Source organism: Rhipicephalus sanguineus, chromosome 10, assembly GCF_013339695.2.
Source record: "Rhipicephalus sanguineus isolate Rsan-2018 chromosome 10, BIME_Rsan_1.4, whole genome shotgun sequence".
Classification (NCBI taxonomy): domain Eukaryota; kingdom Metazoa; phylum Arthropoda; class Arachnida; order Ixodida; family Ixodidae; genus Rhipicephalus; species Rhipicephalus sanguineus.
The window spans coordinates 146,582,877-146,714,027 of NC_051185.1; the positions used below are offsets into that span (position 1 = coordinate 146,582,877).

A 131,151-nucleotide genomic window follows, 5' to 3' on the forward strand; every position below is an offset into this window, starting at 1 on the left:
CCTAATACTTACCTAGTGATGTTGCGCCTCAGATATGCGTAATGTTTGCTTTTTGATCAACTATGTAGACAAGTATGAACCTAGTGAGCCGTTCACGATCGCTGGCCCTTGTGCAAGTGGTTCAACTTTGGCCGAGTGGCTGAAGCGAGGGACGTGCCGACAAACAGAAAGACAGACAAAGACATACCAAAATTTCTGTGTTTAAGGTCCCCAAGAAAGACTATCGTCTTTAAAAATACACGGGCGGGCGCTGCAGTGAAAATGGGTATATATAAGCGCGTTCCACACATAATCTTTCTGCCGTGGACCGTGAACGCGCGCTCGCCCGCGAAAGGCAACGTCGACGCGTACAGCGAGCTACCACCAGGGGGATGTGCATAGAGCTTGTCATTGCCAACTGCAGGCTAGATCCGATTGAAGAACCATCGACTCTGCATTTCACGGACCACAAAGCAGTAATGAAGGGCAAATGGAATCCACAACTCAACACGACATAATATTTATGACCAATAAACATTTTATATGTTGTCACGCGTTGTCAGTCATTTACATGCGCGAGTGGGCAATGTTACGGGAGATTCAGGGTTACCGAACGATCCCCAGGGCTTCACCGATACTTAAGCGCGCACAGACAAGGATAAAGGGAGGTGACGACAACACAAGCGCTGTCCTTGTCTGTGCGCGCTTAAGTATCGGTGATGGAAAACCAACTAGCCCAAAAATCAGTGCTCCCCAGTGCTTCGCCCACTCATCATCATTCACTTCGTGGATATGCGTGGCTTTTGTTTCGTTTTTTTTTTTCAGTGAAACACGCGGACAAATTCACTGATTGCCTACAGGTGTGGTGTATAGACTATTTTACGGATGGGCTCGGTTCCGGCATATTGGGCTGTTAGTCTTGCCCTGTGGTATCTTGAACAAATAAAGGAACTGTGCTGCGGCTGACGTACGCACATGATAACGGTTGGGTTGGTACGTTCGACGTTTATTGCCGCACCGTTCCACGTTTCTTGCTGATGACCATATTTCCGACGACCTACGAATGTGATCGCCACTATATCGGTCTACAGCGCACATTGCTAGTACTTCGACTTCTCATTACCTGGGCACAAATTCGCCCAATGAAGAATTTTCATATGTACCACCTTGTGTTTTGCGTACTTCACCATCACGACTAGGTGACAATATTTCGGCAGTTCTTTATAATGAGGATCATAAGATTGAACATATCTGTCGGGTGGAACATTTCTTTAGTGTGGTTTATCAATCCTTTAGATGGGCTCCGACTGTATGAACTTGTTGTACCAGAGATGCTTTCAGGTGCCTCCAGCTAACAAATCATTAAGGATGGTTTGATTACTTTGCCAAAGCATGTTAGCGCGTATGCTGCCGTGAGCGCGTGACCAAATTTTCTACCTGCAGTAATGGGCATAATGCAAGCGCACAGATAGGAAAGGACAAGAAGTGCTCATGCTACTCGCCCCTATCGATAGCCAGGCCCCACCGACATGTTTTTCACGAAGCAGCTCTCATCATTGAAGGTCGCCGCACGTTGTCATAGAAGACACGTGATAATAATAACAGTAAAAGGCACCTAAATGATCTTTGGCGTAATAGATTTTACATTATTATGAGATGATACGTATTGGTGCACATTTATAAAAGACTCAGTGAAGCAACAAATACAAAACCTATTTTACGGGTGCTTTAACGCGGTGCAAACATAGGTGACAAGCTATCCCCACAACCGTCAGCCTCAGCGGCGAAGGAACGCAAAGGCGCCGCTACAAACCATGCATTCAGACTGAACAAAGCTGTCGCAAAACAAAACATGCATTGGCCTTCGGCGACGAACCTGCCCAGAAACTCGGTTTAGCGAGAGCAGATGTATCTAGCGAAAAACGTTCGGACAGGAAAAGGGAAGAGAAATCCAGGAAAGAAACTCCGGTTAATTCTCTGCCACGTTGGTATTGTGATTACGGTGCTCCGTTGCTGACCCGAATATTACGGTTTTGATTTCGGCCGTGGCGGTCGCATTTTGCTGGATGAGAAATCATAGAGGCCCGTGCAGGCTCGTAACCAGAAATATTTTTAGGGGGGAGGGTGGGCCCACTTGCTGAAGGCCTTGAAAAACACCCATTTTTCTCTCACAACCATTGGAATTCCAGGAAGGGGGGGCAGCCCCCCTCCTTTCCCACTGGCTACTTTTCTGGGCCGTTGTGTTGAGCTGTGGGAGGGCACGTCAAAGAACACCAGAGGGTCGAAATTTGCGTCGCCCTCCTCTACGGCGTGCATGTAATCGTATCCTGGTTTTAGCACGAGAAACCCCAGGTAATAGCATTTTAGTTTATTAAAGAAATCACAAAATTTAGGTAGTGTTTCTTGTTTCCTTGCGCACTTCGTTGGACGGAGCCGGTGAGCAGCAGATCCGTACACTCTAAGAAAACAGAGTGTGTGCGACTCCCGTCGGGGACTCCTGACTTGCCACGTATGTGACTCTCTTTAAAGTGGCACGGTGACTCTCTTGTGGGTCACGCGACTCTGCAAAGAGTGTATGCTGATCTCCATAGAGAGCTGACGTGACCCTTTAAAAAAGGGCCATATACGTGGCAAGCCAAAATGGTCAAAAGACACATTTTTGTTTTCTTAGAGTGTAGCGGTAGTACACGCGCGTGATTATTTGTGATATGAGCCGATTTGTACGTGCCGCGAGCCAACACCTTATAAATTCATTACTTTCCACTTGAAGTCATATATTGCAACAGCGTGTTAGGTGACGGAAGCGAATCTCGGAGGCGGCGTGAGAATTTCGATGGACGCAAAATGCTAGAAGCCCGTGAGCTTAGATGTAATGCAAGATAAAGAACATCACGATGTCGAACCATCGGCGACCCTCCACTACAGCGTCACTCACAATCACATCGTGTTCTTGGGGCGTAAAACCACAACAATTATTGTAAGAAGTATCACCACCTTCTCTGTAGCCAGAGAAACCTAACTGGAAGTAAACAGCTTAAAAACACGGGGAAGGCAAGTGACCACACGCTGCAAACTAAGAAACTTAGGGCTCCATATTGCGAAATGCTGTCATTAGACTGTTAAATGTACGCCAACCCCTCGATATCTGCCATCGGCTGAGCTTTTCGATCCAGCAACATAGTTGCGCCGCTTGCGCTGAGTCGCGCAGAACTGGGGCAGAGCAGAGCTCGTGGGCCCTCGGCTGGACCTGGCTTGACTAGCCACACATAAAATCACAAGCCCATACACAAAAGTGTTCACGTGATCACATTGTAATTCACGAGTATTGGCTACGTGTAACTCGGGTTCCATTGGGATTCGCTTGAAGATCACAGCACCAATTGTCACGCCCACAGACAAATGTTCACGTGATCACACTGTAATTCATGAGTATTGACTACGTATTGGGCGGGTTCCATTGGGGATCGCTTGGCAATCACAGCACCAAGTACCCTATTGACCTCAATGAGCATAACTGACCTCACTTGAATATTCCAGGATTGGTCAGTTGCATCCCAAGTCAATCTAGCCTTAAATATAGTTGATTACTTTTATTAGATATATTTACTTGCATATTCGAGGCTTGGTCCCGATTAGCTTGCATCCCAAGTCAACCTAAGCCTAATTAGCTAATTAGCTTATTTTCCGATAATTACACTCACTCTTAATTAGTGTTAATTAGACTAAGCTCGGCACGTATTACCGCACTCGGCATGACTCTGCACAGGAAAATCCCAGCTCGGCTGAACTAGGATTTATTAAGCTGTGATTTCATTTGCTTAGTTACGTGAAACTAATTAGGTTTCACCATGCTCAACATAGCTTAATAAGGCTTGTCAACGGTTACATTGCCTTAACTAAGTACAGCTATTCTTAATTTTGCTTGACGTGGCCGCGCCGACGCGACCCCGACACGGTGTCTACGCCGCAAACCGGACAAACGGCGGCCATTGCACACCTGCTGTTAAAAAAAAAAGGGAATAAATGAACCCGTTTGGCTGCACTTTCGATACCTCCGGTGTTGTCGAGCGCTGTTTTCTTATTCTGCAGCGTTAAACGAGTCGTTGCCATAGAAACGGGATATGACTAGCCATTTTAACGCCACAACTCGCCGGTCTTATCTTCGTCGCCGACACAACGGAGAACGGCGGCAGGCCAAGCCAAGAGGGAATGCTGTGTGTTCTGAACTCTTTTTCTTTTGTTTCTTTCCTTTATTTCTAGCCACGACGCAACTCTTGACTTCGCGCGAGATTCAAAAAGATAAAAGCCATGCGGCACGTGGTGGAAGACACGCGAACTAAACGCCGATGTCCGAGAAAGCTGGATCTGCCAACCCGGGCCGTTCGCGTGGCAAGCAGGTGTCCTACCACAAAGCCACGCGGTTACTTGCAACTGAATCGAAAAAAAAAACCCCTACAAAACTGCCATGTAATAGAAGGAGTCTCCTTAACGCACTTAATGTTGCATGGCAGATGCGCACAATCGCGCAAGGTGACGCTTAACTGCATCAACTGTTTCAGCGCGATTTTCGTGTGTGAAAAACTTTGAAGTACGCAGGCATGCGAAGACCAACTTCACATTTTTCGCACTAACATCGGCTCTCGGACTTCTTGCCGTGTGCCTTGCAAACCAAGCACAGCTTTGAGGGACTCTTCTTTATTTTGTTCGGCAGGTGTCACGACGAAAATGAGCCTATTCGGCGATTTGTAGGCGCATTGGCGAGACCATCAAACTACGTTTTGCACCCATCTCCGCTAAAAACCATGCTAAAGACACACACACACACACAATTACAAACAGCTCCAAAATGGCCAACTATGTCCATCTAGCGAAAAACATATCAAACAAACAGCAAACATTTTGGCCTCCGAGATGGCAAGCGCGCCGCGCGCTCGCCATCTTGGAGGTCTTAATGCTTGCTGTTTGTTTGATATGTTTTCCGCTAGATAGGCATAGTTGTCCATTTTGGTTGTCCACACATTAATAAGTATGCACTTAGTGGTTCACGTGCGCCCTCGGGACCGGATTTCGCTATCGCGTTCAACTCTTAAAGGCGAAGCATAAGGGTCCCCCTATTTTTTAATGTAAGCTAATTATTCTCTATCCCACTGGATGAGGATACTGCGGATAACGAACAGGAATCCATGCTATGTAGTAAGCTTTAAATAATGGATGGGAAATAGGAGGCGTTGTGTAACATGTCCCAAGTATATTATTACGGACAGCAAAGTGGTTGTAAAATTCTCATGTCGAAAAATGTGCCGGATATCATGGCCAGGTTAAAACACCGGAAGTACTACTTACGCACTTTATCCTAAATACACATATCAATTAACGCAGGTACCTTTATGACCTTGATGCTTATTAGACTTCGTTTGACATCACCTTCTAGTCAAGCTGATTAAATGTCTCACCTCGTTTACGACGCTAGACTTTATGAACGTCTACACAAAACTGTGATTTTTGTTATTTTTCCAAGTGTTTGTTTTTCTTCTCTATCTCATCGATTAGTTCCCCTCCCCGCCTATAGGGTAGAAAGCCGAGAACGTGCCTCGTTATTCTCCCTGCCTTGGCCCTTCTACACAGACGCTCTCTCTCAATATTCATTGATGAGAGGCGTCACTTAGGGAACGGGCTGTTCTCACTTGATCTCCCTCCGCAAACTTTTTCACGGGGAGTTCTTGATACAGATATTTCGTGTGAGTCGCGTCTTTTATGAAAATGCCCTTACTTCATAGCCACCGCTGGTAAGCCGTATTTGAGGGTATGAGGTCAAAATGCGGCACGTAGAACACCGACTATGTGATATCGGCAATAAATAGCATTGACACTACGGTCAAAAAAGCTAAATTTGCGCTAACGCACTCATGAGGCGACTCACTCAGGCTCAGATCTAGCCGTGAGTCTGAGTGGGTCCGGCTGAGTAATATAATGGTGAGCTCGAGTCCGGTGAGTCCGGTTGACAGAAAGTTTAGTGAGCTTGAGTTCGAGTGAGTGTTGTTCAGTAAATTTTTGACGAGCCTGAACTCTACAGAGCCCTAAGAGCAGAATATATCTGCGAGTTTGAGTGAGCTCAATTTTTTTGCCGGCCTATACTGACCGTAGCCTAAGAGCGCTCGTTCACTGCACCACATTTAGCCAATGGTACGTCGTGACAAGCCGGAGTCAGGCTGAAAAGCAGGTCCACTTTAATGAGTTTCGTCTATAAAAGGAGTAGGCAAAGAGGTAGCCAATCGTTGTCACTGTGTGATGCTGTCACTGAGCTGTCAGTGTGCACATGTGATCTAGCTGAGCCTATTGTGGTACGAACGGCACTTTCATAAAATCATAACGATATTAATATTACAGCGGCTCACGGATTACCTGGAGGATGTGAAGACCCCTGACCGTCCGATCTACACGTTCATGTCATCAACGTGGTCTCAGCATTACGACGATGTTGCGGCGAAAAGCGTGGCTGAGATCTCCAGGCACGTGACCTTATCTTCCTTTATTTACCCGCCGTGGTAGTTTTGGGAACGAGGTATTCTGTTGCTATGCACGAGGGCCAGTGCTGGCACCGCTGTATTGAGGATAGTTCAGGCTTTTCTTTTAATTTGTTTGTTACTTATGTTACAATATATATCCATTTTAGTTCGTGTCATTTTTCATAGTAGACCAAGACAGAAAGGGTTATTGAAAAATATTTCGCAGTAATTGCTCTAAGGAATATTTTTTTGTGAAATTTTATGTACGACGCAGTATCAAGTTCGAAGCGCCCTCTCGGTGGGGCAAATTTTGAACGGCGAAGCTGGTTAAGGCAGCTGTAATTTGTACGGCTTATACTGTGCGGACTACCCTGTGCGACCTATCAGGTATGCGCCACAGGAATTCGGTCAATCCCACTACTCACCCGTGGTCCACTAAAATGAAGGACACAACAGCTAGCCCAGAAAACGGATATATGTCGCAGGAATTGGGAAATCTTACTGCTCACCACTGGTCCACTAAAAAGAAAGAAGGCAACAGTTAGCACAACACGAGGGAACTGGAAAGGCAACGGCGGCTGCGAGAAGACCCCGAAGCGATGGAAAGCCTACGCCAACGAAAACACACCGGTAGATACGTGAGAGCTGCGAACCCTTGGCTTCAAGGCGAGTTTCTGTCTCTGCAGTTTGGACATCCGTGTCGCGTCTCTGACTGTCTGTGGTTTAAAGCGAACCTATAGGTGCTGAGAATCGACGTACACGCAACCTAACATAACTTAGCCAAAGCCTAGCAACGACCGAGAAGCAACCTAGAAAAACCGTCATCGCATAGCCGAGGCCTAGAAACAACCTAGAAGCAACCATATTGAGTTTTCACAATCGTCCAGTTTCGCTGGGTCAAGCCTTGCGCGGCTTAGTGGAACCTTCGCAAATTTTTTTCCATAAAAAGTTCCCTTCAATTGCTACTTGCCAACTACTGCAAATAAGTGCTGCGCAATCCCCCATAGTGTCGGAAGGGTTGAGAAAAGAAAATTGACAACCACCCGTTTCTATAGCACGAATCCACTACCAGAACTTTGTTTAAAAACGGGTAGTTGGCAATCTGTTTTTCATAACTACTTGCCGCACTGCGCACTTTTGTGTTTGCTACAGGACTGCTTGGCTGACAGGATCGTAGCTTTTTTGTGTGCGCGCTACAGCGATGTGCTGCCCAAGACTGCGGTATTGGCCCCTACAATCTCAAAATAAGTGGCCCTTTCCTTTTCCAGCCTCAACACTCCACGCATTCAGATGTGTTCACTTCAAGTAAATGTTGTCGGTGTTAGGGAGGCCGCATAGCCGCGCGACGCCATGTCTTGCTCAAGAGTTTTACGTCCCTCTCATCCCGGCAACGGGGTGGCGGAATGGTGGATGGTCGCAAAACACTTGTCACTTGACGGTTGCACCGCCCTCGACGGTACAACAGCGGTGCCGTGCTTTCAAAGACATTGGGAAGGAGGCAGAGAGGGCGGGAAACGACGGGACCTCAGCAGATGAGTACGAGTTTCTGCATCTTCTGGCCGGTGGCTGTCCTTTGTTAGTCGGCCTGCGGTTACTCCACCTCCTTTGGGATCCCGGCCTCGGCGGTCACGCGCCCTTCCACAGTCAGTCGAGTCACCGGGAAAAAATTGATACCGAGACCGGATGCGATATTACAACGAAGCGACAGTAAGAAAGCAGCTGCCCTATGCTTCTTCGAACCTGAGTTCTTGACAGAGAAAGCTGTTATGGGCATCACAACAAGAGCCGATTTTGGCGCCATAGTTGTGCGCCGCCACCGCCGCCGGTGCCCGTAACCGCTATCGCGCGAAATAAGGAAAAATGAAGTGAAAAGATATCCAGGATCGGATGGGATTCCATCCCCGGCCCCCTTCGTGGCAGTCGAGTATTCTACCACAGAGCCACTCCGGTGCTTGTCGCAAAGAGACCATATACACGCGTCATGTAGGGCAAGGAATCACGCTCACGTATGTAATTTAGCATGGTCGAAGAGTAAAATAACAACCAGGCGATACAAAGTGCGAACGAGTGAGGCGTTCAATGCGTCCATCGCATTACAAAGGGCTGAGCCATGATTGTTCATCGTCACCATGCCTGCAGCACAAAGTGCGCATAATGCCGTAAAGATGTGTAGCGGGTGCTGCTCCACTTCACAAAAATTATTATATATGGCATAGTGGGTGCTTCTTTACTTCACAAAAATTTTTTTGTGGCGTGATGGGTACCTTCCAAGCGTACTGGTATAATTTGCCCCAAGAGAGTTTACAAGCAGCTATAGAAAGGCCGCTCTTCCAGCTTTCACTGTAACTGTGCTGCGTGTTCGACGCAGGCCTGGCGATTTTTAAATGTTGACGAGCGATTCCCAGAAGTGCGCCGATGTGTCATGACATCTCGCAAACCTTTCCCCGGAATTTCGTGCTCGAATCGCGCCCAGCAAGTTGTTTATTTACTTCATCCAATGTTGCTTTCTGCGTTATTTGTAAGGGAAATATCTACTTCGTATATTGGTGTCTACATCACCACGTATTTTCTTTATTTTTTTTTAGTTTATCAGTACCCTTGTGTTCTTGTTGTACGCGTCCAAGCAGGTTAATTTATAGCCCTTGTCGAAATGTCCAGCGTTTCTGTGTCTTACTTTGTTCTTCTGTCGCGCTGTCGTGTGTCGGTTAAGCACCCGTTTTTTATTTGCAATTTACTCGCTCGATCTGTTTAAGTGTTCCTTCTTTGTGTTGTCCTTTTCTAGTTTAGCGCAAATTTTCCTGCATAGTATGAACCAACTAGCCCCTCAAGACGTCCTGATCAATTTACTACTTGTTTCGCACAAGTCACCGTTTCATAAATAAATAGGCCACGTTGTTTCTTCTAGTTCAAGGTACATATGAATTTCAGCTGTATCGCGTGCATGTTCAAGTGCTGACATTCATTTATTTCATTTTGTGTCGCAAACTGCGCTTCGCTCACTTCCTTTGAACTGTCGGTAAACGGAGAAATCAAGAAAGCGCTAAGAGGGAGACGTTTTGGCTCTGTGTGTTTGTGAGTGGTGTCTTTTCCACGATTTCGAATATAAGAGCGTAATTCAAAACAATCTTGAAAGAGTGTATGCCTGGGGCATGTTGGTCATTCATGTTTCACTTTTTAGCGCACAAAAGAGCAAGGACGAAAAGTGTCGCGGACACATCGCTGTGTCCGCGTCGCTTTTCGTCCTTGTTCTTTTGTGCGCTAAAAGTGAGACATCAAAAGAATCTCTGTCTGTTCTATGCGGTTATCTGCAAGCAAATGGTCAACAGAACAAAGCGAGAAATTCTTTCCAAGACTTGCAGTATCTTATCCTTATCTATATATTCGGAATATACTGTTGCTGACTTAGCTTTTCTGCGTCGATTATACTTGCTGCTTGCCTAAAGGCAGAAGCGTGGGCACCATGTATTTAATTACGTGCAGAAAAATCTAGATCATGCTAAAATTACACAGTCAATGGAAAACGTCGGGAAGATATTGACACAGCAAACGAAAAGTCTGGCAAGATCTGGCGTTAAACGCTGAAAATTAAAGAACGATGGCGCAGCCAAAGAAAAACGCTGGAAAAATATTCAAGCTGCATATATTTATATAATATTAGCGATACGTAATATAATATTAGGAATACGAAGTGCGCAGCCGCGCGGGTGCGCGAGTTGCCTTACGGGCGCCTAGTGGGTATTTCGACAATTCGCGAAAGGAAGAGTTCTGCCGTAGTGGCTACTTCGCAACTATACTCGCAGTAGGCATCCAAAGATGGCTTGAAACGGCCATCTTACGTACACAAACCTTCCTTTCCTTGCGGTACGGTGTCCACCGACAAGCGAAGCTAGGTTAGTGATACAGAAGGCGATGCGAACGGGGCCCGATTACAATATCGCGTTCTCGCTCTTCAAGGCGAAGTTCAAGGGTCTTTCAAGTTCTTGAATGTGGCAATGTCGTGATCATCCCCTTCCTTGAAGTTTAGTTTCGCAGCCCTCACAACCCAAGTGGACGCTCAATTCTTTCAGTTATCTTAAAAACACAGCGCTTATTTAAACACGTACAGAAGAAACATCAAACGAGGACGGGCGCTGACTGCCAACAAAGCTTTTATTGTGCGTGCACAAATGTATAGCTTATGAAAGAAAGGAAGGGAAGGGGGGGGGAGAGGGAGGGAGATGGATGCTGATGCACGAGGTACTAGCATCCATCTCCCTCCCTCTTCCCCCCCCCTCCCCTTCCTTTCTTTCATAAGCTATATATTTGTGCACGCACAATAAAAGCTTTGTTGGCAGTCAGCGCCCGTCCTCGTTTGATGTTTATTCTGTCCGTGTTTAAATGAGCGCTGTGTTTTTAAGATGAATCCCTACCAACGAGCTCGCATCCCAACTCTTCTAGATCTTTCAGTTAAATCGAGTGAAATACGCCGATTTATCACTACGGAAAATCCTTTGAAATATTACGACAAAGCTTTTAATAAGGCTACTTTCATTGATCCCTTACGAGTATTACGCGCTTCAATGGTACTTACCAAAGATACCGTGTCTCCACTCTAGAAACATTGACGTTGTTTTGATTTCTTTTGTTTCACTTAGGACCGTCCTTATGCCGGACATGTACATTTCGAAAGCGCATCTCTACGAAGACGATTCTAAGTACAAGGAGTGCAAGATTTTACCGCCGAATCTTCTGAAAATGCCGCATATGAAGGAACGTCACGTTTATTTCTATGACTTGGTGAGAAATCATTGTTTTTCTCGCGGAATAGCAATAGTAAATCTTCCGGTGATTTAATATAATGAATAATCTTACAGCATCGAAAATTGGATACTTGGCTTATGGAATGGGGACAGAAACCGAAACGACCGATAACACGTGTATTCTTGTGACCCTCATAAAGACGCAGTGCATGTCCAGAAATGGGCAACGTGCTCTTAGCCTCGGCAATCGCTTCCAGTGCATGCATCACTAAACATCGTAGCTTCAGAGATGTATTTTGATGGATCAAAGACATCAGTGTTTGAAGAGTATGGAAGAGTAGATATTTTCAACCATCCATATTTCCATGGCTGTTATGGGCCACCCCTCTTCATATCGAATAACTGGGCCATATCTATGTGTGTGGCTCTTATTCCTGTGGAATATTAGTAGGAAGGGGGCTACCACTTCAGGAAGTATAATGACAGCTAGCGCGCCACTCAACAAGGGGATTAGCGTTTCTTGTCATGCATACAAGAAATGAATGCGGCAGAGATAACCGGTGTGCCTGACTTTATCCAGTGGAATAATCGTGCAGCATGAATGGCCAGACTAGCTATCAATTCAAAAATTCACGTGCTAAATATCAAAGAACTCTTGCTGATATAAGAGAAATTAGTTTTGCGAAATCCCGCAATCTGGTGGAAGCTGAATTTAGAGGGAGGCATTGTCATCGTTTCGTTTGTACAGCAGAATAAACCCGTTGCAACTTCTGACAAATGCAGCTTCCTATTTTGCTGAGCATTGTTCCTCATGTGCAATTTACACGTGCAACCAACGCTTCTCCAGGAGGGTGCTCTGCTGTGTGACTTTAGCAGATGGTGCTGCTAGCACCCTGTTAAAAGTCAGACAGAAATGTTAGTCAGAAATGCATGTCTAAGAAATTTCTGTGGATTTTTATTGCAATGCTATGTCTGCCGTGGTGCTGTAGCGGTTACGGTACTCGGCTGCTGAGCTGAAGGTCGCGGGTACGATACCGGCCGCGGCTGTCGCATTTCGATGCGACAGCTGCGGACGGACGGGCCTCTGGCGAAGTGCCAGAGGCCTGTGTACTCTGCGATGTCAGTGCACATTAAAGAACACCAGATGGTCAAAATTTCTGGAGACCTCCACTAAGCGTGATTCATAAACATGTCGCGGATTTGGCGCGCAATACCCCAGATATTATTATTATTATTATTATTATTATTATTATTATTATTATTATTATTATTATTATTATTATTATTATTATTATTATTATTATTATTATTATTATTATTATTATTGTTGTTGTTGTTGTTGTTATTGTTATTGCTATGCTACAAAAAAGTTACAGGCAATGTTCCACATAAGTTTGCTTGATATAGACGTCCAGTTCGTGCTTCCATTGGGTTTGTATGATCTAACGTCACGTTATAAATTTGTAGGGCCGCTGAATATCTTGTACAACCTCGGAAACAATGACATCTCAGCTGCTCCTAGGGCTGTACACTTCAATTGCACTCGCAGTGAGTTGTGCCCGTACGGTAGTTGGAAATGTAGGTCTTTGAAGCGCACAGAATATAAGAATAGTGTAATGTACGAATTTACGCTTTCGATACCACTCTTTTGATAAGAATGACCATCATCGACTTGGTTAATCTGGTTATTGCAACTAACAAATCTCTGGGATTCATTAAACGGTCACTATCATCATCACCACCTGTGATCCGCAAACTAGCATATGGTACATTTATCCGCACTAAACTGGAATTTGCATCGGCAATATGGAACCCACATCAAGCGTACCTTGTTGACCTACTAGAAGCTGTCCAAAACCGCGCAGCCCGCTTTATTACATCGCAGTACGACCATCGGCTAAGTGTCACAAACATCAAATCATCCTTGGACATCAAATCATTAGCACTTCGCAGAAAAATCTCTCGGTTATGCCCATTTCATAACCTCTATTACAACTTCCCACACTTATGTGACCGGCTTCTTTTTCCGCCAAACCGCACTTCACGCCGCCTGTCAAACCCCACCAGTCTTCAAAGAATTCACGGCTCTACTGATTCCTTCAACAACTCCTTCCTTCCATTAGCCATTGCAGAATGGAATAGCTTACCTGACCTTGCTGTCACTGTACGTGATCCCACCAAATTTCGAAACGTACTAACTGGTTTATTAAGTGCTGCAGCGTAACGTATTCTGAGGTTGTTTTTTTAGCGCATCATTCTTCCTGTGTATTTTGACTGTCTTGAAATTTCACCTCGTTCCTTTGTATATGTTCCTTTTATCGTATTTGCTTAATTAATGACTGTTTGAAAGTTCATTTTCTCTTATGTATGCTCCCCCTTCATGTAATACCCCAACGGGGCCTTTAAGGGTTAATAAATGATGATGATGATGACTTTTGCCTCGGAGATCTTACAGTGTGCAGCGGAATGGACTGACGGGCGTTTATATAGCATTTGTTCTAAAGAGCAAAGTGCGGAAGAAAGACGACAGAATATCCCAGAGAGCGCTCTTGTTCCGTGTTCCATTTGCCTGTCGTCTTTACTGCGCAATATGTTCTTTACAGTACTAGAGTGTACTCTTACAGTATATATCTTATACTACATTGTTTGACCCACACATCAACTGCGCGCACTTGGACACATGCAGTACTCTGCACTGAAGCACGCCAGTGACGTGGACAAACTGCGGGATCACGGGATCAACACGGCTGCGCTTTCCGTTTCCGTTGGTCTATACGGCCGGTGGTACAAGATCAAAGGTTACGCTCACGGGGCCAAGTTCTCACCGGGTGACCGCTGTTATCAGGCTCGCATCAAACATAAGCTGGATAGCATCGCGACGGTACGTGTTCCACTAAGCTTGAAGAAAGATGCACGACGTTCACACTAAGAAAATACCAGCAGAATTCATCGCCTTCTCTCACTCCCATCATGTTTGCTTACGCTGCACCTTATGGCGTTCTGCAAATCAAGATGGCCCAATCTTCCGCCATTCTAAGATCAGTGCTGACACCAACATTTACATGAAACCCGGCATTGCACGTTCTGCAGGGGTTAATGGGGGAGCATTGATACGTATATGAAAAAAGCACGCTGACGAGTTTGTCCGCTATCCTTTTTATAACCGATTATTCAATCATTCTTTAACTGCGGTCACGTCCAAGTGAGTCGATGACAAAGTTTTTATGAAATGCTGACGCAGCTTAAATTGTACTTTCACTCGCGACAATAATTATTTCACGCTTTAGCAGCAACTGATTCTTCAATTCTGCGCACTCTTCGCTATCACCTATTCATTACAATATGCCGAAATTCTTTAACTAGGTGTTAGCGTATTGATGCTTTCACTATCGATAATAAAGAATCATATTCTTACGTGCTAACTGGTTGTAAACAATGTCATACAACTGATACAAGAACGGTGTCATTCGAATCCAGGGCACGAAGCTACGTTGTTATAGGTGTAATAAATGAGTATAACGCATATGGAAGAACAAATGTGTGGACACCTTACATTGAGATATAACATATTGTATCCAATACCATCGAGCTCTAAGGAAACAAGTAATAATGGAAATCATTCCTATCCATATATTTCTCAGTTTCACGCCATGAATATGACGCTAAGAGAGAATATGAGCTCTTTGAAGCGTTGTCTGTTTTGCAACAGGCCGTCTTGAGCGCCTATGTGCATTTGTAGCACTGACAATTGGCCGAGTTGGTACAGATGCATGGCTTCAGAACGGCGCAACAAGGAAGACGAAAAGACGAAAGATCACACGAACACACGCGCCGACTCACAACTAAAGTTTATTCCATATCACAGAGCAGATATATACACACACGTGGCTACACACAACGCCAAAATACAAAAAGAACATTTTTTATAAAGAACATAAAGAACATTTCTTTATCCTGTAGCACAATCGAGGGACAGCTGATACAAGACTGTTTTTTATTTTGAATGTTCCATGCCTCGATTACTTCCCGAGTCGTCTTATCATGATGCCTTGAAATAATGCTAGTGAGGCTAAACTGAGGCGCTTGTGTTCGTGTGATCTTTCGTCTTTTCGTCTTCCTTGTTGCGCCGTTCTGAAGCCATGCATGTGCATTTTTGCAACAGTCCTAATCGAATACGGCCCAGTGGTTCACGAGAAATCAGTTTCCCCTGGTACACAGATCTCATTAGTCGAGGTTAACGCTATCATAATGTTATACTTCCGATAAGCACCCTACTGATGGCCACGCCATAATTGTGGGTCCACGAAATTCGCCGCAGGTGTGCGGCGCCACGAAGTATGACGTTACAAAAAGCGAAGACTACAGCTGCAACTACGTCGTGGACCACGACACCGTCAAGACCTTCGTCTATGACACGCCCACGACACTGAACTACAAGGTGCGCAGACTAAATACCGCTGAATGATTCGAGCGTTTCTACATTGTGTAATTCAAAGACATTAGTGGTGCGGACAAGCTTCCAGTGATTTGTAAGGAGGAGATCGCAGTATAGAAGAGATACGAAGAGTAGAATAGCGCGAAGTGATAGTACAACGTGCTCAATGTCAACTGATGTTTTTGATAACGCACGCTAGTGTTCTAAACAGACGTCGAGCCTATTCTCGCACATGCTCGCTGTGCTGACATGCCCTAATACGATTATCAAAAACGCGATGCCAGCGAGGCAATATACCTCCAATCCCAAGAAAAATATATTTAAGAGGACAGGTATATTGCGATGTACGGCCATGACTAGTAAAACGCGTGCTCGCGTACCTCCTTTCACTTTATACAGTACCTCCATTATTTTCTAGCTCCTGTAACTTTTGTAACGGAACATCGCGTCCGTTGATTGTAACTGCGTTCGGTATGTGTAGCTCTTTCAATAAGCCAAATCATGTAACTAGTTGTCCAAATTTGTGTTTCTACATAGTCCCTGCACGTATTCTTTGGCATGTTCCCGTCTGTACAATATATAGGCAGAGCGCGTGCTCGTGACATTTAGTATCCACTCTGCTGTTTGCTTGCGATTTTTCCCGCCGTAGTACTAATCTTCAGAATGGGCGTTAGGCTCGTAATTTTCAACCGTATTCAATACAAAGCACTAATTTTCGCATGATCAACGATAAGACATGATCGCCGACTCCTTTACCTTACTCTAAATGCGATGTTTTTAGAAACCCCTTGGGGGGGGGGGGGGGGGTGACCACTTCCCAGTAATCCTGAGTATTCCGAACACAGATAACTTACATTGCTGGCCCCCCGGTAAAAGTTTGACTCAGCCAACTGAGTCGATCTAATAGAAATCTATCTGTATCGCGCATTCCTTGTTCGAGTGAGCAATGTTTTGTCATGAACATTTGTACAGCAAACCCCACTGCCAAAGGCAGGAGTGCTCCGCTGTACGCTTTTTATTATAAAAAGGAATTCCCTTCGCCTGTACATCCCGCGTACCATGTTTTATGCAAGATAAATATTGAAGATGTGGAGATAGGATTTTAATAATGTTTTCTCGTAATATGTTAGCGACAGGTTCAGTTTAGTCTCAGCAAGGTCTCCAAATGGGCTGATAAGAACGCGTTCAGACTAAACGCGCGAAAAAGCACCTGCGTCTTTTTCTTTAGAGGACGAGGCCTGCAGCCTTGTCCCGAAATTTTCACGCAGGATGAGCACCTGCCTGTAAGCGCAGAACATAAATTTCTTGGCATAATTTTAGACGCGCAGTTACCACGCGTAAAATTTCTTGGATGCATAATACGCCTTATACGCCACGACTTATACGCACATGCCTTATACGCGCACGTCTAGACTGGCGCCATAGCTTACCAGTCGGCCACTCCAACTGCTCCGAAGATGTTCAACCTGTCCATCATTTAAGCATTCGCCTGTCCACGGGCGCCTTTAGAACAAGCCCAGTAGAAAGCCTTTATATTGAATAGGATGAGTGGTCACTTCACCTGCAGAGAACATATTCACACTCCATGTATTTTCTGAGGGAACTCAAACAGTGAGCAGCCTGCGAATTCCACCATAAATTAGTGGTCTCAACTTTTACAGTAGTGCGATAGCAAATATACGGACATTGTCGGCTGGTTTTTGCCGTGGCCGTCGCCGGCATGTCCCGTATCTGTATGTATGTATGCATAGAAGCCACAAAGAAAAATAAATCTGAAATATGTTTTTCGAAGCACGGACTCGAACCTGCGGCCCCTCACTTCGCAGCGCGCGGTGTTGGACGACTCGGCCACGGAGAGTATGTCCTTCCGCATACTAACGGCGAGCTATTTATATACACCATTTACTGCTGGTGGTACGCAGAGCAAGGAAGCGCTTCAGCGTGATCTCTTGATCACTAGCGAGATGGCGCGAAGGGCCTGCTCTAAAAGTCGTCGCCCCGCTCGTTGCGATGCGCACGCTTACAGGCGTGCGCACCAGGGGGACGGGGGGCGCCCCCTAGTCAACGAAGAGGGGGGGGGGGAGGCGCAAAGTCTGCCCAACACATTGACTTAGCAGGGAGGTGAGGCACTGGGATAAACCTTCGCCCCTCCCCCATCCCCTGATTCCGAACCCTGCGCACGCCTATGCGCGCGCTCCTCCGGCTTCGACCACCTGTACTTTGCCCTACAGTGTGTGGTCGCCTATGCGCGCGCGCTTATTTCGCGATCGGGGCGGTTCGTAATTCCAGTTCGTTCACCGCAATGTTTGCGTTGGAGTTAGAGAGCTCACGACGGCCACTTCGCTTGTTGCAGTGGCCGCGTTTGCGAAAGGAGTCCGCTGCTCAGACACAAAGAATTAAAAACTGTGACAGTTGTTAGTACGCGCACGTCCTTTGTATGCATGTGCGTTCGTTTCGTGCGTTCTTCTTTGTGTTTGAGCAGCACGCGCTCTAAGTTTCGAGCTGCGACAGTTGTTTGTTAGCGCACGTCATGTGTGCTTTTTGTGCGTCCTTTGTGCTGCAGCAGCGCACTGCAAGTTTCGAGCTGCTTGCTGGTTTTCGTGTGGCATTCCAATTTGTTGCTATCGCATTCATTGCTTCGCCCTTGCGGAGAAACTGTAACTTGTTTTCTCAACCGGCTCACAGTGGCACACCCTTTCTCATTGCGTTAGGGAGCTAGCTGAACAAACAAGGGTGTCACTGCTTGAATATCACCTTATGCCCCCTGCTATGCAGCCCCCACGTTGACAGTGGCAGCCTATAGACTGCGACACATCTTTCGTGCCTATCACGAACACGCAACGCTCATACACATTCGGATGTGCTTCCTCGAGCTGCAGCATAAATATGACTACTCATATTATTATAGTGATGCCTCGAAGTGCCATGTTGGCGCGTCCTACGCAGCGGTTGGCCCATCCTTCTCGGATGCTGGCGTTCTGCCTATCAAGACAAGCATTTCCACTGCCAAGGCTTAGGCGTTATTTGAGGCCGTGAAACACAATAGAAGAATTAAATATACCAATGGCAATTGTATATACCTAATGCGTAGGCGTGGTAAAAGCTGTGAAAACTATGAAAAAAAAACATATAAATGATGTATTTATACCGCTATATTTAATACTATGCACGACGTACGCGTCTAAGCAACATGTCGTGGTGTGGTGGTTCTCAGGGAAGGGCGAGAGGGAAGGAAGTTTGTCGGCTGACCAGATGGCTACATCCATCTATGTAAACGTATTTCCTCAATCGTTGTCTTTGTAATTAACTTAAAGCCGCTCATACGAAAAAAGCTCAGGGTTTAAAGGCAAGGGTAATGCGATCTACGAATGCACCATAAGTTGCTCTTCATTAAACCATAGCTCGGCAACTGGCCATCGACATTAAAAAAAAATAAAACCCGCACAGATGTCACACACTGACGGCTTAGAACTGGACACACTCAGCAAACACACATACCTCTGGTCCAGTAGTTGCCCACCCAGCCCATTCTGCCGTGGGAAGCCAATTACCGCATCTCACGTACTCCTTCAATTCATTCTGCTAGAGGTTTACAGGAAAAAGCAGTTTTCATTAACGTAGCAGCAAATTATTCCTCTTTATACAGTGATCTCTATTGGTAAACAACCAAAGAACCTCTTCTTAAATATCATAAGCTGAGAACATTTTTAAAGGATGTACGTAGTTTCCATGCCATTTACACATCTGAACAATAGCGCAGCCTCTACGGTATCAGGCGAAATGTCGGGAAAAAAATTCTCATATTTCTTTTTTCGAATTTGAAAGTTTTTCTCTACGTTTTTTTTCTTCTTATCTCGCACGATACCGGTTACGAACACCGGCGGCATTCAACTACTGCACTTTGTTTTCATCTCATAGCAGCTTTTGCTGTAATATGACGGGCATGGCTAGCATCGTCTCCGCTTATTTCATGTTGGCAGCCTACCACCGTAACTAACCACTGGGTCGCCACGGTGGTTGTATCTAAGTGCGTGGCTATATGTGGGTCATTGCATCTCACAAGTGCCTGGGGGTTTTTCTACCATCTTCGTTTCCGCTAAAACAATCATGCTAATATAACTGTAGCTAAGTAGCTAAGAAATTAGTTGAGAAGGGAATAATGGTAACTACCCGTTTGCAGCACGAAGCCACAAGGAAATCAATACGGATTTTCTTGTGGCTTTGCGCTACAGACAGGTGAGTGTCAATTTCCTTTTTACAGCGAAAGCTGTTATGAGATCACAACAACAGCCGTTCTTGGCGCCGTAGTTGTACGCCGCCGCCACCAGTCTCCGTAACCGCTATCGCGCGAAATAAGAAAAACCAATCCAGGATGGAAACGGGTTCGAAACTGGGCCCCCTGCATGGGAACCCAGTATTCTGCCACAGAGCTATGCCGGTGCTTCAAACTGCGTTGTAAAAAGACCCTATACAGGCTTCATGTCGGCAAGCAACCACATTAGCATATGTACTATAGCGTGGTAGAAGAGCAAAATAACAACCAGGCGTCACACAATGCTTATTGCGCAACGAGTGGGTCGTTCAATGCTTCCAACCCATTGCAAAGGACTCGGCCATAATTATTCATCGTAATCAGGCACAGCCCCAGAAAAAGTTCACATAATGCCTTACAGATGTGTAGCAGGTACCACGGTTCTCCCCAGAATGGTGAAAAATGGCATAGTTGCTGCTTCCGTACTTCACCAAAAAATTGTGATTTATAGCGTAGTGCGCACCTCGCTAGTGTATTTGTATTAGTTGCGAAGGTAGCCCATAAGGCCCCCTATGATGCACTTCCTCGGGGCCTCAATTAAGTTCTTTCCCTTCCTCTCTCTGTTTCTCACGTTAACATGTGTTATATAGCGTGGTAGGAGAGTGAAATAACGACCGGGCGTCACACAATGCGAATTACGTAACTTGTGGGGGGTCGTTTAAAGATTCCACCCATTACAATAAAGCTCTCAGCCATAAATCTGTGTCGTGATCAGCCGCCGTATCAAGAAAGTTCACATAATGCCTTACAGAAATAAGGCATTATATACAGACGCTACCGCTTGTCATCGCGTGTTCTCTCATGATTCCTCGTCGTCAAGCCCACCATCCCGTCGGGCACTGTCGCCGTTCGCTTCTTATACTGACACCCGGAGAGCTCAGAACGTATTTGTTTCACGCTCTCTATGTGGTATTAAAGCGTAACCTAAGAGGACGAAAATTCTCTGGCCGCTTTAAACAATTCAGTGCAGGGAGGAGTCATAAAAAGGCGCCGGAAATTCTACACAACGATCGTTTATAAATATCTGCTTCAGTATACGTTAATTTTCTCATTATGAGACCCATGGCCAATGTTTGCCAGAAAAAGAAACAGGTTCTTTCATGATAAAAGGTTGCACATGAGTTCTGCGGATGATGAAAATTATCACATTGCGATATTTAAGAATCTGCACTAAGTGATAAAGATACTGCGGGAATAATTAAAGAAGAAACGCAATCATGAAATTTGCTGATACTAGAAAATAATTGCATTTTAACACATAATGTGGCTTCACATTCCCGGAGTAGCGGTTGAAGTAAACGTCTGGCTTATCTATCCCTCTTTACTCCTTTGATGGCCCAAATTTTGTTCCAATCTACAGCTGCATGGAAGCTTTGGCCTGTATCATGAACGGATCAGATATGGAACACTGGGCAGCTGTGCTACTGGCATTGGCACGTCTAAGAAGCTTCAACTACGCCCTTAGTGGTGCGGGCTTTTCTACATATTTGCTTGGCGTGCTTAAAGGACGGAAAAATAGAGCAGTTCATGCTGTGACAAAAAGAAAAAGACATGCTCACTCACAGCTGAACAAAGAGGCATCCTTCCAGGAAACATGCGGCCTGTGGAACTTGCGTTGGCACATCTCAAAATACTCTAGAAAGCAGCACAAGTCGCAGGTTTCCTTATGTATTTGCGTAGGATGACTAGAAGGGGAAAGCCCATTTCCTTCTCGGTTGATTGTATCGATGCCCGCCCGAGAGCTTTCCGCAATCAACGTTTTGTAGTGCCTCCGCGATAAACCCACGTTTGCATGGGCAAGGCATTTATTTATTTATTTTATTTATTTACAAATACTGCTGTCTCGATAGACGAGACTTAGCAGGAGTGGGCGCATGAGTTCGTAAATGAAACAACCATCATATAATGCACATTATAAGTATCACAATATGTAGTTCGGCAATTCTTCCACAAACTGTTCATGCGGTTGTTCCTTCAAGGAAGCGCCTAGGCTATTGCAAATGTCGACAACGCTTGAAAAAATCACAGCATATCCACGGGGTGAATGATGATGAGTGGGGCGAAGCTACGGAGGGAATCATCTGTAAACCGTGAAACTCTTCCGTGAAATGCGCCCAGTACATAATATAAAGAGTGTGAAACATCGTGTATATATTAAACATCAAACTTTTATTGTACTGTTGGTTTACGTGGTCCCTTCATTATCACTTGTGATCGGTGAAATGCAAGGAAGAAGTCCGCTCCCGAGCGAAAGAGCGCCAAGAGCGACCGCATTCCCCGCTCGCCCTGTGCGAATTAAAGGCAAGGCTAGAGGGAAGACAGGACGCGCGTTCCACGACGCGAGGTCGGTAGCATGCCCAACGAAAGCCAACGGAACGCGATCGTGCAAGTGCTCCGGCTTCGCATCGCCTCATGGTTCCATTTAGCGTCCCAAAACCAAACATATTGCTCAAGGTGTGCCTTGCGTTTTTCGTAGAAATAATTTCTTTATCATGTACATTAAGACGAAAAGTTGAAAGCTCACTAGAGTGTATCGCCCGCAAAGTATGTCTTTTAGTGTGATTTAACTCTCGTACGGCAGGGTCCTCGCGCCGTTGCCGGTCCACCTCGCCCGTTGACGATCGGGCGAGGTGGCTACATACAACTACTACTACACTTTAAGAAAAACATCTGGCGTTCTTTCGTTCTGCTTTTACAAAACATCTGGCGTCTTTCGTTGGTTTATTTCATCAATCAACGGCGTTTTGAACAAAATTTTTATTGTTTAATCACGCACAGGAGAAATCTCACCAGGCACTACCTTGGAGGTAAACAATGGCTGCTAATGGCAATGAGAGACAGAAGAAGTCGGCTTTTAGCTAACACTTACACTTCTACTTCTACTAACGTTTCCTACTGGAACATGCCAATGGCTGCTAATGGGGAATGAGAGACAGAAGAATTCGGCTTTTAGTTAACGCGCACGCTGCGAATTTTTTATTGTTCAACAACGCACAGGAGAAATCTCCCACCGGCACCACCTTGGAGGTCAAAGCGTAAGACTTGTTACTCACTACTACGACCACGACGACTACGAGGGACGAACGGGTGCCGCCTTAAGGAGCTTCGCCCCTAAAAAATAAACACTTAAAACAATTCACAAATGGCTGAAAAGGAACAATATTCAGTGGGTGTGATCGGCCCGTGCCACACCTATTGAAATGAGTGAAATAAATCGGAGCTTCAATGTAACTGTGGCCGCGTACAATGTTATGCAGCAAAGTGATACGCTCAAGCGTGCGTCGATGAGCCAAGGTTCTAACGATAAAGTTCATGCGTGAGATAAAGCAAAAAATTGCGGGCATATCGGCTGAAATTGAATCGCATTGCTTTCTTTTGTTTGACCTCAAGCTTATTTATGTCAAGTGCAGTGTAGGGTGACCATACCACGAAGGCGTACTCCAGTAACGGCCAGACGAGGGATTTATACGCAGTTAGTTTACAGTCCCTGCTAGAATGCTTGAGGGTTCGTTTTAAGTATACCAGTTTCCTAAGTGCCTTAGCGCAAATGGTTTGAGTGTGAAGGTGCGGGCTTTCAATGTGAAGATGCGGGACTTCAATGTGAAGGTGCCACAAGATTTTGAGTAAAGGTAATTACAAGATATTTGAAGGTATTCACAGAATTCAGGTGGTGCCCATTGTAAATATAACTATAACCTAGCGGCTGCTTTTTAATAGTAAATGTCATTTGTACAGTCTTTTCGTAATTGACACTCATTTGGCACGCAGTGCTCCGACCACAAAAGGACGAAAATACATTGTTAAGACCCTGTTGATCTCGTCTGTTGTTTACACTGGTGTAAAGCACACAGTCGTCAGCGTACAATCGCTTTTTCACTGATCTGTCCCTAATGACCTGTGTGACATAATTAATGTAAATAATGAACAATAGGGGCCCAAGGACCGAGCCCTGCGGTACACCGGAAGTAACTGTGGCCGATGACGACTGCATGTGATTGAAAATAACAAATTGGGACCTTAAACGTAACCAATCAGCGTATTTTATTGTCACTAATAATTTTGCTGAGCCTAATAAGCTCTCTGTGGCATACTACATAAAATGTTTTGCTATAATATATGAATATGGCATCAACCTGACCTCAATTATTCAGTGCCGATGCAATGTCCACGTGATGACATATGATGTCATGATTTGGCGTCACGTGATGTCATCTCACATTGACGTGCTGACAGCGCCGACGTCGGTCATTTTCCGCGACTTATTTCCTCGCTTAAAAGGAAACCCCCTTTTTTCAAGCTTACTGTGCGAAGCAGAAAGAAATATATAATGTGTTCACTTCGATCGCTACACTGCGAAATAGAAGCCTCAGTATAGGCTAAAGTGATCTTTTTGCCAAATGTTAGACAATGTTGCGACAACCTTCCTCCTTTAATTGTTCCCACAGTACTTTAATCACGTTCTATAGGCACTTGTAAAGCCCGCAGTGTGAGCTTATTCGTCATGAACTAATTTGCGTTTTTAAAAGAAAATCACTTATGTGCGATCGTCTGACGGCCACAGGCTTTGATAAGAGATCTGCTGTGAAAATCACTGGCGCGGCCATTACACGGAGAACAAGAAAACTTTTTTTTTTTTTTCGCACATACCTTTAGCGCTACTTGCTTTTTTGAACTGCATTTCTCGCTTGTAATGGGAGGAGCGAAAAACAACCAGTCACTATCACGTGGTTGCAAGACATTTATTCCTTGGTCTCGTCCTGCTTTTTACTCGTCGCATCCTCAAGCTCACTTCAGTCCCAAGGGAGGTCGTCCTCCGTTCCATCGAATTTTTTCTACATTCCCGTGATCATGAAGCTTTTCTCCACCGACTTGAAATAAACTCAATCCAAAGCTTCGAAAAGCCGGTGACACTCTTCCGCAAAGGGCGAAAGTGGTCGCATTCTTGGCGATGCAGAAATCGCATGCCTCCCAGGGTTTTGTTACGACGCGGGCAAAGAAATGCATAGAGCGTTCAAACCGTCCCCTGACGAGCAGTGATAGTAGCAGCGCGGCTTCGCTCGGGCCGGCGATAAGGCGAGCATCAGAATATCGGGATGGGTCAATGGGTCAGCCGGATGTGCCGACGCACTCTCGCTATCTGCCGCGCTTCTTCTCATTGAGCGCACTGGAATCTGAAGCCACAATACATATGCAAGGTGGAACTATCTCGGTCGCGAAACTGGGAACGAAAAGTGGTCGAAAACTTATTGTCACAAACATCAGCGCACGCCATACGATTGAAGCGCGACTAGGGGAGGAGGGGACACATAACGAAAAACAAAATCGCAATGGATTTTTTTTCGAATACTCTTAATATTATATATGCCAAAGTAAACTATAAGTTTACTTTATGGTTTATCTGCACTTTGCTAAATATTTGACAGCCTCATTTTTTTTTTTGGTCGAGCGCCATAAATGGGGAGCGTAAGCAGGCAGTCTATATAATGCCTGGGCTTGTGTTTAGTTCGGCGCATTCGCGGGTCGACGGGGCATCGCTCACTTTTGCGCGGATGTTTCGTGTCTATCTTCCGTAATGTTATTTGCTTATGTGTTGCTTACTGGCGTGACACTTCAGAGCAGCTGAACTAGTTCACAGAATGGGTAGATGACAGCTCCTGTGACTGCAGACTACTTTCGGTGGCGCAGGGACGGCGTGTCCTCGGCTTTCATGACGGTGAATGCGGCGCGCTAATCGAAGAAACGCTGTACTGTAAGGTTGTCTAAGTGATACTTTCGAGGCTTCTATCTAGCTCTAGTGGTTTTCCTTGATTGGGCAACGTGCGTTTGTGAACTATTGTGCTATTGTGCTCGTCAGCCGTTGCATCGCAGTTTCTCCATCTGCAAAGTATTTTGGTGTACACTTCAAATACACTATTTGGCTAATAAAACAAGCTTGATTCCCTTATTTTTCTTGTTGATCATTTTTTTGCTCTCGCACATGCAATGGCGAGTCATAAAGACGCAATAAAATCACGTAGTTGTCGAAAGCATGTGAAAGGTCAGCAATTAAAAAAAAAGATTTCAATTTCGTGCCACGTAGTGCAACTGCGTGGCATCGTTACCGCTTACGGTTGTGACGTCATATGTTATTCTTTATTTTTTACGTGCTGTTAGTTGTGCCCGCGATACGTAGAAGGCGACGGCGGCAACGAGCCGCCAACTACTGGACACATGGGCTTCTATGGAAGTTTTGCTACCAGTTTACATATACCTTGACATATGTGTCACCGGCACAAGCCTTGCCAATCAGACGTCATACTGCTAAGTCAGAGAGCGAGCAGAATATCGATAAACATAAACGCGTGCGCAACATTTTTTTCATGATCTCACAATCACAATGAAATAGGAAACTAATGTATCTGCGTGCAAGTATAGCAGTAACTATAGCGGCGAAAGTCGAGAGCATTTAGGAAAGTAAATGGGTAGAAAGGAAAGTTTGCCAGCACTTTCATTGATACCACAAGTGACGGCTTTAAATTTATTGATCAAATACGATTCTCGAAGCTCTCTTTCATGGTGGGAACGAAGACCACAAAGAAGGACTGTAGCTGTGATTGCACCAAATGAGTGGCCGGGAATGCGCACGTGTTTTGATGGCGGAAGATTCGGAATAGTGGCTGCACAGCACTTATTGCTGTTAAAGCAGTATCCGAAATGTATTTCAGTTTGTCCAATGTACTGAAATTTGCTTACGGAACATTCGAGCAAGCAGCTGCAGTTGTTGGTGTAATTTTATAGGAATCAGAAGCAGTGATTTTAGCAACGTGTAATGTCGCCATATGCGCGCAAACCTTGCAGTGTGGTTTCTTGAAAGGTCGACAAGCCATATTATTGGGAACCCTCGTCTTAGAGTAAGTTGGGATGCCATGCAGGCTACGAGACCGTCTGAAGACTACCCAAAGTGGCAATACATGTATCTTATAATAATAATAATAATAATAATAATAATAATAATAATAATAATAATAATAATATTAATAATAATAATAATAATAATAATAATAACAATAATAATAATAATAATAATAATAATAATAATAATAATAATAATAATAATAATTGTTGGGGTTTAACGTCCCATAACCACGATATGATTATCAGAGGCGCCGTATTGGAGGGCTCCGGTAATTTCGGCCACGTGGGGTTCTTTAACGTGCGCTTAAATCTAAGTACGCGGGTCTCGATAACTGTCCCCGCCAACGAAAACGCGGCTGCCGCGACCGGGATGTATATATATATGTATGTATGTATATATATATATATATATATATATATATATATATATATATATATATATATATATATAAACAATAAAGTGCTAACAATATATATATATATATATATATATATATATATATATATATACATATATATATATATATTGAAAGACGCAGGACGACCAGACCAGAGAACGCCAGCAGAACCGTTTATTCCAGTGTCTGCCTCGGCACAGAACCACGAAGAAGAAGAAGAACAGGGATGATGATGGCTATGTACAAATGAGAACGATGAAGTGCATTAAATGTGCTTACACTAATTTCCCCCCTCTTGGAAGCGGCCAGCCTGGCCGCAACTCAAAGATCGGCTGAACGAGTAAGGAATGGCTTCATGCGGGAGACGTGAACAACCTCTGTGCTACGACGACGGTGGTCAGTGACGGACTGAAGCGGGGTGATGAGATAGTTCACTGGGGAAGTTTGCCGCAGAATGGTGTAGGGGCCAATGTACCGGTGAAGAAGTTTGTCGCAAAGTCCAGGAGTTCGAACCGGGGTCCATAGTAAGACCTTATCGCCTGGATAAAAGGCCACGTCACGTCGTTTACTGTCACAGCGACGTTTTCGTTCCTCTTGTGCAGCTTCCGTGTTTAGACGAGCAATTTCACGGCAATGCGCGACTCGAGCTGCAAACTCTTCTGGTAGGGAAGTACTGGACGGAGCAGGAGCAAAAAAAAAATGCCGTGTCGAAGACGCAGGAGGCGGTCCGTCCATACACTAGGAAGAAAGGACTGTAGCCAGTAGATCGTTGTGTCGCAGTATTGTAAGCGAATGTGACGAATGGCAAAATGTTGTCCCAGTTTTTGTGGTCAGGCTGTAAGTACATGGAAATCATGTCGGAGAGCGTTCGGTGGAAGCGCTCAGTAAGGCCATTCGTCTGCGGGTGATATGTAGACGTGGTTTTATGCACCGTATTACTCGCCCGCAGGACATCGTCGAGGACCTGCGAAATGAAGGCTTTGCCATGGTCACTCAACATAACGCGAGGAGCTCCATGGCGCAAGACGATAGAGTTCAAGAAAAAGTTGGCGATTTCTGTAGCGGTGCCAGAATGAAGAGGCGCAGTCTCGGCGTATCTTGTTAAATGGTCGACTGCAGTGACTATCCAACGGTGACCGGAAGGCGTCAACGGCAAGGGACCATACAAGTCAATTCCGACAAGTTCAAAAGGTGACGTCGGACAGGGTATAGGCTGAAGGAAACCGGTGGGAGGGGATGTGGATCGCTTACGGTGCTGACACGACGAGCACGAGCCCACGTATTTGGCAACCGTTGTGGATAAGCCAGGCCAGAAGCAGCGGGTCTTGATGCGGTCGCAGGTCTTGTGGAAGCCTAGGTGGCCGGCAGCAATGTCGTCGTGAAATGCTTCTAAAACACGAAGACGAAGGCACCGGGGAAGGACTGGCACCCACTTGTTGCCCGTGGGATGATAGATGTAGCGATGAAGCACCCCATCTTGTAGGCGAAATTGTCGAAGCTGGCGTCGCAAGCGGCTGTTAGGTGGTTTAGTGATGCCGCGAAGGCGATCAATGAAAGTTCGACAGTAGGAGTCTGCCAGCTGAAGTGAGCGGAAATCGGAGCGCGAATCAAGTTGTATTTGATCCACTGAGGCAATCGAGAGCTGGTGTGAGGCAGGCGGGACGTCAGAGCCACTTGAAGGAGATGCGGAGGGCGTATTGTCAAGAGGAAGCGAAAGTGGGCATCGGGACAGCGCGTCGGCATCTTGATGACATTTGCCAGATTTGCACGTGATGGTAAAGTCGTATTCTTGCAAGCGCAGTATCCAGCGCCCTAGACGTCCCGACATATTCTTCATTGATGACAGCCAACAAAGTGCGTGATGGTCGGTGACGATGATGAAGTGCCGACCGTAGAGATATGGGCGAAATTTCTGTATCGACCAGAAAATAGCCAAGCACTCCTGCTCCGTAATCGTGTAGTTGCGCTCCGCTGCCGACAGGGTCCGGCTAGCATATGCCACAACTTGCTCTTTAGAGGCGGCGTCACGCTGTAGAAGCACTGCTCCGATACCCTGTGCGCTTGCGTCAGTGTGAAGTATAGTGGGCGCTCTCTCGTCAAAGTGGCGAAGCACTGGTCCGGACGTCAGGCGTTCTTTAAGGGTTTTAAATGCGAACTCGCAGTCGTTGGACCATGCGAAAGAAGCACCAGCGACTAATAGCTTATTCGGAGGAGCCGCTATGCTAGCAAAGTTGCGTATAAAGCGACGAAAGTAGGACGCCAGACCAAGAAAGCTGCGCAACGTCTTCTGGTTGGAGGGTCGAGGGAACTGTAGTACAGCTGCGATTTTGTCAGGGTCTGGCTGGATGCCGTCTTTCGAAACGACGTGTCCGAGGACTTTGATACTTTTGCTGGCGAATGTGCACTTTTTTGTATTTATCTGAAGGCCAGCGTTGGAAAGACACGCGAGTACCTCGTCTAATCGTTGAAGATGTTCGGTAAAGGTAGATGAAAAAACAACGATATCATCTAAGTAACAAAGGCAGGTCCTCCATTTTAGGCCACGAAGAACGGTATCAATCATGCGCTCAAATGTGGCTGGAGCGTTGCACAGGCCAAATGGCATTACATTAAATTCATAAAGCCCGTCCGGCGTAGCAAAGGCGGTTTTTTCTTTGTCAGCCTCGTTCATGGGGATTTGCCAATAGCCCGATCGCAGGTCAAGGCTGGAAAAATATTTCGCCCCTTGGAGTGTGTCTAAAGCGTCATCAATTCGAGGCATAGGATACACGTCCTTGCGCGTGATCTTATTTATCGCTCGGTAATCAACGCAGAAACGAACGGAGCCATCTTTTTTCTTGACTAAAACGACCGGAGAAGCCCAGGAACTGGAAGAGGGTCGTATTATATTTCGTGATAGCATGTCGTCAACTTGTTCTTCGATTACTTTCCTTTCCGACTGCGAAACACGATATGGCCGACGGCGTATAATTCCCGAACCGTCGGTTTCAATGCGGTGTACAGCCACGGAAGTACGGCTAAGTGTTGTGGTACAGCTGTCGAAGCAGGCTTTGTGCTTATCTAAAAGCGCCAGTAGCGCTTCGGACTGTGCAGATGTCAGGTCGGAACCGATCACTGCTCGCAAAGAGGAAGAACTCGAACCTGAAGCTGGTACTGGTGATGAAGACGGGCAAAGTGCTGCGACGGAGGTCAATGGAGAGGCGTCTATCGTCGCTACGGTCATCCCCTTGGGCAACAGCATGGATCCTGCAGTTGTGTTGCAGACAGGCAAAAGGGCGCGGCCACAGGACAACCGGAGAAGACACGAGGCGACGAGAATTCCACGCGAAGTGCAGCGAGCAGAAGGGGCAACTAGTGCGTCACCATCGGCTACTTTGCTAGATGTGACAGCTACCACGACTTCGTGACCAGGGCGCAGGACGCAGTCTTCAGCGACAGCCAAGTTGAAAATCGAGGGCGACGGGGCCGATATAGATGCATCCGTTGTATCCGTGATGTGAACGACGCTCTCTTTACACGATATAACGGCGGAGGCAGAATGTAGGAAGTCCCAGCCGAGGATAAGTTCATGAATGCACGTGGGCAACACAATCATCTCGATGTGGTGACGTATGCCGTCAATGAAGACACGAGCCGTACACTGTCCATCGGGTTGAATCTGTACGTTATTTGCGCCGCGCAACACAGGTCCTACGTAAGGTGTTCTTACTTTACGGAGCCGCGAGCACAAGTCACGACGCAAAACCGAAGTGGCGGCACCGGTATCAACAAGAGCTTGCACAGGAACACCTTCAATAGTCACTGACAACATATTGGCCGGGCGGACAGGAGGTAATTTTGGTAGTCGACAAGATGCAATTTTCCCTCCAAAAACTGCGATCCTTAGTTTTCCGAATGCTGGTCAACAAGGCGGGAGATGGGGCGAAGCGGTGATGCAGAGCGGCGGTAGGGCGAAGGAGAGCGTTGTCTAGAGGAACGGGAGTCCTGACGTTGACGCGCGGACGCTGGAGGAGACGGAGACCGGTGCGACGTGTACGGATAGGAATCTGGGCAATAAGGATCGGGTCTGCGGATCCGGTCTCGCTCGAAGTCAGCATAACCTCGCCGTTCATCCTGCTGGCGGCGACGGCAGTAACGGGAGATGTGGCCACGTATACCGCAGTAAAAACAGACGGGACGGGATGAACGCCACTCAGGATATGAAGGTGCAGGTGGTGCTCTGCCGCCCACAGAAGCCAAATGGCCACAGGCAAGGTCAGTAGGTCCAGATGTAACGGCAGCAGGCGGTATTGCAGCAACATCGGCGTATGTGGGCATCATACGTGCTGTTGGAGCAACCGATGCTGTCGGTGCCGTCATGGCTGCCATATCAGCGTACAGGGGCATCGGGCGTGCTGGTGGAGCGACAGGTGCTGTCGGTGACGTCATGGCTGCCAACTCTTGCTTCACAAGGTTGCGCAGGTCGAAAGGTGCCGATGGAGTGGAGGCAGCAGTGAATTGCCTCTGTTCCTGTTCTTGAAGTTCTTCGCGGATGATGGTGCGGATCAGGGCTCGTAAATCAGAGTGAGGCGGAACGTGCGGATCACTGCCCTGCTGAAGACGCAGAGACTGCAGCTCGTCTAGGCGCTGGCATGTCGAAGTAATGTCTTCTACTGTTGTAGGGTTCTGAACAGCCAAGGCGTTGAACGCGATCGTGCCTATTCCTTTGAGGATGTGGCGCACGCGCTCGGCTTCCGTCATTTCACTGTTCGCACGACGGCAGAGGGCCAAGACATCCTCGATGTACGAGATGTATGACTCGTGTGCGAGTTGAACACGCGCAGCCAGCTTTTGTTTCGCGATATCGGAACGGCCCGATGAGCATGCGAAGATTTGCCGCAGCTTGACGGTAAAAGCGGACCAATCGGCGAAGTCAGTTTCATGATTAAAATACCACGTTTTCGCCACACCGGTGAGATAGAATGGGACATAAGTCAATTTCTCTGCTTCGGTCCACCGATTGACTGCACTCACGCGGTGGTAAATGTCGAGCCAGTCGTCGACGTCGTCACCGCGGAGACCCGCAAACACGGATGATGATGGCTATGTACAAATGAGAACGATGAAGTGCATTAAATGTGCTTACAATATATATATATATATATATATATACACACATGTAGTTGTATGCTATTTTGGTCATGCTACCGCCAATAATGCTGTGTTCGACAACGCTTCGTAAGTATTGCACCGATTGAACGAGCTGTCACTCTTTTTTTGTTTGCTTCCTATGCAGCTCTGCATGAGCAAGAAGAACGTAAGCACCCTGCAGTACGGAATAACCGCGGCGCGGCTGGAGTATTCGGATGCCGGAAACCTCTGCGGAATGGGCAAGTTTCCGATGCTGACAGCGGCTAAGAAGACGCTCATGTTCTTCAAGGACAAGTACAAGTCGCCCGGCGACTACGAGGAGTGCCTCAAATTCCAGTCAGACGGGCGCACTGCAGAAGAAGGGCCGATAAGAGAATATGAATGAGTCGGTATTGCATTTGGTTTTAAAGAAAAAACGTAATATGCTTGGCATCAATGTCGCTGTTATTCATTTTGTTTGGTAAATATAGCGTTATAAAAGGAACACATGTGTTTGTTTTTGTACGTGCGCCTGCACTTCTCATCTTAATCACCCGCTCCAAGGAAACTGAACGTGTCTGTACATATATACATAGATAGATAAATTCGCGTTTTCTGCATGACGTCCCACCATGACAGTCAGTGCTATTAGACTACCTTAATTTTATTCTCTTTCACTTAACGTAAGCTGAAGTACGACTAACAGGTATCCCACGCATCATTTATTCCATGACAGCATCTGTCTTAGTGGTAATACCTGATTGAAGAAATCGTTAATACAGTTGCCAAGATGCTCACACCACTCATACAACAACAGATCAGCGAGGAGCTACAACAAATACGGGACCAACATTCGTCCTCAACACAAGAAATCCAGGAACGATGCTTGACCTCAATCAAGGAAGCTGTGCAACCCAAGCTACTCGAACTAGACGCCCTCACCTGCAAATACAAACGCAGCGCCTCACAGCTGGAACAGGGCCGCGAAAGAACATCCGTTAAGCTACTCACGGGGCGCCGCGATATATCCGCGATAGCGTGTAAAACCGGGGACTCGGAAGAGACATCCTCTTAGAACCCATGATGGCGCAATTCCTTCAAAGTCTAAACATATTACAGTGGAACTGCAGAAGCTTTCGCTGTAAGGCGGCATCGCCGCAACAATACATAGGTACGCTCGATCACAAACCCGACATCATAGCTCTGCAGGATACCATAGTCCCCGATATCAGATTTTCGTCGTACACAACACATGCCAACAAACACTACACTAGGGTACGGATTTGGGCTGGTTGGTGCATGACTTCAAGTAGATAACAGCGCTACGAGACGGGACAAAGAAAGTCTCCTTTCTAGCTTTAAGAACAGGGTCTCAACAGCTGTGCAATCACCGACACACCCACAGCAACCAGTTGCAGTCATTCCGTATGTGCACTAGGTGGCACATAATCTTAAAAAGGTGGTCAGTAGGGCTGGGGTAAGGTTGTTATTCTCTGCCAAAAATAAACTTGGTAGCCTTTGTCAGCAGGCAAACAGAGAAACCAAGACGGAAAGATGTAGTAAGAAGCACCGGCAAAAGTTTGTTGAATGTTGCGATTCTGTTGTGTACAAGATTCCTCTTTCCTGCGGGCGGTACTATGTTGGTCAAACTGGCCGGTGTGCTAATGACCGCTTGCGCGAGCACGCGAACAAGGTCTCTAAACAAGCAAAAGACATTCAACTGTCCATTCATTGCAATGAATGCGGCTGCCAGCCATCTTTTAAAGATTCGAGTTTCCTATCAAAGTGCTATGACGAAAGTGCGCGTCTCGTTTCTGAAGCGTATCACGTTTGTAAAGGCGGCGAGGCATGTGTTAGCCTCCCATCGATTTCACTGCTTCCGAAGGAGATAGCATTTCTGTCGAGTTAAAAATTTTTCTTGCCTTTGCGCAGATTGACCGGGTTTTTCTGCTTTTTTTTATGCTTTCTTCAGTCATGGTGGAGTATAAATATGCGGACTGGTCGAATAAAGCACATTTGGTTGATAGTCAGCGCCGTGTTTGTGCCCTTTCTTTGTCCCGTCTCGTAGCGCTGTTTTCTACTTGAAACACTACACATCGGTCTGAACTTTAGTACACAACAGCTGAACTGCGGTCACGGGAGATCTCGCCCCCCGTGATAAAAAGCTTGAGTACGTCTTCGTACGACATCTGCCTATCACGCACTCCCAGGCGCCAGTGTGCGTGCTTAACATATACAGTAGACCCAAGTCGCATAAGCAAACCTTCATCTAAATCGTCCGCAGAGCCAGGCAACAAGCTCTAAATGCTCCCCTGGTTATAGTAGGGGGCTTTAACGCCCGACACTCCTCCTGGGGTTATCCGCAGGAGGATATCAAAGGGCGAAAACTGTATGATCTCATGGCTCTTGAGGGTATCACACTCCTCACCGAGCCAGCCTACCCCACTCGCACGGGTAACAGTGTTTCGAGGGATACGTGCCCCGACCTAACGGTGGGTATCAACCTTCCTCACTCACGCTGGTTGAACTCGCAGGAGAACCTCGGGGCTGACCATTTCATCATTCACACGTCCTTATCGTATGGCAGAAACAAGAAACATAAAAAAAACAGTCAAGCTAATAGATTGGGCTGCTTTCCGCAAGACGGAAAACTTTCCCTTTCATCAAGCTCCCACATCATATTCTGAATGGGCCGGCACCTTACTACGAGGTTACCAAACGAGGTTGCCAAAATGAGGTTTCCAAAGAACGAAGTTACCAAAATAATCGCTACTACACCCGAAGCACCAGCAATCGATAGCCATCTCTTGCATTTAGGGGATGCCAGGCGCCAACTCACAAGACGCTGGAAACGTCAAAGACTCAATCGCCAACACAAGACGCGTATTGCCGCCCTCACCGCTAAGGCAGAACAATACGCAATCACACTCGCTAAAAAAATTGGTTCTGGAAATGCTACTCCCTTACGGGATCTCTTCATACCAAAGCTGCGCCACCTCATTGACCCAGATTCTACCAGAGGCGCGACCAGAAGAAGCCTTCAGAGGGTTATACACGGCTTCCCTGGCGACAATGCGAACTTACTCCGTGCCCTACAGTCGAAGTACGTCAACACCGCCCGGGATCACTCAACTATACACCTGTATGACGGCCCTGATAATCCAGAACTTTCAAAAGCGTTTACGGTGGTCCAAGTTAAAGCGGCGATACAAAGCATGAGGAAAGGCACCGCCCCGGGGACCCGATGAGTTATCGATAGGGTTCCTCTCTAACGTAAGCGGTGACATGATACAATTGCTAGTAGATAAAATGAACCAGTACTGGGATGACGGAACGCTTCCCATAGAGTGGAAATCGGCCGAGCTCACTTTCATCCCGAAAGCCGGCAAAGCGCTATATATTGATAGCCTCCGTCCCATATCCCTCAAATCTTGCGCTCGTAAGGTGATGGAGAAGGCAATAGAAATCAGGCTAATCGAATATCTAGAACAGAACCTTCTGCCTGACACCATGTACGGCTTTCGTCCCTATCTGTCAGCGCAGGACATCCTCCTACAACTAAAACATGAGATCGTCAACCGACCTAGCGGAACCACTCAAGCGGAAAGGGCTATTCTTGCAATTGATTCCAAGGGTGTCTTTGACAATGTTCTGCACTTCACCATTTTGGAAAACTTACGTGAACTCAAGGGCGGTCCAAAATTATATGCATATGTGCGGGACTTTCTTACAGACGGACGGGTCACTATCCGCACAGGGGACCTTTAATCGCAACCCGTCACCATGGGTGATTTCGGTACGCCCCAAGGGGCTGGCCTTTCCCCGATCCTCTTCAATGTCGCCCTCATGCGCCTCCCGGAGGCCCTAAATCAAATTCCGGAAGTACGCCACGCCATCTATGCTAATGACGTCACGATTCAGAGCCGCTCTGGCAACCTGGACCAGATAGAAGAAGCTTTCCAACAGGCCGCCTTCGTCGTAGAACAGATAGGGCGCAAGTGTGGTCTGGAGTGCTCCCCCACCAAATCCGAAATCCTCGTATATAGAAATAAGGCATCCGACAATACACCCCTCAATGGGGTGATTCCACGAGAGATCGAACATGCCTGTCCGGTCGCATTTTTTGTTTTGCCTGGGTTTTTTATATGTTGTGTGGGCACATTCAAAGTGCACGGAACTGAAAATTTTATTTCCAAGAAACGCTCCCAGCGCACCCAAAAAATATTTGAAGGTGGCGGCGCATGCCTCCTGTTTTTGCTCACTGCATTGTTTTCGGATTTCACGGCCGAATTTAGCGCGAACTATAAATGATGTGTCGAAAATTTATTTTGCTGGTTTTAATACGCATTACTGTGAATTACATCCATGCTTTTTTTATGCCGTCCTCAAAAAGAAGAAAATGTGAAAAAATGGCAAACACGGCCGAAATCAAAAAAGGGTCCTAAGCTTGAGGCGCCTTGGCGCCTTTACTATTTCAAACAGAAACTTGAAAACAGTGTCAAATATAGAAAAGAGCCTTTGCAACATTTATACGGAAGATCATTTTCCTACGGTCAGCGCAAAAAAAAAGAAAAAAATTGTTAAAGAAGCGAGTTTTTTCAAAAAGTACATTTTCAAAAAATAAAATAAAAAAAACTCCGGTCTTAATTTTGACGGCAATTTTTTATCGAAGAGCGCTTATGTCAATGAACACACGGTTTTAATATCATATGTCCTCATTTGCTTTGTTTACGAGATATAACTGGCCAAAGTGACCCTTGCTGTGAGTGCTCACTTCAGTGCGACTGATGGTTGTTAATAGCTTGCATTGTGCGTAAATCGCAGTTTTATTTATTCTGCTGCAGCAAAACCTTGCTCTGGTGGCTTTTCGTCAAGAAAAATGTGTTCTCAGATTTTATTTGTGTCTAGCGTGTGCAAAAGTGGGCTGCTGCCGCCCTCTAAATGGTTCGCGTGTAAACAGTTTGCAGCCTACAACCTCGCCTACAATCATCAGAGGAAAGATGGGCGCGCCTGTTCAAGATATCAACCGCTTCTTCTTCCTGAAGGAATGCCTGGTCTACCTCATCGCGGTTAGATGTAGACAGGTTTTCCTTGAGGAGCCTAAAGCAATGCAAGCAGACCTCGCAGGTGTCGCGAAGATCCTCAGCCTATGACAGTAGCTTCTGGAGGTAGGCAACAACAAAAAGAGCAAAGAAAAAAAAATTGCGCAACGAAAACGTTTTCCTCAGCAATCTTCTTTTTGTGAACGCGTAAATAATCGGCACAGAACAATCGGACGTAGTCATGGGCCGCGCGCATCGCGTGTAGTGAACAGCTAGACCTAGAGCAAGTTGAAACGTTTATACTGAACGGCGCCGCACAAATTATCTCACATCTGCGCAGCTGTCATGAATGCCTTTCCAGAACTGCTTACGGTTTAACATTTTATGACTAAGGGTGTCTAAGCGCTTTGGGCTGTAATATTTAATTTGTAGGCCGCACTCATTGTCAAAACTAAGGGTAATGTCCGTCTGGTGCCACCAATGACCTTTGCTGTCCTCGACGTGGGAAAGTACTTAAGTAAAGTAGCAACAAAACATCCATCAATTGGGAAGCTTTGGCCACTCATGGCTTAATCATGCCGCACCGCACGTTTTCTGGCTGCTGAAACGCTGAGGTAAAGGTCGAGATGATACAGGAAGACGTTATCTGCGACGCCGAAAACATGTGATTGCGGGAAGTGAAATAAACGGCTCGGAATTGATTGAGCTAACTTTTTTACAAATGTTGTTTAGGCACAGTGTGCGTCGAATGGGGAAGATGGTTAGAGCGTACAATGCACGTAATGAAAGGGAAGCAAGCAGGCAGTGAGAAAACAACTGCATAACAGCGCGCCTGCTGATTGTGGCATTTAGTTACAGATTAAGTTGGCCTTCGCTGCAGACAGATGCTTTATTCTGTGTGCAAGGAGAGTTTTGACAAAGTGACCTAAACCATGTGTTCGCGGTGTCTCGCGTGCTTCTGATTAACGAATACTGGCGGGTAAGTTGAGGTTGTAAGCTGCAAACTGCGTACGCGTTCGGCCTTTAGAGAGCGGCAGAAGCCCATCCCCACACACGCTAGACATAATTAAAGTTTGAGAATGCATTTTTCTTGACGACAAGACACCAGGGCAAGGTTTTACTGCAGGAAAATAATTAAAACTAGATTTAAGTGCAATGCAAGCTGATGACAAGTGTCGATCGCACTGAAGTGAGCACACACAGCAAGGGTAATTATGGCCCGTTAAATCTCGTGAACAAAACGAATGAGGACATACATATTAGCATGGTCTTTTCACTGACATAAGCGCTCTTCGACAAAAAAATGTCAAAATTGAGGCCTGAGTTGTTTTATTTTTCGAAAATGTACTTTTTTGAAAAAAACTCGCTTCTTTAACTATTTTCTTCTTATTTCGCGCTGCCTGTAGGAAAACGATCTTCCGCATAAATGTTGCAAAGGCTCCTTGAAATACTTGGAAAAAAAGCATGGATGTAATTCACAGTAATGCGTATTAAAACCAACAAGAAAATTTTCGACACATCGTTTATAGCTCGCGTTAAATTCGGCCGTGAAATCCCAAAACATTGCAGTGAACAAAAACAGGAGGTCTGCGCCGCCACCTTCAAATACTTCTTTGGCACGCTGGGAGCATTTCTTGGAAATAAAATTTTGGGTTCCGTGCACTTTGGTATGTGCCCACATAACATATAAAAAACCCAGGCAAAACAAAAATATCGACCGGACAGGCATGTTCGATCTCTCGTGCAATCACCCTTTAGAGGGCGGCAGCAGCCCACTTTCGCACACGGTAGAACCAAATAAAATCTGAGAACACATTTTTCTTGACGAAAAGCCACCAGAGCAAGGTTTTGCTGCAGCAGAATAATTAAAACTGCGATTTACGCACAATGCAAGCTATTAACAACCATCAGTCGCCCTGAAGTGAGCACTCACAGCAAGGGTCACTTTGGCCAGTTATATCTCGTAAACAAAGCAAATGAGGACATATGATATTAAAACCGTATGTTCATTGACATAAGCGCTCTTCGATAAAAAATTGCCGTCAAAATTGAGACCGGAGTTTTTTTATTTTATTTTTTGAAAATGTACTTTTTTGAAAAAACTCGCTTCTTTAACTATTTTTTTTCTCTTTTTGCGTTGCCCGTAGGAAAATTATCTTCTGTATAAATGTTGCAAAGGCTCTTTTCTATAGTTGACACTGTTTTCAAGTTTCTGTTTGAAATAGTAAAGGCGCCAAGGCGCCTCAAGCTTAGGACCCTTTTTTGATTTCGGCCGTGTTTGCCATTTTTTCACATTTTCTTCTTAATGAGGACGGCATAAAAAAAGCATGGATGTAATTCACATTAGTGCGTATTAAAACCAGCAAAATAAATTTTCGACACATCAATTATAGTTCGTGCTAAATTCGGCCGTGAAATCCGAAAACAATGCAGTGAGCAAAAACAGGAGGCATGCGCCGCCACCTTCAAATATTTTTTGGCTGCGCTGGGAGCGTTTCTTGGAAATAAAATTTTCAGTTCCGTGCACTTTGAATGTGCCCACATAACATATAAAAAACCCGGGCAAAACAAAAATTGCGACCGGACAGGCATGTTCGATCTCTCGTGGAATCACCCAATGTACAACTCAATGAAACCCCAATTCAAGAGGTTGAAACCATTCGAATTCTCGGGGCCCACTTCAATAATCGGGGCAACAACTCATTTGCAATACAGAAACTAAAAACGTCCTGTCTTCAAATTTCTCGCATGATTAGTCGGGTGACCAACCGACGACGAGGGATGAAAGAACATGGCAATGTTAGAGGCAATGTTAGAGTTAGAGGCAATGAGCTCGCCCACGCCTCGGCCCAAGAATTACTCTTCCGTACCTCCGACCCCGGCATATCGCACCCACCCTCAGCTATGCGTATTAACCTGCTTCTCACATACACAGAAATTTTACAACACCAAAGACTCGAAAGAAGGAAACTTCCGCCTCCGGGGCCAAACCTCAGTAAGGAATCGCAAGTAGCGTGGCGTCGCCTGCAGACACTGCCCTACCCTAATCCATATGTACTATCTAACATAGATCCCGACACACAAACACAGGGCAGATTCTGCGACCATAAAACAGCCACCCTGTACCACATGGTATGGGAATGTCCGCACAATCCACCCATGCAACCCAGGACACAACTAAACATAACAGGGTGGAAGGCAGCTCTGTCCAGCTCGGATCCGATGACCCAAGAGGCCCTCGTGAAACGTGCGAGGACAGCGGCCCGCGCCAATGGGATTCCGGACTAAGGATCCCACTCACCAATCTTCTCAAGAACATCAAATAAACGTTTTATTCTCTCTCTCTCTCTGCTAGGACAAAGTATTGGGACAACGCGAGCACAAGAGTCCGAGAGTGGCTTGCGTTCTGTGTATGCGCCCTGGCGGCTCCCAAATTTCTTGTGTCCCCTAGCTTCCTGGGTTCCCAATTCTAAATCTTTCTAGCGTTTCGCCGCATTTGGGATGTGCGCCACCGTATTGTAGGGGGCGTAGTCGCCCCACGCCTATTTCTTGGAGGGCAATGTTTGTACGCCTTGTGATTTCACAGCTAAGTTTGCGTTCAGTATATAGACTGCACGAAGGTCACTTTGCTCGCTGCAGCGGACGCGTTTGCGAAAGAAATGAGCTGCTAGCTAGAAGAGCCAATGTAGATGCTAGTTGAAGTAACAACTATGACAGTTAGTTCGCGCTCGTCCTGTGTATACCTGTGCGTTCTTTTCCTGCGTCCCTCTTTGCGTTTCAGCAGCGTGCTGCAAGAGTCGAGCTTTGAAAATTGTTAGTTCGCACTCTGTGCGTTCTTCTCCTGGTTCTTTTGTGCTTGAACAGCGCCAGCGCAAAGTAAGTTTCGAGCTGCTTGCCTTTCTTCGCGTGACATTCCAATTTTTTGCTATCGCATTCATTGCTTCGCCCTTGAGGCGAAACTGTGGCTTTTTTTCTGAAACCAGCATTTTGCAGAGTTCATCCTCCTCATCATCGTCATCAGCCTGACTACGCCCACTGCAGGACAAAGGCCTCTACCATGTTCCGCTAATCAACCCTGTCCTGTCCATAGTGTGGCCACGTCATCTCTGCGAACTACCTAATCTAACCTGCACACCCAACGTCTGTGTTCCCCTCACGCGTTTGCCTTCTCTTGGAATCCAGTTACGCCCGATCGGATACAAACGAGTTAGCTGCTAGCCTTACTGCGTATAAAACTCCTGTTTGTTGCTATCGCATTCATTGCTTCGCCCTTGAAGCTAAACAGTCATGTTTTCTTAAGTGCAAAGCATTTCTACACGAATCGAAGACACTTTGAGCGTTTCGATCTATCTATCTATCTATCTATCTATCTATCTATCTATCTATCTATCTATCTATCTATCTATCTATCTATCTATCTATCTATCTATCTATCTATCTATCTATCTATCTATCTATCTATCTATCTATCTATCTATCTATCTATCTATCTATCTATCTATCTATCTATCTATCTATCTATCTATCTATCTATCTATCTATCTATCTATCTATCTATCTATCTATCTATCTATCTATCTATCTATCTATCTATCTATCTATCTATCTATCTATCTATCCGCCTACGTCTGGGTGCTTTTGTGATCACCTCATCAACAAGGTGTAGTGAGTGAGTGAGTGAATAAACTTTATTAAAAGTCCGGGCGAGGCGGGGGGAAGAGGGGATTAACCCCAGTCCCGTCCCACTCCTTGTCGATGATGATAGCGTCAGGTGACTGCTTGAAGCCTTTGGACCCGGCCGGGCGGCATCCTCGGCTTGCCGGACGGCCCAAAGTTGGCCGGTCAGCTTTTCACTGGTGAGAGCGGCAGCGACGCCGACGCAGCCAATCCGCAGCAGTGACCACAGCAGCGGCGGCGGTCGGCCCCTGCCCTCGCGCGGTAACTTGGTGTAGACCAAAATTGGCATGTGAGGGTAAGAGCATTTGAGAAATGTGACTTTCTCGTCATGACCTGAATAACGTGAAAATCCTGTCGCGCACGTCGTCAAACACTTCCCTCCAGGCACGTGTGGCACTTACCCGTTTACCACTGGCCGCGTTGCACGGGTATGCGCCACAAGTAATTGACAGTTTATACCTACCCAGGCACTGGTATAAGAGACATTGGTAATTTAAATGCGAGAACGCAAAGAAAAACCGACATCGGCAGCGTTGACCTGAAAAATACAAAGAATAAAAATTAGGATCCCCAGTGCGTATTGACCTCAACCATTCTGCGCGGCAGTCAGGTATTCCACGACCGAGCCACGCAACGTCTATAAACTGCTTTGGAAAAACACCCTATGCGGGCTTAATGTCGGTGCAACGTCAATTGTGGTTGTGGTGCTGGCTATATCATTTTATAACAAAGCAATAAACATTGCATATGTGCTCGTACGATACGAGCGTCATGTCAGGTTAACATCTGTGGTTTCAGTGTTGGCTCTGCTTTTAAAGCAGTCTAATAAACACTAAATTTTTATTCCTATGTTTCAGCAATCTATATTCAAGAGGTGCTCGACCCCGGAATAATACGCTAACGAAAGTTACGTATGATATTGATCATCACACCGTAAAGTGCACTTCGTTTCGATAGTACTGACGTATGAGCTCTAACGTGAGTGCTGACGTTACGTCCGACCATACGTTACCCTTTAAACGCCAGTGTTATTGACGCGCCTGGTAAGACCACGATGCGCATACAACTACTACGCTTACAAATGCAGCATAGAACTATACTCGCTGACTTATTCGCATAAAAGCGATTCCCACAAGGCGTTCGATCTGTCGGATTTTCCCACATTGTCTGGTCGCCACTGACCGCCAAATAGAGTGAATGGGAAGCAAGATGCGACAATTTGCTACGAGTTGTTCAAAATATTGTCTTGCAAGGTTTGCCGAGATTCGTTAATGATTTTTTTCAGCCATGTTGGGTTCGCTATTCTAAGTACACTGTCGATGATTGTTGTGTGGTCTAACCGTGCTGTCATTCCTGAATGCCTTAACACTGAAGTCTTCGCGCTATTATATGAGCAACACACCCGAATAACAAAAATGAAGGTGGTAGCACGGTCGATGGTCTGGAGGTCACGTATCGATAATGCCCTTGAACAGGCGATGCGCAAGTGCTCTCCTTCAGTGCTGTCAGGCAGCCCTTCCCGTAACTGAACCACCTTACTTGTTTCCATAGAAGGCTTTCGAAACACATGGGAAAGGCTCCGCTTGGATTTTGCAAAAAAGAAATCACAAGTGTTTTTTACTGCTGTAGACTCGTTTTCAAAGATACTTAGAAACTCAAAATTTTCAATCTACAACAGCAATATAAACGGCCGAGATGCTACGTTCCTTGTTCGCGTGTGCCGGCCACACATTCTCAGAAAGAACTGGCTAGTAACCCGCCACGGGGGTCTCGTGGTTATGGCGCTCGACTGCTGACCCGAACGTCACGGGATCGAATCCCGGCCGCGGCGGCGGCCGTATTTTTGATGGAGGCGAAAATGCTTGAGGCCCGTGTACTTAGACTTAGACGCACGTTAAAGAACCCCAGGTGGTCCAAATTTCCGGAGCCCTCCACTGCGGGGTCCATCATAATCATATCGTAGTTTTGGGACGTTGAACCACAACAATTATTATTACCTGGCCAGAACTTTTGCAGTGAAGCTGCATATGGCGAAAAGAAACCGAAATTTGTCAGTCCTATGCGTCGTCCGCAAGAACTCCTAGCGCTGATGTGCCAGCGAAATTGGGCAATTCCTACTACTCACCACTGGTGCACCAAAAATGTAGAGGCTACCACACGGGTGGCAAACATTATTTAAATTTTATTGAGAGAAGAAACCAATCTTTGAGAAATAAATTAATGAACCGTCGGGATTAACCCAGTCATACTTGGCCGCACGTTTAAACTTCGCTGGTTAAGCATCTGTACGCAGTGCTTGGGATGGGCGGAAATACTTTATTGATGTCCATTAGGCTGGCGATTTTATTTTGTTTTACTTTTTACACCTTGTTTGTTGAGGTGCCTAAAAGGGCCCCGTAAATCATACGAGATTCTGCTTAACGTATATGTAGGCTGTTACGACCAGGGTTTAGCGGCATCCAACCTCCTTTATCAGACTAGTGCGACTCGGTTCCGGCGGGTCACATTTACATTAACCACCGGCTCCTTGCCAAATGCCCCGGCAAATGACCCGGCACGCTGAGGCTCCGCCGGGTCGGTTGGATGCTTGTCCTGGTGTTGACGGTTTCCTGGGTTGCGGTCAAGGTCAAGTAGCGGGCGATTATGTTTATCTGATTTCCCTCTCCTTTCACATTTTTCTTGAGTGCACGCCCAATTTAAGTGTAACTTCCCGTTTTCTTTAATGTCTGTCTCTTCTCCGGGCCAGAGGTTTTCCCTCTGGTCTGCCTCTATTTCCCCTCAGGATCTACCCTTGCAATTGTTTCTCCGCGATGGAAACCGCAGCGTTCCTGTTGCTTTGGTGCCGACCAATGGTGGATTTATCCGTATGAAGAACCCCAAGGCCACTCAGACAGAACTTCGTGCGATCACTCCTCATTCCCTACCGATAACCGAAGTTCGTCAGTTTGGGCGCGGGGGGATCCTATGCTGTTCACCAGACCAGGCTTGTATCCAAGACCTACTGATGTGTACTACTTTTGCGTCACATCCGGTGAGCTGGTTGATCCCACCTCATCTAGCATGTTGCAAAGGTTTAGTCCGCGGAGTAGACACACGCCTAAGTCCAGCAGAAGTCTTGGACATTTTTTCCCCTGCAAGAGTAATTTCCGTGTACCGCTGTACCAGACAAGTAGACAATACGAAAGTCCCTACTGAAACAGTGATTGCAACATTTGCTGGGACAAATCGCCCTTCGGAGATCAAGGCATGGCCGCTTATATACAGGGTCGAAGCTCTAGCTCCTCGGCCTTTACGGTGCACCAAATGCTGGCGTTATGGATACATTGTCAACGGTTGTGGTTCTGATACTCGATGCCGCATCTGTGGGGCCGAACATAGTACTGATGAGTGCCAATCAGGCAATGAGTCATGTTGCTTATGTAAGGCAAATCACTCTGCTGACGATCCTAACTGCCCTGCGAGATCGAAAGAACTTCAGGTCCTAGAAATTATTGAAAGGAGACGATGCTCTCGTCGAGAAGCTCTAGCAGAAGTTCAAAGCAGGACACAGGGATATGCCGGTGTAACAGCCCGTCAGCCTCTCGGCATGGACAAAACATTTTTCCAATCCATTTCAGCTGTGGTAGAGAAGGCGGTAGAAAAGGTTCTCGAAAAACTTCTACCATATCTGTCCGACTCATTGGCTCAGGTTATATCTTCCCAGTTGGCTGGTGTTTCTGAGGCGATCACAAAGCGCTTCCAAACTCCTATCGCTCCAATCAATAAGCCTGCTGAACATCAGACTGTTGCCCCCCCCCCCCCCCCCAATTATGGAGCAGGGCCGTCTTCCTCTCAGAAGACTGATCAAGATTACATCTCTGATTCAGATTCAATGGGCAATTGGGACGTCGATATGGATGCCCGTATTCTCAAACGTACCAGATCTCCTACTAACAAGCTCCATGATTCTTCGAATCCAAAAACAAAGAAGTGTGTGAAGCAAACTGTGACTAGGACTGACCTGTTGAAAGAAAGTACTTTAGAGCAGGCAGTTTCCGCTGCTCGTCTATCATCATCATAGGGTGTCTTAGAGTGCTTCAGTGGAACTGCCGTTCAATTCTCTCTGCAGCTACAGATTTATTGTACATTATTTCTCAGCAATCTCCCGACGTTGTACTTTTACAAGAAATTTAGTTGTCAGCTGATCAGAACTTTTATTTAAAAAACTATCAATGCTTTCGATTGGACAGAAACTCACGTGGTGGAGGATTAACTGTTTTCATTTCTTCAAAATTTTGCCATAGAGCGAAGATAGCTTATAAAGCAATATCGTCTGACTATGAAGTTTTGGTAGTGGAATTAAACCTTCCTGGCTGCGCTCCACTATCCATAGTTAATAACTATTTTCCGGCTGGGATACAAGGTGAAAGCGCTCTTGATGTCACTCTGAGCTTCTGCAAAAAGAACATTCTGTTTGCGGGAGACTTCAACTCTCATCATGTGTCGTGGGGTTTCCGCACAGACACATCGGGAAAACGGTTATGGGACTGGACCCAACACAAACAACTTTATATGTCTAAATTCCAAAGTTGCCACTTTTGTTCCATGTACCTCGAGATTAGTCTTAGATTTAACATTCGCTAGCTTAAACATTTTAATCTTGTCTTGGACTGTGCTTGATACTGCTACAAGTAGTGATCACCGTCCACTTGTATTTGAAGTCAAGATCCCAGTATTATCGGTAGACCACCAGGTGCAAAATTTTGTAAACTACTCCAAATTTAAAAAGAATCTACAGTCAACTTTGTCATCCTTGTCTAGTATGGAGAGAAATGTTAAAGCTATGAGTATTTGCTCAGTTTTAAAACGTACGATAACAAAATCACAGTTCACTATACCGTCAGGAAAAGGAAATTCAGTGTGCGCATGGTGGAATTCGGATTGTACAAGATATTATAGACGCCGAAAAGCTGCCCGGAAGAAACTTCTTATAAACCAAAGTCCTACTAATTGGCGAAATTATTTGTATGCTAAAGCTATATTTAAAGGAACAGTATCATTAGCGAAAAATGAATATGACGAAAAACGATATAATTCTTTATCCAAGAGTGGTAATAAAAAAGCTCTGTTTAGATTTCTTCGTAGTCGTAAGGCTATTGCAGCGCCCGTAAACATTGACTCAGTTATTCTTTCACCTAAGGAATTAGCAGATTTATCAACTGAAATTGCATTGGGCCTTGAAAAGCGATTTGCATCCCAGTTACAACTAAAGTTTCTTAAGCATCCATGTGTGGAAGATTTTATCGAAGTAAATATGGAAGAGCTTGCGCATGTCATTCGCCTTCTCTCTAATTCAGCTCCAGGTCCAGATGGAATTACGTCAGAAGTGTTAAAGATATTATTTGATATCTCTCCAGACGATCTTCTTAACGTCGTCAACCACTCCCTTAGAAATGGCTGGATTCCTCCTGACTGGAGACCTGCAAAAATTGTTCCCCTTCTTAAAAAACAGGGAGCGGGAATGCAGATAGACAACATTAGACAAATTGCTCTAACGTTCCATGTGGTTAGATTAATAGAAAGAATTCTATACATAAGAATTATGGAGTATATCACAGATAATGCAATACAGAGCGCGTGCCAGATTGGATTTAGACCCGTTTGCTCGATATGGTGTGCACATGTCGATTTAGAGGCTCGTATAAAGCTTGCCCGGCACAGACGACAATATTCGGAATTATAAACCCTAGATTTAGCCAAGGCATATGATAGCGTTGAACATATCTTCTCCTCAATGCCCTAAACGCATTAAATTTTCCGCAATATATTAGAAATTGGATGCACGAATTTTTAAAAGATAGAAAGTTTTATTTCTCCCAACGAGGTGCTTCTACGTCTAAGTATAGCCAAACAAGAGGTGTTCCCCAGGGCTCTGTTCTTTCGCCTGTTTTATTCAATATCTTCAATATCAAGTTCGACTCCACGGGGTGATAAGGTACAAGTGTGTGTATACGTAGATGACATTGCGTTTTTCGCATCTGATTATGATATACATTTACTCCATTCAACGTCACAGTCATATTTAGCAACATTACACTCCTGGTGTGAAGATATTTGAATGAAACTAAACGTTACCAAAAGTGCCATAATTGTTTTTCCTTTAAATACGCCTGTTAATATTTCTCTTCACTACCGACAAGAAAGAATTCCCCAAGTGGACTGTATTAAATATCTTGGAGTAATATATGATGAAAAACTGAGTTGGCGTAGTCAGATTGAACATGTTAAAGCTAAGGCTACACGCGCTGTTGGAATTTATTTATTATTTATTTATTTATTTATACAGTACTGCTAGCCTCTAACTGAGGCTGTAAGCAGGAGTGGGAGTAACAAGCACTAAACGAAGGGAACAAATCAAGATACAACAGTCGTGTCACAAGAACAAGAAAAGAAAGAGCGCTCCAGAGGATTAAGATACAAAACCGTATACGCAACTTTTCAAGCACTGGTAGGCGAAAACTGATTGCAAATAGATATGACAGCATTTCTTTTCACGTAAGGACGAAAAAAAAGAAAAAAATGAAAAAATAAAGAAGCGGAGACGCGACAGCCATATCACGTCAACTAAAAGAGGTCAACTAAATGATAACTAAACTTGCTCGGCTCCATTCCGGGCTACCCGGAGATACTCTGATCATGATTTACCGCATGGACGTTCGCTCGATTCTTGAATTTGGTTGCGTGCTTTTTTCTGGTGGGCCAGCATACAAGATTAAGCCTTTAATCCTCTTAGAGCGAGAAGCTCTTAGGAGTTGTCTTGGTGTTCCTAAATTTACAGCTAATAGCGTTTTGTATCAAGAAGCTCGAGTACCGACTCTTGCTTGCAGATTCTGTATTTTGACAGTTAAAACATATTTAGAATTATATGAGTCTACTCTAAGACGGTTGCAATTCGTATTTTTTGCTGAATTCAGTGCTTTTTTTCAATCAGCACTGGTCCCATCTCCATAAACCTCAGGTTTTGTTTGTTCAAACATTACTGGATCCATTAAATGTTAATATATCCGAAATAATTCCATTAGATCAACCCATATCCAATGTAAAAATAGAATTCGACAACATATTCCCAGCAAATGACAAACTCTTGCCCTCTAGGTGTTTAATTGGCGTATTAGAAGATCACCTCTTACAATTAGGAATTAATAATGTAATTGCAACAGATGCATCCATGAATGATAAGAGAGCAGGTGTGGGTATCTGCTCTCAATCATTATCCTGGTAATATTCTTTACGCCTTCCAGATTGTACTCCTATATTTGAAGCGGAGTTTACGGCAGTTATTTTAGCCCTTGAAAAACTTCCAGCAAATCATTCGACAGCTGTTATAGTGACTGATTCGTTATCTGTGTGTTCATCCCTCACTTCGACGTCGGAGTCAGTTATCCAAACACATTCAGATCATTATTCCCCATAAACATTCGCCTAGTGAGATTGATATGGGTTCCAGGTCATCGTGGTATATTTGTAAACGAGATGGTTGACTCGCTCGCGAGAGTATCTCTTGAAGGCCCAGTTTTGTCAGTTATGCCTCTTACAGCTTATGTTACAGCGGCGAGGTTCAGAAAATTTTTCCATTTTGAAGATTCAGAAAAGATTAAAATACCAAATTCAGAATATTCGCACTTGCGTTCTGCGTGGGATAATAAATGGTGTCCCACACGTAAATTGGAAGTATCCATCACTAAATTAAGATGCCGTATTCCTCCGCTTAGTTTCTACTTAAACAGGTCTGGTCTGGTGCCATCTCTTTTGTGTCCCATCTGTAACTAACCCGAAAATATCGACCATTATTTACTAAGATACCACCGTTTCAAAAATCAAAGAAAAAAATGCTTTGAAATTTTATTGAAAAAATTAGGAATACCTTTAGGTAGTCTAAATATCCCCTCATTTGGGGCTGCTTCATTGGAATTCAGTAACAGGAACGTCTGCGGGGCACTGTGCTAATTCCTGGTTGACACAATGAGATTGCCTTGGTAATCTATTGTTTATTAATTGATTGTTTCTCATCCCCGCTTCCCCAAAACAAAATCTTATTTATTTCTTTATTTCCTTTTCTCGTATCACGAGAATCGCCTTATTCTATTTAAAACAAAAAACCACTTTTCCCTTTTCCTGATATTTTTTTTACCCAATGTTTCAATTTACTGTAACCGCCGGCTTCTTGGCCAATCCCCCGTTGTGGGTATGAGCCAAATGCAAGGAACAAGCAAGCAAGCAATCAAGCTAGGTGCCAGTAATAAGGAGCAAGCAAGCAAGGCTATGTTCTAACTTCACCGTTGGAGACAAGTTTTCAACAGAATGAGTGAGCACATTGTCTGCTTTTTTTTATTCTAAGTACTTCGAATAATCAGTCTGTAGTTACTGATATTCTATGGATGGATGGATGAATAAACTTTATTTCGGTCCCTCGGAACGCGCCCTAGCACGTTGCGGGCCGCTCCCACGTCGGAACAGAAAGACCAAGTCTCTCTGCTGCGTCGCGGGCCCGTTGGACTGCCCATAGTTGTGCTTCGAGTCCGGAGCTTGTAATAGCTTCTTCCCATTTTGACGGCGTGATGACTTCGCCGCCGTGTAACGCGGGGCACCGCCAGAGCATATGTTCGAGATTAGCGATATCTGCGCATAATGAACATGCATTAGTTGGCTGTATTTCAGGATAGACCTTGTGCAATAGCGCGGGGTTAGGGTACGCCCCGACTTGAAGTAGCCTGAGTGTCAGAGCCTGTGGTCTGCTTAATTTTCTGTGTGGTGGAGGGTACTGTCTCCGCCCCAGGTAAAAATGTTTGGTAATTTCGTTATACGAGGTGGGCGGGTCCCGATTCTCCAAAACCTCAGCGCGCCCTCCGGTAGCTACGCGGTCTACTAGTCCTCGCGCAGCTATGTGGGCCGACTCATTGAGATTGGGCGGGGCTCCCTTGATCTGTCCCATGTGAGCTGGGAACCAGACGAGTGTGTGTGGCTCGATGTTCTTGTCCCGGAGGATCCGCAAGGCCGGTTCCGAGATGGTGCCCTTGGCAAATGCTCTAATCGCTGATCTCGAGTCGCTGTAAATCGTGGACCTCTTGTTGTCCAGCAAGGCTAACGCAATCGCAGCTTGCTCCGCTATTTCGGCTGCTGTCGTCCGGACCGTTGTCGAGTTCGTGATTATCCCTTCGTGGTTGATGCTCACTGCCACATACGCCTTCCCCTCGGGATACCGGGCCGCGTCGACGAAGCAACAGTCCCCGGCCTGATCGTGAGCCCTTTCTAAAAGAGCCTTTGCCCTGGCCCGTCTCCTACCATCGTTATGCTCAGGGTGGACGTTTCGCGGGATGGGGACAACGGTGATTCGTCCTCGCTGTTCACGAGGAATGCTGCAGAAGCGAGACTCAATTTCCGTCGCTGGAGTCCCCAACTCTCGCAGAATGTCCCTACCGGAACGCGTGGTGGACAGCCTGGCGAATTGCGCCCTCTCCTGAGCCTCCGCAATTTCTTCCAGCGTGTTGTGCATTCCGAGACGAAACAGTCTCTCCGAGCTTGTGTACATAGGGAGCCCGAGAGCTCTCTTGATGGCCTTCCTGATTAACGTGTTGAGCTTGTCACGCTCCGCTCTCTGCCAGTTGGCTAGAATTAATCTATATTCCCATATTTGTCGACATAATTTGCAAGGCTCGCTCATGTAAAATTGGTGGACGCTTGAGCTTCGTCTTCAACAGTAGAACATGGTAGCGCAATCGGGCCTTGTTCGCGTCGCCTTCCCCGTCGCTAGCCAGCCTTGGCTTTTTGGTGGACACCTCAATCGTGTCGAGAGGAAAGTCAGATAATGCGACACTGGTGCGATTTTGCGCTTCCACCACGCAATGTTAACGCGATAGCGTTAACAACGTCGATTTGCAGAAATTCCTGTGCCGGTGTCGGCGTCGTTGGAGCGAAAAATCAGCGTTGTCCGTGCGCGAGAATTCGAGATAGAGGCAAACAAATAAATAAATAAATAACGAAAAACTTCCATTCGAGTGGAAATCAAGCACAGGCTTTCTGCGTAACAAGCAGGTGCTCTACCCCAGAGTGTCGCTACTGCTTGAAACTGCTTCTGTAAAAACAAAAAAAAACTATACGAATGTCATCCACTGCGAGGAGTTTCCTTAACGCATGTAATGTTGGGTGGCAGAAGCGCGGAATCGCACCGTACGTGAAGACTTGTGAACTGCATGCACAACGAGGGAATTTTTGAAGCCCTCCAATTACAAAGGGCTCCGACGTATTCAATAATACCAGCAGCAAAAGCATAAATCAATTGAGCAGCTGCGTAGGTTTGAGTGTTGCCTTACGGACGCGTAGTTGTTACTTCGCTGATTCGTAAAAGGAAGAAGTACGACGTAGTGAGCACTTCGTAATTTTATTATTTGCATCTTCGCAATTTTTTGCTGACAACCTGCGATGCCGACGCCGACACCGGAAATTCTACAAAGCGAGCTCTTTAACGCTCTCACGTTAAATTTTGTTTTAAAGCGATTACAATGAATTGGAGAGGGTGCACACCATCCAGCTTGTCCCTAGTTCCTTCAAGGTAACCATCAAGTTGCATTCTTCATAATGTTGCTACGGTATGAGCCGGGTCATGGTATAAGCCACGAGAGAAGAAGGGTTCAGCGGGTTCGACCTATGGACGCCATCACCACCTATCATTGCCAGACATCATCTGTAAATAAACACACTTAACCTCAATGGAACCGTGACAGCTTTGTGGTGGAGGTGCTGGGTATCCAATCAAGCAACGTGGTCCTTCAACCGCCTGATCTATGCCGAAGCCGCCGCATTGCTGGTCTGCCTCCGTTACCACTGGAGGTCGAGATGTCTCGTGGTGAAGACGGAACCCGGAACTCCGCAGCTGCAGCCACAGTACCAGTTCCAGCAGAACATTTGCTACCTGCTTCGGCCGCAGCTGGCCCTTGGCAGCGTCAGCACCTGATAGAGCCTCGTACCTTCGGAGGCGAATCTGGCGAGGACGTGGACGAGTGGCTCACACACTACAAACGGGTGAGCATTTACTACCGTTGGGACGCGGCAACTCAGCTGAACCCTTCTTCTTCTCTCGTGGCTCGTACCACGACCAGGCTCATACCGTTGTTCGATCCTTTTAATGGGAAATAATACCGCCAAAGTGAAGCCCCAGGAATGTCTTGGACGTTATAAAAAAGCAGGCTGCGCGCACTCTCAGGGCATCTGAGGTGCAGCAAAGCCAGGGATGCTGGAACTCCTTCAGTGAGTTCTGGCTGCCGGAAATGAAGCGACGTGGACAGCGCTGTACACTTTATAGAGCACTTTATTTTGGACAACGAATCCTTTACAGCCCCGGCATGAGTCCGGAAGAAATGGATTGCCGCAGAGCAATCATTTCACGCGGTGTAGTCGCCGAATGAGGACACAAAGCACTCAGGCGATACGCCAGGATACCGTAATCCGCACAAATATTGCTACGCGACACAGCCGCAGAAAGACTCACGAACGGACTGCAAAGTGACGTCGCTCAATTCATGGCGAGGGAGAAGCGCTGTGGGAGGCGGAAGGCCTGCAGAGGGCTATGGAGAGCTGTAGGTGTCCCCGCTTTCTCATGATAACTGTCTCCCAGGAAAGCAAGACGAGCCGCTGGCCGCACGAAGAGGTGACGGCTGTCGCTCACTTAAATGTGCGCTTATTCAATGATAATTAACTCTTCATGAACGCGAAAGTCTATGCGAGGTTGGTGAAGACGCGTGCATGCAAGGCATCCACGAACTCCGTGTCCGGAAAGCACGCGACCTCTCCCACCGTAATCAGTGGATAGCAAAATCATGGCTCTCGCAAGGGATTGTGGGCTGCGGCGCCCGCCTGCATCATCTTCCGCTTCGAGACGTCGTGCCGCCGAACAGGCACTGTTGCTAGTGCCGTCACTTTCTGTGTGTTCCATTTAGCAGTCGCTGTCCCCTTTTCTCACAAATTACCGCATAATACTTTGTAGTGCTGTGTAGCTTAGTTTAATAACAAATGCAATCACTACGGGACTGTCATAAAGGTGCGAACGGTAATTTCTTCATTCAAGTAACATAGCGTACTGGGCGAGTGGGTATAGATTCATGTCGAAGCAAAGCGCGAGGAAAACAGCAGAGAGTAAAGAACACACAGGAAAGGCGCCTGTCGTCTGTGTTCTTCTTTACTCTGTCCTGTTTTCCTCGCGTTCGCTTCGACATGCCTCATTCAAGTGGTATTCACCTCCGTACACATGCATGTTGTTTCGCAGCAAAGGGTGTTTTAGCTCATCTTTTGTGACCTGCAAAGATTTTTTACACTGCACAGTGTCGTGAAACATCTGCTCAATCTGTTTTCATTTTGCGAACTCGTAACATTATTTATTTACTTTTTTGTTGCAAAGATACGATATCGTGTTCCATATAGTGAATGGCAAAAGTGAAATGTTACTCGCGGTTTTCTGGCTTTCCTATTGGGCCTCTGAATCTTCCTTTACGTGAGATGTCGTTCCCTCGCGCATTCGACCATTGAGTGTCAATGCATGCGAAATTATGCGTACTCAACATACATTTGCCTTTCAAGTTCCACTAAAAGGTATTGGCACTTCCCGCGTGCAAGTCTCTGAGATACTAGAGACGCCGTGCCATGCAACTCGTTGCTTCAAAAGCGACTTCGGTAGTTTTACGAAACGATATCAGTAACTGAGCGGCCGCTTTGTTCCGTTGGCCGTTTACGCGCTGAACAGTTTTTATAAATTTGACAAAAAGTAGGCACTGCAGTATATGCAATGCAAGTATACTGTACCGATGTACTTGATCGTGCAGAGTACGTGTGCTTTTGCGTGATGTATTTAAGTGATTTGGGAACGTACGTATGTTGACATACGTGTGCTCATATGTGGGAGCGATTCTGAAGTAGGCACCGTTTGTGCTCGAAAATACTAAACCGAGCTATTTCTTCAAACTATTATACTGTGCGTTTTAAAACGTAACCGTATATCTACACTCGCATGCTGCGCGCGTCTCACCGTTCCCCGTGTGTGCCCATTTCTATTTATCGCTTTGTTCTATAAACTGCGAAATAGCTTGTTTCCATTCGCAAAATACTTCAAGAACACAATCACGTGACAACCGGTAACAAACGCGTCGCAGAATTGCACGTGTTTCCTATACGATTACACTGAGCAGCAGGCAACTTGAAGCAGCGAAGAGGTAGGCCTCGAACAGAAAGTACCGTAGCAGACGACGCGCCGTTTTGCTATCCACCTCTTGATTGACGCCAGCGCCCGCAGCAACTTGCAGCCTCGGTAAGTCATTGTATCCGCGGATTAGGCAAGGGGCCCCCGCAAATGAAGGGTTCGTCCCGGCTCGAAGGGAGCGTGCTATGGTTCGCCTTATTAGTTGGCCTTCAACTTCTGTTGCGAGCATGACTGCAGTGAGTCTGGTGTCGGTATCGGCAGAACACTCGTTGGGTAAGCGCTTCTTTGACGAGAAGGAGCCAGGATACTAGCGCGAATTGAAACGTGTAGGATCTACACTCAAGTATCCGGATTTCGAAGGACTGTAAAAGGCAGACACCGGGAACCTGATCGGCAAACTAACGTTATGCATTGGACAACCGTACATGGTTGTGCGAAACGTTCGCGTGCTCATTGGACTCGTCAACAGAGTGGCTGGAATGCTGCTGTATGTGCAGAAAGATGTTTGCGGAGAAATAATGAGAGTGTCGTTCGTGTTGCGGCCAGGATTTGGGCACATCGCACGCAGCAAGAGCAAACAATTTAGACTCAACGAACTGAACGGGCTCTCTCGTTATCTCATTCTTCATAGCACAAGTCGGCAACGCCAGTTTGCAGTACCCCTCCCAAACAAACGATTTCGTCTTCTTGTGTTATAAGAATATGCTTAGGGATCCTTGCAATTTTTTTTTCTGCAATGGACCGTGAACTGCATATTATTCAAAAAGCCAGAAACAATAGAACATTTAGTCATTGAATGTTGAGATGCCATTATTCATTGGGACATCCTTCAAATACGTGGTATAGGATTCGGTATTATTGCGAAGAGTTTCGCAAGCTAATAATCAGGCTTGGGCTCCATAATGTACGGAAAAGCACAATGGCCGTAATACATGCTGATATCAACCTAAGGACACTAAGGAAACACTACTGGACATGTTATGTGTGCACGTGTGTTAAAGAGGGCAAAATCAGGATCCCCATGAGCGGATTGAAATATTTTAATACAGTTAAAACTCGATTCAACGAAGTGGTGACGGTGCTCGAATATGTCGTCAAATCGAGAAACAGTTTTTTCGGTACTTCAAACCTAAAATTGTAACTTAGCGACACCCAAAAGCTACCGCGGCATTCTTTTTGTCGCCAGCCGACGCCATGTGTGAAAAGTACTCGAGGGCCGCCTGAGAGCGTCCCCGTCATGGATCCTTCCATGTCGCACGGACTGAGCACCATGTCCGGCACGCAAAGCTATGACAGGCTACCAGTATGCGAAGACGCAGAAGACGAATGTAGTGATTGTGTGAGAACGTAGAGCGAGAAAGTTCCGAGCAGAGGATCTCTGCTATCTGTCGCGTAAACGATGAAATCGCGCAAGCAACCGCTGCCGCCTCTATTACCATCCGGTACGTAAGAGAGCTACCTGCTTCCGAATCCCTTGTTACGTCCATGGGTGCAGCGAACAGCCTCGTCAAAATAAAGCTAGGGTCGTGAGTATGGTACCTACATGTTCTAACGCGATAGCGTTAGAGCGCAAGAAAAACCAGTCTCTGTTAAAAATTAGACGAAGGTCCCTCCATATTTTGCACAACCATTCCAGGAAAAACTTCGTTAAAGCGGGTCTAGTGGCCAAGTTACTCCGTTAATTTTAGTTGACGAGAAGACTGAATCCTACGGGTATTTTCCAGGGAAAAGAAATTTCTTCGTTACATCGGGAACTTTGTACAATTAGGTTTCACTAGGTCGGCTTTTTACTGTATTCGATTGACTGTAAAAAGGTTTGATTTCTTTATATTCTTCTGTTTTGTTGACATTCTAAAATCAGGCACTAAAGAAAAAGTAAAGAGGGTATACATCAGGAGGCAGTGTGCTCAATTAGCATGCGAGAGGTACTGGTATCCATACCCAGCACCTCCAACCGTTTTATTTTTCATGGCTGTGCCGAGAAACATTTCTATTGATGGATGAAATTAAACAATACGCGTAATAAAGAGTTGAGGTCGCGAGAAAACCGGTCCTTAGCCGCGTCGGCTGCTCTCCTTCTCCACCAACACTGTCACGTAATTACCAATCAGGTGGTGAGCATACACTTCGATTCTCCACCGGGGGTGTAGCTCAGATGGTAGAGCGCTCGCTTAGCATGCGAGAGGTACTGGGATCGATACCCAGCACCTCCAACCGTTTTTTTTTTCGTGGCTGCGGCGAGTAACATTTTGCTTGATGGATGAAATGAAACAATGCGCGTAATAAAGAGCTGCCGTCGCGAGAAAACGGGTCCTTAGCCGTGTCGGCTGCTCTCCTTCTCCACCATCACTGTCACGTAATTACCAGTCAGGTGGTGAGCATACACTTCGATTCTCCACCGTTGGTGTAGCTCAGAGGAATTCTACTTCCGGACGCGCCAGCGTACGGACGCAGGATGAACGGCTCCGATGGAGCGGCGATAGCGGCCCGTGTCGGCCGCGGTAACAGGATGGCTGTCGAAGATAACGCGTACGAGATTGTGCTGCCTACTTTGCCCACTGGCCGTGTTGTTAACAACACGTTGTTTTTGCACGGAGACGTGCGTGAACGGCCCTACAAGGTCGAGGACTTCAGGGACGCCCTCACCACGGCGGGTATGCTTCCCGACGTCGTAGCGTTAGGGGCGTACCAAATCAACCACGTGTGGGCGGTGACGTTGAACACCGGCGAAGCCACGAAAAAACTGGCAGCGCTAAAGGAATTGAAGGTCAAAGGTCGCCGGTGCATTGTAATAGACCCTGAGGACCAACAGGTTAAACTGCGACTGCACTGGATGCTTCACGGCGTCCAAGACGAAGACATCCGGACGGCATTCGCAGTCTTCGGCAACGTCACCGAGGTGACTCGTGAGCGGTGGCGCGTCCAAGGAATGAAAGAAAAAGGGTCAACAACTAGAACCGTCCTACTCAAGCTGAAGCCGGGACTCAATGTGGACGACCTTCCCCATCAGGTCCGAGTCGCCGGAGAGTTGGCCCTCGTGGTTGTGCCTGGGCGGGCAATGCAGTGCCTGCGCTCCCATGGCACGGGTCACGTTCGCCGAGACTGCAGGGTGCCCCGGTGTTCGAAGTGCCGGCGATATGGACACGCGGACGCGGACTGCGTCCGTACCTACGCGTCGGCGACCGGACTTCCAAGGGCGGACGACAACGAACAACTAATGGACGTTGCCGAGGCTGAGGAGGCAGCCCGGGGAATCGACGAGGCAAAAAAGCTGGTGGGGCCATCGGACACGTCGGCGCCTTCTGGTGCTGACGCCCCGAAAGCGGATGCCGCGGCGGACCACCAGGCAGCAGGCGACTCGTCTGGGTCGAAGGCCAAGCAGCCGGAAGCGCAAGCTCTCTCAGAGGCTACAAGTGGCGACGCTCGCAAGGGCGTCACGCCAACGCTTCAAAGAGCAGCGGGCGACTCGACTGGGTCATCCGAGGCGACGGTAAAGACCACGACGAGTCCACCACCACCCAAGGGCGGCGAGCTCAAAAGTGCTAACGAGTTGCCACCCTAGAAGAGCGGCGTCCCTACACCGACCAGTGCCACAGCGGCCTCGAAGCGGCCCCACCCCCAGGCGAGCAACGACGGTGCTGAAGCAACAGCGCCTGGAGTCGACGAACCCCCCGCAAAGACTGCTCAGGGACGGCGGCCGTCTCTTCGGCCGCGCCCGAACGTTTCGACCGATAAGCGTGCCGGCAACGTGGAGCCCGTAGGGCTAGTCCCGACAGTTCCGCCGGACGGAACCGCCGGCAATGGCGCCGTCTAGCCCCGTGCTGGACGCGACAGGTAGGCACAATGCTGCTGGTCTCTTTTCCTTTTGTTAAAAATGGCGTCTGTCTCCCCGTTAACTGTCGCCACTATAAACGTTAGAGGATTGGCAGGGAAGAGAAAGCAGAGCCAGCTTTACCGACTTCTAACGGAACGCGACATTGACGTCCTGGCAGTTCAGGAGACGAAAGTTGACGGTGAAGAAGAGACCGGCAGCATGGTGCAACGTTTCGCGTCTAGATTTTATGTTGTCGTCAGTCACGCAGTGGGCACATCGGCTGGCTGCATACTTTTTGTGAAGAAGTTGCCTGGGCTTCAGGTGAATGCTCATTTTTCGTGTGCGGCTGGCCGGTGTGCTTCTCTTGACTTTTCACTGAACGACGTCGATTGGCGTATTGTGTGTATATACGCGCCCAACAAGGTCGAGGAAAGGGCCCTCTTCTTTCTCGGATTAGAAGAACGAATGGCTGACGGCAGGAATTTAATAGTGCTTGGTGACTTTAACTGTGTACTTAGCGCGCGAGACAAAACGAGCACTCGTACTTTTAGAGACAAAAGCACCGATAACCTGACACGCATTGTGGGAAAGTGGAACCTAGAGGATGTTGCAGAAAGTCTCCAAAGTACGAGTGATACAAAGTACACTCGCTTTGAAGGCCCTAGTCACGCTAGACTCGATCGTATTTATGTTTCTCTCGACATCCTTCCGGAATGTAGCAGATACGAAGTCGTCCCCGTTTCTTTTTCAGATCATTGCTTGGTCCAGTGCTCTATTGGAAGGTCAAGGGAAAATAGGTCATTCTTCTGGGAATTATGGAAATTTAATAGTAAACTACTGCAGGACGAAGAATTTAATTTATTCGTAATGGACGAAATCGGCAAATTAGACCCCAGTAAAAACCTTTATATTTGGCAGCAATGGGAATTATGCAAGGAATCCTTAAAATTAAAAGCAATCGAAAGGGCTACATGTATTCGGCATGCTGAGCGAAAGAAGGAGGCAGAGTTAAAGGCGCTCCTTGATAAGTTACTAAAGCAGGAGTGCCGAGCCCCCGGTAAATGGAACGAAGATATAAGAAAAGTGAAACAGACGATAGAGCAACTAGACGAACAGCGTTATCGGGGCGCGCTTGTGAGGGCAAGGGCCGAGGATACAGCTGCCGGTGAAATGCCAACGAAACGTGCGTTGTGCACGGAAAAAGCACGAGCCGAGAAAAATCACATTATCGAAATAGAATGGCGTGGTACCGTATCGACTGATACAGACGGCATCAAAAGAGCTTTTTTTGAGTATTATCAGGCGCTATTCGGATTGCATAATGTAGACATTGAAAAATTCAAGAACGAGTTTCTACCAGTTTTACCCCGCCTGGACGAGGAAAGAAAAGAAAGTTTGCAACGGGCAATAACTGTTGCTGAAGTTGAAGTAGCAATAGAGAAGCTACACCCTGGAAAATCCCCCGGGCCAGACGGATTCACCGGTGCCTTTTATAAACAGTTTAAGAACGAAATAAGCCCTATCCTCGCAGTCATCTTCAATTAGGCGTACAAATTAAACACACTGCCGCCGGCATACAGGTCATCCTATACAGTACTTTACCAAAGACTGACGACGCAGATAAGTTAAGATCCGTTTCTGGGTACAGGCCAATAGCTCTTACTAACGTCGAGTATAAGATATACATGAAGGTCCTTGCTCGAAGACTTCAGACTGCGATTAAAGACATCGTCGGGCCTCATCAAACTTGCGGCATCAAAGGACGGTCTATTCTTGTCAACATCCACAAAGCGCGCAGCATACTCGAATGGTGTGATTATTTAGGCGAACGAGCTGCCATCCTTCAGATTGACCTCGAAAAGGCCTTTGACTGTGTCGATCACAGCATTTTGTTTTCTGTTTTAAATCATGTTAACCTTGGTTCCGTTATCTGTGAGGGAGTGGCTCTGGCGTATCGAAACTGCACGACGAGGTTGATTGTAAATAAGTCTGAGGGCCCCCATTAGCGTGCAACGTTCGGTACGTCAGGGTTGCCCCCTAAGCCCTCTGTTATTTTTCATGTACATTGAAACTCTGTGTAGGAAAATTATTAATAACAATAGCATCCTTGGTTCTAAGTTACAAGCAGCAGAAGTGAAGCTGCTAGCCTATGCAGACGACGTAGCGATTTTCACGCGAGATCAGTGTAGTATAGCAGAAGGTGTCGAAATTGTTCGGAATTTCAGCCAAGCTACGGGTAGTGGCGTCAACTGGTCTAAGTGCCTTGGGCTCTGGCACGGATCGTGGCCATCGAAACCAGACCACTTTGCTAACGTGCCCTGGGTGACGACCCCGGGCAAGTACTTGGGCGTCCCGCTGGAGTGTTATCGCGACAGCGATCACTATTGGAAAAGTCAGGCTAAGGATACGCAAGAGAAAGCAGAGAAGTGGAAAGCAGGTGCCCTATCGATCTTTCCCAGAGTCACTATTTGCAACCTGTTTTTCATCAGCAAGCTGTGGTACGTTATGCAGGTGCTGCATTGCTCACGGACTAACGTACAAAAGTTCCACAGGATATTTGCCACGTTTGTATGGGCTTCTGAGTGGGAACGGTGCAGCCGTACAAACTTGTTCCGACGGGTAAAAGACGGGGGGCTCGGACTGTGTCACCTCTTCTTCCGTCAGCTCGTTAACAGGTTTTTGTTCTTTAGGGATGTCACTGATCCTTTCTTGCGCACCATATGCCAATTGCGACTAGGTAGACTGTTGCCTGAGTATGTTGTCTCAACTGAGGAGTGTGTAGGAGGGATTGGTGGCTTTTATAAAGAAATAGTGTCGAGTGTGAAATTTCTTACCGTACGGTTTTCGAGAGAATATCTAGCCAATGTGAAACGAAAGGAACTTTACTTTGCTCTTTGTGATGTTGTCTTGCCTATGCCGTTGTATAGGTCATTGTACAGTGGAGGCCCAGGTAGCAATGTGTTAAAGAGAGTTAAAAAATGCATGTGCAGCCCGGAACAGAAACATTCTTCTTTAAGGTTCATTCAGGAACGTTACCGGTCAAAACTTTTTTAGAGCGAAAGGGAGGCATTTTCGATGGAGGCGAAAATGTTTGAGGCCCGTGTACTTAGATTTAGGTGCACGTTAAAGAACCCCAGGTGGTCGAAATTTCCGGAGCCCTCCACTACGGCGTCTCTCATAATCATATCTTGGTTTTGGGACGTTAAACCCCAGATATTATTATATTATTATTAGAGCGAAAGGGATGCTTTTTGCCGTGGGGTACACACTGTTGCAAGGTACCAGAAACAATAGATCATGTTTTTTTGCATTGTTGGGAAGGGGTTTATTTTTGGGATGTCTTACAAAGAACTATTAAGAAAGATTTACCTCTGGACCCGTACGGCATTAGGTTTTTGAATGTCGACAATGAATACGGGGTTCCTCTAGACACCATCATGCTCTTGGGCCTCCACTCTTTGTGGCGATCGAGAATGGCAGGTTATCACTTTGATAAAGATGCTCGGCCTGCACGAGCCTACTTTAGAGAAAGTATTCATTTGTTTCTAGAAATTCATAAGGCAGCACCGGAACCACCAGAGTGGCTCCCAACAGTAGAGCCGCTGGTGACATTACGCGAATTTTAATATGACGACACCAGCGTGACGCTGGTTGACAGCTCAGTCACCGTATGTACTGTGTACATTGGGTGTTTTTACAAGTGTTGAATGTAATATATGTTGTGTACCTAAGACAGGTAATAAAGAAAAAAAAATCGGGGGTGTAGCTCAGATGGTAGAGCGCTCGCTTAGCATGCGAGAGGTACTGGGATCGATACCCAGCACCTCCAACCGTTGTTTTTTTTTTTCATGGCTGCGGCGAGTAACATTTTGCTTGATGGATGAAACGAAACAATGCGCGTAATAAAGAGCTGCCGTCGCGAGAAAACCGGTCCTTAGCCGCGTCGGCTGCTCTCCTTCTCCACCAACACTGTCACGTAATTACCAATCAGGTGGTGAGGATACACTTCGATTCTCCACCGGGGGTGTAGCTCAGATGGTAGAGCGCTTGCTTAGCATGCGAGAGGTACTGGGATCGATACCCAGCACCTCCAAGCGTTTTCTTTTTCGTGGCTGCGGCGAGTAACATTTTGCTTGATGGATGAAATGAAACAATGCGCGTAATAAAGAGCTGCCGTCGCGAGAAAACCTGTCCTTAGCCGCGTCGGCTGCTCTCCTTCTCCACCAACACTGTCACGTAATCACCAATTAGGTGGTGAGCATACACTTCGATTCTCCACCGGGCGTGTAGCTCAGATGGTAGAGCGCTCGCTTAGCATGCGAGAGGTACTGGGATCGATACCCAGCACCTCCAAGCGTTTTTTTTTTCATGGCTGCGGCGAGTAACATTTTGCTTGATGGATGAAATGAAACAATGCGCGTAATAAAGAGCTGCCGTCGCGAGAAAACGGGTCCTTAGCCGTGTCGGCTGCTCTCCTTCTCCACCAACACTGTCACGTAATTACCAATCAGGTGGTAAGCATACACTTCGATTCTCCACCGGGGGTGTATCTCAGATGGTAGAACGCTCGCTTAGCATGCGAGAGGTACTGGGATCGATACCCAGCACCTCCAAGCGTTTTCTTTTTCGTGGCTGCGGCGAGTAACATTTTGCTTGATGGATGAAATGAAACAATGCGCGTAATAAAGAGCTGCCGTCGCGAGAAAACGGGTCCTTAGCCGTGTCGGCTGGTCTCCTTCTCCACCAACACTGTCACGTAATTACCGATCAGGTGGTGAGCATACACTTCGATTCTCCACCGGGGGTGTAGCTCAGATGGTAGAGCGCTCGCTTAGCATGCGAGAGGTACTGGGATCGATACCCAGCACCTCCAACCGTTGTTTTTTTTTTTCGTGGCTGCGGCGAGTAACATTTCGCTTGATGGATGAAATGAAACAATGCGCGAAATAAAGAGCTGCCGTCGCGAGAAAACCGGTCCTTAGCCGCGTCGGCTGCTCTCCTTCTCCACCAACACTGTCACGTAATTACCAATCAGGTGGTGAGCATACACTTCGATTCTCCATCGGGGGTGTAGCTCAGATGGTAGAGCGCTCGCTTAGCATGCGAGAGGTACTGGGATCGATACCCAGCACCTCCAAGCGTTTTTTTTTCGTGGCTGCGGCGAGTAACATTTTGCTTGATGGATGAAATGAAACAATGCGCGTAATAAAGAGCTGCCGTCGCGAGAAAACGGGTCCTTAGCCGTGTCGGCTGCTCTCCTTCTCCACCAACACTGTCACGTAATTACCAATCAGGTGGTGAGCATACACTTGGATTCTCCATCGGGGGTGTAGCTCAGATGGTAGAGCGCTCGCTTAGCATGCGAGAGGTACTGGGACCGATACCCAGCACCTCCAAGCGTTTTTTTTCATGGCTGCGGCGAGTAACATTTTGCTTGAAGGATGAAATGAAACAATGCGCGTAATAAGGAGCTGCCGTCGCGAGAAAACCTGTCCTTAGCCGCGTCGGCTGCTCTCCTTCTCCACCAACACTGTCACGTAATTACCAATCAGGTGGTGAGCATACACTTCGATTCTCCACCGGGGGTGTAGCTCGGATGGTAGAGCGCTCGCTTAGCATGCGAGAGGTACTGGGATCGATACCCAGCACCTCCAACCGTTTTTTTTTCGTGGCTGCGGCGAGTAACATTTTGCTTGATGGATGAAATGAAACAATGCGCGTAATAAAGAGCTGCCGTCGCGAGAAAACCTGTCCTTAGCCGCGTCGGCTGCTCTCCTTCTCCACCAACACTGTCACGTAATTACCAATCAGGTGGTGAACATACACTTCGATTCTCCACCGGGGGTGTAGCTCGGATGGTAGAGCGCTCGCTTAGCATGCGAGAGGTACTGGGATCGATACCCAGCACCTCCAACCGTTTTTTTTTTCATGGCTGCGGCGAGTAACATTTTGCTTGAAGGATGAAATGAAACAATGCGCGTAATAAAGAGCTGCCGTCGCGAGAAAACCTGTCCTTAGCCGCGTCGGCTGCTCTCCTTCTCCACCAACACTGTCACGTAATTACCAATCAGGTGGTGAGCATACACTTCGATTCTCCACCGGGGGTGTAGCTCGGATGGATTCCACTTCCGGCCGCCACGGGTGACGGACGTGTTTTCATGGGCTCGAACGAGCCAGTGCTTGCGGCACAGTTTAGCCGCGGAAACAGGGACGCTATGGAAGATAACCAGGATTATCAAGTACTGCTGCCACATCTGCCGAAAGGTCGTATTGTTTTGAACACAGTATTTTTGCACGGTGACCTACAAGCGAGACCGTACCGAGTCGAGGACTACAGGGATGCCCTTGCTCAATTGGAATTGCTACCTGAGGTGGAAGCCTTAGGTGCATTTCAAATGAATCATGTGTGGGCCGTGACGTTCAAAAGTCGTGAAGGTATGCAAAAGTTGTTAGCTGCCGGACATATTAATGTGAAAAACAGAAAGTGCCTGGTGGTAGACCCAAACAACCAGGAGGTTCGAGTGAAGATACACTGGGTGCTCCACAATGTAACAAATGAGGACATTCGTGTGGCCTTCGAGCCGTATGGCGAAGTCACAGAAGTGAATAGGGAACGCTGGCGCGTGTCGGGTGTGTCAGAGAAAGGTTCGACAACGCGTGTGCTAAGCCTGAAGCTAAAGACAGGGGTCACAATTGAAGACGTTCCCCACCAAGTACGTGTCGCCGGAGAACTTGCTCTCGTCGTAATTCCTGGAAAGGCCCCCCTTTGTTTGCGCTGCCAAGGAAAAGGTCACATCCGCCGTGACTGCCGAATCCCTCGATGCCAGCGGTGCCGACGGTTTGGCCACGACGAAGCCCAGTGTGTGCCTACGTATGGGAACATAACGGGACCCGCGAAAAGCAAAGATGCTTCTGAAAATTTCATGGACGAAGCTGAAGCCGAAGAAGCAGCAGCGATGGCGCCGGAGAAACCCAAAAAGCCGGAAACGCCCCCCAGTACGACGGTGAAACAGGTGTTGATAGCGAGCGACCAAAGGAAGTCGAAAGAAACGTCAGCAGAACCAAAAAGTGAGGCACCCCAATATAACACGACCGAAAATCGTGTGGTAGAAGCGGCTGCGCCGTGCGACCCTTCGAAAGATGAGAGTGTAGCCATGGAAGGCATCGCATCGATGTCCGCCAAACGAGGGCATAACGAACCTTCGAAGACTCGGACCTTCCTAAGGATGCAAGCGGCGGCCCTCCGCCACCTAAATCGGCTCTGATGCGACGAATGTCGTTCAAGCCGAAACCGAACATTCCTCCTGACGGACGACCAGAGGCGAAACCGCCGAGCTAAAGGCGGGGCCTCGCTTCCCTTGTGCAAGCCAGCGACATGCCTCCTCTAAAACAAAGACGTTTAGACCCTGCTGCGGAGTCCAGCCACCGGACATCTGTTGAGAGGGAAGACACGGGGCAGCTGGATGATGCCGACTGTGAATTGCCTCAGCACGGTGAACCCTCTTATACATCTCTGCGCTCCGAGGTAAACGCTGTGCGATCTAAGTGCTCCTCACAAATTAAGAACGGAAAGCTTGCCGTGTCCTTACGAATCGCCACTTTGAATGTACGCGGACTAGCAGCCAAGAAGCGTCAAAGTCAAATTAATCGTCTCTTTCTCGAAAATAACTTAGATCTGGCAGCTGTGCAAGAAACCAAGATTGAAAGTGAGGAGCACACGGATCGTATGGTGGAAACTTTTCGAAGACACTATAATGTTTGTGTGAGCCACTCAAAAGGTACATCCGGGGGCTGCGCAATTTATATAAGAAACAACGTAGGCATTGAAAGTGAAAAAGTTGTAGCGTCAGAGGAGGGGCGCTTGATTGTGCTTGACTTTTTGTATTCTGGAAAGGAATGGCGTGTTATTTGTATTTATGCACCAAACACTGATAATGAACGTGTTGTATTGTTTGAAAGAGTAGAACAGTTTCTGAAATGTGAAAAATGCCTTATCATGCTAGGTGATTTTAACTGTGTTTGCATGGCTGAAGATAGAACTAGAAGTGTGCCTGCACGAGATAAAAGTGAGCGACTACTCATTTCGCTGCTGGAAGAATATTACATGGAAGATTTAGGATACCTACTTTCAAAAGTAGGCCGTCCTACTTTCACGCATTACCAACGCGGAAGCTGTGCTAGCCTGGATAGGATATACGCTACGGTCTCTCTTGCCAAAGAGTGTGTTAACCTCGAAGTTAAACACGTATCTTTTAGCGACCATAGCCTTGTAACAGCCACACTTGGAACCAATTTAAAAAAGAGCCGGTTCAACTGGGAACTATGGAAGTTCAACGTGAAACTCTTAGAAGACGAAACATTTACACAAAGTGTAAAACAAAGAATCGAAGACATGGTATCGACAAAAACACACGGATGGATAGCGGAGTGGGAAAACTTTAAAAACGCGGTCAAAATGACTGCGATTGAAAGGGGAAGCATACTTTATCAGAAAGAAAAGACTAAAGAGAAAGAACTTCAATGTCAGCTCAATTATCTTATGTGCATGGAAAGTGCAAATCCCGGCTTATATATAAAAGAAATACGCGAGGTAAAAAACAAGCTTGAACTTATCGCAACAGAGAAGTACAAAGCAGCAGTGATAAGAGCACGAGCTGAAAAGATATGGATGGGTGAAACGCCCAACAAGCGTGCGCTGTGCGACGAAATAAGATATTCAGTCAAAAATGAAATACGCCAGATTCATTATCACAATGAAGTGACGTGTGAAAAGAGTAAAATCGAAGATGCATTTGTAGAATACTACAGTGAGTTATTCATGAATAAAACGAACCATGCAGCTGGTTCTAAAGCTGCGATCATTAATTTAATGCCAAAGCTTGAAAATGACATCAAAACGCGAATGGAGCTGCCAATAAGTGTGAACGAAGTGAGAAACGCTATTAAGGAACTGGCCGTAGGGAAAACTCCGGGACCCGATGGATTAGGGGCCGCCTTTTACAAAACGTTTATTGAAGAGATTAGTCCAATTTTGCACGAGGTGATCAGTGAGGCGTACGAAAACAAAGCGTTGCCTCCCTCCTTTCTTTCTGCTCATATGGTCCTAATACCAAAGACAGATAATCCAGACAAACTAATGTCAGTAGGAGCTTACCGCCCAATAACTCTTACAAACGTAGACTATAAAATATATACAAAAGTTCTAGCCAAACGATTACAAAGCGTTGTCAAGCTGCTCGTAGGACCGCATCAGACGTGCGGCATAAAGGGTCGTTCGATTTGTACCAATGTGCATGTAGCCCGCAGCGTTTTAGAGTGTTGTGACGCCGTGGCGGGGCGGGTTGCTATGCTCCAACTTGATCTTGCTAAGGCGTTTGACCGTGTCGCACACGAATTTCTTTTTTCTTTGCTTGAACACGTCAACCTCGGAAAAGTAATGCTGGAAGGTTTAAAAATGGCTTACAGTGATTGTACAGTGCGAATAATTGTAAATAAGAACCTTACAAGAAGCATTGACGTCAGGTCATCCATAAAACAAGGCTGTGCGCTGTCTTCTCTGCTTTTTGCGCTATACCTTGAACCTTTCTGTCTCAGCTTAATTAACAACAGCAAAATTAATGGCTTCGTGCTTCAAACGCAACACGTCAAAGTTCTCGCATATGCTGATGACGTTGGTGTTTTCTGCACTGATCGCAAAAGCATAGAAGAGACTATAAGCGTCACCAAAGCATTCTGCGAACAGACAGGATGTGCGATAAACTGGGAGAAGAGCGTCGGTTTCTGGCACGGCACGTGGGACGTTAAGCCGCAATCATTCGCGAGCATCAAATGGTCCAACACACCCTCTGCGTATTTAGGTGTACCCTTGGAACATTACAACCAGACAGGAGATTACTGGGATGACCTGACGTCAAAGGTGAAGGAAAAAGTTGGTGGATGGCAAGGCCGTGAATTGTCAATGTTCGCGCGTGCGAGTGCTTGCAATGTTTTCCTGATTGCAAAAGTGTGGTATGTGCTACAGTTTCTGTCAATGTCTCGCGTAAATGTGCAAAAATTGCACCGTATTTTTGCGGTCTTCATTTGGGGCTCAAACTGGGAAAGAGTCAGCAGAACAAATCTTTTTCGTTCACTGAAAGACGGGGGCCTTGGTCTTTCACATCTGTTCATCAGACAAATTGTGTCGCGGTTTGTGTTTTTACGGGACCAGAAAGACCCGTTTTTGAGAACCGTTATGCATGTGAGGTTAAAAAATGCTATTCCTGATTTTGTTGTGTCTAGTGCAGCTGCAATTGACGGCGGTATAAAAGGCTACCTCAAAGAAGTGGTGATGGCATTCAGGATACTTCAAACACGATTTTCACTCGAGTATTTGAGTCTTGTATCAAGAAAAAAGCTGTACAAAGACCTGATCACTGTAATGATGCCCACACCATTATATAGATCACTAAATCATAAAGGCCCCGGGCAAGACGTGCTAAAAAGAGTTAAAAAAATGACCGTTAAAGGATCTATAAAATCGTTTTTCGTTAAAGTACACACGAACACATTGCCTGTGAAAACATGGCTTAAAGACAAAGGCATATTTATACCGTGGACGACAAACTGCACCCTGTGTAACAAACCGGAGACGATCGAACACACATTCATTGACTGCTGGGATCCAATATTTTTTTGGGATGTGTTACAAAGAACCCTGAAGAAAGAGCTACCGATAACACCACATGGAATACGTTATCTTTCAGTGCAGAATGAGTGTGGTGTTCCATACGACATGATAATGTTATTGGGGCTTTACAGCCTCTGGATCACACGCATGGCCGTGAGGCATATGGATTCTAAAGCCAAATCGACACGGGAAAACTTTATTGAATGTGCAATGTATGTGCGCGACACATTTCGAACATTGGATGAACCTCCAGATTGTATGGAGGTATTTGATGAATTGGTGAAAATGAAATGTTTTTAATCCATCACAATAGTCGAGTAGACCAATGTGGTTTTTATACCAATGTATTGCTTTATTTCTGAATAAAAAGGTTATTAAAAAAAAAAAAAGGGGGTGTAGCTCGGATGGTAGAGCGCTCGCTTAGCATGCGAGAGGTACTGGGATCGATACCCAGCACCTCCAAGCGTTTTTTTTTTTTCGTGGCTGCGGCGAGTAACATTTTGCTTGAAGGATGAAATGAAACAATGCGCGTAATAAAGAGCTGCCGTCGCGAGAAAACCTGTCCTTAGCCGCGTCGGCTGCTCTCCTTCTCCACCAACACTGTCACGTAATTACCAATCAGGTGGTGAGCATACACTTCGATTCTCCACCGGGGGTGTAGGTCGGATGGTAGAGCGCTCGCTTAGCATGCGAGAGGTACTGGGATCGATACCCAGCACCTCCAAGCGTTTTTTTTTTCATGGCTGCGGCGAGTAACATTTTGCTTGAAGGATGAAATGAAACAATGCGCGTAATAAAGAGCTGCCGTCGCGAGAAAACCTGTCCTTAGCCGCGTCGGCTGCTCTCCTTCTCCACCAACACTGTCACGTAATTACCAATCAGGTGGTGAGCATACACTTCGATTCTCCACCGGGGGTGTAGCTCGGATGGTAGAGCGCTCGCTTAGCATGCGAGAGGTACTGGGATCGATACCCAGCGCCTCCAACCGTTTTTTTTTCGTGGCTGCGGCGAGTAACATTTGCTTGATGGATGAAATGAAACAATGCGCGTAATAAAGAGCTGCCGTCGCGAGAAAACCTGTCCTTAGCCGCGTCGGCTGCTCTCCTTCTCCACCAACACTGTCACGTAATTACCAATCAGGTGGTGAGCATACACTTCGATTCTCCATCGGGGGTGTAGCTCGGATGGTAGAGCGCTCGCTTAGCATGCGAGAGGTACTGGGATCGATACCGAGCACCTCCAACCGTTGTTTTTTTTCGTGGCTGCGGCGAGTAACATTTCGCTTGATGGATGAAATGAAACAATGCGCGAAATAAAGAGCTGCCGTCGCGAGAAAACCTGTCCTTAGCCGCGTCGGCTGCTCTCCTTCTCCACCAACACTGTCACGTAATTACCAATCAGGTGGTGAGCATACACTTCGATTCTCCATCGGGGGTGTAGCTCAGATGGTAGAGCGCTCGCTTAGCATGCGAGAGGTACTGGGATCGATACCCAGCACCTCCAAGCGTTTTTTTTTTTTCGTGGCTGCGGCGAGTAACATTTCGCTTGATGGATGAAATGAAACAATGCGCCTAATAAAGAGCTGCCGTCGCGAGAAAACCTGTCCTTAGCCGCGTCGGCTGCTCTCCTTCTCCACCAACACTGTCACGTAATTACCAATCAGGTGGTGAGCATACACTTCGATTCTCCACCGGGGGTGTAGCTCGGATTCTACTTCCGGGCGCGCCAGCGAACGGACGCAGAATGAACGGCTCCGAGCCAGCCGCGGAAACAGGATCACCGTCGACGATGATAAGGAATACGAAATTGTGCTGCCCACTCTGCCTACCGGTCGTGTTGTTCACAACACGTTGTTTTTGCACGGTGACGTGCGTGAGAGGCCCTACAGGGTCGAAGACTTCCGAGACGCCCTGGTCACCGCTGGTGTGCTCCCCGACGTGGTGGCGTTGGGGGCGTACCAGATTAACCATGTCTGGGCGGTGACCCTCAACACCGGAGAAGCTACAAAGAAACTGGCCGCGTTGAAGGAGCTCAAGGTGAAAGGGCGCCGGTGTGTCATTTTCGACCCTGAAGACCAACAGGTGAAACTTCGCCTGCACTGGCTGCTCTACGGTGTGCAGGACGAAGACGTACGGACAGCTTTCGCAGCGTTCGGAAACGTCACCGAGGTGACGCGTGAGCGTTGGCGCGTCCAGGGCATGCGGGAAAAGGGCTCAACCACCAGGAGCGCGCTCCTCAAGTTGAAGCCTGGACTGAAGGTGGACGACCTGCCCCACCAGGTTAGAGTCGCCGGCGAATTGGCCCTCGTGGTGGTGCCCGGGAGGGCAATGCAATGCCTGCGTTGCCACGGCACGGGTCATGTTCGCCGAGACTGCAAGGTGCCCCGCTGTTCGAAGTGCAGGCGCTATGGACATGCAGACGCGGACTGCGTCCGCACCTACGCGTCGGCGACCGGACTGCCAAGGGCTGACGAGCACAACGAGCTCATGGACGTCGCCGAGGCCGAGGAGGCAGCGAGGGGGACTGACGAGGCGAGAAAGCAGGCGGGTCAACCGGACACGTCGGCGCCTTCCAGTGGTGAAGCCTCGAAAGGGGCTGGCCCGGCTGAACAGGAAGCGTCAGGTGACTCGTCTGGCTCAAAAGGCACCCCGCCGATAACACAGGTCCTGCCAGCGTCCTTTGGAGCTGACACCCGCCAGGTTCCTGAACCGACGCGCCAACGAGCGGCGGGTAATGCGGCTGGGTCGAGCGACACGACGGGCAAAGCGACGGAGAGCTCGCCAGGAACCAAAGGCGGCGAGCAGAAAAGCCCGAGCGAGCCGCAGGCGGAGAAGCCTGGCGGCCAGACGTCTATCAACGCCGCCGTGGCGTCGAAGCGCCCGCACCCGCAGACCAGCGACGACGGGACTCAAGCGACGACGCCGGGTGTCGAGGAACCCCCAGCAAAGACTGCCCAAGTACGGCGGTCATCCCTTCGTCCGCGCCCCAACGTTCCGTCCGACAGGCGAGGTGGCAACGCCGAGCCAGTCGGGCAAGTTCAAGTGCCGGCGCCGGACGGCACCGCCGGCGATGGCGTCGTCTAGCCCCGCGCTAGACGTGAGAGGTAAGCACAGTGCTGCTGGTCTCTCTTCTTTTCGTTAAAATGGCTCCTGCATGTCCGTTAAAAGTTGCAACCCTAAATGTTAGAGGACTGGCGGGAAAAAGAAAGCAGGGCCAGCTTTACCGACTTTTAGCGGAACGCGACATAGATGTGCTGGCGGTGCAGGAAACGAAAGTTGATGGTGAAGAAGAGACCGGCAGCATGGTGCGACGTTTCACGTCTAGGTTTTTTGTTGTGGTCAGCCACGCACTGGGCACATCGGCCGGCTGCGTACTTTTTGTGAAGAAGTTGCCGGAGCTCCAAGTGAATGGTCATTTTTCGTGTGCGACGGGCCGGTGTGTGGTTGTTGACTTTTCTTTGAATAATGTCGAGTGGCGTATTGTGTGTGTGTACGCGCCCAACAAGGTGGAAGAAAGGGCCCTGTTTTTTCACGGTCTAGAACAACGACTCTGTGCAGAAAAGCAGACGATACTGTTGGGCGACTTTAACTGCGTTCTCAGTGCACACGACAAGACGAGCACTCGCGGCTTTAGAGAAAAGAGCACAGATGTCTTGACGCGCATTCTCGAGAACTGGGATCTTGAGGATGTTGCAGAATGTCTTCAGTATGCGAGTGCGATTAAGTACACACGTTTTGAAGGGCCTAGTTATGTGAGACTTGACCGCATTTATGTATCCGTTGACATCCTGCCGGCATGTACTAGTTATGCTGTAGTCGCGGTGTCCTTTTCGGACCACTGCTCAGTGGAATGCTCTATCGGAAATAATAGGCGAACCAATTCTTTCTCGTGGGAAACATGGAAATTAAATAGGAAGCTGCTGGAGGACGAAGAATTTAATTCAAGTGTAATTGAGGAAATTGGCAAATTAGAACCTAGCAAAAGTCTGCACATTTGGCAACAATGGGGGCTGTGTAAAGAAACTCTAAAATTAAAAGCAATTGACAGGGCAACGCGCATTCGTCATGATCAGAGAAAGAAAGAGACGGAAATGAAAGAGCTTCTTGATAGGCTATTAAAGCATGAATGCCGAGCCCCCGGAAAATGGTCAGAAGACATCAGAAAAGTAAAAAAAAAGATTGAGCAACTGGATGAAGAACGTTATCGCGGTGCGTTGGTGAGGGCAAGGGCAGAGGACACAGCCGCGGGTGAAACGCCATCGAAGCACGCGCTGTGCTTGGAAAAAGCACGTGCCGAAAGAAACTACATACACGAGATAGAATGGGGCGGGTCGGTAACAACCGATACAGAGGGCATTAAAAAGGCTTTAACTGAGCATTATAGGGCATTATTCGCCGAGCACGACGTAGACCTGGAAAAATTTAAAAACGAGTATTTGCCTGTTTTGCCCCGCGTGGACGATGAAAGAAAGGAGAATTTGCAAAGGCCAATAACCTCAACTGAAATTGAACTAGCAATAGACAAATTAAATCCTGGAAAATCACCCGGACCTGACGGATTTACCGCCGCTTTTTATAAACAGTTTAAGCACGAAGTAAGCCCTATCCTCACAGCCATATTTAATGATGCGTACAAATTAAACACATTACCACCGTCATACCGGTCTTCCCACACAGTACTTATCCCTAAAACCGAGGACCCAGATAAGCTAAAATTTGTTTCAGGGTATAGACCGATAGCCCTTACTAACGTAGAATACAAAATATATATGAAGGTTCTGGCTCGAAGACTACAGACTGTGATTAAGGACATCGTCGGGCCTCACCAAACGTGCGGTATCAAAGGGCGATCGATTGTGACCAATATTCACATAGCGCGCAGCATACTTGAATGTTTTGATTATTCAGATGAGCGAGTTGCCATCTTACAGATTGATTTTCAAAAGGCGTACGATTGTGTTGACCATAGAATTTTGTTTGCTCTGTTAAATTATGTTAACCTCGGTTCTGTTATTTGCGAGGGAGTGGCCCTGGCGTACCGAAACTGCACTACGAAGTTGATCGTGAATAAGAGTCTGGGGGCCCCCGTTAGTGTGCAACGTTCGGTTCGTCAGGGTTGCCCCCTCAGCCCTTTGTTATTTTGCATGTATATTGAAACTCTCTGCATGAAAATTGTCAACGAACATAGCATCAACGGTTTTCAGTTACAAGCAGCAGAAGTTAAGCTGCTTGCGTACGCGGATGATGTGGCTATTTTTTCAAGGGACACACGTAGTATAACACAGACAGTAGAAACCGTGCGTACATTCAGCCAAGCTACTGGCAGCGGAGTTAACTGGTCGAAGTCTCTAGGACTCTGGCACGGATCGTGGCCAACCAAACCTCACCACTTCGCTAACGTGCCTTGGGTGACGACCCCGGGCAGGTATTTGGGCGTCCCGCTCGATGGTTATCGCGAAAGCGATCATTATTGGAAGGGTCAGGCGAAAGATATACGGGAGAGGGCCGATAAGTGGAAAGGAGCCGCCTTATCGATCTTTGCCAGAGCCACTGTTTGTAACTTGTTTTTTATCAGCAAGTTGTGGTACGTAATGCAGGTGCTGCATTGCTCCCGGACTAATGTGCAGAAGTTTCACAGAATATTTGCCATATTTGTCTGGGCTTCTGAGTGGGAGCGATGCAGCCGTACCAACTTGTTTCGACGGGTTAAGGACGGGGGACTGGGACTCGGTCACTTGTTTTTACGGCAGCTGGTCAACCGGTTTTTGTTTTTTAGAGATGTCACCGATCCTTTCCTGCGCACACTGTGTCAATTGCGACTTGGTAGATGTCTCCCAGAGTATGTAGTGACTACCGAGGATTTTGTGGGAGGGATTGGGGCTTTCTTTAAAGAAATTGTGTTTAGTATCAGGTTTCTCACTGTAAGATTTTCAAGGGAGTACCTTTGGAGTGTAAAACGAAAAAAACTTTATTTTGCCTTATGCGACATCGTCTTTCCAGTGCCGTTGTACAGGTCCTTGTACAGTGGAGGCCCAGGTAACAATGTTTTAAAGAGAGTCAAACAAATGCGTGTGCAGGCGGGAACAAAGACCTTTTTCTTTAAACTGCATACCGGAACGTTGCCTGTTAAATCCTTTTTGGAGAAAAGGGGTTGTTTTTTGCCATGGGGTACTCATTGTTTAATTTGTAAATTGCCGGAAACCATAGATCATGTTTTTTTGCACTGTTGGGAGGGAGTTTATTTTTGGGACGTTTTGCAGAGATCTGTCAAGAAAGAGTTCCCGCTGCACCCGTATGGCATTCGGTTTTTGTGCGTAAACAATGAAGATGGGGTTCCTTTCGATGCAATTATGCTCCTGGGCCTCCACTCCTTGTGGAGATCGCGAATGGCAGGCTACCATTTCGACAAAGATGCGCGGCCTGCACGAGCATACTTCAGGGAGAGTATTGATTGGTTTATAGAATTATATAAAGCGGAACCGGAACCACCCGAATGGCTGTCAAGACTACAGCCGCTGGTGACATTGCCCGAATTTTAACTTGACGATACCAGCACCATGCTGGTTGATTACACAGTCACCATGTGTACTTTGTACATCGGGTGGTTTTTACACCAGTGTTGTGTGTATTATGTCCTGTGTACCAAAGCCAGGTATTAAAAAAAAACAAACCGGGGGTGTAGCTCGGATGGTAGAGCGCTCGCTTAGCATGCGAGAGGTACTGGGATCGATACCCAGCACCTCCAACCGTTGTTTTTTTTTTCGTGGCTGCGGCGAGTAACATTTCGCTTGATGGATGAAATGAAACAATGCGCGAAATAAAGAGCTGCCGTCGCGAGAAAACCGGTCCTTAGCCGCGTCGGCTGCTCTCCTTCTCCACCAACACTGTCACGTAATTACCAATCAGGTGGTGAGCATACACTTCGATTCTCCATCGGTGGTGTAGCTCAGATGGTAGAGCGCTCGCTTAGCATGCGAGAGGTACTGGGATCGATACCCAGCACCTCCAACCGTTGTTTTTTTTTTTCGTGGCTGCGGCGAGTAACATTTCGCTTGATGGATGAAATGAAACAATGCGCGAAATAAAGAGCTGCCGTCGCGAGAAAACCGGTCCTTAGCCGCGTCGGCTGCTCTCCTTCTCCACCAACACTGTCACGTAATTACCAATCAGGTGGTGAGCATACACTTCGATTCTCCATCGGGGGTGTAGCTCAGATGGTAGAGCGCTCGCTTAGCATGCGAGAGGTACTGGGATCGATACCCAGCACCTCCAAGCGTTTTTTTTTTTCATGGCTGCGGCGAGTAACATTTTGCTTGATGGATGAAATGAAACAGTGCGCGTAATAAAGAGCTGCCGTCGCGAGAAAACGGGTCCTTAGCCGTGTCGGCTGCTCTCCTTCTCCACCAACACTGTCACGTAATTACCAATCAGGTGGTGAGCATACACTTTGATTCTCCACCGGGGGTGTAGCTCAGATGGTAGAGCGCTCGCTTAGCATGCGAGAGGTACTGGGATCGATACCCAGCACCTCCAAGCGTTTTTTTTTTCATGGCTGCGGCGAGTAACATTTTGCTTGAAGGATGAAATGAAACAATGCGCGTAATAAAGAGCTGCCGTCGCGAGAAAACGGGTCCTTAGCCGTGTCGGCTGCTCTCCTTCTCCACCAACACTGTCACGTAATTACCAATCAGGTGGTGAGCATACACTTCGATTCTCCACCGGCGGTGTAGCTCAGATGGTAGAGCGCTCGCTTAGCATGTGAGAGGTACTGGGATCGATACCCAGCACCTCCAAGCATTTTTTTTCGTGGCTGCGGCGAGTAACATTTTGCTTGATGGATGAAATGAAACAATGCGCGTAATAAAGAGCTGCCGTCGCGAGAAAACGGGTCCTTAGCCGTGTCGGCTGCTCTCCTTCTCGACCAACACTGTCACGTAATTACCGATCAGGTGGTGAGCATACACTTCGATTCTCCACAGGGGGTGTAGCTCAGAGGAATTCTACTTCCGGACGCGCCAGCGTACGGACGCAGGATGAACGGCTCCGATGGAGCGGCGATAGCGGCCCGTGTCGGCCGCGGTAACAGGATGGCTGTCGAAGATAACGCGTACGAGATTGTGCTGCCTACTTTGCCCACTGGCCGTGTTGTTAACAACACGTTGTTTTTGCACGGAGACGTGCGTGAACGGCCCTACAAGGTCGAGGACTTCAGAGACGCCCTCACCACGGCTGGTATGCTTCCCGACGTCGTAGCGTTAGGCGTGTACCAAATCAACCACGTGTGGGCGGTGACGTTGAACACCGGCGAAGCCACGAAAAAACTGGCAGCGCTAAAGGAATTGAAGGTCAAAGGTCGCCGGTGCATTGTAATAGACCCTGAGGACCAACAGGTTAAACTTCGACTGCACTGGATGCTTCACGGCGTCCAAGACGAAGACATCCGGACGGCATTCGCAGTCTTCGGCAACGTCACCGAGGTGACTCGTGAGCGGTGGCGCGTCCAAGGAATGAAAGAAAAAGGGTCAACAACTAGAACCGTCCTACTCAAGCTGAAGCCGGGACTCAAGGTGGACGACCTCCCCCATCAGGTCCGAGTCGCCGGAGAGTTGGCCCTCGTGGTTGTGCCTGGGCGGGCAATGCAGTGCCTGCGCTGCCATGGCACAGGTCACGTTCGCCGAGACTGCAGGGTGCCCCGGTGTTCGAAGTGCCGGCGTTATGAGCACGCGGACGCGGACTGCGTCCGTACCTATGCGTCGGCGACCGGACTTCCAAGGGCGGACGACAACGAACAACTAATGGACGTTGCTGAGGCTGAGGAGGCAGCCCGGGGAATCGACGAGGCGAAAAAGCAGGCGGGGCCACCGGACACGTCGGCGCCTCCCGGTGCTGACGCCCCGAAAGCGGATGCTGCGGCGGACCAACCGGCAGCAGGCGACTCCTCTGGGTCGAAGGCCAAGCAGCCGGAAACGAAAGCTCCCTCAGAGGCTACAAGTGGCGACGCTCGCAAGGGCGCCACAGCAACGCTTCAAAGATCAGCGGGCGACTCGACTGGGTCATCCGAGGCGACAGTAAAGACCACGACGAGCCCACCACCACCCAAGGGCGGCGAGCTTAAATGTGCCAACGAGTTGCCACCCGAGAAGAGCGGCGTCCCCACACCGACCAGTGCCACCGCGGCCTCGAAGCGCCCCACCCCCAGGCGAGCAACGACGGCGCTGAAGCAACAGCGCCTGGAGTCGACGAACCCCCAGCAAAGACTGCTCAGGGACGGCGGCCGTCTCTTCGGCCGCGCCCGAACGTTTCGGCCGATAAGCGTGCCGGCAACGTGGAGCCAGTAGGGCAGGTCCCGACAGTTCCGCCGGATGGCACCGCCGGCAATGGCGCCGTCTAGCCCCGTGCTGGACGCGACAGGTAGCCACTATGCTGCTGGTCTCTTTTCATTTTGTTAAAAATGGCGTCTGTCTCCCCGTTAAATGTCGCCACTATAAACGTTAGAGGATTGGCCGGGAAGAGAAAGCAAAGCCAGCTCTACCGACTTCTAACGGAACGTGACATTGACGTCCTGGCAGTTCAGGAGACGAAAGTTGACGGTGAAGAAGAGACCGGCAGCATGGTGCAACGTGTCGTGTCTAGATTTTATGTTGCCGTTAGTCGTGCAGTGGGCACATCGGCTGGCTGTATACTTTTTGTTAAGAAGTTGCCTGGGCTTCGGGTGAATGCTCATTTTTCGTGTGCGGCTGGCCGGTGTGCTGCTCTTGACTTTTCACTGAACAATACCGATTGGCGTATTGTGTGTATATATGCGCCCAACAATATCGAGGCAAGGGCCCTCTTCTTTCTCGGATTAGAAGAACGACTCGCTGATGGCAGGAATTTAATCGTGCTCGGTGACTTCAACTGTGTACTCAGCGCGCAAGACAAAACGAGCGCTCGTACTTTTAGAGATAAAAGCACCGATATCCTCACACGCATTGTTGGAAAGTGGAACCTTGAGGATGTTGCGGAAAGTCTCCAAAGTACGAGTGCGATAAAGTACACTCGATTTGAAGGCCCTAGTCACGCAAGACTTGATCGTATTTATGTTTCTGTCGACATCCTTCCGGAATGTAGGAGTTACGAAGTCGTCCCCATTTCATTTTCCGATCATTGCTTAGTCCAGTGCTCTACTGGTAGGTCAAGGGGAAATAACTCATTCTTCTGGGAACTATGGAAATTTAATAGTAAACTTCTGCAGGATGAAGAATTTAATTTATCCGTAATGGACGAAATCAGCAAATTAGACCCCGGAAAAAACCTTTATATTTGGCAGCAATGGGAATTATGCAAGGAATCTTTAAAATTAAAAGCAATCGAAAGGGCTACATGTATTCGGCATGCCGAGAAAAAGAAGGAGGCTGAGTTGAAAGCACTCCTTGATAAGTTACTAAAGCAGGAATGCCGAGCCCCCGGAAAATGGATTGAAGACATAAGAAAAGTTAAACAGACAATAGAGCAACTAGACGAACAGCGTTATCGGGGCGCGCTTGTGAGGGCAAGGGCCGAGGATACAGCTGCCGGTGAAATGCCAACGAAACGTGCGTTGTGCATGGAAAAAGCACGAGCCGAGAAAAATCACATTTTCGAAATAGAATGGCGTGGTACCGTATCGACTGACACGGACGGCATCAAAGGAGCTTTTTTTGAGCATTATCAGGCGCTATTCGGGTTGCATAATGTAGACATCGAAAAATTCAATAACTAGTTTCTTCCAGTTTTACCCCGCCTGGACGAGGAAAGAAAAGAAAGTTTGCAACGGGCAATAACTGTTGCTGAAGTTGAAGTAGCAATAGAGAAGCTAAACCCTGGAAAATCGCCCGGGCCAGACGGATTCACCGCTGCCTTTTATAAACAGTTTAAGAACGAAATAAGCCCTATCCTAGCAGTCATCTTCAACGAGGCGTACAAATTAAACACACTGCCGCCGTCATACAGGTCATCGTATACAGTACTTATACCAAAGACTGACGACACAGATAAGTTAAGATCCGTTTCTGGGTACAGGCCGATAGCTCTTTCTAGCGTTGAGTATAAGATATACATGAAGGTTCTAGCTCGAAGACTTCAGACTGTGATTAAAGACATCGTCGGACCCATCAGACTTGTGGTATCAAAGGACGGTCTATTGTTGTCAACATCCACAAAGCACGCAGCATACTCGAATGGTGTGATTATTTAGATGAACGAGCTGCCATCCTTCAGATTGACCTCGAAAAGGCCTTTGATTGTGTAGATCATAGAATTTTGTTTTCTGTCTTAAATCATGTCAACCTCGGTTCTGTTATCTGCGAGGGAGTGGCCCTGGCGTACCGAAACTGCACTACGAAGTTGATCGTGAATAAGAGTCTGGGGGCCCCCATTAACGTGCAGCGTTCGGTACGTCAGGGTTGCCCCCTAAGCCCTCTGTTATTTTGCATGTACATTGAAACTCTGTGTAGGAAAATTATTAATAACAATAGCATCCTTGGTTTTAAGTTACAAGCAGCAGAAGTGAAGCTGCTAGCCTATGCAGACGACGTAGCGATTTTCACGCGACATCAGCGTAGTATTGCAGAGGGTGTCGAAATTGTTCGGAATTTCAGCCAAGCTACGGGTAGTGGCGTTAACTGGTCAAAGTGTCTTGGGCTCTGGCACGGATCGTGGCCAGCGAAACCAGACCACTTCGCTAACGTGCCTTGTGTGACGACACCGGGCAAGTACTTGGGCGTTCCGCTCGACTGTTATCGCGACAGCGATCAATATTGGAAAGCCCAGGCCAAGGATACGCGGGAAAAAACGGAGAAGTGGAAAGGTGCCGCCTTATCGATCTTTGCCAGAGCCACCACTTGCAACCTTTTTTTTATTAGCAAGCTGTGGTACGTAATGCAGGTATTGCATTGTTCACGTACAAATATGCATAAGGTCCGTAGAATATTCGCTGTATTTCTCTGGGCTTCTAAGTGGGAACGCTGCAGTTGTTCTAGCTTGTTTCGTCGGGTAAAGAATGGAGGGTTGGGACTGGGTCACCTGTTCTTACGGCAGATTGTAAGCCGGTTTTTGTTTTTTAGAGATATTAGCGACCCGTTCCTCCGCACTTTATGTCAATTACGGCTAAGCAGACTGCTCCCCGAGTATGTCGTGTCAACGGAAGAGTGTGCTGGAGGAATCGGTGCTTACTTTAAAGAAATAGTGACCAGTGTAAAATTTCTTACCGTACGTTTTTCAGCAGAGTATCTTTCAAATGTCAAGCGAAAAGAGCTTTATTTTGCTTTGTGTGACATGGTATACCCAGTGCCTTTGTACAGATCATTGTACAGTGGAGGCCCAGGTAAAAATGTTTTAAAAAGAGTGAAAAAAATGCATGTCCAGCCTGGAACAAAAACTTTTTTCTTTAAACTACACTCAGGTACGTTGCCAGTTAAGGCTTTTTTGGAAAAGAAAGGTTGCTTTTTGCCATGGGGCACTCATTGCTTAATTTGTAAGCTTCCAGAAACAGTTGATCATGTTTTTTTTGCATAGTTGGGAAGGGGTTTACTTTTGGGATGTTCTGCAGCGATCTGTGAAAAAAGAATTTCCTCTGGATCCGTATGGAATTCGGTTTTTGAGCGTAGAAAATGAAGATGGCGTTCCTTTCGACGCAATTATGCTCCTGGGCCTCCACTCCTTGTGGAGATCGCGAATGGCAGGCTACCACTTTGATAAGGATGCGCGGCCTGCTCGAGCGTATTTCAGGGAAAGCATTCATTGGTTCCTAGATATACATAAAGCGGAACCGGAACCACCCGAGTGGCTTTCAAGACTAGAGCCGCTGGTGACCTTGCCAGAGTTTTAACTTGACGATACCAGCACCATGCTGGTTGACTACACAGTCACAACATGTACTTTGTACATCGGGTGATTTTATTATCAGTGGTGTTTCATTTATGTTTTGTGTACCAAAGCAGGTAATAAAGAAAAAAAAGTTGGTGTAGCTCAGATGTTAGAGCGCTCGCTTAGCATGCGAGAGGTACTGTGATCGATACCCAGCACCTCCAAGCGTTTTTTTTTTCGTGGCTGCGGCGAGTAACATTTTGCTTGATGGATGAAATGAAACAATGCGCGTAATAAAGACCTGCCGTCGCGAGGAAACCTGTCCTTAGCCGCGTCGGCTGCTCTCCTTCTCCACCAACACTGTCACGTAATTACCAATCAGGTGGTGAGCATACACTTCGATTCTCCACCGGGGGTGTAGCTCAGATGGATGGGGGATTCCACTTCCGGCCGCCGTAGTGAACGGACGTTGTGACATGTGCTCCGCTATCAACGGAGCGGCTTCAGCGGCCCAACAGGGCCGCGGTACCAGGACAACTGTCAACGATTCCACGGATTATCAGGTGCTTTTGCCACAGCTACCCACTGGGCGAGTTGTTTTGAACACTTTGTTTTTACATGCCGACGTGAGTGCGAGGCCGTATCGTGTGGAACACTCCAGGGATATGCTGGCGAGTTTGAAGTTGCTTTCTGACGTGGTTGCGCTAGGGGCGTATCAGATGAGCCACGTATGGGCCGTGACATTCAAGAGTGCCGATGCTGTGAAAGAAATGTTGCGAGCAAAAGAAGTCAAGGTGAAGGAGCACCGCTGCCTGGTCATTGATCCTGGAAACCAAGCTATACGCATAAAAGTGCATTGGTTGCTTCACAACCTACTAGACGAGGATGTGTGTGAGGCCTTGGCACCCTACGGCACTGTTAAGGAGATTACGCGGGAGCGGTGGCGTGTTCATGGCCTACAAGACAAGGGCTCTTCGACACGGCTTGTCAGCCATGTGCTGAAGAAAGGCCTAACCGTGGACGACGTGCCGCATTTGCTACGCGTCGCCGGCGAGCAGGCATTAGTTGTCGCTCCAGGCAGAGCTGCGCTCTGTCTTCGGTGCAGGAATACTGGGCATATACGCCGTGAATATCGCGTTCCACGCTGCGCACTCTGCCGACGTTATGGACACGACGAGTCGCAATGCGTTAGGACGTATGCGAACGTGACAGGCCCTGCAGCAAAGGAGGAAGTGGCGGAACACCTTATGGACGAAGCCGACGTCGAAGAAGTGTGTTCTGGTGGCACGCCGAAGGCGAAATCACAGGTCACGCCCCCGGTGCAAACGCCCCGTGAGGAACCTGGCGCGAGGAAAGCGACAGAGACCAGTGAACCAGGAAAAGAAAGCAAAGGGGACGATGGACAAGGCCAAGCAAAGGGAAGACAGCGACTCGCAAAAGGCATCGAACGCCGTGGCGCTGGTCAGCGAAGGACCCCACACTGATGAAATGGACGTAGCTTCCTCATGCGGGAATGTAACAAAACGGACTTATGACCAAGCAGCTCGTGAAGACCAAAAAGGGGACCCTACAAGCGAGGAACCACCACCAAAGGCGGCGATCACGCGACGGCCGATCTTCCGACCGAAGCCGAACATTCCGCCGGATAGAAAACCGGCGGGCTTGGAGCTCAAGTAAGACGTTAGCCCAGGCCTTTCATGGCGCATGGGCGATGAACCGCGCACTATGGATAAGAAGACGAGCAGGCTGTTGTGCTGCGTATCTAAGGTACGCATCCAATTCACAAGTGTAAAACGCAGTTCTGTACGGTTGGCTTATTGTACGCGGAATTTGAATCTTTGGGTTGCTTTTGCGCGCGAGGGGTTTGTTGAACCGTGCGATTAGTCTGTTTCAAATCATTATGGTAGTGGATTTGGTTAGAGGACTGCGTGTTGCCACCGTTAACGTTCGCGGTCTTGCCGCAAGACGAAAGCAGTGCCAAGTTAATCGCCTGTGTGCTGATAAGGAACTGGATCTTGTAGCAATACAAGAAACAAAGGTTGAAAGCGAAGAACAGACTGATCGCATGGTGGCCCCATTTAGAACATAATACAACGTGTGCGTATGCCCAGCCGTGGGAACGTCTGGCAGCTGTCTTATATTGGTGCGGAAAAGTTTGAATGTCACAGAACAGTCACTCAAGGTTAATGAAACCGGTCGGCTCATCGTGTATGATTTTTCTTTTAGCGGTTATCTGTGGAGAGTGATTTGTGTGTATATGTCGAATGATATGCAGGAACGATGTGCTTTTTTCGCAGGGCTTGAACAGTATCTAATTTGTGATAGATACGTCATAATATTGGGAGATTTTAACTGCGTCTGTTATACTGAGGACCGTGCTAAGCGAGCCGTAGTGCGTGATAAAAGCGCTCTTTTGCTGAACACCCTACTTCAGGAACATAGCATGGAAGATGTTGGCCGCCTTTTAATGGGCGCATCAAAACCGGCATACACGCATTTTCAAAGAGACAGTCACGCGAGACTAGATAAAGTGTATGTTTCGCTTGACCTAGTATCAATATGCAATAACTACGGTGTGCAGCCAGTCTCCTTCAGTGATCACAGTATGGTCTACCTTGAAATTGGCTCCCTAACAAAAAAGCGTAAATTCAACTGGTACCTCTGGAAATTCAATAGCCAACTTCTTGAAGATGAGGTATTCGTTAAGAGAGTACAAGATGAAATCGAAAAAATGCTAGATAGCGAGCCAGCCAACTTTGCGGAAGCGTGGGAGGACCTAAAGATAAAGGTTAAGATGATCGCGATGGAAAAGGCAAGCGTTAGAAGCCGCAATAAAAAAATGAAGGAAAAGGAGCTACAACGACAACTTGAAATGTTGCTTGAAATGGAGAGTACCGAACCAGGAATGTTCATAGGGGATATTAGCAAGGTAAAGAAAGAACTGGAAGCTATCGACAATGAAAAATATAAGGCAGCTGTGGTTCGTGCCCGAGCCGAAAGGTTATGGGTCGATGAGAGGCCAAATAAACGCGCTTTAGCTGACGAAAAGCAATACGCTATTAAGAATGAAATTCAACAAATAAGGTACGGTGGACAGATAACTTCAGATTGTAAAGTGATAAAACGCACGTTTCAAGAATATTACCACGAAATATTAGGTGACAAAAGAACAGTGGATATGGAATTTCAAACAAATTTTTTGAAGGCCATGCCACGACTAGATAAAGAGGAAACAGAGCGACTAGAAGAGAAGATAAGTAGGCGAGAAATTGAACTCGCGATAGAAGATATGTCGGTAGGAAAAGCGCCGGGACCGGATGGCTTGGGAGCTGAATTCTATAAGGCATTCGCGCCTGGAGTGTCCCAGATATTATATCATGTATTTGAGGAGGCATACAACAAAAAGCAGCTGCCGCCGTCTTTTCGATCTGCCTACATGGTTTTAATTCCAAAAACAGAGGATCGAGAGAAGTTACTGTCAGTAAGCTCATATAGGCCAATAAGTCTCACCAATTTTGATTACAAAGCGTTAATGAAGATTCTTGGGAAGAGACTACAAACTGTGATCAAAGACTTGGTTGGGCCACATCAAACGTGTGGCATTAAAGGGCGTACCATCTGTACAAACACTCATGTAGCACGTAGTGTCTTTGAATGCTGCGACGCTTTCGATAGTCGAGTCGCCATGTTGCAATTAGATTTAGCGAAGGCCTTCGATAAAGTGTCACACGAAGTGCTGTTTTTAATACTTAATCATGTTAACGTTGGTGATGTTATTAAGCAAGGTGTCAAAATGTCATATCAGGACTGTACGATACAGGTTATAATTAATAAAACCCTGAGTGAAAGAATCCCTGTCCAATCAAGTGTCCGGCAAGGGTGCTCACTAAGCCCTCTACTCTTTGCATTATACCTTGAGCCCTTTTGCTTGGCTGTGATCAATAACGAAAATATTAGAGGGTTCAGACTGCAAATGACCGAAGTGAAGGTATTAGCCTACGCGGACGACATAGCTGTATTCTGTGATGATCGAGAAAGCGTCCAGGAAGTGGTTAGAGTCGCAAAAGCATACTGCAAGCAGTCAGGATCAGAGATAAACTGAGACAAAAGCATCGGTATATGGCACGGTAACTGGGACGTAACGCCAGAACACCTCTCCTCGGCACGGTGGACGACAACACCTGTGAAGTATCTGGGAGTGCCGCTGCAGCACTATAAAGATAGCACAGATTATTGGCTAGAAGAAACTGATAAAATGAGGGAAAAAACGTGTGGCTGGATCGGCCGAGGCTTGTCAATATTCGGCCGCGCGAGTGCTTGTAATTTGTTTTTAGTTGCCAGAGTATGGTATGTTTTGCAAATTATTTTCATGACGAGGGTGTGTGTGCAAAAGATACATAGGGTTTTTGCTGTATTTATATGGGGGTCAAGTTTTGAACGTTTGAGTCGTACTAATTTGTTTCGATCAGTTCGCAGTGGTGGACTGGGGCTGGCTCACCTCTATATCAGGCAGCTTGTGTCACGTTTTCTTTTTTTACGAGATCAAAGGGATGATTTCTTACGCACAGTCATACAGGTACGGCTGGCAAGTGCTCTGCCAGAATTCATCATTACGTGCTGTGATTACGGTGGGAAGAGTGTGACGGGATTCATGCGTGAAGTGGTTATGTCGTTTCGTGTATTACACGCAAGGTTTTCTTTGGACTATTTGTCTACAATTACCAGGAAAAAATTGTATAAAGACTTACTTGATGTATTGTTACCAGTACCAGTATACAGAGTTGTTAACATAGGAGGGCCAGGAAATGACGTGTTGAAGCGTGTTAAAAGGATGCCCGTTCCATCTACAGTTAAATCGTTCTTCTTTAAATTACATACCAATACCCTACCAGTTAAAACATGGTTAGACCAGAAAGGTATTGACGTACCATGGACTGTTGACTGCTTGCTGTGTAAAAAGCCGGAGACGATTGACCACGCTTTCATAGATTGCTGGGATGCAGTCTTCCACTGGGACATACTACAACGGACTCTTAAAAAAGATCTACCAATTACACCCATAGGCATACGGTTTCTGCCCACGGATACATATGATGGAACACGCTACGACATGTTCATGCTCCTCAGCCTCCATAGTCTATGGAAAACAAGAATGGCAGTACGCCATGTCGATGTCAAGGTTTCCACAGTACGGGAAAATTTCATTGCAAGTATTGCACATGTTCGAGAAGTATATCGAGCACAAGACGAGCCCCCCGAGTGGATGGCTATCCTAGATGACCTTGTAAACTTCAAACAATTTTACGGTGACCGTGTCATTTTAGTGTGACTACAATGTGTTATATATGCATGTGTTTTATTGGTGTGTTGTCAAAGCAGGCAATAAAGAAAAAAAAGTGTAGCTCAGATGGTAGAGCGCTCGCTTAGCATGCGAGAGGTACTGGGATCGATACCCAGCACCTCCAAGCGTTTTTTTTTTTTTTTTCGTGGCTGCGGCGAGTAACATTTTGCTTGATGGATGAAATGAAACAATGCGCGTAATAAAGAGCTGCCGTCGCGAGAAAACCGGTACTTAGCCGCGTCGGCTGCTCTCCTTCTCCACCAACGCTGTCACGTAATTACCGATCAGGCTGAGAGCATATGCTTCGATTCTCCATCGGGGTAGTAGCTCAGATGGTAGAGCGTTCGCTTAGCATGCGAGAGGTACTGGGATGGATACCCAGCATATCCAAGCGTTTTTTTTTTTTTTTCGTGGCTGCGGCGAGTAACATTTTGCTTGATGGATGAAATGAAACAATGCGCGTAATAAAGAGCTGCCGTCGCGAGAAAACGGGTCCTTAGCCGTGTCGGCTGCTCTCCTTCTCCACCAACACTGTCACGTAATTACCAATCAGGTGGTGAGCATGCACTGCGATTCTCCACCGGGGGTGTAGCTACGTCGGTGTACTACGCGGTAGTGAGCCACGCTAAAGGAACATCAGCGGGCGTTATTTTATTTGAGGAAAATGCCCGGGCTATCTATCGAAAATTATTATTCGTGTCCTTCGGGCAGACTAGTGTACATTGACTTTACTGTTTGTGATGTTATATGGCGGGTTTTGTGTGTATATGCACCGAACAGTTGTGATGAACGCACTCAGTTTTTTTCCTCCCTAAAAACGCACATCTGCATGCAGAGAAAAGTTATTATTCTGGGAGATTTTAACTGTGTACTCAGAGATCGAGACAGAACAGGCAGCAGAACAAATGATAAAAGCTGCCATGCACTCAATGAATTATTGGCAGAGTGTGACTTAGACGACGTGGCGGAATGCCTAGTCGGAACACGCGATGTTCAATACACGCACTTCCAGGGCAATAGTCACGCTCGTCTGGACAGGATGTACGTGTCTCTAGACGTGATACCTCTGTGCCGCAGCTACGCAGTGACGCCTCTTTCATTTACAGATCATTGTTTGGTAAAGACATGTATTGGACACAAAAGAAAACGCAACAACTTCACGTGGGAGATGTGGAAAATGAATTCCAATTTGTTAAAGGACGAGCTTTTTTTAATCAACGTGCAGGAACACTTGAAAGAAGTAGAAAATAACAACAAGGTGCAAATCGCTGAAAGGTGGGAACATTTCAAACAGCGAGTTAAGTTAACCGCCATCGAACGATCATGTAAAATAAGGCAGGAAGAAAGAGCTAAAGAGAAAGAACTAAGGACGGTATTGGAAAAATTAACGGCTTTAGAAAGCAGCCAACCGGGCGTTTACAAAGATGACTTGCGCAGCATTAAAGCGAAATTGGAGCTCTGCGATGAAGAGCGATATCGGGGAGTGATTATTCGCGCTAGGGCCGAGGCACTGACAGCAGATGAGGCGCCAACTAAACGCGCGCTCGGGCTGGAAAAGTCGCATGCGCGGCGCAACCATATAGATGCAATAGAAATAGATTGTCACGAAATAACTGACTGTGACGGTATAGCACATGCGTTTTTCGAGCACTTCCAACAACTTTATGCATCGAGAACTGTTGACGTAGACGCTTTTAGATCTGCCTTTTTGGGACGTATGCCGCAACTCAACGATGACACGAAGAACAGGCTAGAGGCACCGATATCAGTCCACGAAGTTGAAAAAGCAATCGACAACTTAAAAATAGGAAAGTCGCCCGGTCCAGACGGCCTAAGTGCTGCCTTTTATAAACAGTTTAAGTCAGAGTTAGCGCCCTTGCTCGCGGACGTGTTTAACAAAGCGTATGAAGTAAACGCACTGCCTTATTCTTTCGGGGAAGCGCACACCGTGCTCATCCCCAAGTCAGATCAGCCTGCGAAACTGAAACATGTTACGTCGTACAGACCAATATCGCTTACGAACAGCGATTACAAAATATTCATGAAGATAATCGCAGACAGGTTACAATCAGTAATGAAAACCATCGTAGGCAGGCACCAAACATGCGGCATCAAAGGACGTACCATCAACACCAACATACACACAATGCGATCGAGTCTGGAATGCTGTGACGCGTTGAGGGAGCGAGTCGCAATTCTCCAACTTGATTTGGAGAAGGCCTTTGATTGTGTTGCTCATATTATTCTAAGAGCCATTCTTGAGCATATAAACGTCGGGTCCATAATTGCTGACGGGGTAGCCATGGCGTACCGGAACGGCACTACTAAGCTCATAATTAACAAGTCACTGGGGGCCCCCATCAGCATACAACGTTCTGTGCGTCAGGGCTGCCCAGCCAGCCCACTTTTGTTCTGTATTTATCTAGAGTGTCTGTGTTTGGCAGTGATTGAGAACAAATGTATTCAAGGATTTACAATGCAAACGACAGAAGTCAAACTCCTGGCCTATGCTGATGACGTAGCCGTGTGTTGTAAAGACAAGCAGAGTGTTTTGCAAACGATAAATGTTGTTAAAAACTTCGGTGAAATCACTGGCAGTAGAGTGAACTGGAGCAAGTGCCTCGGTATTTGGCATGGGGAGTGGCCTGAAACCCCTGCTATATTTGCCAATGTCAAGTGGTCGACAGTGCCAGCAAGGTACTTAGGCGCACCGCTTCAAGCTTACAAACAAAGTGACGAATACTGGCAGGGCGAGCATAGAACTGCTAAAGAGAAGGCTGAAGCTTGGAAAGCTAAGCACTTTTCAGTATTTGCCAGGGCTACTATCTGCAACTTGTTTTTCGTTGTTAGGCTATGGTATCTTATGCAATTCATTTTCTGTAATAGGGTGAATGTGCAGAAATTGCACAGAGTGTTTGCCGTGTTTGTGTGGGGTTTCGGATGGGAGAGATGTAGTCGCAACAATTTGTTCAGAAGGGTGAAAGATGGAGGGTTAGGGCTGGCCCACCTGTTTGTGAGGCAACTAGTTGGACGGTTCCTATTCTTCCGCGACAACGAGAACCCATTTCTGCAAACAGTCTGTAAAGTTAGGCTCGCGCATTTGTTGCCAGAATTAATTGTATGTTCTCAAAGTGTGCCGGCGGCAGTGTTCGGTTTTTACCGAGAAATTGTATTCAGTGTTCGTTTCCTTGCTGTACGTTATTCGAAAGAATACCTGTTTACGGTCACAAGGAAAAAGCTGCGCAATGATGTATTGGACAGCCTTTTTCCCCCGCCGCTGTACAGGGCGATATACAGTCGAGGTCCAGGTCAGAATGTTCTCAAACGTGTCAAAAGAATGCAGATGTCGCCAGGTATCAAAAGTTTCTTTTTCAAACTGCACACAGGTACACTTTCAGTTGCAACCTTTTTAGAAGAAAGGGGCTTTTACATGCCATGGGGATCGCAATGTATCATATGCAAACAACCTGAGACAATAGACCACGTATTCTTACACTGCTGGGAGGGAGTGTATTTTTGGGACATTTTACAGCGAACAGTAAAGAAAGAATTTCCACTTGACCCCCACGGCATCAGATATTTGCCGATAGGAGATGAGGACGGAACACCTTTCGATCAGATAATGGTAACTGGCCTCTACTGTATATGGCGCTCACGCATGGCCGGCTTCTATTGTGATCCCGATAGAAGACCAGTCCATGTGTATTTTCGAGAACAAATAACTTGTTTTCTTGATGTGATGGCTGCACAAGAGTGTCCGCCACCATGGCTGGCCAGAATAGAACCCCTGGCCAATCTTAAGGAATTCTAAACAACGCCTGTTCCGATTTGACAGGTGGCAGCTCATTATTTATTTGTAATGGATAAGCATTCCATTTAGTTGTGTACATATGTTGTTTATGTTGATGCTCTCATGTACTGCTGATTACAGGCAATAAAGAAAAAAAAAGGGGGGTGTAGCTCAGATGGTAGAGCGTTCGCTTAGCATGCGAGAGGTACTGGGATCGATACCCAGCACCTCCAAGCGTTTTTTTTTTTTTTTCGTGGCTGCGGCGAGTAACATTTTGCTTGATGGATGAAATGAAACAATGCGCGTAATAAAGAGCTGCCGTCGCGAGAAAACGGGTCCTTAGCCGTGTCGGCTGCTCTCCTTCTCCACCAACACTGTCACGTAATTACCAATCAGGTGGTGAGCATACACTTCGATTCTCCATCGGGGGTGTAGCTCAGATGGTAGAGCGCTCGCTTAGCATGCGAGAGGTACTGGGATCGATACCCAGCACCTCCAAGCGTTTTTTATTTTCATAGTTATGGCGTGTAACATTTCGCTTGATTGATGAAATGAAACAGTGCGCGTAATAAAGAGCTGCCGTCGCGAGAAAACCGGTCCTCAGCCGCGTCGTCTGCTCTCCTTCTCCACCAACACTGTCACGTAATTACCAATCAGGTGGTGAGGATACACTTCGATTCTCCATCGGGGGTGTAGCTCAGATGGTAGAGCGCTCGCTTAGCATGCGAGAGGTACTGGGATCGATACCCAGCACCTCCAAGCGTTTTTTATTTTCATAGTTATGGCGTGTAACATTTCGCTTGATTGATGAAATGAAACAGTGCGCGTAATAAAGAGCTGCCGTCGCGAGAAAACCGGTCCTCAGCCGCGTCGGCTGCTCTCCTTCTCCACCAACACTGTCACGTAATTACCAATCAGGTGGTGAGGATACACTTCGATTCTCCGTCGGGGGTGTAGCTCAGATGGTAGAGCGCTCGCTTAGCATGCGAGAGGTACTGGGATCGATACCCAGCACCTCCAACCGTTTTTTTTTTCGTGGCTGCGGCGAGTAACATTTTGCTTGATGGATGAAATGAAACAATGCGCGTAATAAAGAGCTGCCGTCGCGAGAAAACCGGTCCTTAGCCGCGTCGGCTGCTCTCCTTCTCCACCAACACTGTCACGTAATTACCAATCAGGTTGCGAGCACATGCTTCGATTCCGCATCGGGGGTGTAGCTGTGTAGCTCAGATGCCATTCTGCTTCCGGCAGCCGAGCTGATCGCATCGCAGTGTCATGGGCTCCAGAGGAGCGGCGATAGCGGCCACTATGGGCCGCTGAAACAGGAATACGGATGACAAGGAATACCACTTTATTTTGCCTCAGCTGCCAAAAGGAAAACTTATTAATAACACCGTGTTTTTACACGGAGGTGTCAGGGCCTCGCCTTACAAGGTTGAAGATTTTCGGGATGCACTGACGCCGACGGGCCTGCTGACCGATGTGGTGAGCCTCGGCGCGTATCAGATAAACCACTTATGGGCGGTGACCTTCAACGACGGTGCTCCCATGAAACGCCCACTTGCACTGAAGGAGCTACAGGTGAAGGGGAGGCGTTGCGCCGTCGTCGACCCGTATTACCAGCAGGTGAAGCTTAGGCTGCACTGGCTGCTGCACGGGGTGAGCGACGAAGATGTGCGGGCTTCACTGGCAGCATTCGGAAAGGTGGTGGAAGTGAGCCGTGAGCGCTGGCGGGTCCCGGGCATGGCAGACAAGTGCTCAACCACAAGGACAGTCCTACTGAAGTTGAAGAGTGGTCTCATGGGGGTTGAGGACCTTCCACACCAGATCCGCGTGGACGGGGAGCTGGCCCTCGTTGTTGTGCCTGGACGGCCGATGCAGTGCTTGCGCTGCCAAGGCACACGGCATGTCCGCCGTGAGTGCAAGGTGCCACGTTGCTCCCGCTGTAGACGCTTCGGGCACGTCGAAGCCGACTGTGTTAGGACGTATGCCTCTGCAACAGGACCAGCGAAGAGCGAGGTGGTTGCCGAGCTCGTCATGGACGCGGCCGAGACGGAGGAGGCCGCTGAAGGAGCCGGCAGCACAGTGGTCCTGGCGACAGCCGGGGGGTCGGCATCGACAGACACACACAAGTTGTCTGAGCTTCCTCAGCATTTAACCGTACCTGTCATCACCCCGTCAGCAGCTGAACCTGAAAGGGTCGAGCAGGAAGCGGTGCCAGTGGAGGTGGACGAGGCAGCAGAGTTCCAAGGAGATACGTCCGGAAGCGGGAAAGACATGAGTGCCACCACGGCCACACTAAAGCATGCGCGCGACGAGACCGGGGAAACGGACAAGACGTCGTCTACCAACAGCGAGGAGCCGCCTGCAAATACTCCTCAAGGGAAGCGGTTCACCCTTCCCTTGAGGAGTATTTGCAGGCCGGCAAGCAGGATGGTCCTGGAGGCGCCTAGCCTTAGGCTAGACGTGAAAGGTAAGCGCAATGCTCCGGGCCTACTCCTTTTAGCGTAGAGGTCACAATGGTACCGTTTCCATCACTCAGCATAGCTACGCTTAACGTGATAGGGTTGGCGGTTGGCGTAGGCAAGGTCAGCTCCCACGGTTGGTCACCGACCAAAATATCGACGTCCTAGCCGTCCTGGAAACTAAGGTTGACGGGGAGGACGAGACCGGGAGCATGGTGCGTCGTTTCACTGACAGGTACTATGCAGTCGTGAGTCATGCGATAGGGACGTCCGCGGGATGTGTTCTTTTTGTAAAAAAACTGCAAGGCCTTCTTGTTCAAGGTGTATGTTCATGTCAGTCAGGAAGAGTTGTGTATTGTGATTTTATGTTTTGCGAAATTGAATTCCGAGTAATCGGCATATACGCGCCGAATGGCGTGGATGAGCGTACCCTTTTTTTTCGAATCTTTTTCAGTGGACGAATTGTGATAAGCGGGTTGTACTGTTAGGGGACTTCAATTGTGTTTTAAGTGCACGGGATAGAGTGAACAGTATGGGCGTTCGCGACAAAAGCAGTGACGCGTTGTATAAGTTAATCATCGAGAATGGCCTGGACGATGTGTACGAATGTGTTGAAGCGGACCGCGAAGTGATGTACACGCGGTTTCAAGGCACTAGCCAGATTGCTGAACATAGTATTACATTCTAATGCAATTAGAAGTCGATCATTGAGTTAGTAAAGAAAATGTATCGAATGAGCAATCTATCCAGTAGCAATTCCATTTATTTATTTCTCAAATCTCATTACGGTGCCCTCAGCGGTGCCTAAAAACGGTAACAGAAAGCCGTCCTACATACGGCACTGCGATAACGCGACGAGTGTACAGACACAATAGACATACCGCTATCAGCGAGCTACCAACCAGCCAGCCATTCAGTCGCGACGAAAAGGAAGAAGTCAGCGTTCTCCCCGAGTATATAGCATCGTCGAGAGGAAAGGAAGATGTACTGCGCGACTCGCCAAACAGAGCGGTGTTCCTAGCCCTTCGGCCCAAGAGACCCACTTGCCATCAATCAGGCTGGGCGGCCGCAAATCCACACTAATCTCCTCGGGTGGCACACGGGGACGGGGGACGACCTCGACCGCTAGAGGGACGGATTAGCCGTCGCGCAAACTGTCTTTCCCGACCCGCCCTCTGTGGCCGAACCACTGTGCTTCAGAAGTTGCTTGAGCTTACATGTCGGCAAAAGGAGTCGCGAGAAAGCACGACAGATCTAAATTGAGACGGGTTCTCTTTGTAGGCAGAGTCAAGAGAGGACCACGCGCTGATCAACCTCGTTTTGGCTGCTGTTGTGTACACGCGACGCCCTGTGAGCATTCGTTTATTTGTTTCTTTGTTTTAGATTTCATTCTCATCACTACGCGCCAGCAAACAAAAGCGCATTGCATTACACAATGATTACACCCACAAAAATATAATTGTTCACGTATTCATATGAGCTTCCCATACGGCATACAGCGATAATAACGACGCAGAACAAAGATAGGTTCACGCAACGCCTCCGCCCGTATCGACTGTCAAAGCATAAATGCTCGAGCACGGCCGCTTACGTACAATGCACGCACACTATACGTAATCATGGACACGGATCGACCTCAGGTACAATGCGCGTGCGGGCACAGAAATAAAAATCACAACATATCCACGGAGTGAATGATGATGAGTGGGCGAAGCTGCGGAGGTTCATCGCTAAACCGTGAATCTTCCGTGAATTCTGCCCAGTACATCATCACCGACGTGAGATCGGGCGCGTTTATACTAAAGGTTCGATGAGTTATGACGACTTGCAGCTCACTTTAATTTTACATGTACGCTGTGAATTTTCATTGTTTAGAAAACCATTGCTTCAGAAAAATCTGGCGTCTTTCGTTAAGCAGCTGGCGTCTTTTCGTTTTGCTTTAGAGAACATCTGGCGTTCTTTCGTTTTGCTTTTAGAAAACATCTGGCGTCTTTCGTTGGTTTATTTCATCAATCAACGGCGTTTTGAACAAAATTTTTATTGTTTAATCACGCACAGGAGAAATCTCACCAGGCACTACCTTGGAGGTAAACAATGGCTGCTAATGGGAATGAGAGACAGAAGAAGTCGGCTTTTAGTTAACGCGCACGCTGCGAATTTTTTATTGTTCAGCAACGCACAGGAAAAATCTCCCACCGGCACCACCTTGGAGGTCAAGATCTGGTACTAGCGTTACGACTCGTTACGCACTACGAGGGACGAACGGGTGCCGCTTTAAGGAGCTTCGCCCCTAAAATTAGAACGGTACGACAAGGAGCGTTACAAAGGTGCCTTCGTGCGCGCGCGTGCTAAAGAACTGGTGGCGGGAGAGACGCCCACTAAAAGAGCGCTTGTACTAGAAACAGCGCAAGGTCGACGTAATCATGTCGATATGATTTATTGCAACGGGAGACTTGTGAGCGATAATGAAACTATCGGACGCGCCTTTTTTTACACACTATCAATCACTTTTTGCATTTCAAAAAACTAATGTGGGCGGATTCAAAAAAGATTTTCTTGAGCGCATGCCTCGGCTGAGGGACGACACAAGGGGACGATTCGAAGGCAAAATAACAGCGAGTGAAGTTAAATGGGCAATAGACCATTTGAACCTTGGCAAGTCACCCGGACCCGACGGTCTAACCGCGGCATTGTATAAAGCTTTTAAGACAGAATTGTCCCCGTTATTGACGGAAGTATTCAATGAGTCGTATGAACGAAAAACTATGCCGCCTTCATTTGACAAAGCGCACACCATATTGATCTCCAAGACGGAGGAAGTGGAAAAACTCAGACTAGGGACATCGTACAGACCAATATCCCTGACAAATGTTGATTATAAGATTTTCATGAAGGTCTTAGCAGCGAGGCTCCAAAGCGTCATACAAGAAATAGTCGCAGAACACCAAACGTGTGGGATTAAAAGAAGGACTATTTGCTCGAATGGTTCATAAGATACGGTGTGTGCTCGAGTGTCGCGACGCCGCTTTAGCTAGCGTAGCCGTCCTCCAGCTCGACCTGGAAAAGGCGTTCGATTGTGTATCTCATGATACTTTGTTTCTCATTTTAGATCATGTTAATGTTGGTTCCGTCATCAGGGAGGGAGTGGCCTTGGCGTACCAGAACTGCACAACACAAATAATAGTAAATAAGTCTTTGGTGGCCCCCATTCACGTGAAGCGTTCTGTTCGTCAAGGCTGCCCACTCAGGCCGCTTTTGTTCGCGATTTATATTGAAGTTATGTGCATGGCCATCACGGAAAATAAGAAAATACATGGTTTCACACTGGCGCAGACCGAAGTGAAGCTGCTGGTATACGCAGATGATATCGCGATGTGCTGCAGGGATACAGAAAGTGTAAAAGAAGCGATAAGTGAAACATTTTTGTGACGTCACGGGTAGCAGAGTGAACTGCGGAAAGTCCCTTGGGCTGTGGCATGAAAGGTGGCCTTCAACGCCGGATAATTTTACCAGTATGCGGTGGGTTAAAATGCCAACTAGGTATCTTGGTTTTCCCCTCGAGAGTTACAAACATAGCGACCAGTATTGGGTAAATCAGACCAAAGAGACAAAAGAAAAAGCGGACAGGTGGAAAGGCACGAACCTGTTCATTTTTGGAAGAGCTACTGTTGTAACACGTTTTCCATTACCAAGTTGTGGTATGTCATGCAGATGTTGCATTGTTCCAGGACAAATGTGCAAAAGCTACACCGAGTGTTTGCTGTATATATATGGGGCTCAACGTGGGAAAGGTGCAGCCGAACCAGTTTGTTCCGGCGGGTGAAGGAAGGGGGGCTAAGTTTAGTGCATCTTTACGTACGACAGTTAATCAATAGATTTTTGTTTTTTTCGCGATGTAAGCGATCCCTTTTTGCGCGCAGTATTCCAACTAAGGTTAAGCAACGCGTTACCGGAACTCGTCATTTCTGATAGCATGCCGGGAGCGTTGCATGGCTATCTGAAACAAGTTGCAGAAAGTGTGCGTTTCTTACGGGTTCGTTTTATTGCGATAGCAATTATATGGACAGTCTCGGCTGGAAAATGTCCGTCCCCGTCGCCGTCATGCACCGTATATGTATAAGTATGTATATATATATAAAAGCCCCAAAGAAAAATAATTCAGAAAAATGCTTCCGAGGCGCGGAATCGAACCAGGGACCTCTTGCTCCGCAGCGAGTGGCGCTAGCCACTACGCCACGGAACGCAGGTCCTCACGTAGCTAACGGCGAGCGTTATATACACACCCATTACCGCTGGACGGACTCAGAGATGGCCGGCGCTTATAAGCGTTTCTACATTACCAGCGAGATGGCGCTAGTAGCGCGACGGGCGCATTTAAAAGTCGTCGGCGAGCTAGCTCGCTTCTTATATTTGCGCAAGGAGAACCTTGGCCTTCCGCTGTCTGCTCGCGCGGTTTTCTCGTGGTGAGGGCAAGAGGGATGTTTCACGCTTTGACCGTGATGTCCGCGCTCATGCTACGGAGCACCGCTAAACGACGCCGCTAAACGAACAAACACAACATCAGCGCGAACTATCAAGTGTCACAGCTCGACACTTGAAGCACGCTAGTTTCCTTCGCTGCTTCGGCCGCCTTTTTCTTTCGACTACCTGCTTTGCGTTAAAAGAATAGAATTGTATAAAGCTGTGTGTGACATTGTTTTCCCGGTACCTATGTACAGAGCCATATACAGTGGAGGGCCGGGACAGAACGTGCTGAAGCGGGTGAAAAACATGCAGGTCCCTACTGGTGTTAAAACCTTTTTCTTTAAGTTACACTCCGGATCACTGTCGGTAAAGTCTTTCATGGAAGAAAGGGGTTGTTTTGTACCATGGGGTTCAAAATGCTTGACCTGCAAGAAACCAGAAACCATAAATCATGTTTTTGTGCACTGCTGGGAAGAGGCAAATTTTTGGGACACCCTTCAAAGAACAATAAAGATTTTCCTTTGGATCCGCATGGGATTATGTTGCTGGCAATAAGGAACGAAGATCGAGTCCCATTCGATTGAATAATGCTGAATGGCCTCCACTGTTTATGGCGGGGCTTTGGGACGTTAAACCCCACATATTATTATAATGTTTATGGCGGGCTAGGATGGCTGGATACTACTGCGACCCGGACGCTAAGCCAGCACGGATTTACTTTAGGCAAAGTACGTCTGCTTTCATTAAAAATATAAAAGTAGAGGAATGTGCCCGAATGGCTGTCGAGAATAGAACCTCTGGCGGCCTTGAAGGAATTTTAGGTGGACAACACCAGCCCAAGGACTGATGGCATGTTAACTGTGTTGTCGTGGGATGGATGTGTATATTTTGTAACATGTTCATACTGTACATTGTCTCAGACAGGCAATAAATAAAAAAAAAAGGGGGGGGGGGTTGTAGCTCAGATGGTAGAGTGCTCGCTTAGCATGCGAGAGGTACTGGGATCGATACCCAGCACCTCCAACCGTTTTTTTTTTCATGGCGATGGCGGAAACATTTTGCTTGATTGATGGAATTAAACAATGCGCGTAATAAAGAACTGCCGTCGCGAGATAACCGGTCCTGAGCCGCGTCGGCTGCCTTCTTTCTCCACAAACACTGTCACGTAATTACCGATCAGGTGGTGAGCATATACTTCGATTCTCCACCGGGGGTGTAGCTCAGATGGTAGAGCGCTCGCTTAGCATGCGAGAGGTACTGGGATCGATACCCAGCACCTCCAACCGTTCTTTTTTTTTGATGGCTGTGGCGAGAATCATTTTGCTTGATTGATGGAATGAAATAATGCGTCTAATAACAAGCTGCCGTCGCTACAAAACCGGTCCTCAGCCGCGTCGGCTTCTCTCCTTCTCCATCAACACTGTCACGTAATTACCGATCGGGTTGCGAGCGTATGCTTCGATTCTCCATCGGGGGTGTACCTCATATGATAGAGCGCTCGCTTAGCATGTGTGAGGTATAAGAGTACAAGTTTCATATGTGTTTTGGAAGAATTTAAAAATTAACTTCAATTTACGCAAATGAGAGGTAAAGCGTCATATGATATGAAGAAAAGCAAAAATATCTCCAGAGCACACTTTAATATCTACTGAAACGGACAGCACTATACGCTGATTGTTTACCAAAGGATGAAAGGAAGTTCAGTGGCCTATAGAGTGCACTGTAGAATAACGATGTAAAGTTGCACTAATAAGGGAGCGTGCGGAACGCTTTACAATGAGCGAAGTGCCCACAAAACGTGCGCTCGTGGAAGAAAAGCGTGATGCAGCGAAAAATGCGATTACATAAGCCGCTATGAATGTATGCTTTCCTTGGAACAGAAACTTATCGAATCAGCTTTTATTAAACTTATCGAAGAAGCTTTTCTTTAGACTGTTGGGCTGCGAAATGGATGTAACAGAAGAAGTCATGAAAGAATTTAACTTCCGCCAAAACTGGATGATGACGTCAGGGATGCGCTGGAAACGCTGATAATGGGCAAGCAAATGATGAACTTAGTAAAAGCAAGTCGCCTGGTACCGATGGCATCGGAAGGGGTTTTTATAATGCTTTCAAGGTTGAATTGACGGAGATGCTTTATCGTGTTATAACAGAAGCATATGAAGTTGAGCAACTAGATTCGTCGTTCAGAGCAACTCGTGTCACAATCATACCAAGAAGCGAACGCGCATAAAAGTTGAAATGGTGGAAAACTATAGGCCCATAGATCTCACGAACGTGGATTATGTGGTGTATATGAAAGCTTTGCAGAAAAAAAGACTCCAAAGAGTGATTGCCAGTACTGTTGGTGCACAACATACGTGTGGAATAAAACTAAGAAACATATTTAATAATATTCATACCGCAATAACAGTTTTGGAATGTTGTGATGCACCAAATGGCCACATAGGAATGATATGATAAGACTTAGAAATGCATTTGATAGAGCGAGTTGTGAAATATTATTTGCGCTGCTGGATCACGGTAATCTGGGCGCAGTCATAAAAGATGGCGTGAAAATGGCATCTGCTGTGCTAAGCTTACTATTACCAAATAGCTTAGCACTGACGTAGCTGTCACATCTAGTGTGCGGCAAGGATATCCTTGTTCAGCTCGGTTGTTTGCTTTGTACTTGGAACCATTTTGTTAAATATTGCTGAGCGATACCGAAATAACGGGATGCCACTTCTTGACACATAACATAAAGGCTTTAGCGTATTCTAATGATATGGCGATATTTTTTTTTTAATGAGAACAGTGCACGGGAGGTGATTAGATAGGCAAGAACCTTTTTCGACGGAATAATAAGGCTGAAGGTACCACTAAAGTGCTCTAATTCGTCCCTGAATCACAGGTGATCCGGGCCACACCCCGCAAAGTAAGTCAAACTCTTTACATGTATCTAAAGCGTAGCAGCATCTAATTTGCGACCAAGCGCCTCTACGTGATGTACTTTTCTTCAATCGGTGGAAAATGAAATCACGTCGTTCTACCTCCTGCGCTAAATGCAGCTCCACTGCTGTGAAACCTGAGTGAGTTCGTAGCACGGGTACCCAGCGATTCATGTTCGTAGAGTTCCCACTGCTCCGTTTAAGATACCGTCGATGACCTTAATATTTGCGGTAAGCATGTAGGGTTTCCCCAGAACGAGTAGAACCTTGTTAGAGAGATTCGTAAACTGATTATGCGACTTGCACGCTACTTTTTGCTGCGTTTTATCGAATTCCTGCATGTTACGGCAGTTGAGATATTTGTCGTCTGCGGCGAGTTTCGTCAGATTGTTTCCCCCTTCTGATGTTGTTACGAAGGCGTTGGACAAGCGCCAATGGAAGGAGCAATGACGCGCTTGGCGAGGTGGTGGCGCCCTCTCTTGCACGGCGCGGGTGTCAGCCGCATGCTTCCAAAACATTTTTTACGATTTTAAGGTAATTATTGCGATTACTTCCTGGTTATTTATGTTATCATATTATTTTCGACCTAGTTCACTTATTTTAACCTGGTTTTGGACATTGCTAGCCTCGTTTTAGGCCTGCATTGACCACTTGATTGTGAGCATGATCCCGCCATATGAGAGTTACGGATGGACGACCAGCCGGGCCCCTAATGTGCTACGCACTTAAGAGCATCTGTCTCCATCAAATTTGCGTAGATAATACAGTTCTTCCGGAGGTCGCCGGATGTGTGCATAAATATTATTACTTGGAAGGGCAGCGCAGTGGACACGGACTAGAGGAAGACACACGGACCCACAGACGGAAGTGCTTTAGCAACTGGTTTTTTTATTGAAAATCGGCCCCACATATATACATCGCGTTTATGGCCGCGTGACAATTTCAGCGCACTGAAGAATTCAGGAACATAATTTCTCTGACAACACTATCGACGGTGTCCTGACATATTTCACCACTTCTATAATTATGGCTTTTAGGCCACAATCATAGAAGGGTGGTTGTTCACCTGTTCACCACCATCATAGAAGGGTGGTTGTTCATCTGTCCACACATTGCAATGACTGTGGTTGTTCACCTGTTTATTCAAAATGTATCATAATCAGCCGCCACAAAGATAAGTGCACTCGAGAAATCATCGAAGCAGGGTCCATAATCATAAAAGGGGCGAAATGTGTCAGCACACCGTCGATAGTTTTGTCAAAAAAAGAAATTATGTTCCTGAATTCGTCAGTGCGCTGAAATTGTCGCGTGGCCATAAAAGCGATGTATATATGTAGGGCAGATTCTCAATAAAAAACCAGTTTCTAGAGCGCTTCCGTCTGTGTGTCCATGTGTCTTCCTCTAGTCCGTGTCTACCAGCGCTTCCCTTCCAAGTATGAATTTCCAACTCCCCCAAGCAACAGAACTCCTAAAATATTATTAGTTCATGCTTCAACATGGATTTATGTATTAGTATGGAGACTTCACATTTTTAAGTATAACTGCCAATTGGGGACGTTGGTACAGGTCACGGAGTGGTACAGGTTCATAATGACAAAAGTGCAACATGAAGGCAGACTAAGAAATAACAAACGATGTGTGTGCTCCTGTGTTACTTATTAGTCTCCATTCCAGGAGTGCATTATTCATTATGAACATTCATAATGCATGTTAGGATTGCTTCGTAAATTTGCCAACCTGTATTGAGCAAAGATTAAGTTATGCTGATTCTTATTGCAGTATCAAGGCTATTGTTATTAATATTATTAATATTTAGCACCTACTCCAGTCACTAAAGCTCATGCATATGGAAGCTGAACAAGAAATAATTATGAACACGTCTGCAAACCAAAGGTATAACCAAATTGTGCAAGAATATACACGTGAGAATAAAATAGTAGAGAAAGTATGTAAGAATAAGCGAAGTAATATATATATATATATATATATATATATATATATATATATATATGTATATATATATATATATACGTGTTAAATAGCGCAGACATATTCAACCATGACAGTCCGAACAAGTGCCCCTGCAGAAAGACAAAATGATAGCTACACAATGAGCAGTAGCGGTACGGCGACCTTCAACACAGGGATATTACTGTCATTCATTATTTTCTAAGAGAATCAGTTTATTTAAACATAGCGAAAACAGTATCTGTGTCATTCGAGGCGCAGTCGCTATTCTTCACAATATTGTTGATGTTTTCTCCCCCCGTGAGAAAAAGCTACGTTAGACAGTCGATATAATTCAGCTTAATCCTTACAGTGGAAATTTTATGTTCCAATTAAAAATACTCGTACATTGGAGCGGGAAACAGTATATAGCAATCTATTTTCCCATGTTTTAATAATAATATCTGGGGTTTAACGTCCCAAAACCACGATATGATTATCAGAGACGCCGTAGTGGAGGGCTCCGGGAATTTCGACCACCTGCGGTTCTTTAACGTGCACCTAAATCTAAGTACGCGGGCCTCAAACATTTTCGCCTTCGTCGAAAATGCAGCCGCCGCGGCCGTTATTCGATCCCGCGACCTTCGGGTCAGCAGCCGAGCACCACAACCACTAGACCACCGTGGCGGGGCTCCCATGCTTTCCCATGATTAAAGAAGATCGGTTTAAAGTCAGCGCCTGTTCGTGTCTTTTCTTCCTGTGTGCGTCGTCTTGATTTTTGCGCTGTTTACTCCCATGGATCCATACCAATTGGCCCAGCTATCTCCACTTCTACAATTCGCTACGAAGGCTTTGTCGTGTTTTTGTGAGCCATAATTGTTTCGTAAAATATATACTATGTCGTGCGGTGACGAGTTCGCTTTTAGGACGTGTAAAAAAAATGTTTCAATTGGCTATAAGAAGTAATAAAAAGGACAATCTTTACGATACTCCTTAAAAAGAAGAGTGGGTTCTGGTAGCCCAGCCAAGTAAAGTATTGTTGAAGTTAACGTTCTTCCTGATTCAGTTATCTGCATCATCAGGATCGGCACTCTAAGAAAAAAGAAAGAGTCAAGAGAGGGTCACAGCCACGTGACTCTCTTCGGGCGTCCATTTGACCTCTTTGCGAAGGTAGATGAAGAGAAAGAGAGTTAGCATTTCGGCTGGAGTCACGGGACTCTCCTGAAGCGCGTTTCGGTTGGCTTCCGTGATAAAGGCGCCGTCGTATACGCCATACGTATCGCGCGTTCGCTGTTCGGCGCCGTTCTGACGCGGTGGCTCGCCTGGCTCGCCGATGGAGCCAGCCAGGCTGGCACCGCGCGCGCCTCGGCTTCCTCTCTCAGTCTGCTTGGTCTCTTGGAATGCGTTGCGTCGGTTGCGCGCGTTGCGTCAGTTGCCTGTCATGCAGTTTTGTGTTCGAACAAAAATGCGCATCTTCGGTGGCGTTGACGCCAGGCTCCGTGCTCGAAGGCACGCTTGGAGGGCGGAATATTCATGGTGCTGCGGACACGGACAACGTGCGCCCGTTAACGGTGAGTGTACTGCTTTGGTAGGCACTAATTATACAGCTTTAGCTGGGTGTCTGCAGCAACTCTGCGGAAGTTATCTGCCAGCCATCTCCAACAGCAGCCTGCGTCCGCGGGGCTGTTGCGGATGCACAACTAAAACTGTCAGTTAACGAGTTGACACCGGTATGCGCGTTGCTGTACAAGCTCCCATTAAATGAGCGATGCGATTAATTATCAAGGGTCATTTTTCGCTGATCGCTCATTGTGTCTGCACTGCTGAAGGTGCAAGATGTCGTTCTGCGATGCGCGCTTTAGTCTACTTAATAACAACATTTCCATCGACCTTGAGTGTGCAGCGTGCTTCCGCGCGTGGGAACGTGCAAAAGAAGCCCGTCTACAGAACGCTTAGACGCACTATATATTATGGTTTTTCTTCGTTAAAGACGGTAGTTTGAGGTGCAGATATAGCACGATGCTTCCAGCACGTACGCGTTAGTCACTTCAGTTGGACACGCCTCGCAGGTAAGGTGAAAAAGCTCGAGACTTTCGGCGGCGCGCGTTGTTGGGGCCGCCGCGGTGCACTCTTTTCATTCGTTTCTGTTTGCTGTTTTCGTGGTTTGCCAACATCTGCGATGACGCTATAACAGAATCGAGTGCGTGTACGTGATTGTGGGAGTTATTTGCGCTAATTCTAGCATATGACATGTCTGATCTCGACGTAGACGGCCTCCACGCGAGCTGTGCGTCGTTCGGGCGCTCGTACTCGAATGTGTTTGCTGAGTATTTTGGATGGGTTAAGTTTGTAAAACATGCGGTCAGTAACCGCTGACGGCGTGCCCCTGACTGCCGGAGGATATGCTTGGGTGTCGGAATATGCTGGCTCTAAGCCGTGCTTATTCTGAAAGAAAATTTTGAAGCGATTTCTCAGAAAAGAAAACCTTTCATTCGTGCATAGCCAGTGCCTATTGCGAAACGAGGTTCCCGCTGCCTTTTACGTGAAAATTTGTTTTCGTTGGGAAACTATTTCGAACGAACACTCCTGTCAGATGTGTGTACAGTCGCCATGTGTTGAACAAAGGGTGGTTTTAAATACATGTAAGCAGTGTGTATGTTTTGGTTATTCCTAGAATCCAGGATCATTTCTCCCGCCTCTTCACTCCATTTGACAGCCACACTCGAGGAAACGAAGGTCGCTTGTTCTGGCGCCTCACCGCTCGTGATGGGAAAATCAACAGCGCCCTGTCAACCGAACGAGGCAGTCGGTCCTACATTTTCTTTGGTTGGACAAGACGTAGGCAAAGAGGTGAGTGGCTCCCACGCAAAGGGGCTTAAACCAATTTCATTTGTTGTTTAAAAGAAGCTCACAAGATCTTGTGCTGCAAGTTTGTCGCCAAGTGACGTGTTACAAAAGCTACTCTTTGCAAGTGGTGTTCTACATGATAACGGCAAAAAACTTGGTTCCTTACCATGCCTGTTTGCATTTGTTTTGTTGTGAGCCTTCATTATGTCCGTGTGAACTACTTATTGTGTAGATTTTGCAAATTTTTACTGTAATTTCATGTTCTCATCATAATATAACTTTGTGCTTTTCAGATACCGTTTTTATGGTGCTCACGCTGAACAGGAGCGACAGCATAACCACTTTTTGATTTATTCTTAATCATAAGGAATAAAGATTGAAACATGATGCCGATTTTTGCAGTTTATTTTGCACCATATGACACTATGCACATCAGTCGCACATTTTATTTGGCTATACTCATACAAGCTCTAAATAAGGAATACCTAAAATTCTTAATTGGAAATCACAGACCATCTTTTCGCGCTTTCTCTACCACTTTGCTGGAAAAGGTGTGTTGTTTTGACGAGTTTTATTAAAATAATGCTAAAATTGAACTATTCTTTTTTTGCAGTTGCTGGGCAGAACGGCAAGTATTATTGGACTTGCTTAAAATGAATAGTTCACTATTTTCAGCAGTAGTCGCGCGAAAGTAGAGCAAGGGTCGAATGAGTAGCCTAAAACAGTTGTGGAGTCGCTTGACGCTTCGGTGTGGGTCCCTTGACCCCCGTAGGAGTGTTACCGGCAAGAGTCGTCTGCCTCCCTCATAAGTGGTAACGTGATCTTTCGGATAAGTGTCCTTCCACTTTTCCTAGATGGTCATGGAACTCTCCTAGAGCTCGCCGACTCTTACCCACCAAGAGAGTCATCGTGACTCTTTAAAGAAAGTCGTATACGTGGCAAGTCAGAACTCTCCGAAGAGTCACCTATACTCTTTTTTTTCTTAGAGTGTGTGCTTGGAACCATTTTGTTAAATATTGCTGAGCAATACAAAAATAACGGTATACCAGTTCTTGACATTTAAGATTAAGGCGTTAGCGTATTCTGATGATATCGCGATATATATTTTTAATTAGAACAGTGCACGGGAGGTTATTAGAGAGGCAAGAACGTTTTTCTGCGTAATAATAAAGCTGAAGGTACCACTAAAGTACTCCAATTCGTTCCTGAATCACAGGTGCTCTGGGCCACACCCCGCAAAGTAAGTCAACTCTTTATGTGTATCTAAAGCAAAACAGCGTCCAATTTCCGACAAAGCGCCTCTACGTGATGTGCCTTTCTTCAATCGGTGGAAAATGAAATCGTGTCCTTCTACATCCTGCGCTAAATGCAGCTCCACTGCTGTGAAACCTGAGTGTGTGCGTAGCACGGGTACCCAGCGATTCTTGCTCGTAGAATTCGCACTGCTCCGTTTGCCATACCGTCGATGACTTCAATGTTTGCGGTAAGCATGTAGCGTTTCCCCAGCACGAGTAGAACCTTGCTAGGGAGATTCGTAAACTCATTATGCGACTTGCACGCTACTTCTTGCTGCGTTATATCGACTTCCTCCTTGTTACGGCAGCTGCGATACTTGTCGTCTGCTGCGAGTTTCATCAGGTTGTTCCCCCTTCAATGTTGTAACGAAGGCGTCGGTCAAGCGCCGATGGGAGGAGCAATGACGCGCTTGGCGAGGCGGTGGCGCTCTCTCTAGCACGGCGCGGGTGTCAGCCGCATGTTTGCAAAGCATTTTTTTGCGATTTTAAGTTAATTATTGCGATTACTTCTTGTTTATTTCTGTTATCCTATTATTTTCGACCTAGTTCACTTATTTTAACCTGGTTTCGGACATTGCTAGCCTCGTTTTAGGCCTGCATTGAGACTTGATTGTGAGCATGATCCCGCCATATGAGAGTTACGGATCAACGACAAGCCGGGCCCCTAATGTGCTACGCACTTAAACTCATCTGTCTCCATCAAATTTGCGCGGATAATACAGTTCTGGAGGTTGCCGGATGTGTGCATAAATATTATTACTTGCAAGGGCAGCGCTAGTGGACACGGACTAGAGGAAGACACACGGACACACAGACGGAAGCGCTCTAGCAACAGGTTTTTGTTGAAAATCTGCCGTACATATATAGATCGCTTTTATGGCCACGTGATAATTTCAGCGCACTGACGAATTCAGGAACGTAATTTTTTTTGACAACACTATCGACGGTGTGCTATGTGTATCGATACGATAAACATTCCTTTAAGTCCATCGCTTTTAAAATCATATTATTTTTCCTTGTAAAATGGCGAGAATTGTGATAGATTCAGGTACGGAGTGATTTGCCGTGGTGTGAAATAGAATATAATTATTCAGTGCTAGACAAAAATAATTGTTGAAGCAAACAGCAGTATCAAGATGGAAAGTTTCTGATTACAAGAAGTAGTAATGAGACATGTCATATTGTGTAAAAACAGCGGTTGAATACATTTACAAGGTCAAAAGCTGTGGGAAAATTAAGAATATCGAAAACCACAAAGATGCCTTATTCACAGACGACCTCGAAATGCAGAACAGTAATGGAAAGAAACACCTAAGAATGCCGCCATATTAGGTCGCAACAGATAATTCAACAGTATAATGATGATTTAGTGTGAGAACGTTCAAAGGAAGTATTTCATTTCTCTATGAAACCTGTGAGCGTTCTGCAATTTCAGATGAAATGGTATTATGTTCCCAAACGATTATGCTGAAAAGTTTAATGACTGTTTTCAGTAGACTAAAACGCGTTCTTGGGCTAGTTGGTGCATGGTCTGACAAAAATTTAGACGCAGAAAGGATCAAAACCAGGTGATGAGAGAACTGTTGGAGGCTTTCTGCATAAGTAAGAAGTGTTCCTAGTGTGCTAGTGTGCCGTCTTTGAATTTATATCGCAACTAATTGCACTTTTCAGACAAGTCTTGATAACAGAAGGTTGGTTTTCATTCTCTTGCGGTGATTTCATTGTGACTCGTGCATGCGCCTGAAGTTACCTGGGATGCAATGCTTTTTCCAATAAATCAGTTGTTAGCTGGCACCAGTCCTGTCATTTCTTGTCGTCGTCCTTCGTGCCTCCAAAATTTTGTCTATTTGCAGTAGTTGGTGAGTGCGCCAAGCAATATAAATATCACATTCTCTTCAAAATATTATTTGCAGGCAGTTACCGATTTTTCTTATTTTGACTTCACGAAAATATAGTTAAATAAATTGTTAACGACTTTCATTTGCTTTCAGTAATGCTGTCAAACTGCTGCTCCCCCTTGATTCAAGTGTTATAGCTAATCTGGCAATAAACAGACGCCTAATATAGCGACAATGCCCAACTCCCAAGGTGAGGTTGGATTATTGCAAAGAATTTTTCGCTTTGCTAAAGAGGATCACAAAGCCTTGCGAAACTGACGGCATCAGAGTATTCTTCAGCAAGTGTTATGGCGCATTATGCCTTCGTTATTGTTACCTGAAAACGAACTGACTTCGCACAGTTGCTCCGGAGCTCGTTCCAGAAAAGTAAGTATCAGAGTTGCCAGTTCCGCTTATAATAAGCGGATTTGGGCTTTTTTTCCCGAGTGGCTTGTAGAGTTTTCCAGTCGCTTGTCGCGTTTTTTGGGCTTATTTGCATTTGCAGACAATGTTAAAAAGTAAATAAGTGTTTTGGTTCATAGTTGCACATATTTTCGCTGTACAATATATTTAAAGTGATTTTTGCAGCTCCCTTCGTATTTAAGTGACATTTTTTTATTATAAATAGAAATATCTTCAAGAACTGAAAAATTCATAATATTTCCGCTTGTTTTTGGCTTATTCTCGAAAGTTGCGCCGCTTTTTTTGGGGCTTCCTTCTTGATTATCATTTGCTTGCTAGCTCGGTAGCACTTGGCAACTCTGGTGCCAGGTGCCAATTAGCCCTCAAGTTCTGGGGATAAGATAATTGTTGTACAATGCTAAACTAAGAACGAACGACTTTTTTATTTGTGTCGGTGGCAACATCAAGTGGCCGGCAGCCTGTGTCAGTTTTGGCTTCGAAATTTCTGCATGCGCTAGGCTGAAAAAAAAAAGACTATGATTAGTCTCGATGTTATTATTGAAGCTCCTGTTCCAGGCCTCAACGGTCTCTACTTTTTCGTGGGCTCGGTGAATAAGCTTCTGCATCTGGCGTGGATCGCTGCGACGCTAGACGGGCCTCCCACAAGATGTGTAGATTGAGACTGGAGCATTAGGAGGATCGATGGCTTTGCGTTAACGTTGGCACTCCATCGTGACAGGAAAAGCCGTAGGCTGCACACTATTCCCGGGCATTGATTGCGATAGGATGCGCAACACATGTCACAAATGAAAAACCGAATTTATTTCATTTTCAACATTCGGTTTTTTTTTTTGCATAAGCTGCTGCCGGTGAATATGAAAAAGCGTTCTTGCCGTCCTTAATCCCTGTCCGCTTTCTTTATTATACGATGAACTTCTCTTTTCAAGGAGTACCCTTCTAATAAATATTCTTCACACGGTGACTATGTGTAGTATTCTGAGGTGGACTTAGAAAACACATTCTCTTCTATCTCTGTGCAGACACTCATGTTAAAGACTGTAATTTTAAGTAGCAGTCATACTTAACCCGATCATTAATGAGGCGCCTTTCTGAATCTACTATAAAGGACAGGGAAGATTTCCTATTGCTGATGCATTGAATGGGCCCGCCTAGTAAATTTCTTCCTAAGGTTATCATGTTGGTTCCCTATTTGAGCGTTGTGCGGAGAACGCTAAAATAATTCAGCGATGTTTTTACCATTTGGAATGAATTTTATCGTAGAGCTTAGCGCGATTACACCTCGACAGCTCTTGAAGCTTTTACTCTCAAGCGTTGTGTCAGTAAGCTAAAGCGACAAATGTGCATCCAACGCACGAATCTTTGGTGTTATACCTGCCACCACCATTCATTAAAACGTAATCCTAGTGTGAACGTGATTATGATGCGTAGCTTTTCTACCGCAGGAAGGATGACAGCAAAGCTAAAAGGATGGTGGCAGCCGGTGTATCCTTGACCGTCATCGTAGTTATCATCCTGTTTCTGCTCGAGGGCAGCTCATGTAAGTCATTGTTATATCACGAAAAAGCGCAAACGCCCAAGAAGATGATGTCAGATTTCACTTGGCGCTGTCTACCAACATGTTGGCAGAGTGTACTCTTAATTTCTCGTCCTTCTGTGCTGTTTCTTGATATTACGCTTAAAGTATGAGTGCAGTAATGACATGTCGCACCCCGCACATGGCACGCTGTGTGACCGAAGAAAAGCTGATGATAGAGTACGCCGTTATCGCCCTTCGGACAGCATGGGGGAGGGGTGATGCGCAGTATGCGAAGCTGCAGATGATCGAGCGCATTCAAGACAGAATTCATCATATAACATATAAGAAGATAAGGTGTTGAAACACGGAGACCACAGTCAAGAAAAAGACAAGGCAAATGCCGTGTTGCCTTCTCCTTACTTGTTCACCTCTTTTGTGTCGGTGCATGTGCACCTTGCCTTCTTTTGTGTTGAATCCTGACCAACAATACTCCGTTTCGACATCAGGTGCAACGCTGATGCACGAACTTCGGTCAGCAAAATATGCAAGTACCCGCCTCTCGCGCTTAGATTTCGTCGTTGTAAACGTGGCCTCCGTGATTAAAATCGGCTGCGCACTGCCATAACCAATCGCGGAGGCCACGATACGACAATAAAGAAACGCTGAGGGATCCGGGACAAGCTATTGACCAGCTTATAAATAACGGGGCTTGTTTATTTCTAAGGCACACAGCGCCTTCATTTGTTATTCAGTGTAACAACGACAAAAAAATCACATTGCGGGTGTTAAAATCATTGAACTATTTATTGGTTTGAACCAGCGCCTCCTCTGTGCCTGGGCGAAGGAGCGGAGCGCAATGGGAGCCGACCGTCGGCGTTAGTGCGGCTTTTAGCCGCCGGGCGCCGCCACCGAAGTAGACCCGCCGACGCGTCGTCGCTCGTGCAAACGAATGCCGTGGCTGCATTCGAAGCTGCTATATGGTTCAGTTTTCGGCTGTATTCGCGTTGTTTAAAGTATAATGAAAACTTGTTAAGTTAAATCATGAAACCCTTGTCGTTCTGGGCAACCAGCCCATTTCGAAGGCGTGTGTCTTTCGCGGCTATTTGATCGAGACGCTCGCGCGTCGTCTGCTAGCCCGATTCCAGAGAGCGCGTGCCAGTGATACGCGGAAAATTGTTTTGTCACCGTTACGTTCGCTTGACTGAGAGTCGGTTTTTGACTGTCTGAAAGTCGATTTTCGAAAGCAGCATTTGCTAAGAGCTAATGCTGAAAGCTTGGGCGCTTAAAGTTCCGCGATGCGTGCTACAGTTTACTGGTGTAGCGCACTATACGCAAGCCTGGAGTTCATGCGCTAAATAGCATGAAATGTCACTAGACTGCTTCCAGGGATATACGTGATCGCCCGTTCCCTTCGTAAAGCTTTTGAGAATTGGATTTGTTGCCACCGGGAGAAAGCAACAGCTGGTGCCAGAAAAAGAGGAACTATGCCAAGTGATTCCACCATTTCAGAGCTTCAACCAGTTAAATCATGGTGGTACGAAAAACAAACAAAAACAGCTACATGTGCCGCGCGCTTCCTGAAACACTGACCGATGTGTGTGAACAGACGCTGTCGTTCAAGTATAAAGTCGTAGTGCCGACTCTCAACTTGAGCGAATGTCAAAGGCGTGAAAACTGGCGCGGCCTGTTGTCAGTTGCTTGAGCAAGTCGTTTGTATTAAATGCGAAGCATTTCTTAGCAAACCTCAGACACTTTGGACGTTTCTATCTACGTATCTATCTATCTATCTATCTATCTATCTATCTAGCCGCCTACGTCTGGGCGCTCTCCTGGTCGTCTCTATAACTTGTAATATACCAAATTTGGCATAGCAGGGGATCAGTATATGGCGAACACGATACACTGGTCGTGACATGAATAACGCAAAACACCTATCGCGTACGTCATGAAACCCTTTCTCTCAGTCACGTGTGGCACATACCCGTAAACCAGAGTTAATATTATGCGGGTATGTGCCACAGGTGATACAGTCTCAGCGAACACAGTAACGGCGAACACACACATTGACACGCAAGGAAAGTGATAATAATAGTTGTTGGGGTTTTATGTCCGAAAGCGACGATACGATATGAGAGACGCCGTAGCGAAGGGCTCCGCAAATTTTCACCATTCGGTATTCTTTAACGTGTACCGAGATCGCACAGAACACGGGCATTCAGCATTTTGCCTCCATCGAATTGCGACCGCCGCGGCCGGGATCGAACCCGAGACCTTCGGGTCAGCAGCCGAGCACCTTAACCGCTACACCACCGCGGCGCACGCAAGAAAATTGAGGAAACTGAAGACAGAACACCCCTGGAAGACGCTCAACTACCACCCACTCGTCCTCGTGGTCCGCAACGTGCACCACGTGGATTACGCAAAAACCGGTGTCAATGCCTCCTACAATCAATATGCGGAGAGTACCAGGCCTCTCATCATTACCGGTGACTTCAACATTGATTTATCAAGACCCAACAACGCTTGGTCCTTATACTGCGTGAAACACGGATTGGGTGTGAAGAGGGAATCAGAAGACCTCGCTGCCACGTCCACGACAGGAGGCCTCATAGATCGTTTCATCTTAAGAGGCATCCAGGATTTCCACCAGCTGCACTATACCTCGCACTTCACTACACTTAGACTCTTCATAGCCGATATCACGAACAGATCCGATTAACAAGTCCCGTCCAGCTGCTGGTGCTGACTGACCACGGTGACGATAACCTTGTTCAAGAACTGTCGAGAACCCCTTCTACACATACACACGGGTTCGTGAAACGTGTGTGCGTTCTCCGTCGTAAAAGAAAAACATAAGCATAATTACTGTAAGTCACCTCTACCGAATTTTATTTCTTTATCAAGAAAGGTAAATAAAAAAAAGACAATCGTCATTTCCCTCAGTTCCATTTGCAGAGTGGAACAGAACAGCATGACATACTAAGGCATTGGTGCGGTTTCAATAGCCTGAAATAGGAAATAAAACGCGAATACTATCAAACTCGAGTGCAAGTATCGAACCGGCAGCACGGACTGACAGACTGCCTGCGGAATACGTACAGTGGGAATGCAAAGACACGCGAACATGCGGCATCTGCATTCTTTGCTGTTTCGCATTTATTTTCAAGTGGTTATAGCCTGGATGATTGATGAAAAGACGACGTCATCCACGACACAATAAAAGACCATCTAGCATCTTTTTATTGCCACCACGGTTAGAGCGTGATGAAAACAGCGAGCCGGTATGTTCGCGTTTCTTTCCATCCCCCTGTACCTGTGAAAGCTTGCAAGAAGCATAAATGCAATTTAACTCGGATGCAAAAACGAATTCGTGAGCTTCGCGATACGCGCGGCAGTTCAGCGCCAGCTTCCCGTAGTCTACTTGCACAGCACCACCACGCGGCGGACGCGGAGCGCGCGCTCGACGGCCCGAGGAGAGCGTTCGCCCAGGCACTTTGAACGCATCTACTGCAGGGAGTATCACTAGCTTACACCGCGTTGCACCTGATACGTGAAACGGAGCGCAGCTTAATTTTCAGCCGTTAAAAAGAGGGGTTGATAAGAGATATGTGCGCCGTAGAAGAGGGAGAGACAAGTGAACGGTAAAGAAGTGAGAAGGAGGGGTGTATTGAGCCAAGTGTGCGTCGATCTCGTCCTCCACTTCGCACAGAGATATAGACGGGGTCATTGCACCGAATTGCAAAGCTAATTCGATGGTCGTAAATGGCAGCGGTGGATCGAACGTATTGGAGTCGGGCAAGCGGGTGTCCTTTCGAGCAGCAGGTTCTTTTTGCGCGCTAATATGAATACCACACAGATCGAAAAATAAAGGTCTCGTCCTTGCAACCTGTGATATGATATTTGGCTAAGCAGCAATGTCATAATCTGAGATGAAATACGGTCACTGACCAAGTCTGATGAAATTATCTGACGTTTCTGAACCGTATACGGGTTCCTTGTTCACTGAGCTGTACTGGAAGTCGTTGTGACAAGGACTTCCCGTCCAGCTCAGTTAACCAGGAACCCGTATGCGGTTCCGAAACGTCGGATAATTTCATCAGACTTGGTCAGCAGTGTTGAAGGTAACGCGTTACTTTTTTTCAGTATCTAAGTAACGTACTCGTTACTATTTCGGAACTGTAACGGGTAACGTACTTTCGTTACCATTTTTCGGTAACGTGAGGCGTCACGTTACCCGTTACTTTTCATTCCAATTATACTCGCAGTCTTGCACAAAATTCATTCGTCTTGTAGAAGCGCCTTTTTCAGAGTGCGCCCCGACGTTATTTTGCCGCTGCGGCGGACTGCTGTCGGCCCGCCAAGCGTTGACAGAGCGATAGTGCATGGGGTCCTCTTTAGCGCGTGGGAAACAGCAATGGGGAGCAAATTGCCGAAATTTCTCAAACGGATTTGCTATAGTTTCGGCTACCTTGCTATTGAGGTTCAAGTTGTCGTTGACTGTCGATGAAGTGAAGCGTAATGCGGTCCTTGTAACCGTCAAAAGCCAGATGTCGAGATCTGCTCGACTTGCGGACATCAAGACTCGGCGTGAGCTCCAGGATAACGGATGATGACTTCTTCGTAAATGCCTTCTGAACATAATCGCTAACTGACGATGAGCGACTGTCTCGGTATACCTTTGGTGCTGCATGGCATCGCCATGAGCGGGCTCAAGGAAAATTTTCCGCGCCTTCACCAGCTCTTCGTGAAAGTGAATGCAGGAGTACCATATTCGCAATGCCCACGAACTATAGGTGGCGCGCCGTGCTTTTCAAGATGGTGCCAGGAGGAGGGTCAACCCGTTTGTTAGCATAGGAACAGATAGGACGTGCTGACGTACGGCCCGTGCCGCTTTCACCGGATGAAGTCATGAGCCGCGCTCAATTGGATATGAGACTAAAATACTTTCCCAAACCATGAAAAGTGCAAAGTACCCCCCCCCCCCACGTAATTATTTGCTGTGATGTGAAAGGTTATATTTCAGCTCCGTTACCGTGCATAACGATGCTTTGCGAAATCCTGTGCGTGCTACATAAAACTGCATGAACTAAAATTGACGTATGAGCTGAACGGCACACCGAGGTAGCCCGTACCGAGCCTGCCTGACGGATTTGCCGCAGTAGTAGGCCGCCAGCGAGTAGCGTCATCGCTGCAGCACGGGACCGCACGTTTAACGTGGTTATGGTTTGCAAACATAATACGCCGCCGTCATTACTTGTGCAGTCGGGAACGCGGTATTACGTCTTCAACGGAACACGAGCATTTAACATCCCATTCAGTAGCGCTTGTGTCACAGCCATGCTGAGACTCTAGCCGTGTGCAATTCACTTCACTCGCATGTTGCAGATTCGATCAGCCCGATCCAAACGTGAATATCGAAAAGAATGCACACGTATGCTTTTCGCAACGTCGAAGAAGTTAGCCGAGAGGCGTGGATTGTGGCCGTGACTGCACGTTCCATCGCTCTAACCATTTCGCTTCGCTGGTCGACTTCGAGCGTGTTGGCGATGCGGCGCTCCATAATATCCACAATAATTGTGATACATGCAATGCACATTGCACAAGAGGAACTATGCTTTTATTCTGATCTCGCTCAAGGATATTATACATTAAATACAATCAAAGTGACTTACGAGCGTGAAAGAACATTAACGCACGAGGGGACGTGAAGTGCAACTTGCTCCTCGGGAGTTCAGCTGATCGTTCACCGTCGCTGTCACAGCGGTCACTCTCGGTGCTTTCACAGTCTTCAATGTCCAGTGAAAAATCCTCGTCGTCAAGATGGTTTCTTTCAACATCACTGCAGAAAGCAATCCGAAGAAATTCCTCCGCCGAACGACTGCGACCACTCCGCGTCACCACGTTTACAATTGGAGAGACGTCTGGGCGCGAAGAACATTATGCTCCCAGAGAATATCTACCACTTTAGAGAACGGAAACTGTACCTTTGACTGTAGTACGGAAATAAGGGTAGCGGCGGCGTACTGAACTGCAATAGAGCGAGGCGAGATGGCGCTGCAAGTACTATCATCATCATTAGACAAACGCGTTTTTGCGGTTGGTTCGCCCTGGTCGCGCTACTGCGCTTTTTGCTCTTTATGGTATTTTGTTCTTTGTCGTTGCTAAATCGCTGCTCGCGTGTGTAATATTTATCGCCAGGTGACCAAACTGGCCTCGACTGGCAAAAACAACGTCAATCAAGTAAGGTTTGCATCGTTTATTGTGAGTGCCCAAGCTGGTACAAGCAATGTATACAGTCAGGTCCAAGCAAAACAAGTCACTCATACACGTCGAAAGCTTTCAACCCGTACGTGTGTAATCAGTCTGAAAGCTAACAAATATGTGCATATAACTGAACACCGAGATCGCTGAAAGAACGTTGCTCTCGTTGTGTAGCAGCGTCCGAGTTTTAACAGCATAGCTTTAGGACAAGGGTCTTATCCTTCCTTTAGTTATGCGGCGCTTGCCAGGTTGTGTTGATCTTGCATGGTGTGGAGTCGGAAACGAAACATGCGCTACGCCGACAGATAGTTGGCGCAGTGAGAGCAATGTAGTTTTGATTAATCTTTTACGTAAACAATCGCGGATGCGTACAGTTCTGCATCTTTCTCGCTCTGCGATGTCACCTTGAATGCGTTACAAATAAAGAATATCGCGTCGTGTCTACAGGGCAGGCACGAATTTCTCGGCCGTGAAGCCATACCATAGGTAGTACGTATTCAGGTAATAGGTGGAAGAAAATATTTCAGGCTCGTTTTGTTCCTCGATATAGTTCAGTTACACAGTTTCTACAGCTAGAATTTCTTGGCGCTAGTAGTAATCGGACTGCTGAGTATGCAGCGTAGATGAATGCTAAAGAAACAGAGATATAAGGCGAGTGCTTACAGATTCTAGAAGCACAATTCTAAGAAAATAAGCTTTAGGCATGCAGTGTACATCTTCGTTGGTGTTCGCACAGAACACTAAACAACTGCTCAGCCGCAAGCACAATCTCTGTATCACAAAGACATGTCGATAGAACTTGAGCACTCTGTTGCAAGCAAACACTCACGAAATCAAACTGTGGGGCACGATGTGAACCTGTGCCAATGCTGGATAAATAAAGGTCATATATATATTGCATACTTGTTATTGTGTTATTTACTTTTTCAATATATTTGGGCTTGGGAGCACAAGTATGTATTCTCCCTGCTACTTTTAGAAGCTCCGGCTTGAAATACTGTCACATGCGCTCCTTTCTTTGTATGTTTTATGTTATTGGCCAATTGCACGTGTAGTTACTGCATTGCACAAACCGTGCCAGAATGTCTGGGAACATTCCAGATTATTTTAGGATCTTCTGTTAGGCTGGAACGTGCAATTGCAAACAGCTCAGTTTATTGTCGAACTAACGCAGCGACCAGTGATAATGCTGGAATGTTCGATGCCGCAGGTATAAATGCCGACGCGCCTTGCCACAGATCAGTTTATCGACGGCCGACGCCTGTTCGCCGCTATCAGTGTGCAGTGTGTATTGTTGTAGTTTGACTTTTCGTTTCCCGGCCACAAGTTCGGCCGAACAAAAAGTTTCATCTTGGACACACCGACTGCTGCTTTTGTCGACGTCACGACCCCGTGACAATACGTAAAATCTTGTAGTGTGGCTGTGGATAAGTCCAAGTTCATGTATGTTTTAAATTACCTCTTCGATTTCCTAGGTTTTTCTTCGTGACAGTAGTTTACAGACTTTCACTTCATAGTGGTAGGTGCTACAACTGTGACATGTTAATTTAATCAAACAGCAGAAGTAGGTGTGTTCAAACAAATTTGGCACGTTTCTCTGCTATGTAAAAAAGAAAACACTACCATACTCACTGAACACAATCTCACTCATCACGACAACGTAAACGTGCTTGGTGAAGCTGTGCTGGAAGAAGTGCTCGTCACACTTATAATTTGTTTATTAGCTGTAAATAATTTGAAGGAGCCCATTGAACATATGTGCAAAGGCTAATGTAATTGAGCACAGCCTTGTAAAGCTTTGTCGTATCTTTTTGTAAACTTCTATGATCTAAACACAGTTATTTAAGGCAAAACAGTTTTCAGCATAGTGTGTAAACTATCTCATAAGGCACAACTAAATGTTGCATTTACGTTGCGCGGCAGCTGTATTTTCGATGGAGGCGAAAATGTTTGAGGCCTGTGTACTTAGGTTTAGGTGCACGTCAAAGAACCCCAGGCGGTCGAAATTTGCGGAGCCCTCCACTACGGCGTATCGTGATTTTGGGACGTTAAACCCTACATATTATTAGATGTTGGAAAGACTGTTAATTCCCCTCACTGCCGTGATGTTCGTTTTGTAATGCGATTTATAATTTAAAAAAACTGACCCTACGTTTCGAGACCCGTTTGGTCTCTTAGTTTTTTTTAAATTAAGAAGACTAATGATTAAATGTGGCTGGAGAGTGTTTTTATTCTTATAATCTTGCCCAGCCAGACAGACTTCTATATATTTACCCTTAAATTTATAATTTACACACCATGATATTATTATGAGTCATACAGTAGTGGGCAACTCTAGATTGATTCTAACTGACTGGAGTTAAACAAACGCAGTTGTAGCCTTGCTGAAGACAAGACTGCTTGTCGAAACATTTGCTCCAGCGACACCTCTTGTTAACAAATTCTTCGTCTCTTCAAGCTTCCGCCTTTCCCTGAACTTCAGACGCAGATCTAAGCACACGAGCGTCTTTGCATTTCGCCCCCAATGAAATGTGACCACCGTGGCTGGGTATAAAACCTGCGTCGTTGAGCTCAGCAGTGCCAGGTAACGTAACTAATGCACGGAGCTAGTGCTCAATTTCAACGCTATTGCGGTGTAGATTGCATGACACAGTAGACAGCTAATACTTGTGGACGATTGTAGGCACACCTCCATGAGATGCCTGGTAAACCATTCACAAATACAGCATTGCAAGCGTGAGGTTCAAGATGACCTGTTGTAGCAGACGTTCACATGTTTCGCCGCACTTGCAGGGTGGACATTCGGGGGTAGTCATCCTGTCGTTGCCCGGCAATCCTGGAAAAACAATGACATCACCAGATATTGATAAGCATTATCAGTGAATATTAAACTTTGGAAAAATAAACGTATAAACACAGTGAACAAAAACAGTGGTTTGTTATACATATATGTAAACGTACCTTATAATGCATGTTGTTTCACTCGGGCTAGCTTCTTTACAGGCGTGTCATGTAACAGGTGCCTTGCTCATTGCACACAGCTGTTTCCTTGTCAGACCAGGAGACTATGGCAGAAAAAAAAAATATATTTCTGATTATAGTGCCGGTTTCTTCATCACAATAAAGTGAATGTGCACTCACAATTATGTGAAGCTTTCGTTGCACTAAATGTGCAGTAAAAATAACCTAAACTGACAACAGGAGAAATGAGACCTCTAAACCTGGCTTCTCAAACGCTACTGCGGCAAAATATAACTCGTATCTTTTTTGCACTGATATGCGGGCTAGTTACGAAGATACATGCGAGACGTTGGTGACGCAGTTGCCTTTCTTTATTGCAGCGGCCTGGTCAATGTGAACCGAACGATAAACTCAGCAACTTGCTCCCACTTGAAGCCACGCCTCAAGTATCGCACGTTTTCTCATCGACAGAGTTTGACACGTCGAAAATTTTAATATTGCAGTGCGTCGCCTCCGTGTGACACCCACACGGTCATTGGTAAAAAGCTGAAGCAGTGGGTTTTTATACTCACCGGTTCGTATATTCTCGAGCTTGAAACGAGTGTTCATCCGGTGAACGATTCAACGGTCCCTTCGTTCTCCCGAAGTCTGCTGAATGCGTTTCGTGAAAGCATTTCAACGAGTCAAAACAAATAGAACGAAAGCGAGTGTCTCGGCCGGCAGTGACTGGAAACTTTTACAGCGAAACGAAAGAGCGCGAGACCCATCCGAATGCACCGTGAACCGTTACGTTGCCTCTGCCGCCGTATATTTTGAAATGAACATAATGATGCCGATAGGCTGCTGACAACTACGAGTCTGTTGGAGCAAAAACTATTACAAAAGATTGATGACGTGGTAACTGGCAAGGCAAGGCCACTTCGTATAAACAGCAATTTGTTTATTGAAGTGTAACAGTAAGCAAACAACTAAACTTCCTTATTTCAAGAATATTTTAATTTGAAGTTTAGGCCCGACGAGGGCGCCCCTACATAAAAAGTCAAATAGCGCGAATGGCGGCCACCACAACGTCGCCATGTTATCCTAACGCAGAGGTTAGTAGATCCACTCCCTGTGTTTGAAGCTGGAACTCGCCGCGGTCGATTTTTTCGCCCTCTGTGGCGATCGCTGGAACTTGCGACTTTCCGGGGCCTGATGCTCTCGGATCGGTCAACGAGCAAATCGCTTGCAGTGTGCTGCCACCTATCAACAAACGTACAAAAACAAACGGCGCAGCGCTGGCTATGAAACCAACACCAACACACTGGCGAAGGACGGTGTGGAAAGCGTTCGCTCCACGAAAGGCGTGGAGCAGACGCGTCCTCGGATGATTGAAACGTCGCTCGCACGATTAGTAACAGCGCTTTGCTTGCAAAGGATAGAGGCCCTATTTTAATGTATCGACAACTTGAGATCGCTGAGTTTTACAAGAGCACATCGCGAGCCTGCGCGACCTCCCGCGTACAGTGTTATGGGATTCATGCTCTACAAGAAACACTGATCAATGCTATATACAAGTAAAACAGGGTGAGATTCAACTGAATATGTCAGACGATAACATTTAACTAACCTACGTGGCTACAGAAAGCCTCGCGAAGCTGATAGTATGCGTACGCTGTCGGCTAGCATTGAAAGCGCCAGTTGCCACGTATTTTCACGAAAACTTCGCGTCTCGCAAGAACGAATCAGATTTCTCATGTCACGGAGGGCCCGGTTTGTTCACTGATGCAGGGAACATGCAAAGCCGTAGTGTTCCTTTCTTGCCAATGCGTTAACACTGAGGTTAGCACAGCCGAACAAGGGAGCGACTGCGTAGTGCTGCCATTTTATCGTCTACTAACCCTCCTCGAGAGGACGCTCCTTAATTCCGCTTGGCGGCGCGACACTCTATGGGCATTGCGAATAGTGCGTCCGTCGAGTTCCTATTTAGCACAGGTGTGGACTTATTCTCTAATAAGCGAGTCAAGCTGTCCGATTGAAGCTTTGAAACGCAGCTATTGCTTATATTCAGCGGATTGTAGTTACATCAGAAAACTTTCTGTACTACTCTAGCACTGTTTATAAACTTCGCGTTCAAAATTAGTTTTGTTTTTTGCTATTTGCAACTGCTCCTACGTTTCTGGTTATTGAACTCTTGAGCAAGCAAGCCTAACCTTGAACACTGCCACATACGCAGTTGCAATATATATTTGCGGCAATTGTACCGCTCAAAGGGAAAACAAAACTTGTTTATGTGCGCAAGTACTTTTCCCCACATTTATGCCATTTAAGCATTCTTTTATTGTTACAAAATTTGCGCATTGATTTTTGCAATAGAAGCACGCCGTCATAATTACTTCACGTTTGTTCGGTGATGTATTCATTTCGGAGAGCGTTGATGATGAAATTGGTAACTTTGTGTCTAATGACTCATTCCGAAAAATAGCTTCCCCATGTTCCCCAGAGTTAGAAGCAATCACATGTAACTATACAGCCAACTTTAGGAGATACGGCACATTTGTGCAACTTATTCTCGTTTAATCAGTATTTGGGGTAAAATTATTTTCGTTTGGGTGACAACTTTACTGTGATATATAAATATGAGTTTTATGAAGTAGCTATTGTAGGTTCTAGAGGCGCAGACGCATCGATTAATATTTATGTCTATGGAGTAACGGCGGGAGTAACGCCCGTTACTTTTTTTTTTTGGTAACGGTAACGGTAACGCGTTAACTTTTTTTATTGGTAACGCAGGGCGGTAACCCGTTCATTTTTCTTTAGCGTAACGAGTAACGCATTTAGTTACATTTTTTTCGGTAACGCATGCAACACTGTTGGTCAGTGACAGTGTTTCATCTCATCCAGTGCCTCACCAGACGAACTTACGTCGAACTCTTGACAGTGTCATGATCTCTGATGAAATTTTTTGCAAGACTTTCACGTTTTCGACATTCCGTGCTCCGAAGCGAGACTGTGCGGTAAGAGGCAGCTCATTATGACGCCTTACCGTAGAACTAGCGACAGGAACATGTGTCTGTATGGTAACACGTACCAACCATCTGACACGTGAAAAGTTCTTGACGTCAAGTAGTGAGCAAGTGTGATTGGATTGAACGTCTGTGCAAATTCTCTCTGGATGGGACAGTGATGGTAGTCGATGAAGCTTGTATTTATTATTAGGTTATAACCGAGTACAGACTGCTTCCTTCGTGTGCACTGTCTTGGCGCGCTAGAGGTCGCGTATTCTCACGTTATAGCGACGCTCAATCAAAACAAAGGCATCATAATAGGCTGCTTTGAACCAAGCAGTCTCGCCTTAGAACACGGATTCTGCCTACCACTTGTCATTGGCATGCTGGGGAACAAGAACGTCGCTTAATTGTAGCAATTTTTGGACAGCTGTCATTGGTCACTTGTATTAATGTATCGTTTATTTTTTTTTTTCGCCGAAGTTCTGCTTACTCCACACCCAACTATTGCAGAATGAAGACACCAGTATGCATGCAACATGACATCCGAAACAGAACTGTCCACGCTAATTTATCTCGAACATCGTGCTTATCATTAGGAGAGAAATTAGAGATAAGCTCACAGTTGAGGTTCTGCTCTGCAGTTTTTTTTTAATGGTAGAGCAGTTTAAGGCGGCTTGTAGTCCGTGAGCCACGAACAGAAATTCATCATCATTATGAACCTGCACGTGCTCTCTTCGTCATCTTCTTCATCGTCGTCGTCTTCTTCATCTTCTGCTTCCCTCCCCAGACACGTGCGCCGATTTCTCCGTCGCGCGATGCAATAACTATGATGGGCGAGACAAAGAGTACAGAGAGCGAGAAAGAAAGACAAAGATATATACATAGAAAACAACGAGCTAGAGATGGAAAGAAAGAGTAACGGTGAAATAGAGAGAGACAGAGAGAAAGAACGGGGAGAAAGAGCAAGAAAGATAGAGAGAAAGAAAGAAACGAAAATAAACAGCAAAAAATGACGTACAGAAAAATACAGAGAAAAGACAAAAATAAAGAAAGAAAGAAAGGAAGAAAGAAAGAAAGAAGGAAAGAAAGAAAGAAAGAAAGAAACGAAAGAAGGAAAGAAGGAAAGAAAGAAAGAAAGGAAGAAAGAAAGGAGGAAAGAAAGGAAGAAAGAAAGAAAGGAAGGAAGAAAGGAAGGAAGAAAGGAAGAAAGGAAGGAAGAAAGAAAGGAAGGAAGAAAGAAATTTGCGAAACTTAGCAAAACAGCAAAACCCGGGGCTACATATAAGGTGCCTATCAGCTCTGCTGTCTCTTCAGCATTGCGCTACCAGTTCAAGCTGCGCTAATACCTTTTTAACAATACAGACTTTTAAAAAGATTCTGTGACTGTCGGGCTCCTCGCGCTTTCGCACGCGTACTGTACTTTGAGTATGCTTTGCGGCAGCTCAAATGATGGATGTTGAAATGTCTAATTAAAAAATTTCTTAATTAACTTCTTAATTACTGACTTCAGTGTAGAGTTACTGATATGGGAAATCTGCAGGGTGGGCAATTTATGCCATACCCATATTTCAACATATCGCAAAGGTTGCACGTAGGTTAACATATTCATGGTCAAATTTTAATGGTGATGTCCAAATTGAACGCACACGGCGAACAAGAAACGCCGCAGTTCTGTTACGCCAAGGCGACTCTAGCCAGAGCAGGCATCACCTCTTCCCCGACTAAGGCGCGAGCAGTTACACTTCCAGGCACTCTAAGGTCGACGATTATGGTTCATCCACTTCCACGAAATATGAATCCGGTACATAATCAGGGTAGAAGGAGAGCGCGGGCTGAAGCCTTCCTTTCTAAGTTAAACACCAGAAGAGAAAAGATTACACCATCTCCCGCTAAAGGGAACCATGTGTGGATGCGAAGCAGCAGGGAGATGGTTAGCTTGAGCGGCAGATGGTGTAATTTTTTTTCTTGCGTTCTCGAGCCTGTGCCTTCCTCAGGCGTAGAATCAGCACTGTCTTCCAGTCTCCATCCAGCTTCCGCTGCGTGGAACTGCCGGCGTCCGAGGTATTTGACTCCCGCAAAGTCGCAACATCATGTGCGTCTGCCTCTCCGCAGTCCATGCCATTGGTGTCGTCGTGGGATTCTTCAGTGAGGGAAGGAGAGCACGAGCGCCCCGCGTCTAGAGCCACAGAAGCAGACGCGGCCATCGGCCGCTCGTGGCACGTCAAGACGCTGGAGTCGTCGCTGCTGCCTACTCGTCGCAGGAGAGAATGAGGCACGCGAGAGGGGGAGATGGGGAGTGGGAGTGGAGAGGAGGAGCGGAGAGGAGGCGGTGAAGAGGAGGTGTGTGGAGAGGATGTGCGCATGCGCAGTAAGGGTGGTCACGCCGCACACCACCACCACCACCGGATTGAACTCCGCCATAAGATGCTTCGCATCTAAAAACGCGCGCTGCGTAGAGGCATCTCGTTCGGGACCGAATAGGTTTGTGGCCGCCGTGGCAGACAGGAGCGGCTGCACCGTTTGTGCCGCCTTGTAAGGACCAAGTCCTTCGGGGTGGCCGAACAGGTCGCCATCTCTCTGGCGCTAACGACTAGAGATCCATTTTTCTGATTCCATGACGGCCGTCAGGTCGTCCGTCAGCTATCGTCGCGGACTGAGAGGTCATGGGTTCGACTGCCGTTTACAGAACATTTTCTTCTAGTTTTCTTTCTTTTTGCCATCTGATAGTGTGCATATTACTGACGTAGTTCCGTGACGGAAACATGTCATGAGAGTCTTGGTGGACCCCGGCATAAAACACTTTCGTGTTAAAATGATTTCATTAGAGTTCATTACTTAGCGATCAAGTATTCTATCAAACGCTGTATCATGAGGATTTTTACTTGCATCGCATCAATAGAAAAATTATGCGCCAAATTGCATATATTCTCTGATTGCACAATTTTTTCTCCGGAAGACTTGAAGTCTATTTCACCACTAAACGTCTTTGTACGAAAAAAACACTTTCGTGCGAATCACACTGATAATAAGTTTGCTTAGATAGAGTTCGAGTTAGCTTAAGAAGAAATCGCGAACTTCGAAAATTTTCGTTGTTTTTGAAAATACGTAGCTGGCAGTTCAGCACGAAAATTTCAGAATTGTTAAATAGCTAAACTAAACAGAACTTCAGTAGTAGCGCAAGCGCTGTTTCGAAGCTCCACACACAAAAATAGATTTTATATGCGTTTTTCTATTAGGCACAGATTTAAAAAAGTGCCTTGCTGTATACACGGTGTTACTTTTAGAAAATCTAGATTTTTAATAGAAAAATGTAATGACAGTCAGTGTCCTCTCGTCTTCGCACACGAACTCTACGTCGAGGAGGAAATACTGTGCCACAGCTGAACAAACCAATTACAAACGCTCGTTTATTAACATTTTACTTATTGACTTGAGGGAACGTGTTATATGGGAGAGTTGCAGGGCGTCACAATTTATGTAATAACAGTTTTTTTACACATGGCCAAACTTGCACGTAATTTTACATATTCATCATCGAATTTTAATGGCGATGTCGAAAGTGACCACGACTGGTGCTCAAAAAACGCGGCCGTTCGTTAGATGAGAACGGAAGTCACCGTGACAAGAAAGTGACGAAATTTTAATCAAGGCTCATCAAAGAATATTCTGCTCAGGACAATCGGCACGCAGTCTGAAATACACAAGCATACCACTTATTCTTCGCGCGTGATGCTTGGCGCTTATCCCTTTCTTTCATTACCTATAAACAGGCGCAAAAATTTCTTTCGCCTGTACTCAAGAAGAAGCGCCTCAAAGATTGCCGCTGATTTTTGCGCTGTAGAGAGAAAAAAAGTTGGATGCCGCAATTTTCTTGCGTACAGGGTGAAAGAAACAGATAAGCTCCAAACATCGCACACAGAGGTTAGGCGATACGCTGGCGTAAGTGACATAATTTGCCGCTTATATATACATATAAAATGAGTTATTCCATGCCAAGTGTCCTAGACGTGGCGTTCGCCCATAGCAGATTTTGCTGACCATATTTAAACCCTATTCTTATACCCCGAACATTGTGGCAAAACGTTTTTTCCTCGAAAAGGATTATCAGGACCATGGCGCTCCCCTCAAAGTTTGCTTGCTTTTGTTAAGCGCAGACGGTGCGCAGACGGTGAACACAGCGTTTTTTTTTCTTTTTTGCTGTATTTTGTCCCATTCACAGCTTCCTCTGCCGAACGTCTCGCTGCTCAACACGGTGAGGACAGCGACACCACCACCAAACCTGCAATATACGTCGTGCAGGGGGCACCAACGACTAGGGCCAAGACCGCCACAGGCAGTAAGTGCGAGACCTTTTTCACTGCTGGAGTGAGCCCTATAATTTATTTATTTATTTATTAGGACTGCTTGGTACATGCAATGTTGCACTGGAGACCTATTCGAGAACAATGCAGGGTTATACAATACAACAAGGACTGAGAAAAAACAATAATTGCATGATAATTATTAACACACTCTTATACAGCAAAATCAAACAACATTAGCAGGAAAGAAACCTCAGATCTAATAGAGAATATGCTCTTCCAGAGACTGAACAAAATTAGGCTACGCCTTTCTAAAGAAGAAAAATAGAAAAAAAATGTCACTAATTTGCCTATTTAGAAAGACCCATTAGGACCTTGGTGTTTGTACTGAAACCAGGATTTACCAATCACGAGTTTTACAAAAGAAAGAAATGTAATTGTAGGTGCTGCTTAGCACACGTTCATTGCTTGACAGAAGCCACAGCCCACTGGCCAGCTATGGTGTGGTGACACTCGAAACACTGCCGCTGCAGTTGTGGTTTGAGCATTTCTTGTTTGTGTTGGCACGCACCGTGGTACAGTCGTTACGGTGCTCGACTGCTCACCAGAAAGTTGCGAGTTTGACCCCGGCCGCGAATGTCGCATTGCGATGGAGCCGAAATGTTAAGAGGCCCGTGTACTGTACTGTGCGGTGTCAGCGTACGTTAAAGAACACCAGATGGGCTAAATTTCCGAAACCATCCACTGCGCGATAATAATATCGTGAGTTTGGCGCGTAAAACCCTACAAAACTATATCTTGTTTGTTTTCGCACACGCGTACTTGCAAATTGGGAAATACTTGTGTCAAAATACTTCGCAAACCACCTATTCCTCGCCCTCTTTTCGTTGTGTGCTAACAGTTCGACGGAAGATTATGCAGAATATGCTCAGCTTTTCAAATGTAGATCACAATTCCATACTTCGGTACGCTCACTTGATGACGAAATTAACAGGGAACACGCGACAAGTCGCTAGGATTTCTCCACGAATGGTACCCGGAATAAGTTATTAACAAATTCTAAGTTAGTTTCCTCCTGGCTAAGCTACTTAAAGACACGTAATTTGAAAGCCACTCTGGCGTTCCATACGTTTCAAGAGCTAGCGAAGTTCTATAAGCCACATGTTCTTATGATACAATCTTCGAATATTGCACACACTTCCAACGGACTGATAAGTCGGCATACTTGTGCGAAATACCGGCTGGTTAGTTGCCTAGGCTTAACATCCCAAAACGACTCAGGATAAGGCTACAGGAGACGTCGTAGTGGACTCTCGATAATTTCAACCGCCCGGGGCTCTCCAACCTACAATGACCTCCCATACTACCTCCCATACTCTAGCATTTCGCGTGCCATCGACATGGGACCGGCGCAGCCGGGATCGAAACCGCGCCGTTAAGGTCAGCAACCAAGCACCGTAACCACAGAGCCATCCCAGCGGCAGGCGAAATATCAACTGGAGAGCGTAGATAATATCCGGTGTAGTCTAAAAATGCTATGCGCAGACTGCAGCTGCAGTTCTGTCGGCAAAGCTTCCAAGTTAAAGACACCAAAGCGACGTCTACAACAACAAGATGGTGTCTTATTCGCTTGCCGAGCGAGCCGATAATCAGTCACCACATCAACAGGAAAGCAATGACTATCTGCTAAGCACGAAGGCTTGGCTTAGATCGCCCGCCACAGCGACTGTATTTCGATGGGAGCGAAATGCAAAAATGCTCTTTTACTTAGGCCTCACTGATGAACCTGTGCTTTTTGACAGTCAAGGTGAAAAACACACCGAAACGTTACTGTACAGCACGGGTTCCTTGATGTTACAAACGGACGGGCGACAGCGGGTGCACTCGGCATTCATCGTGACACAATTCATACACGTCTGAAGCACGAAGAGCTGACTGGTCTGTACGATACGCGTCTTCAACTGTACGCCATACAGACTTCGCCTTGTGCACTATTCTGTAGTTTCATAACAATGTTCTCCAATAAACTGCTGGTGTTCACTGCAAATAGTTGGTAAACAGTTGCCAAAGTTATACGAGTTAAGTCATAAACAAACGACACGAAAAAGGAATTCAGGTGACGCCGTCGGCTCCGTAGTTTTGGTATTTACCGTAGTGCCATTAATTAAAATCTAATTTAGGCAATGTGTACACATTTGTGCTTGTTTTTCTCAAATATAAGCAGTGGTGCAAATTTGGAAACATGCTACCACGCTCGATGTCGCGGAAATCACTGCTATGATGAAAGCACTTTATTTATTTACTCTTTATTTCTTGCGTTTCGCTGTCACTGGATGTGTTCTCCGAAAGGGAGCTTTTGCATTTCGATAAGAAATATACGAATAGAAAAGGACACTCATGCTATGCCTTGGCTTCTTAATAGCGAAAACACGTGGTCGAAATGATGTCAGGTAATTCCACCACGACCCTCTATGGTAACTTATACCGAGTGTCTCACGTAAAAAGAGCCAAGTATTTTAAAAAAGTGGTTGCGCGTCTCGTCTCGGCCAAACGCCATCAACGCTGCGCCGGACACTGCCGGCGTCGTCGCGCAGCGTGGCGCCATCTCTCAAAAGAGGAGGTGCGAAACGCGTGCCAAGAAAACTCGTCAAGCGCTGGCGTTGAAAAAAAGCGCAGGCAACCCTGCCTCAGCGCCAAAAGATGAGAGTCAAAAGTAGGGTGCCCTGTAGGGCGCCTTTAGAACTTCGCTGTTGAAAATAACAAATAAAACTTCAGCGTACTAAAAGTTACAGCTTCTGTGATAATGACAAGAAACAATTAGAAGAACTTGGAAGCAAGATATTTTGTAATAAGTCGTTTGGACTTTACTTTCTCTGCAAAGGGTTGCGGGCCAGAGACCGCGCTTTCTTGCCTTTGACCAGTTGCCTGGATGAAGAGAACGCAACGGGGCCAGGATAGCAGCTCTGACTTTTCGCTCAAGGTCACTTGAAGGCTAACCTGATCTAAAAGCATTTCATGCTATATAACAGGGGTCGGCAACTTTTTCAGGCGGAGCCGAGTTGCGTGTAGCCGACAGGCCGGAGGCGAGACGGCAAGTTCGAAGGGGAAGGGGGGGGGGCTTTA

At 46.6% G+C, this 131,151-nt stretch overlaps 23 non-coding genes across 23 annotated transcripts; all 23 read left to right on the top strand.

The window, feature by feature from the left end:
• The first annotated feature begins 57,456 nt into the window (after positions 1-57,456).
• Positions 57,457-57,529, top strand: Trnaa-agc (transfer RNA alanine (anticodon AGC)). Its single transcript has one exon. It is a non-coding gene; the product is annotated as a tRNA-Ala (tRNA).
• Positions 57,530-62,886: 5,357 nt separating this feature from the next.
• Positions 62,887-62,959, top strand: Trnaa-agc (transfer RNA alanine (anticodon AGC)). The gene has a single exon. It is a non-coding gene; the product is annotated as a tRNA-Ala (tRNA).
• A 191-nt stretch (positions 62,960-63,150) lies between these two features.
• Positions 63,151-63,223, top strand: Trnaa-agc (transfer RNA alanine (anticodon AGC)). The gene has a single exon. It is a non-coding gene; the product is annotated as a tRNA-Ala (tRNA).
• Positions 63,224-63,410: 187 nt separating this feature from the next.
• Positions 63,411-63,483, top strand: Trnaa-agc (transfer RNA alanine (anticodon AGC)). The gene has a single exon. It is a non-coding gene; the product is annotated as a tRNA-Ala (tRNA).
• A 447-nt stretch (positions 63,484-63,930) lies between these two features.
• Positions 63,931-64,003, top strand: Trnaa-agc (transfer RNA alanine (anticodon AGC)). The gene has a single exon. It is a non-coding gene; the product is annotated as a tRNA-Ala (tRNA).
• A 191-nt stretch (positions 64,004-64,194) lies between these two features.
• Positions 64,195-64,267, top strand: Trnaa-agc (transfer RNA alanine (anticodon AGC)). Its single transcript has one exon. It is a non-coding gene; the product is annotated as a tRNA-Ala (tRNA).
• A 186-nt stretch (positions 64,268-64,453) lies between these two features.
• Trnaa-agc (transfer RNA alanine (anticodon AGC)) lies at positions 64,454-64,526 on the top strand. The gene has a single exon. It is a non-coding gene; the product is annotated as a tRNA-Ala (tRNA).
• A 185-nt stretch (positions 64,527-64,711) lies between these two features.
• Trnaa-agc (transfer RNA alanine (anticodon AGC)) lies at positions 64,712-64,784 on the top strand. The gene has a single exon. It is a non-coding gene; the product is annotated as a tRNA-Ala (tRNA).
• Positions 64,785-64,970: 186 nt separating this feature from the next.
• Trnaa-agc (transfer RNA alanine (anticodon AGC)) lies at positions 64,971-65,043 on the top strand. The gene has a single exon. It is a non-coding gene; the product is annotated as a tRNA-Ala (tRNA).
• Positions 65,044-70,185: 5,142 nt separating this feature from the next.
• Trnaa-agc (transfer RNA alanine (anticodon AGC)) lies at positions 70,186-70,258 on the top strand. The gene has a single exon. It is a non-coding gene; the product is annotated as a tRNA-Ala (tRNA).
• Positions 70,259-70,707: 449 nt separating this feature from the next.
• Trnaa-agc (transfer RNA alanine (anticodon AGC)) lies at positions 70,708-70,780 on the top strand. Its single transcript has one exon. It is a non-coding gene; the product is annotated as a tRNA-Ala (tRNA).
• A 446-nt stretch (positions 70,781-71,226) lies between these two features.
• Trnaa-agc (transfer RNA alanine (anticodon AGC)) lies at positions 71,227-71,299 on the top strand. Its single transcript has one exon. It is a non-coding gene; the product is annotated as a tRNA-Ala (tRNA).
• A 5,168-nt stretch (positions 71,300-76,467) lies between these two features.
• Positions 76,468-76,540, top strand: Trnaa-agc (transfer RNA alanine (anticodon AGC)). The gene has a single exon. It is a non-coding gene; the product is annotated as a tRNA-Ala (tRNA).
• A 190-nt stretch (positions 76,541-76,730) lies between these two features.
• On the top strand, positions 76,731-76,803 carry Trnaa-agc (transfer RNA alanine (anticodon AGC)). The gene has a single exon. It is a non-coding gene; the product is annotated as a tRNA-Ala (tRNA).
• A 191-nt stretch (positions 76,804-76,994) lies between these two features.
• Positions 76,995-77,067, top strand: Trnaa-agc (transfer RNA alanine (anticodon AGC)). Its single transcript has one exon. It is a non-coding gene; the product is annotated as a tRNA-Ala (tRNA).
• Positions 77,068-77,255: 188 nt separating this feature from the next.
• On the top strand, positions 77,256-77,328 carry Trnaa-agc (transfer RNA alanine (anticodon AGC)). Its single transcript has one exon. It is a non-coding gene; the product is annotated as a tRNA-Ala (tRNA).
• A 187-nt stretch (positions 77,329-77,515) lies between these two features.
• Positions 77,516-77,588, top strand: Trnaa-agc (transfer RNA alanine (anticodon AGC)). The gene has a single exon. It is a non-coding gene; the product is annotated as a tRNA-Ala (tRNA).
• A 14,323-nt stretch (positions 77,589-91,911) lies between these two features.
• On the top strand, positions 91,912-91,984 carry Trnaa-agc (transfer RNA alanine (anticodon AGC)). The gene has a single exon. It is a non-coding gene; the product is annotated as a tRNA-Ala (tRNA).
• Positions 91,985-92,176: 192 nt separating this feature from the next.
• Trnaa-agc (transfer RNA alanine (anticodon AGC)) lies at positions 92,177-92,249 on the top strand. The gene has a single exon. It is a non-coding gene; the product is annotated as a tRNA-Ala (tRNA).
• Positions 92,250-92,437: 188 nt separating this feature from the next.
• On the top strand, positions 92,438-92,510 carry Trnaa-agc (transfer RNA alanine (anticodon AGC)). The gene has a single exon. It is a non-coding gene; the product is annotated as a tRNA-Ala (tRNA).
• Positions 92,511-92,698: 188 nt separating this feature from the next.
• Trnaa-agc (transfer RNA alanine (anticodon AGC)) lies at positions 92,699-92,771 on the top strand. Its single transcript has one exon. It is a non-coding gene; the product is annotated as a tRNA-Ala (tRNA).
• A 6,858-nt stretch (positions 92,772-99,629) lies between these two features.
• Trnaa-agc (transfer RNA alanine (anticodon AGC)) lies at positions 99,630-99,703 on the top strand. Its single transcript has one exon. It is a non-coding gene; the product is annotated as a tRNA-Ala (tRNA).
• A 186-nt stretch (positions 99,704-99,889) lies between these two features.
• Trnaa-agc (transfer RNA alanine (anticodon AGC)) lies at positions 99,890-99,962 on the top strand. Its single transcript has one exon. It is a non-coding gene; the product is annotated as a tRNA-Ala (tRNA).
• The last annotated feature ends 31,189 nt before the right edge of the window (positions 99,963-131,151 follow it).